At 44.2% G+C, this 118,795-nt stretch overlaps 2 long non-coding RNA genes across 2 annotated transcripts; one reads left to right on the top strand and one right to left on the bottom strand.

The window, feature by feature from the left end:
• Positions 1 to 30,463: 30,463 nt before the first annotated feature.
• Positions 30,464 to 73,241, bottom strand: LOC109284895 (uncharacterized). The gene is made up of 3 exons (XR_009456307.1): positions 73,029 to 73,241; positions 31,290 to 31,403; positions 30,464 to 30,798 (listed from the first exon to the last, which is right to left on the bottom strand). It is a non-coding gene; the product is annotated as an uncharacterized LOC109284895 (long non-coding RNA).
• Positions 72,339 to 101,746, top strand: LOC109284894 (uncharacterized). The gene is made up of 3 exons (XR_002092506.2): positions 72,339 to 72,524; positions 101,181 to 101,329; positions 101,478 to 101,746. It is a non-coding gene; the product is annotated as an uncharacterized LOC109284894 (long non-coding RNA).
• The last annotated feature ends 17,049 nt before the right edge of the window (positions 101,747 to 118,795 follow it).

Raw genomic sequence — 118,795 nt, 5'->3', positions numbered from 1 at the left:
AATCAAAAATACAAATGGTTGAAGAGAGTTAATAAATCATTTGTTCTTTAGTTAACATCCTCTACTTTAAACAGCACAGTCTAACAAGAATTTTATCTGACTTGCTTTGATAGATTTATTGCGTGGATAAATATATTATCAAATATCTTGAAGGTCACTGACACAGAGCCTTAGAAAGTGTCATTGGCCTGTTCAAAGGAGGCATCTGAGAGAGAGACTTTTCAGAGATCACTTTATTTTAATGTAACCTCCCAAAACAAGTAGAGATGACATGAGATTTGGAACATCCTCCATAAATCAGGGAAGGTTGTTTACATGTCAGATTAGACTTCAAGGTGCCTTATTTGAGGACAGTGAAAACAAGACCTAGATCCTTTCTGATGAGGGAGTGTTTGCTTTATAACAGGGTTGTCCAGCTGGCAGCCAGTGGACTGCATGCAGCCTGTGAGAGATTAAATTGCAGCCCCCACAGGCTCTTACCTGGCCAACACTCCCCTTATCAGTCCAACTGCAAAAGCAGCTGGAGATGCTGGGCTCCCCTTCTATTCACCAGCTGCCACTTCCTGCCCTAATTCCAGGGGTAAGGCAGTGCAACACAGCACCAGGATTCCAGGGGTCCAGGCTATGCAGCGGGGAGGGGATCATGTGCCTGCAGGGCAGCCTTGACAGGCTGTCCATGACAGAGTGTTGCAGAGGGAGAGAGGGAGGGGGAAAAGGAGGAATCATGCCTGCATGCCCACATGATGCAGTGGCTGGGGGGGTGTGTGTCTGGTGTAGCAATGTGGAGGAGGTGCTACGTGGCATTCAGAGCAGTGGGGGGTAGCTTCCACGTGTGGTGTGTCCTTTTTACCATGAAGCCCCTGGGGGTTTGAAGCTGAACAGCCCTGCTTCCTAATATCACACTGGTGAGTGTAATACAGACAAGGAAGCATCAGATGCTCATTTGGTGAAAATCAGGACCGTTCCCCTGATTTAACAAGCTCTATTAGTTTACATCCACTGAAAATTCGACACAGATTGGCTGTATTCCAAAAGATTTTAAAGTCAAACCATATTTGTTTTGGAAGAGATGTACCATGTGGAGATGTATCATACAGTGAAAACTACTTAAGAACTGTCTTAAGAACTTATCAGGAAACTATTGTGGATGTAGCAGAAGGAGAATACAGCACTACATCAGATCTGCTACTCATGCTGTCAAAGTGTAAGACAGTTGCCAAAGTGTGACTAGTAAAGACTGAATATTTGTTGAGCTAGACAGGCTATTAGACAAAAGTCTATTGAGACACGCTCCTCTCTGGACCTAAATTTTAAAGTTAAGTTCTAAGCCTTTCTATACCAAGCGTTGCTAAATACAGTGGCAACACGACATTTCAAAAAATATTTTTAAACAAACAGCTAAATAGTATCTTTAGTCTTGATTGCATTCAATATTAATATTTCACTTAGTTGTAGAAGCTGGGAATGATTTTCATGCTTTTTCATATTGTTTGTTTCATTTTAATATTTAATTTAGAAAAGCTGTACATTTTTTCCAAGGTTTTTCAAGCTGTTGCCTAATTTACATTTTGCTGTATGATTCAAAGTGGTGGAAAAGGCACCAAATCTGAGTCAACATATTTTATATATACTTTGCACTGGTATAGATGAGCACAGAAAGGGGGGGGGTGATTGTGCACAGCGGCCCTAAATTCTGTAGGAATTACAGATTACCATTACAGGTAATATTTTAAAATTCAAGAAATAATTTACAGGTTTTAAAACATTTAAATATTTAAATAGGAAAAAATACTGTTTTTCTTACAAACATTTAAAAAATAAGAACTTTGCTGTCATGAGTAGTCTTGATGTGGTCAAGTGCACAGTAGGTTTCTTCATTTATTTAGTGTTTTTTTCACCAAGTAACAGGTGAGAAAAGACATTTACCAATAGGAAACAGCCATTACAAAATTGACAAATTCTTTATGATGATATATGTCCTGTTCTGATTTCATGTTTATGATTTCATAGCATGTGGCATTGTATTGATGATGAGGTTAAACATGCTTACCAGCAATTAGATCTGTCAGGAAGAGTTATAGTTACATATCCTCACATACTCATCAGATATCAATAAAGCAGTCTCTACAAGAAGAATGAACTTGGCATTTTCAACACATCTGCCACTGATGATATTTTACAAAACATTTCAAAATCCCACACTTAAATTCCCAAGAAAAGCAGCCCTGTCAATTTGCCAAGAATGGAAAGAGAGAGAGAGAGAGAGAGAGAGAGAGGGTGGCTATGTAAAGAAGCAAACAATCTTGTGGATTCATAAATCTTCATGAATTCATGAAGAATTAATGGGCAGCTTAGAAACTAGCAATGTTTAGGATGAGCATTGTTTCATTTCTAAATCTGAGAATGTCCAGTGTTCTCTGACCATGAAAAATACCCACATAGGTTACTCCCAAGAGGTCATTACATCTGCAGTGTTTATAGGTATCTAACCATGTCAGCAGCCATGTTTATATTTGTCAGGTTGATAACACACTGAAACATATTATAATATAACTGTGGTTAGTCAAGGCCTGATTCTCCACAACTGAAGTCTACAGAAGTTTTGCTGCTAAACTAAGTGGGAGCAGATTTGAAGATTAATTGTTCAAAACCAACATCTCACTGCATGTTTCGTGTTAGTGGACCTGTTATACTTGAAAAATCTCTTTAATGTTAAACTGCAGCAGTTGTGATGTGCAAAGGAGGCTTCAGCAGTAGCCTCTTGGGATTTAGAAGAAAAGGTTGGCAGTAGTTCTCTAAGAAGGCCCCCCTGCTTTGGAACCTACTCCCCCCCGTCTGAAATAACTGGGCCGGCTGATCATAAGGGCACATTTCATGGGGTGCACCTACATGTGTGCGTTACAGCACAGTAGACTATTGCACAGAAAAGCATCAACATCTAATCATGCATGACAATTAGGCCAGCGTAGACTAGTATACTGTGCTGTGGCATACTGCCCTGTCAGAGACAAGTACTATCTGAAGGCACAGTAACTTACTGCACTTAAATGCACAGATGATGATGGGGCTGGCTGGGGCATGAGGGTGCCTCAGTGCAGGGCTAGCCAGCAGGCAGCCACTGCAATGAAGCATCCTTGTGCCCCAGCCAGCCTCTCCACAGCATGTGGAGTCTCATTGGAGTAGCCCTGGGCTGGCTGCTCCAACACAGCTCCATGTGCTGTGGAGTAGCTGGCTGAGGCATGAGCAGCCCCCATGCTGAAGCACCCTTGTGCTTCAGCCAGCCCCTCCACAGCACACAGACCCCTCAGTCCTGGGACTCCACATGCAGTGGAGCAGCTGGCTGGGGTGTGATGGTGCTTCAGTGCAGGGGCTGCTTGTTGGCTAGCCCCACAAGCCCCAGCACTCATGTGCCCCAGCCAGCCCCTTCACAGCACATGGAGCCCCAGGGTCACCTGCCAGCCTGGGCCACTTCCATTGGGCTCCATATGCTGTGCATGACTACACTCTAGAGGTAATTCCTCCAGAGATTTTTTGCTCCTGGGAGTACATTCAAACAACATTCCCAAAAGCAAAAAATTCTGGAGCAATAAGACCCAGAGTTTATTCATGTGCGTTCATTGCATGTGTAGACGCACCCACAGAGTATCTATTTACTTTGGCTTTTTCAGGCCAGTACTGAATGTGAGAAGAATGCATTAGTGTAACCCTTTTGCATGCTGTTTTGCTCTTCCTATAAATCCATGGTGCTTATACTTGCTTCAATACATGTTATATTTGGCCCATGCCACATAGACCCAAATAGTGGGAGTAATTCTGTAACGTAGTATCCTTCTGAAAAGCAATTATTTTATTGTATTAGGAGTTGACAGTTCTCTAAATTTACTTTTGGCTACACTGGTCAGAGGCATCTTCAAAGGCATTAAAGCCTTCATTAAAAAGGTGCTGATCAGTCCTACTTACAGTTTCATTAACTCTACTCCAAATATTATTTGGCTATCAATATTTAAACATTAATTTTACCAGACTGGCATGATTATGCATGGGATTCACTTAAATAATTCACCAGCTGATGGCCACACTCTACATAGTATGGCTAGAATACAATCTTTATTATTGCAGTGACAAGACCCCAAGACACAAGGAAATAGTAGCAAGGAGAGACATCTTATCCCACGTACATGCAAGCAAATGCATCATCAGAATAATTTGGAATTAAAATATGAACTGATCTAATCATAAAAATGCGTCCTGGGAAGACTGGGTCCTTTTCTGTAACTTGAATATAAAAGATTTTTTATGAGAATTTTTGTAAATGTATTACTTCCCCATAAAAATATTTGGAGTGTTTTGTTAATCCTAGTAAAGAAGTAAGTGGAATGCAACAGGGAAAAGAATTCACGTGATAAAGTTGTTCCACTCAGGGAAAAGTGCTATAGAATTTGAGAGAGAGAACTGTGTATTTTCTATAAAATCTATATATACTTTTACAGGGTGATCAGAGTTAGTTCTGTTGGGTTTATTAAAGTCAATATGAGCTTTATCTAGTAGTTAGAGTATAATACTACATTTTAAACAAATCATTAATAAAGATGAAACTACATGGCTCAATTTGTCATTATGTAAATTTATATGGTTATTTGATCCATGTTCAGTTTTAAAATGTTGCAGATTGATGTATACAAGATATGCTGATCATTAAAAATTCCAGAATGAAAAATAAAAGAAGAGGGAAATGATTTCCACTTGCATTAAGATCTTGCATCTGGCTACTTGTTCAAAGTAGAGAGATGGAGCTAAATTTAAATACTTTTCTTAGTTGGAAGACTCCATCCTCCTGGATTTTCCAAAAGACTAAATTAAATAGTAACCTAAACTATTAATATATTCCAAAACATAGGCAATGTAACATTTTGAACCTAATTCTGCACCAATACAATCATTGAGAATTTAAAGAGCAGGAGTTGACTAACGTACACATTTCTCTAGCGTTCTTTAAATATAAAGTGATTTTGTTTTAGCAGTACAGGCATAACAGTTCCTGTGGATTCTCTTTTCCAGAATAAGGGTGACCACATCGGGAGTTATACATGTATAAATCTAATGATATAATTGTACCGGTGTAATTATGCCCATTCATTTCCATGTGTAAAGAATCCTTTTCTCAGAAACAAAGACTGTGGTAATCTTGCTGCATGTATGATCTAATGTTTCCACTGGAGATGTATTTTTACTAAAACCCCAAGCACATCTGAACAACCTTAAACTTTGCCAAGCTTTAAATAGAAATATGAGTCCGGATCTTAATTCTCTAAGTGGCTTTTTTGTTTACAATGAAAGGTACCAATATGTTAGATCTGAACATTACTGAAATTCAAGGTTATTTAGATTGCATGGCTTAAGCTACATCTCCCTTTTTAAAATCCTGTTATCTTAGTCTTTAGAAGGACCATGTGGCTCGACTTTCCTTAGTAACTGTGAATGTCTGTTTTTTTGCTTTAATCTTTTTGTCATAGGTTTGCTTCCTTCCTTCCTTGGATGGAGTGTTTGCCTCAAGCTTTTTGAGAAATCTGTGTTTTACCTTAGAATCACCTAACGGCTGACTTTCATTTAGACCTTCTATATAAAAATCTGACACCACACAAAACAGCCCAGGTTTCCTTTTTGTAAAAAAACCAACTGGAAGCCCAGGCCACATGCACAAACACCGCAGCGCACCTGGGTTAATTTGTAGTTTCAGGTTGGCACAATAAGAGGTCAGCATTGATAACAGGAGATTGTGCGGAACTCAGAGCTTTTCACTGAATTTCATATGAAATCTGGGGTTTCTCTGAACTTGAGGGCCAGGTACAGACACTATACTTTTACAAGTATAAGTGATCAGAAGCCGGTCTATACCCATAACAGAAGTTTGGCGCACAAAACTGATCTATACGTATAGCAGAACAGAAGCTCAGCGCACATAGGCATAAAAATGGCAGAACCCAGTCTAAGATTTATCCTCCCCTGCACCAAAGGGCAAATGTGTGTTCTGTTCTGCCCCTAGGACCTGGGCCCACTGGTACACATCCAGCCCAGGGTCAGGGAGCTCAGGCACGCAGCAGTGCCTCAGCTCTCACTGTGCCTGCACACGCACCTGCTGCGGGCATGGCTCCTTGCACAGGTGCGGAGCAAACAGCCCAGTTCCCTCCCTCCCTGCCCGGCTGGCTGGGAACCCCGATTCTCCTGGCTGTGCACCACCCTGCTTCTAGGCACAGCCAATAGAATCACAAGGACAAATTACTGACATGCACTTCCATTAATGAACTGAAAAAGAGGACTTTTTGCAGTCCATTCTTCATTCAGAAATGGACAGGCAGCAAAGGACAGTCCAGTATAAAACAAGACCGATAGTCACCCTAGTGCAAAGAGAAGAAAATGTCTGTATTAACCCTTTTGAAGCATGATTGCTTAGTGTTACATCAACTCTTTATACTGCCCCTAAATCAAAAATCCTAGAATCTAGAATCAATCTCATTAATACCTAGTGATTAAACTTAGGGTGCTATGTAAATGTTGCATTTGATAAAAAGTGTTGGTGTCTGTCCCAGAGGAAGATCTCTGTGAAACAGAGCTACACTTTGGTGGCTGTGTTAACACACACAGGTAAACAGGACTGATGACCTTCCAGTATATTACTAGAGGCAAGCCCTTTGTACTCATGTGCTCTGGAACACTTCAACCCTTTCTGACAAAAGGAGGATGGTACAAATTAATAGCAACATGTTTAAGGTTTTTTATAAGTGCCTTTGCTGCATCAAGAGTTGCTTTTCTAATAGGGATGGGCCCTGCATGACTACAAGGAGCATCAGAGCATTGTAAGAAAAGTCATGAGGAGCTTATGTCCCTTTATACTGTGCATTGTAGGAGAGTGCTGTGCAAGCAAGAAAGAGATGCTTGGTCCATTATGAAATGCTTGCCTGGGTGCAATACAGAACATTTCCTTATCATGATACAGCTGCTTTTGTGTTACTGCATTCTTGTGGGTAGATGAATCTGAATTCTTTGGTATACTGTCAGAGAAACACATTTCAGGTATGTGATCAGAATAGCAGCACGTTCTGAAATGGCAAGAAGAATCAACAAAATATCCAGTGACTTTAAGATATTGTGCTTTGCATTCACTGGTAACATATTTAAGCACTATTCACATTGTACAGACACCATTCTACACCATTCTTTTGACATTGTAATAATAAAATTGTAGGTTTTTAAATATATTTTTCTCTCTCTCTAGATCTCCATTAAAAACACAGCCATTGCACTTTGCTCCCAACAGTCTTCTTGATAGAGGTTAAACTTTTCACAGGATGTTGTTACTATCAATGTTGTGGTGATGACCAGGAGAAAGGTGCTGCTTGACTACAGTTCATAGCATAAAAGGGACAAGTTTAATCAAGATGCTTTAAAACATTAACATAAGTGAATCCTGTCAGTCCAGGATAACCCGCCCCCCCCCCCCCCCACATAGTTACTGTTTGTTATTGATCAGCAAAAATAAGTCAGTGAGGAATTTACTATTTGGATTAAAGTTATCTGGCAAAACCTTTGTCAGCTTGATATATTTGATAAACATTTATCAACGCAACATATTTAAAATATATTCATACACACACTCTCTCTCTCTCTCTCTGACTAAACTCCCTGGCCGCATGCATATACACACAGACGTTTGGTTCCCCAGGGACTAGTGGTGGTGCACCTTGTGCTGCTGCTAGTTTTCCCTGGGGAATGCCTTTGCCACGTGCAATTTGGCGCACAGCAGGTTATCCCAGGTGGGGTAGGGGAGGCTGGGGCCAGCACTGGGCCTTACCTGGGGTCCTGTGGGCCCCCCAGGGCTGGTGCAGAGCCTGCCCAGCAGCTGGAACGTGGCTGTGGCTGGCCAAGTGCCAGTTTTGAGTGGCTCACGCTGCCCCCACGTGTACCACTCCACTTTTTATTTTCTGTGGGGTTTTTTGACCCCTGGATATCCAAGGGTAAAAAAACAAACAAACCCTTTGCTGGTCCCTTGCATTTCAGAGAACAACTGAACAGACGTGTCTGCGGGACCACATACCGCATGGCCACGCTCATCTAGACGCAGCCCCTAACTCCTTTTTCATAACCCACTCAGCTTAGTGTAAAAATCTTCAATAAGTGTTTCTGTGCAGTTTTCCTTTGTTTGTGCCAAAATTCTATCAGGAATTTAGACTGCATGTTATCAGAGCATGGCAGCCAGTGCCAACAAAAAAAAAAGATTAACACAAACAAGGAGCTAAAGCCCAGATTGATAAAGGTGTTTAGCTGCATAAAGATGCAGATATGTGTTTAGTGAGATTCACACTCCCATAAGAATCAGGCTCTTAACCTGCCTCGGCACTTTTGCAAATTTCCCTAAGCAGGTAAATACTTTTATAAATCTGATCCTAAATGTCCTGAGTAGCAGAATGTAGCATTTGAAGATACTCATAATTTTAAAGTATACATCCCTTAGATGTATACATCCCTTAGATCTTAAATAAAAGCAAATTTTGGTGGTTTAATTTCAGGATCCGATCCTAAAACTGAATCAAATGAAGACTGTCTCTTCAATAAGGACTGTGGCTGAGCTAGCAGAGTTTATGCATGCTAGGACTGAAATACATTAGCTAAAATATGTAGGTGAAGCCTGCATAGCACCGACCCATAGTACATTGGGCTACAGCCAGTACTGTTAATCCCTCATTTTCATAAACACCACATGAAAAACAATAATTTAAAAAAGATATCACCTAGCATAGCTGAAATAAGATCATGGGCATGAAATACACCACAGGAGCAATGGCTACTATTCTAAAAACAAAATCAGCATATCTTTTCTCACATCTATTTAGCAGAAGGATATCTCTATACTGTGGAAATGACATTATTTTTTAGTTATCAGTCTGACTGTAACTAGCATGTCACAGCTGTGCCAACTAGTAGTGACAGTGTTAAGGATCTGTCCATGTTTCTACAATTAATTTTGTTTTCAAGCAGGTTTGATTTAGCTATAAATGAAGTCTGTCATAGGCTGAACCAGGGCATAAAGGGCTCAAAGGCTCAATTCTCTCTCATTTATATCCATGTAAAACTAAGCATCATTAACTCCTTTTCTGAGAAAATTACATACATTTAAAAACAGAAGAGATTTCTCCTAATGAATGTACACTGCAAATGAGGTTCTGAACTCAGACTTTTTTACTCACATAATCGATTAAACATCTTAATTTTTTTAAAAGATTCAGCAAATGAATATCTTAAACTATTACAGTTTTAAGATTGATGTTTGCCAGTCCTGGTTTTCAGTAGCCCTGTGTGAAGTGGCTAGTATTCGCTTTGGATTGGGATTCAGCTGATTCGGGGGACAGTGACCTGATTCGGTGATTTGAATCACTGTCCTGAATCAATTCGGCCGAATCTGATTCGGAGATTTGGCTGCTGCTGAATCTCTGAATCTCCAAATCAGCCAGGCCCATCCCCCCCAGCCTGGCAATGGCTGCCCCACCTCCCACCACTTGTTTAATAAAAAGCTCCGACTCAACAGGTGCTGCTGGGCGAGGGATGATCCCCGCTGTTCCCCGCTGCCCCATGCTGTGTGGAGGGCTCTGCATGAGCCCCCAACCCCCATGAGCTGCCCTGCCCGCCATGGCTCCAGCCCTTTAAGGAAAAAAAACCCCGAAAACCCCCGTACTCACTGCTCCTGCCAGTGGGGGGGTAGGGCAATCCCTGCTGCCCCATGCCACATGGGGGGCTCTGCATGAGCCCCCCAAAGCCCCAAGTTTGCTGCAGAAGCGGAGAGTCCCAGGGCTTTTCTCCATTTTTTTTTCTTAAAGGGCCAGAGCTGGCCCAGGCGAGGCAGCTGTGGGGGGCTGGGGGAGTGAGGGGAGGATTGCGGGGCTTGTGCAGGGCCCCTCATGCAGTGTGGGGCAATGAGGGGCAGTGGAGATCGCCCCCCTGCCTGGCAGTACCCAGGGAGCACCGAGGCTTTTCTTTAAAGTGCCAGGAGTTGGGGTGGGTGGGGCAGCATTGGGGGGGGCTGGGGGAGCAGCCAGGGGCTGGGAGCTGGCAGGGGCCCCCCCATGGTCCTCTTCCCCACCCTCTACTTACCAGCTCCAACTCCCTACTGCAGCCATCAGGGACTGCCCAAATCATCAAAGCTCTCCGAATCTTTTCCAAAAATCCAGAGAACTTTGAATCGATTCGGACCTTTTAATTGGTCCCCTGATTCAATTCGGATGCAGAGATTCTGCCACCAAATTGGGCCGAATCTCCTCTGAATCAAATCACCACCTGAAGCTTCGCACAGCCCTAGTTTTCAGCCCGCTTGAACATAGACCAGATGTTTGGTTCCGAAAAAGTGGACAGCAAAGTGTATATGATAAAGTGAAAGTTGTAAAGTAATACTGCAATATTTTTCCTGTTTGTGGAAATTTAATTCAGAGTGATGTAGTTTTGTTTGTTTTTGCTAAGCCCCAAATCACATGGTTGTGTAAAACCAAGCACGTCTGCGAAGGAATTAGTAAGGCAAGTAGCCAAGGGGTCAAATTTATCTTTAGTGTCTTCATTAACTTCAGTGGCTGCTTTTCATTAAAAAGTCCTCCCTTAACATCAGATTTTGTCTTCATTTTGGAGAGTTGTATCACTTGGTTTAGTTAAAACTGTATGCAGTTTGTCTGCACAGGGCAAGATAGGGCTTCAGATCATTTTGCATCCTTTTTTCACATGTGCAGTCATCCTTATGTCAATGGGGCTGCTTTGGTAAAAAGTAGTGGTAACTTGTAACAAAGAGCAAAAACAATCTCTCTCAACCTCACTTTTGTAAAATAAGCCACTAAAGGTGATAAGATGAAAAGAAAGAAAGAAAAAAAACAACAACAGGCAAATGTGATGTGATCTCTACAGGGCATGATACTCACCTTAAACTAGGTTTACAGTAGGAAAACTTCAGTGACTTAAACCAAGATATTCCTGATTTATTCTCTGACAGAACAGTCTGGGCTAGATCCTATTTCACTTTACACACCCAAATAGCACTTGTCCAGGCACGTAAGTATCATTTTTGGCACTCGTGCACAGTTTGCAATCCTATTCTGGGTGCAGTGTGGTCACATTTGAAAATAGGGATTTTGCTGACCAAAGGTACATTACTGAAACTATAGATGGGTGTGTGTTGCAATTATACACTTGGAATCTTATACCCTCTGATACCACTAACTTTTGAGTGCTGATCATAACAGTAAACATGCTTAGATGTATATTGCATTTTTGGTCTGTTGGTATGCAGATATCCATAAATATTACATTGTGTATTAATTTTACCTTCCTTCTAATAATAACTAGCTTTCCTTAAAGAGTGAGGTGTGCATTTCACCCCCAAACCTAACCTCCCTTTAAATTCATATCAGACAGCTGGTTCTTATTACAGCTTTCTGGAAGGAGGTTCTCTCCTATCAATCCTGCCATAACCCAATATTTTTTAAATGGAACTTAGTCTCATGCTATACAGATTCTTGTATGGAGGCCATCCAGATCACAGCAGGGGTTTAAATGATCTTGGTTTCTAAAGAAAGACAAAACAACTATTTTCCTGCTTTACGCGTTTCTGTGGTAGAATCCTGTGACTTGTTTTATGACTGTTTTTTCACCTGGTGTTTGAAACACTGTGATTACATTTTGTGCTTTTCACTATGTATTTTAAATTTGTGAACTTGCATTTGTCGATTCCCATAACCACTGGGCACTTTACCACATGCAGAATTGTCTTTTTTCTATAAAGAGAAAGGTTTTTTGTTTTTTCAGTTAACACTCCAGAATGTAAAAGTTAGATTTTATTAGCAAATTGTGGAAGCAGGATTCCAAATATTTTAATTTTCAGTATATAAGTATATTGCTCTTCCTTCTTTTGTCTGTGCCCCTGATCTTGCAAGTGGAACTGCAAAGGCAGACTTCCTGAGCTTACAGTTGGGTAGGACTTTGTATATATGCAACATGTTACGAGACTGGTGTTTTATTTTTGGTTGGGGGGGGGGGGAGAAGTAAAACTCAAATGATAGAAATATATTTTATCTTATGTTTAACAACATTTGTTTGAGCAAAATATTTAGAATGTTGTCATTATCTTTGCTTTGATAATTGCTTTCTTAAAAGTGAAAACATTTTAGAAAGACAGACAAAACAGATATTACTTAAAATGATGTAAATAACTTTAGATAAGTTACTCTCTACAAACATGTGTATCTTGTATGTGAGCATTAGATGTGCACCTTGGGTAAAAACTGTGAGAAACATTGTTCAGACATTTGTCCAACACCATCTGACTTTCATACATAATTTCAAGACAGGTTATTTAATCCTATTAAATATAATAGGGGCCCATTCTTGAAAGCACCTCTATTTCTATAGGAATTGAGTGTACCTAGCTAATTAGTAAGGGGCCAATAATTAATCATAGGGAACTAAAGGAATGAGAGAAAAATGTGGTAGCAAATACATCCATACTTATATAAATGATAAAGTAAAGAAAGAATGTACAGTATGTTTGCTACACTTCCCTGATGTTTAGTGCTGGGTGCTATTTCTAGCACAGTATTCAAAGGTGCACCAAAGTAGCTAAAAAGTGCTAAGTGAGCTTATTAACTTGCATGACAAATCTAGGAAACCGCCCCTTTTATAGAATATTTGGCATAACTATCAACATTGGTAACATATTTTATAAATGATAACTTGTTAATTTAAAATTAAAATGGCAAATCCTTTCTATCTCTGATTATAAACCAGATCACTGGCATATTGTACGTGTTCATTCCATGTGCTTTCCCAGGGTGAGGGGAAATATCCTTGTTTGCCTGTTGCTTCAGCTGATATGGCACTATTCAATACACCATCATCTTGCAACCAGAAAAGCAGTATGAAAACAGACCTTTCCTTCATATCTTTTTATGTTTTACAGCAGATATCTGGAATACTTTCTCCCCCAGAAGAAAGATAACTAGGAGAGACTTCAGGATAAGCAGGGGCATGCCTACACTTACTCATTTCCCCAGTTTAATTTCTCTAACATGTTGCCCACTGTGACAAGCTTTTCTGAAGAAAGCAGAAAGAACACCCTCTCCCAACAGATAAGAGATTGGACAGATTTCAGCTAATGGTGTCAGCTCTTTATGGATTGCAGGCTAAAGGGAAAATAAAGTTAGTCACAGCCTACTCTGTCTCAATCAGAAAAACACTGTAGTTTAAGACCATTTCAACATTAAGAAACACTAAAACAGTTTTCCTTCTCTTTTGCAATTTGACAGTTTGCAAGACTGAATTGCACTGGCAAAATTGCATAAGGAGTATTATCCAGGGCTTGGTTGCGCTTGGGTTTGCCCCTTCTGGGTTTGCCTAACCAATGCTTGTTTGAATGCTAACTTTCACACAGAAAGAAACAACAACTACTGTGGACTGGCTCCTTATGAATGTATAGAGTGCTCATCACTGTTGCAGCTGAGCAGCTTGAATATTAATATCTTTAATTGTAAAAGTCAGTAAATTTAAAAAGCAGTATAAAGGCTGTGCTAGAGAAAAGATTCTTGGGTGGCTTTTCCTTTAACTTAGAATAGCTAGCATATACTGCTGCTGCTCCCATTACTTCCCTCAGAGCACAGCCCTGAAACAGAAATAGCAATAAAATGATTTATAGTAAACCTTTCATTTTTTGATATTTCTACTGTGATTGCAAAAGAAGCCAAGTAGGGCTGGTACAGTTTTTGTTAAGTGGATATCTGTCCCACAAATGACTTAAATGAAGACCAAAGTAATTTTGAATTTCCTATCAGATAAACATAACTTATTGCATTGTTTTAAATCAGCAACTTATAAGTGAATATTTGTGGGCGCTTGTACACGTGACGGGGGTTTAGTCTTCAAGGTTTTATTCCAGGACCCTTAAATTAAAATAGTGGGTTTTTAATTGAAACCCATCATTTCAGTTTTTCTGTCATGTTACAACAAGGGGCCCAATCCTTTTTGTTTGTTTGTTTGTTTTGCTGGAGCTGGAGCCTGCCCACGGCTAGGGCCGAGCTGCCGGCAGGCCAAGCGGTCCCTGACCTGCAGGGGGCCCTGGTCCTCCCCCCCGCTTGGAGGTGGCACCCCCAGGGGCAGCCCAGGTAGGCTGCTAGTGGGCTGGGTGCTGCCCCAACTTGAAGGCAGCACCTGGCCTGATCCAACGGCTCCTTGAGCCCACCCAGGAAACAGCACCTGGCAGGCAGGCTCAGGGAACAGTTGGGTTGGGTCAGGTGCTGCCTCTGATCTGAGGCATTACCCAACCCACTAGCAGCCCGCCCGGGCAGCCCAGGGGGGCACCACCACCCCCCATGGAGGGAAGGACCAGGGCCCCCTGCAGCTCAGGGGCCGGGCCGTTTGGCCTTCTGGAATCTCACTCCCACCCATGGGATAGGCGAGCAGGCTCTACCTTAAAAAAATTAAAAAAGGATCAGGCCCCTCACCACTTTTGCCATCAGCAGGCACCTGCAGTCAGCAGGATGCCTGGGGCATGCAGGAATGGGTTGCCTTGCCCCTGGGACAGTGAAACAAGGTGACAGGAGGGTGGCTGGGTTTGCTGGCAGCCAGAGAAGGTGGCAGGGACAGTGCAAAGGGCACTGGAAGCCTGGGCAAGCTGGCTGGCTGGGTGCTATCCCAGCTTGGAGGCACCAGATCTAATGCTACCTCAAGCCTGCCTGGGCTTCCAGCACCCCATATACCATCCCTGCTGCCTTCTCCAGCCACCAGCACACCCAGCAGGCTCCCTGCACATGTATAGGAGCCCATGTTTCTGTCCCCTATGTCCCCATGTCTCTGTCAACTTTCTTGCTTAACACACAAGTCCCAATTTGAGATGGCTAATTTCTGGAGAAGGGGCACGTGGTATGTAAATACTGTAATGTTTGAATTCTGCCTCAGATTTGGTACTTATTCACTGAAATTGCAAACTAGCTGGGGCCCTTTATACATTTTTTTATTTGGCAGGAGGTAAATAGTGCAATAATAATTCATTTAATCATAAAAAGTATTCAAGCTGATTGTGGGACAATAGGCATTTCACATTAATGTTAGGCATACTTGAAAATAATGAGTCATTAATTATACTTAACTGTAAGTGAACCAATAACGCGGATCAAGACTCCTTAGGCAAACAAGAATAGTAATCCAAAAAGCTTAATTTATTACTTTATTTTATATTATGCTTTTAAAAAGCTCGTGCCCGATTTAACACACAATTAATGAACAAAATATAGACTGGAAAGCATAGACATTAAAGCAAAATTTGGAATAAGAGTTGGAGTAGTTGGCCAATGCTTGTGAAATTATCTATTTATCTATCTAAAACCCTCCTGTTTTTCATTTTATATATGAAATATTCATTGAATTATTAGTCAGGAAATAGGACTAATTCAAACCAGAAAACTTTCACTTCAGGGCTGCAACTGACTTTTTAACAGTATTTTCTAATAGGTTTAATCTCCAGATATTTTTTTTTTGGCTCTTCTATTATAATATCTCTCTAATACACTGTAGATAGAGATGGGACTGTAAGAACTAATAGTCTTTTCTGTGTTTCTCTCTTTTCTGTTTATTATGCATGCGACTCCTCAGTATTTGATAGTCAAACTTACTAAACAATGTTTAGCGAGCCTATTAACAAGAGGAGATGTTCCAAGGCCCAAATGGGAGTTTACACTGCCTTACTCATCACACTGCCTTACAATAATACTTCAGCAATAGCAGTTTGTCCTTTTTTGTCTTTGAACATCTACCCATGAGGAACAAAACATTGTACAAAACAGAAAGGACTACTACTATATTTGCTAACACACACCATGCACCTTTCCCACCAAAATCAGCACCCCAAAATTGGGGTGTTTATGGAAACCAGGAAAGATTTCGCTTCACTGGAAATGCAGCAAACCTGGAGACATAGCGCATGCCATACAGCTGCCAAGATGGCAGAGTCCTGTGCTAACTCTTATAGACATAGCTGTTGGCTGTGCACTGTACATTTTGCCTGCCAGCAAGTGAGCTGCTGGTAGCATCTTGATGAGCCTTGTGATGTGGAAATAAGACTTTATTTACAGGAATGTATAAAAAGAAGTACTGTAAGAACAGGCTTGCTGCTGCCCTTGCAAGGGTCTAGGGCCTAACCTTGTGTGACTCTAGTACAGGGGTGGGCAAAATATGGCTTGTAGGCTGGATCCAGCCACCAAGGCATTTTATTTGGCCAACAGCAGGACCTTGGCCCCACCCGGCCTAGGCTTGGGTGGCAGTCTGGGACAAGGCACATGTGGCTGGTCCCACCACCCCTGGATGCACAGTGAGGCCAGCATGGCAAAGTGGCCAGACTCCATTTCCTGGGAGCCCCAGCAACAGTAGTTCCTTGTAGCTGCTGCTGCCAGTGTCACCACTGCCACTGGACCTGGCCCAGCTACCTGAATACTCTAGCCTGTCCACCCTGCGCCCACTGCCAGGGGTGTCAGATGGAGCGGGAGGGCGGGGTTTCCACAGAGACCAGTCTGAGACCCCTGGAGCCATGGCATGCTGGGCTGGGCAGATGGGATAGGCCATGGGCAGGGGCCCCAGCCCTGGCCGCCTGCCCTGTGCCAGGACAGCACTCCCTGCCTACCAGTGGCGGCGGGGCAATAGGGGGCACTCGGGCGCTGCCCCTCCAGTTTCAGAACAACAGGATCAACGTCAAGATCATGATTATGCTCGTGCGCTACACTTACCAACAAAAAGGTGAGTATACGCAGTAAACATCTTGGGGCGATTTCCTTACCGCCCAAGTAGCACGTGCACAGTAGAAACACTTCAGTAGTGAGAACGGATGGCAATAACCACTCGTTTCACTGGGCAGCGGGCACCTGTACTGACGCCCAAGCCCAGGTAAAGGGCTGTTGGGAGGAAGGCAGAAAAAAAGGGGCCGCCAGGTGCAGAGACATGCACTGGCCCCAGGCAGCCTGCAGAGCAGCTCCTACAGGTAAGTGGGGGAAAGTGGGATTGAGGGCCTTGTAGGGAGGGAGCTGGGCAGGCCTGGGGGGCTGCTGCCCAGCCAGGTTGGGCTTGGGGCCGGGGCCGCAATGCGTGGCTGCAGGGCTGCGGCGGGGAGCAGGACAGGGCTGCAGGTGGCTCGCCCGGGGGAGGGCTGGCTCCTCGCCACTGCACGCACTCCCCTGTGCCCCCCGCAGTTGTCACCGGGCAGGCGCAGGCCGCGGGCTGGAGCGCCCATCCCGCGTCCCCGCCCCGGGGCTTCCGGAGCCCAGCGGGTGCCACCTGGTGCAGCTGGGGACAGCGGGGCCGCGTGGGGAGTCCCTGCCACTGTGAGCTGCCCCCCCCCTCGCTGCCCTGGCAGTGCGCCCCCCGCGCCGCGTCCGCACTGCAGCGCCGTGCACTGCGGCAGCGTCACTGGGGCCGCGGGCGGCGAGGAGGGGGTCTTTTGCGCGGCTCCTCCGCTCCCTGCAGCATCCAGACGGGGGGGAGCAGGGCGGCTGGGAACAGCGGCAGGCGCGGGGCCTGCTGGTTCCTGCTGCCTTGCTTCTCCCCCCGCAGCCCGGCGTGGCAGGGAGCGGAGCAGCTGTGTGGAAAACCTCCTCACGGCTTCTCGCCCGCTGCGTGCGGGGCTGCAGTGAGGGCAGCGGCGCGGGGCTGGGCCCCTCAAAGGCCCAGGGGCGCATCGCGAGGGCGGCTGCGGGCAGCTCGCAGCGGTGAGGAGTCCGCGCGTGGCTCCAGCTGCATGGGGTCGCCCCGGTGCGATGATCCGCCCGCCCCGGCTGTCTCACAGGCCCCCAGCCACACCTGCTGCCCACCCACAGCCCCATGCCATGTGCCTGGCTGTGTGTGCCCTGCCCACATGGGATGCTTAGGGAGTTTTGGTGAACTGTTGCCGGCATGGGGGTGGGGTGTTGACTGACCCGACCTACAACAGCTCACCAAAACTATCTAAGTGGCCTTCCAGCCCAAATAATTGTCCACCCCTACTCTAGCAAGTTGTCCTGGGACCACAGAGTATCCAGAAACTATGAACGAGACAGTCTGGATGAGGCAGCTGACAGCAGGAATTTCCTGATGCAACGTTTCCTGGACACACTGTGTTCCCAGAAGGACTTATTCTATATCACAGAGTTGGCCATAATTCTGGAAAAATCTTTTTTTCTACGTTCTGGTTTCCACAAACAAGGTGTATGTTTTATTTGGGTGTGCTGCATGTGAGATAATACAGTAGTTACAAACATAAAAAGTTGAGGAAACCAGAACATAGTTGCTGTCCAGTAGAGATCTATGTTTCTTTTTAGTCTTCACTTCTTATTTTTCTTAATTAATATTTGTTTTGTTCCTACTACAGCTCAGTGGGTTTCCAAAAAGATATGACAAAAGTGTGAAAGTGAATTTGAGATGGTGAAACTAAACAGAGCAGCATGACGAGGGGGAATGTTTTACTTCAAATCAACTCACTTAAAGTGACTTTAAATGGAAGATCTCTTCAAACTATTCTCCAATTTATGCCATGATAGTAGTGGGCCTTATAACTGGTGTACAGATACAAAGGTCTTTTAAATTGTATAAGAAGGGACATGCCAACCATTTTACCTATCTATGCAATTCTTGTATCCATCCCAACTATACATTTCTGAACACATGCCAGGAATATTGCTTTTTAAACCAACACAGCTACAAGCTGAGGCAGACAAGACTCTTGGTTTAGAAGCAATCTCTTTTATGTAGGTGGTCTAATAAAAGATACAGTATAACCTCATGAATTCGGCATGCTCCGGACCAAAAACCTGCTGGAAGTGTGAAAATTCTGGATTTTTGAAATCCGAGCTGTGGCCGGTCCCGGAGCAGGAGAGGGGGGCAGTAACAGCGGTCAGTCCCAGAGCAGCGGCTGCTTGCAGAGCAGTGGCGCAGGGTGGTGGATGGTGGTGGCAGTCTATTTCTTCTCCTTTCTTCAGAGGAAATACATATAGGGAGACTGGGGTTGTACTGAAGGCTTTCCTATGCCCTCTAATACAGTCATTCATCCTAATTAAAGGATAGGGGAGGAAGAACATGCAACAGAAATGCTATTCCAAATTAGTGTTTTTCTTATCAGTGTGGACTGAAGGGAAGGATATTACAGATCTGCCTGTTGCAGCATGCCTGTCTTATGCCTCTATTGACCTATGCTTCTTTTTTACCTCTTTTTGCTTGTAAATTCATAAAACGTGAAATAAAGACAACCTAGAGTTCAAACAAGAAAAATAAAAGGACTGATAAGACACTTCCACTGTTCAACCTATCGCTAAGATCTAACCTCAGTTGAACAGTTGAGGAAACTAGGATAATCATCCCGTAGGATTCAGAGGTGAAGAAAAAGCGGGGGCTGGGGTAAGACTGCAAAGTAATCCCATGTCTTTGGCTTGCTTATGCAATTTCAGCTTGATTTTTATAGCGACTCCATAGGATAATCTCCCTCTAGATGTTTAAGTGGGAGTTCTATATAAGAGTAACTGAAGAATTATTTTCTTCACTTTGGCTATCAAAGATTCTGTTATCTGGTAACTGACAGATTATACAGCACAAAACATGCTTATCTTGCATGTGAAATATGAAACTGGCAGAAGACTGATACTTTCAGCTTATTATATCATCCTCTAAAATCCAAAGACTCCAGGATAAGGAACCAAAAATCTGTCATTCTAAAGCAATATTTTTTCTTGTACAGCTAGTCATTGTTCTTTCTCAATGTGTCACAGAAACTGGTTGTTACTGTAAGGAAACAACTGCCATCCTCTTAACTTGTACTCTATTGTTCCTCAAAAACAGTATTGACTGAGGCTGGTTAAGATTCCTATTCATCCTCCCATGAACAGCTTCCAGATTTTGTAACGGGGGGTGAGGAAGCAGCAACCGTGCTGCACAAGTGGCTGCACCCCTACTCCCAGCCTCCACCACTCTCCCACCACTACACTGGATCAGGCAGACTGTGCTCTGGAAGAAGTAGCTGAGGTCTTTTTAAAGACCCTCAGTCAGCTGGGAATCTTCCTTCCTCCCTCCCTTTGCCTCTGTGTACAGTATCATGTCCCCTTCCCTACTCCCTCTGCTGCTGCTGCCACCATCCCCTCTGATCTGGGAGCAGGGGGAGGGAGGCTTCAGAGCTGCTCCTCCCTTGTTCCAGTTGGGCTGTATGTGGAGCCAGGCTCAGCTACAGACAGCAGCAGCAGGCAGGTTCCCTTCCTCTGCGCCTACCCCCAGGCAGGTAGAGAATATCCAGGGGGACCAGGCATGGAGGGAGAACCTGCCCACCACTGCTGCAGTCCCTGGCTGAGCTTGGTTCCCTGCAGAGCCTGCCGGGAGGGGGTGGGAGTGGCTCTAGAGCTCCCCCACATCCTATGGGCCCTGAGGACAGTGGCAACAGGGGAGCGGAGAGGGAGGGAAAGGAAGGGGAGGTGCCACTGAGCATGGAGAGGTAGGGAGGTGAGGAATTCCTATCCAATTCAGGAACTTAAAAGAAAAAAAGTCCCTAGCTGCTGCTCCCTCAGCTTTGTCAACTGAAAGAGGGGTGCACCAGTACCACTGTTTAGCCTCTGTACCCGGCACTGCCTCCACCCTATTCTTCATGTACAGAGAAAGGTTTCTCTGCTGTCAAGTGCTAAAAAAGCATCAGCTAATAATTCTTCCCTATGACTTGGTAAAGTAAATATTATTTTTCCAATTTTACAGAGGGAAACTGAGGCACTGAAGCCAAGTGACTTGGCTAGGTGATATGTTTGCTATTAGATCTCATCATTCCTAACTCTTTGTTTACTTTGTCAGACTATATGTTGTATTATTTAATGATACAAAATCCTTTATTCATCTGAGAGAAATTAATGTTCTGGGAAGTGTGATTTCCTGACTATTCAGAGAACGACTAAAACAATCTTCTTTGGATAACAGGGTTACTGAAGATGAAAGGGTTACATTTTATGTTCCAATTCTCATTTAATTGTTGTTCAGAATCTCAATGATTCATCTCTGTGGAATACTTCGTATACTGTAGTTTACATTACATTTCCATCCTGACATTGACAGTTTGCCAAAACAGCAATTGTGCCATGCCTTGCCTCACCATTATCAGTTCTTAAATCAAATGTGTACTGTCTGCCACCAAGCCCTAAATATCTCTGTTGTGTGTCTCCATTAGTATTTTTTTAAAGATAAGAAAATGCCAGTTTTTATCACTGCTGATCCAGGCTACTTAGGACCACAAGATTCTGTTGGCATACTCCATGGTTATGAATCATGAACTTTTCCCTAATATGTACTGGCATTCTTCAGATGATCCAGTTGGCTGACTAAGGCTTCCAGAGCCTCACACATTAATAATAACCTTGTTTACATAGTATTAAATGCATTAGTTGATTGCATATTGTTTTATTTTGGATATATGTAGTTTTATTATGGATATATGTAGTTTGTTCTTATTTTCCTCCTTACCATTTAATTCTTCACTGTGAGGTTTTCCCTTTCTGAGCAGTGGGCCTATTGTTAAAATTGACAGAGACAACACCCAGTAAAACAAAACAAAAAGAAAATTCAAACCAAAACAAAAAGTAAAACAAACAAACTAACACCCCCGCCTGAACAATTTGAGATTAAAAACATAAATCAACATGAAATGAGTACCCAAGTTGCTGTCTGAAATACAGGGACAGAATAAATTAACAAACTTTTACAGAATATGAACTAAAATTAAGCTACAGAATAATCACCTCAGTTTACAAAAACCTTTGTCTTAATCATGTCAGAAGGTCTGAGATAACTGTTTTGAGATAGCTGTTAAGCACTCAACACTATACCTGAATAGCAGTATGTCCCAGGGGGATGAAAAGAGAGGGGTGAAAACCCCAGAAAAACAGCCCCATGAGTGGAGTGAACTTACCTTTTTCAGAGGAGAAGAGCCAGATCGAGCCGCAGGGGAATAAACCTCCCGCACAGTTCATCAACCTCTTTTCTATATGGCTGGAACTGGCATGGGAGGATGACATTATCAGGAGATACTACCCGACTGTGTGAAAAGCTGGAGGTTGGGGAAGGCTGGGGGAATGCAGCAGAAAGGAGGCTGTGAGTCCCCTACTCGGGCCAGCCAGGAACCCTCCTGGACTCAAAGAGAAAGCCTGGGAAAGGACCTGGCAAGGGTTTCTACCCCCAGTCAGGGGAGTACCCAGCACTGGGCCCAGGGAGTGAGCTGGGACCCAGGATCGCTTCAAGAGATGACCAGCACCTTTCAATGCAGGACACGTGAGTAAGGAGGAGGCTCCAAGCCCTCCGTGAAGTTAAGTTGTTCAGCATCCTTTTCTTTGTTTCTTTTGAGGCCCTGTAGACTGGGGGAAAGGCCAGAAGATAAGTGTTGGGGGCTGAGCGCCCAGGGGCCAATCAGGGACTCCCAACATTTCAGGGCAACCCACCATCAACATCAACCCTGTACCCCAGGAGCCCCACCGGGATGGGGGAATTGAGCAGATGCCAGGTCCACAGCAAATGAGCTGCAGACCATAACCAATGGGAAAGAGGCAGCTGACCAATTCATTGTGGTGCTGGACCTCCAAGGTCAAGAGTATGAAACCGGGGATCCTGGGGGCTGAGGAACCCAAGAAAGGGTCAGACTGACCAGTGTCCGACCATCCCAAGAGGCTTGTGCATGGCATGGGTGTAGGGAAGGTGGAGCCCCTAGAACATCCGCCAGCAACACTTCCCAGTGTATCCTCCCTTCACTACAGGGAACCCCACTACTGAACTCAACATCAAAGGCATGGCAGGTGAATGTCAGAATATTCCCTGGTGAGGAGACTAGCAAACACCCGGGCAGCTGGAGCAGACTCCATGACAAGCTCAGGGCTCCTGCTCTAGGGCCACCAGGGAGAGGCTCCGTGAAGCCCGGTGAGTGCACAGTAGAATAAGGTAGATATTATAAACATCCTATGGTTAAATAAGTAGTCCATAATGTGGAACTAAGTAAAATGAAAACCCCTAAAAGAACTCCAGGCTTTATACCATCGTTTAAAGACAAACACAGAAAGCTTGCTCTACATGAGGGAGGGAAAACTGAAGCCAATGTTAGTTCTTTACAGTTTAGCTACAACTCAGACCCTTAAATGCTTTTGGCAGAGCTATTTCAGTAGAGGCAAACAACTCTAAAATGTGATTAAGTAGGCTTCATCAAAACAACATTTAAAATTTGAGGTGTGGGATGATATGACACTAGAATAAAACACACTGGAGAGGGGCTGATAGTGATAATTAATTGAAGTCAGAGATTGAAACAAAAAGGGGTTTAACCAAACTATACTGAAAATCACACAGACAATTTTCTTCAGAATATGAACCATTCAAAATAGCTGTTATTAAGCCAAAAATAGAAGTAAAGAGCCCCTGGAGTAAATCAGAAGGAACTGGGTAAGAGGCAGATGTAGTTAGTGTAACCTTTAAAAGTAAGGCAAAAAATATCATTTCATAAACCACAGGGAAGGGACATTCATAAAGACTAGACAAGAGTTAGTTTTCAACAAATACTGAAAAAATATTTACTACATGCATTATATGTCTCTGAAAAACCTAAAAATCTTTTAAAATAGTGATCAGAGATTTGACTTAAATGCAAAGAAAGTTAAATATACAGTATCTGCATCCAGCCTTCTTTCAGAGCCTCCAGAATTTGCATTCCAATTTGCAAGTCACTTAAATGTGCCCTTAATTTTAAACACATAAGTAATCCCATCAAGATTCGGCAAAGACTGGGATCACATACAAAACACTAAGCACTGAAATCCAAGGCATTTAGAAATGTACTTAAGAGCTTTGCTGTACTACCACCTATAGAAAGTCCTCCCTTCTACAGCCTGAAGTGGACTCTGTTAGTGGTATCTGAGTCTACTAACATTTCTCTGTTTTTGCTGTTGAAAACAAGGGAGAATAACAGCTATCCACCTGCACAACCCCTTACCCTAACTTTCCTTTTCACCTATTGCTTTGGCCTATTCATTGCTACTGTTCTTCAGTTACTAGAATACCCCAAACAATGCTGCATGTATCTATTCACATATTTTTTTACCTTCATTCACATATAATTTCAGAGTTAAGCATTAAGTGCTGACTCTTGCATGGCCAGTCTGTTTTGTGGTGAATGTCACCCATACTGCCAGTTAAACATTATAAAGTTTACAACTTTATTTTCTCATAGACAGTATTGGTGGGTTTTCCAAAAAAAACATTGAAGTGACTTAGAAGCACAGGGCCCACTGATTTTTAACCACATTACCTGTCTACTTAATGAAAGTAATTAATTTTCCCAACATTTTACAACATGCATTCACATACTATGTTCAACATTCAGTCAAAAGGATATCACTAGTGACTAGATTATTTGTGCAAGAGCATCTCCTGCTCTGAGTGCCTGACATCAAAATAAGTAATGCCAATTTGCAACAGTAGTTGAATAGGTTTTCCAATTCATAAATTTAGCTGAGTTGATTTTTTAAGAATACCATGTACAATGATTCTGAATGTGTTTTTGGGAACTGTACCTAAAATATGCAGTGCTCAGTTTGAATTCAATATGACACAATGTTTTGAATATAGATATATATAGGTGCATGGTGAATGTACGTGAGAAATTCTTGTATAAATAAGAAATTCAGTACTCACATATTTAGGGTTGCAGCTGGTGGTTTGACCTATGAACACTGCACATGTTTTCTGGAATAAATGTCTTCATCTACTCTGAGTACTTGGAGCCAAAGCTTTATGCTAATTACTAGGCTGAGTAGCAGGGCCAATATAAGAATGAGTGTGCATTGAGAAGGATAGCATCCTTTGCCCCAAATCTCTATTTTTACTTCTTCCAAGTTGCAATGGTCTGTAGAACCCATGTGGAGGCAGGTCTTCTGTCCTGACTCCTATAGTCTGTGTCAAGCAGAAGGATTCAGCCACTGCAGAGTACTCTTCCAAATCCTGTTCTTTCCTGCATAAAAGCAGTGCACTGGAAGGAAACCTTCCACAGCTCTGGAAACAAGGGCGATATTTAAAATTAACACTAGAGTAAATTTCCTATGTTTTGCAGTTTTTAAAGAGTACTATGGATTGTGGCAGCTCTTCTCCCTGGGGTATGCAGTTTTCATAGCAGGAACATATGCTGCAGGAGACTATTGAACTGAGGTTTGTATGCAGTGATGTCTTTTGAACATAAGTATTCACTATGGTATCGCGGCTGGTCCAAGGCTAACTGGCACCTTAGGCAAACTGTGTACCTCGGCGCCCCCACCACTTCCAATATAGAGGAAAATAAGAAATCTAAGGAGTAGGGGTTCATCTTTTAGGATGATGTCGCCAGCAGTACACTCTTGTCATAAGTCCACTCAAGAGTTGAAAAGGTAGGCTTTGCAATTCTAGTGATCTTTCCTCTGAGATCTTTTCAGAGATATTTCTCCCTTTACTAAACCAAAGGTCTTAGACCAAGGTGGAGACATAGCTGGCCAGGGCTGTTATTTAGAATGATGTTCCTGTTATTTTGTTCTGCATATAATTTTGGCGCCCTAGTTCGCATAATGGTTGGACCGGCCCTGCATGGTATAAAAAAAGAGAATAAAAGATCAGAAACACTGTTTTTAGACTGAAACTCCACTAGTTTAAATAAGCTGTGAAGAAGAGCTGGAATGGATAGTTGGCCATCCACAAATAATGGACTCCCCCACTCCACACACACACACACACACACACACACACACACTCTCTCTCTCTCTCTCTCTCTCTCTCCCCTTATTAGAAAGGGGGGTAAGAAATATTTCACCCAAAGAGACAGTACTGGAATAATTTATTTTTTATTAGAGAAAGGCTCAAGATAGAAAAATCTGAGTCAAATCCATATACTAGTGCCTTGCAAAAACTGGCATGTATGCAGCTTCAGGGATTTGGTACAGATCATTAGAAAGGTAGAGGCTGTGAAACTTAAATTCAAACTTTGCACACTCCCTGTGTCAAGTGCTAAGAGCAGGAGTTTTAAGACCCAATCCTACAAATCCTTACTGTTGAAAGCAATGCTTACACTATGGTATTTCTTGTGGTAGGAAGCTCTAAACTAAGTAATAAATGTTGACAGTGCATGTTGGGCTTTGGTTTGGGAATCAATTGGACCCTATAATTTTTCTATAAATGGTAATGTTCTGATTGTATATATTCAAAGTTAAGCATCCCTAGTAGTGTTCAGTATCACAGTTTAGTGATTATTTATAAAGTGTATTTGCTGAGTTTTATAGGCCTCACACAATAAAGAGGGTTAGGTAAAAACACAATGAATGATAGGTCCCAGCAGCAATCAAATCTGCTCAGCCAGCCAATCAGGTCCCAAGACCAGATACTGATGAAGAGTAAGAGGGGAGCTCTGTTAGTTAAGGGGGAGCTCCAAGCCTGTGACTGAGTGACAGAAAGGGGTCCAAAAGGGGTATATGGACAAGAAGAGTGTTCAGAAGGAGGTCTGGCATTCCCTCTCCATAGTGTAAAAGTCATATGTGTCAAGAAAACTTAAAGAGAAAAAAACAAAACTTAAAATAACTCAATTTGTGTTGCATGGTTGTTTCATTTTGTCTTACACATTATAAAGTAACTACTTCCATAAAGTAGTTGTCCTGTCCTGTTTGCTTCCTCCTTAAATTACCATAGCTAAGATTCTCATTAATTACCAGGGACCTACCAAAATTGTGATTGTGCTCAGGCAGGCTTTACAAGAAAGCATGGGCTCCATGCTTTTGGCAGGCACTCTTAAAAAACAAAAACAAAAAAAACTTACTGAAAATAAACTCCTAGCTCCCTCTGTGGAGCTAGCAGTCCTTGTGGCCACTGCAGCCCAGCTGCACAACCCACTGGGGAGCAAACCGGGGAGGGGGCTTGCTGGCACAGCAAGAGGGGGGTCCTGCCACCTATTGTCAATCACCCATTGGTAGTAAAGGGCAGGACCATATGTTGGACAGCCCTCATAGTCAGTCAGCAGTGAAGGGTAGGCCTGTATAATGGACAGTCAGTGAACAGGGAGGGGCAAGACACTGGGGCCCCTCAACCAGTCAGAAGTGTTGGGGGGGGGCAGGGGGGAGGAGGGCTGCTATGCTCAGCCCACAAATATGGCTGCCAGCTTGGGGATCTCCCTGCAAAATAGGCCAACCACCACCTCAAGTTTGATAAACCCCTACTAATAACCTATCGAAATACAGACTAGATTAAAGTACTGTAAAATGGATAAATGATTGGTTGGATCATCATACTTAGAGAGTAGTCATCCATAGTTCAATGTCTATTTGGGAGGCAGCAGCAAATGGGGCTCCTCAAAGGTCCAGTATTTTTAAACATCTTCATTAATGATTTGGATGATGGGATTGAGTGCACGCTTAGTGTAGACAACACCAAGGTGGGTGGGGTTGCAGACACTGTAGAAGGCAGGTCTAGGATCCAGAATGACCTGGATAAACTGGATAAATGGTCCTAAATGAATTGGATGCACTCATTCTTATTGGATTTCAAAGTCCTGCACTTGGGGTGAATAATTCCACAGTCTATATTTGTGCTTGTAATGCTTAACTGGGGCAGGGGTGTCACAGTGGACAATAAGCTCAATATGAGCCAACAGTGTGCTCTTGTTGCAAAAAAAGCCAACAGCATACTAGTTGTTATTAGCAGGAGTGTCTGTTGCAAATAAAGGGAAGTGATCTACTCTATCACCGCTGGTATGGCCTCATCTGGAATACAGTATATGGTTTTGGACCCCACATTAAAAAAGTCGTGGACAGATTAGAAAAAAGTCCAGTGAAGAGCAACAGTGATTAGGACTGGGTAACATGGCTTATGAGGAAAGTCTGAAAAAACTAGGACTATTTAGTCTGAAGAAGAGAAGACCAAGGGGGGATTTTATAACAGCTGTTAAATATATGAAAGGTTATTATAAAGGGGATATAGACAGACTATTCTCTGTTGTCATATGGGACAGCATTAGAAACAATGGCCTTAAACTGCAGCAGAGGAAATTTAGATTGGAGATGAAGAAAAATATTCTCACTGTGAGAGTGGTCAAGCATTGGAGCGATCTACTTAGTAAGGTTGTGGAATCTCCATCCCTGGAAATTTTCAAGAACAGGTTAGACAGACACTTGTCTGGGCTGATTTAGTCGGGGTGGTCCTACCTTGAGTGGGGAACTGGAGAAGATGACCTCTTATGAGGTCTCTTCCAGCCATGTTCCTCTGAGTCCTATAGTTTCTAAGTTTTCTAGGCCTTTTCTGCAATGTGTTACACATGGCAACTCCTATGCTTGAGTAGAACCACTGAAGCCAACTGGGGTCCTGCTCTAGGCACCACATTACACATTTGAATGTTTTTCCTTTTATTCTACATTTGGTTATGTTTCCTTTTAATTTCTGTTATGATGATTTAAACAGACCTAATATTAAAGAGCCCTTTTTGATTCCTTCCTGTGCTTACAAACCTAAACTAGTCCATTTTTCTAGCATGCTATGTTTAGCAGATAATGCTTATGTTTTTCCAGAATCCCCTTCACATTTAAATACTAAAGAGAATAGCTATGATAAATTCCTTCTATATAGCAAAGAATGCTGAACAATTTTCTTCAAGTACCACTAGAAAAAAAGCTGTTTGGTAAAAGAGGAAGTGGATGTTGGAAAATAATAATAATAAAAAGCCATGAAATCCAAGCTTCTAATCCAGCAGTACAGTGCCAAAAACAGATTCAGAGAATCTGAATTATAGCCAGCTTTGCTACCTGTTGCCAAGAAAACATTGCCCTGTAATTAAACTGAATCTGTTTCTGAAACAGTTTTTTCTGAACTTTTTCACCTTTTTTATTGGGGCTGGAGGCAGGCATCATTCAGCAATGGAAAGATGGTGCTGAGCTGAAAAAAGTGGGTCCACATGCAAACTTGGTTTGATCAGGAGACAAAATTATGTTGTACACATTCTTTAAAAAATAAATTACCATTTGGAAAGAGAAAGCATATTTTCTGAAGACGTGGTGGGAACCAGAGAACTATAATTTGCATCCTTGAAAATGTTAGTTTGCATAGTAAAAATTCTTGATTGTTACATTTTAATATCTCACGGTATGATACCAGAAACCAAGCCCTCATACTTCTCCTTGTTAATTTTATGTTTAATATTAAAGTTAAAAAATCCTGGCTTTAAATGTAAACATTTTGTAGCATTGTCTGCTGGCCAAATCTTTCCAGGGCTACTACAGCATTGGTAACTAGTCAACAATGGCTGAAACCTCCAGTATAGACAAGGTTGAATATATGTTGGGTAAAGGCCATTCTGGGTATGTCTACCCGAGATGTTTACTGAGAAGTAGACTAATTAGCTCCTCAGTGAATATCACATGTCTACACGTGCATCCCTATTGGGCTGGAGTAAACTAATTAACTTTGCAGCAGCATAGTACTTGTAAATGCAAATATTATCCTGCCCAGCTCAACTTGCTGCAGTCCAGGGAGCATGCTCAGTGTGCCTGGGAGCAATAAACTCCAGAGCAATAACCAAAAAATGTGATATCTGGAGGGGGCCTAGATCAAAATGTTAGGGTTCTATTTCTGGTTCTGTCACTGAGTCACAGAAGACATGTCTACATGTGCAATTTATGTGAAGCAATAAGACAGAACCAGAAATAGAATCCTAGGGCACGTCCACACATGCAGGCACATGCACTTGAAGCAGCTCAAATAGGAGCAGCACAAACTTGAGCTGAGGATTTTTGCCTCAGCTCATGTGCCCAGACATGCACTTTGGTGTGGGGCAAGTTGTGCCACTTGGGGCAAAATAATCCGGCTGAACTCCTCCCAGATCTGCAGCCAGGGGGAGTTAAAGCCTGGGGCCAGCACCTGTGCTGGCCCAGCAGTATGAAAACCTGCCCTGTGCTGGCTCCAGCAGCATAAAAAGCTGCCCTGGCAAGCAGCTCAGGACTACTTGCTTTCAGGAGCTTCTGGGGTATCCCTTGTGCCAGCTGGATTGCTGAAGCAGCCCTAACTGAGAGTTCCCTGCACCCTCTACCTACTGCAGGCCACCACATTGAGAACATCTTCCAGGCAATAGCTGCCCAAATGGCAGGGCAGTGGCAACATGGCAGTAGTGCTACACAAAGGGCAACTGTGCAGCCACAGCCCACTGGCAGCTGGCCCAGAGGTGCAGATGCCCCTGCTGTGGCCATGCAGTTCCTATCTGGGTCTGGCAGGTGTGCAGCCTTGGGGACACATGCTGTTGCAGGTGGCAGCAGGACATAGCCAGGCATATATTTTAAACATTGAGTCCTCCTGGCAGTTAGCTTCTTGAAATCACCTCAAATCTGGGTATTCCTCGTGGTATTCACATACAGAATTAAGTCCATTTGCAAAGCATAATTACTCATTTTCTTTTAATCTAGAAGGGAAACCATAGTTCTTCCTACAGCTTTTTTTTAAAAGGAAAGTAAAACACAAGTTGTCAGTGCTCTAAGGGCTGTATTTCTGATGGGACAGAAAATCCAAGTCCTAGATTCTTTTGATTTTTCAAAAAGTAGTTTTAGAGCTGGAAAAGTAGGTTTGGTGTTCTGGATGAATGCCATCTTGGGGAATAGGCAGGCAAAGTTCTTTGAGTAGATGTGATATCTTTTATTAGACCAACTGAGTAGTGTTCTTTGCAAACTTTCAGGCTCAGTCACCCTTCTTCAGGCATAGGAAGTCTCTGCTGTTCTGTAAATCCAAGGAATGAGAGAAACTAAAAGTGGGGAATAATCTTGGGGAATTATATTCTGCCATCTTCCAGCAACAGATACTGCTTTCTTTGCAGTTACTTGTATTGCAAAGTATGATAATGCTCTATGCTGTGAGAAGAATGCTACATTTCACCCTCAAAATATGCTAGTCCACTGGCCCCAGTGTAATCACTGCACAGTACAACCACAGTTTTCTGAAGCAAGGTGCATAGGTGACACATGGTGGGGCATGGAATTTGGCCCCCTCCAGTCAGGAAGTGGGGAGCTCTGCCTGATGCCCCCCCTGAGAAGTGCTGGTGGCACTTCTAGTTTGCTGCTGGCGCTTCTGGGGTTGGCAATCGGCCACTGGATCTCCCCCCGCCCCCCCCCCCCCCCCCCCGGTCAATGATCAGCTGCTAGTGCCCCCCACCGGAGCGAGGAGGCACCAGTTGCCCATGGCGGGGTATACCGATATTTGATTATACTCACAGGTATTGTATTGCCTGAAGATATGAAGAAGCAGTTTTACTGAGGCTTTGTACAATATGGGATATCAGCCCCTGAGCCCTCAGTGCCAGAACCACTCAAACTTGGTACGCTGCTCTGTATTGTAAGACAAAATAGTTAAAAAAAGAAAAGGAGAGGAGAGAAGCTGAAAATACATCAGGTGATACTGAATTTACTTGAATACAAGACATGCTTTTTCTCCCCAGTTGGCATAGGAAAAAAAGCCCCTCGTCTTATAAATGCATACAAGAAAATTTTATTAAATATACTGTCTAGTATTAAACTGTTGCCAAAAGCAACATGCACTCACCAATGGAAGTCAGCTATGAAGCTTATTAAATGCAGCCAACATTAAGCATGACTGTAAAATGCTTTTTGGGGGGAGGGAAGGGGGAGAGCAAGGACCCTGATTCCAGGAGTCCCAGGACCCCAGGTCAGGAGCTAAAAGAACATGGCAGCAAAAAGAAGTTACCTAGTGAGGTTCCAGGTGAAGTCTGGATACCTGTACTCAGGAAAGATCCTGGATGAGATGGAAAGAGAGGACTGTGCACTGAAGAACATGTGAGACCTGATCAAGGTAGTCATGAAAAAAATTGCAGGACCTAATTTGCACACTGGGCAGGTCAGAATGGGAGTTGCATTTCAGGAATCCAGAGAGCTGAGCAGATTTCTGGCAACTGCTCTAACCGGCCGGGGGGATCCCAAAATGGGGGCTTTTGAATTTGCTGGAGGAGACGCATGGAAGGAAAGAATGGTAATGATCCAAGTGTTCACTGGTGAGCTAGGAGAGGAGGATGTGCAATTTTGGCTCCAAAGGCACTGTGGGGAGAATGGAGAAAGTGAGATTATGGCCTGGAGCCCAGAAGGTAAAAGTAATGCTGAAAAGCAACCCTGGGAACTCAGGTGTGCTGCAACCCCTTCCCCCAGTGATTTCCCTGGGCCCCCGCCACAGGCTGGTGGCCATGGAGGCAGCAGTGATGCCCCCTGGTGGCCCTGCAGCTCCTGCCTGGCTCAGACTCTTAATGTTGCTCTCCCACCACACCTTGTTCTTAATATTAAAGGTTGATTATGGGAGGCTGCCAACAAACGTTAGAGTGAGCCCAATCCTAATAATTTTCCACTGGGTCTCATGAGCCCCCACTAGCCTCAATCCAGCCCTAAGGCCTGATAGGTCCCTCTTGGCCTGAATAGGCCCCTGTAGGGCACCTGTAGCCTTAAGGGCAAGTTGTGTGGCTCCTTTTTCTCCCCTACACCATGCCCCAAGCCTTGTGGATGTTCTCTTTTTTTAATGTTAACTATTTTTATACACTCGGCCTCCTTGGGCCATCGGACCCCCAGGTCCCTTACATCATCTCCCTTGGAACACTAAAGCCCCTGGTCCCACACACAGCCCCTCCTCCGGGCTCTTGGACCCCTGGGTCCTGCATGCAGCCCCTCCTCTGGGCTCTCAGACCATCTAGTCTGGCTTAGCCTACTCTGGGCTCGTGGACCTTCTGGCCTGGCTCAGGCCTTCCCTGGGCATGTGGACCCTCAGCCTTTTCCTAGGCTCCTGGACCTGTACTGGACCCCAGTCTCAGTCTGAGGGCTCCTGGGTCACTAGTTCTGTAAATAGGCCTTGAGCCTGCCACAGTGGGAGTCAAGGATAAGCTACCTGTGCAACTTAAATAAACAAAAAGCATTTCAGCCCTCTGATGCATACCTCAAACCCCTTAGAGGTTTAACATAAGCAAAGACCACTTGACTGTAAACCCAGTGATGTTTAGCTAACTCCAGGTCCCTGCAGGAACCCTGCAGCCAGGAGCTCCTCACTTCATGGTTGCTGGGGAGAGACTAGTTGACTGGTGCAGGCTCTGAGCTTATATAACTCCAGCCTGATCCCTCTTCTGGTCAAATGAGTCCCTCATTAGCTCCCCTCTGCCACATGCAAGCAGCCTCTCGGGCTTCTTGCTCTCTTAAAGGAGCAGGCACATCCCAGTGCCCTGTTACAGCCCCCACAGGGACTTTGTGTACTGTCAGGGGCAGCCCAAGCTCTGCCACAAGTGTAGGGAGCAGGGGCACCTGGTAGCAAAACAAAAATATGTGCCATATGCAAAGATAAAGGACATGTAGCCAAGGAGTGTGAGAAAGAGAGGTGCTGCAATTTGTGTGGGGGGGAGGGGCACGTCTTTAAAGACTGCTGCAAAACCCATGTGAACAGGGTACAAAACACAAAGAAAGAGGAGACCACAGCAGCCCCAGTGGTCCCACCCCTCCCCACCCCATTCAGCCCCCCCAGCAGTAACTCAGAGTCAGGGGGTGGAAGGAGCAGGCAAAAGGAAACAAAGTGGGGACCCAGAAGAGGAAGACCTGCCCCACTCCCAAGTCTACAAAGAAAACCTGAAATAGATACAGCTAATGATTAAGGGCCTGGCAAGTCCAGTGAAAGAGCAAGGGAAGGAAAAAGGGGGGGGGGCAAGCACTCCAAAAGGAGATGCAGAGAGGCTTCCAGAAATGGCAAAGGACCCTAACTACAAGATGAAGGTGGTAACCTTCAGGGACTGAGGAAATGGAACAGGGTGACTGGAAATAAGTAGGTCCAAGAAAGAGGTCCCTGGTAGCACCCTGCATCCTCCCCAAGAAAAAAGAACCCAAAAGAGAGACCCCGGATGGCTGGAGAAAAGCCTGAACCTAAACTTGGGCAAAGAATCAGGCCAACGAGTGAAAAAGGGAAGGTGGCAGCCACTCCTTCCCCTGCACAACCTTTGTAATGGGGATACAAATAGCCTCAGTGAATGTGAGAAGTCTAGTAAAGAAGGAAACATGGGATACCATTCAGCAATGTTTGGACCAGCTACAAGCAGACATCATTTGCCTCCAGGAGTAAGGGTTGCCCAGTTCCAAAAACAACTGTTTGTTTGAGAAATGCCGGCCTCCTGGTCTGACCACATGGAGTGGAGCAGATAACAATAGGGTGGCCGGTGTCACAATTTTCCTGAAGGAGATAGAATGCATCTCCTGCAGCACACAAAAATTGTTGCAGGCAAATTAATACAAGCTATCTTCCAAACAGAGGAAGGGGAGCTTGACCTGCTCGATGTTTATGCCCTGGCCAGCAGGGAAGAAAGGTGAGCCTTTCTAGAAAATATGACTGTGACAATGTCTAGTACACAGCCAGTGGTGATTGCAGGGGTGTCAACTGCATCCATGAAGGAGACAGGGTAAGCAGAACCCAAAAGGTGGACCTGGACAGGTTGTCTAGGCTGTTGAAGCAGTTCATAAACAACCATGCTGTGGTGGATGTGGGCAATGGAGCCCAGAGCCCCAGGGGAAACTTCACCCGGGTAGACCCCACCAGAAAAACCAAGTCATGGATAGACTTTGTTTTCCTCCCAAGAGGTGGAAAGCAGTCAAAGCCAAATCCACACTCATCTGCTTCTCAGACCACTGCCACTTAACAGTTCAGGCAGAGATAGAGGGGCAGTCTAAGAGGGGTAGAGGGGCATGGAAGCTAAATATGAGCCTCCTGGAAGATGAAAAGACCCAGTGGGTCAAGCAGTGCTACACAGGATGGAGGACCCTCAGAGCTGGGTACTGGAACACAGAGTGGTGGGCCGGCATCAAGGAGAGGACAAAAGTAGGTCAGCAGCTGGTGAGTTCAGTTCTAGAGGAGGCACCACAAACACCTAAACCACAAATTACAGGAGCCTGCACAAGCACATGACTGCAGGTTAGGAGATGAGGGAGGCCATATGGGACCTGGTATTGGGAACAAGCCAGGAGGAAGATCATCCAAGCCTGAGCCTCCTGGGGGGAAGGGAAGGAGTGGTCTTCTTGCTTTAGCTGGTTAAAGAAGACTAAGAAGGAAGCCATAACCAGCTTGGTAGATGGAGTGGGTGTGGAGCATCAGTTGAATAAGGGGATGCCACAACTTGATGTTACTTGAGGTTACACTGGACCTCAGTTGTTCAGTGTCTTCCAAACTCTGGGCGCCATGGCTAGTGTTTCTTCTGTGGGGCTCCTTACCTCCCCTTCATCCCACCCCTCTCCACTTGGGTGTCTGGCTTGGGTCTCGGCAGGATCTGGATGTGCTGTGGTGCACTGTCCACTCCTCCTGGGCAGCCTGTCTCCACCTTGTTTATACAGCTGGTGGTACAGATGTCTCCAATCAGAAAAGGAACAACTTAAGAACTTAACAAATGTTAAGGAACAATATACATCCTCTAAAATCTAGATGGGGTCAGGGGAAGGCCAAACTGAGGCACTGTGGATCAGGATATAAGGGGGTCAGGGGAAAGGGACTAGGTAGTGGGGGTCTACTATGGACTGCCACACCAGGAGGATGAGCTAGACCTGGAATTCTCCAGACAGCTCTCAGAGGCTGTACGGTCAAGAAATACGGTTGTCATGGGTGACCTAAACTACCCTGACATCTGCTGGGAGGAGCAGTCAGTCAAATCTAACTGCTCACATAGGTTCTTAACCTGCATACAGGACCTCAACCTAATGCAGGAGGTATGCGATCCCACTAGGGGAAATGCCTTGCTGGACTTGGTGTTAGCTACAGGGGATGAACTGGTATGGAATCTGCAGGAACTAGGGGATAGTGACCATCAATTGATTGAATTCACTGTACGGCAAAGGGTGGGTAAACTAACCAGCAGGGCTGATGTGCTAGACTTCAGAAAGGCTAACTTCAGTGTGCTCAGGAGTTTAGTTAGTGAGGCGTTAAAGCTCAAGAGCATTGGCGAAATGGGGGTCCAGGAAGGGTGGTCATCCTCAAGGGAGCAATCCTACGGGCACAGAAGGAGACAATCCCATTGCACATAAAAGGGGGCAAAGGGGCCAAGAAGCCCTCTTGGCTGAACATCCAGGGAAAGCCTAAGGACAAACAAAGAGGTATACCAGCTGTGGAAACAGGGGGTAGCTACCAAGGAGGAATATACCTCCCTGGCTTGCATTTGCAGGGAAGGCTAAAGCAGAATTAGAACTTAGACTGGCAACAAAAATTAAGGACAACAAAAAGTCCTTCAGGTATATAGGAAACAAAAGGAAGGTGCAGGGACCCCTACAGGACTCCTACAGGACAACCTAGGGCAATTGGTGACAGAGAGAGGGAACAAAGCTGAGCTCTTCAATGAGTTCTTTGCATCTGTATTCCCAGACACAGACCAAGACAAATATCCCAATTGGATCATAGATAGACACAGGAGGGACACCAGCCTACCAACTGTTAGCATAGACTTCATGAGGGGCACTTGGAGGGGCTGGATGTATTCAAATCAGCAGGCCTGGATGAACTTCATCCAAGGTGCTGAAGGAATTGGCCAGTGTCATAGCAGGGCCACTGGCACAGCTATTCAAGCACTCATGGTGCTCCGGTTAGGTCCCAGAGGACTGGAAAAGGGCCAATCTAGTCTCTATTTTCAAAAAGGAGAGGAGGGAGGAACTGGGAAACTATAGGCCAGTTAGTTTCACCTCTGTTCTTGGGAAAACTCTGGAAAAAATCATTAAGGATCACATTTGTGGGAGCCCAACAGGGGAAATAATGCTGAAAGGAAATCAGCACGGATTCATTGCAGGTAGATCCTGCCTGACTAACCCTGTTTCTTTTTATGACCAGGTCACAAAATGCTTAGATGCAGGAGTCTCATAGACTCATAGACATTAGGGCTGGAAGGGACCTCGGAAGATCATTGAGTCCAGCCCCCCGCCCAAAGGGCAGGACGTCAGCTGGGGTCATAGGATCCCAGCAAGATAAGCATCCAGTTTCATCTTGAAGGTGTTCAATGAAGGCGCTTGAACCACCTCCGGTGGCAGGCTGTTCCAGACCTTGGGGGCTCGGACAGTAAAGAAATTCTTCCTTATGTCCAGCCTGAAACGATCTTGTAGTAGTTTGTGACCATTTGACCTCATCATCCCTTGGGGCGCTCTGGTGAACAAAAGTTCCCCCAGATACTGGTGGTCACCCCTGATAAACTTACTAGGGCACCCCCTGGAGTAACTAGGAACAATAGCCACAAATTTATGGAGAGCAGATTTAGGTTGGACATTAGAAAGAACTTCTTCACAGTGAGGGTTGCCAGAATCTGGAATGGGCTTCCAAGGGAGCTGGTGCTCTCCCCTACCTTGGGTCTTCAAGAGGAGACTGGACAAGCACATAGCTGTGATCATCTGACCCCAGCACTCTCTCCTGCCCAGGATAGCGGGTCGGACTCTATGACCTACCAAGGTCCCTTCCAACCTTAACATCTATGACTATATCGTGGGTGTACATGCTGCCCAATGGGATGCCATGGACTGTGGACAAGACCCTAGAGGGTTTCTAGAACAAATATGAATTGTATAATATGGCCCCAGCAACTATGACCAACCACTGGAAGGTGCAGGAGGTGGTGAGGGCAAGAGACAGATTGTCAACCATGGACATACTACCTGGTGATGGCTGCCAGGCCATGTGGGAGTGGATCTTCTGCAAAAGGAGCACAGAGACTTGAACTGGTAAGTAACACACTGTGTACTCTGTGCAGGCCTAGAGACATAGACAGGGGCAGAGAGGCCAAGCAAACTGCCCCAGGGAAACCTGCCCAAGCAAGACGGCAACAGCCGACCACTTCCTTTGGTACTGCCCATATGCCAAGGAGATTTGGAAGATGGTAATCCTACTCCTCATGATGGTGACAGGGGTCAAGACCATGACCAGAGAGGCAGTGTTGTATGAGTACCTGACTAAGCAACAAGGGACACCAACAACCCACTTCAATCAGTTCATCTTCTGTGTCAGGAACACCGTGCGGAAGACCAGGAACCTGCGCATGTACAGCCACACAACCCCTTCAGTCAAGGACCATGTCAGGATGGGACTGAGTGAGATATAGATTCATAGATGCTAGGGTTGGAAGGGACCTCAATAGATCATTGAGTCTGACCCCCTGCATAGGCAGGAAAGAGTGCTGGATTCAGATGACCTCAGCTAGATGCTTATCTAACCTCCTCTTGAAGACCCCCAGGGTAGGGGAGAGCACCACCTCCCTTGGGAGCCCATTCCAGACCTTGGCCACTCTAACTGTGAAGAAGTTCTTCCTAATGTCTAGTCTAAATCTGCTGTCTGATAGCTTGTGGCCATTATTTCTTGTAACCCCCGGGGGCGCCTTGGTGAATAATACCTCACCAATTCCCTTCTGTGCCCCCGTGATGAACTTATAGGCAGCCACAAGGTCGCCTCTCAACCTTCTCTTGCGGAGGCTGAAAAGGTCCAGTTTCTCTAGTCTCTCCTCGTAGGGCTTGGTCTGCAGGCCCTTGACCATACGAGTTGCCCTTCTCTGGACCCTCTCCAGGTTATCCACATCCCTCTTGAAGTGTGGCGCCCAAAACTGCACGCAGTATTCCAACTGCGGTCTGACCAGCGCCCGATAGAGGGGAAGTATCACCTCCTTGGACCTATTCGTCATGCATCTGCTGATGCACAATAAAGTGCCATTAGCTTTTCTGATGGCTTTGTCACACTGCCGAATCATGTTCATCTTGGAGTCCACTAGGACTCCAAGATCCCTTTCCCGTTTCCATTCCACCAAGCAGGTCATTTCCTAGGCAGTAGGTATGCTGGACATTTTTCCTCCCTAGGTGCAGCACTTTGCATTTCTCCTTGTTGAATTGCATTCTGTTGTTTTCTGCCCATATGTCCAACCTGTCCAGGTCTGCTTGTAGTTGTTTCCTGCCCTCCAGCGTGTCCACTTCTCCCCACAGTTAGTTATAGTTAGTTATAGTTATAGTATAGTTGTACTGAAAAAAAAAAATCACTAGAAGACAATAGAGAGGAGATGGTGGAAATCTAATGGAAGAGAGGAGACTGGCACAGACTGTTCAAGAGCAAGACCTTCAAAGAAAATAACAACAACAGTGACAGCGATGAGGAAGAAGACAACGACAGTGTCAAAGAGGGGATGAGCAACAAGGATAACAGGGCAAAAGAGGATGACGATGAAGCTGATGTGGACTAAGGACTGGTGAAGGGAACAGAAAGGGTGGGAGGTGGGATGGGGAAGGGGATTAGAGGTAGCTGGACATGATTGTTATGGTTAAAGGGTGCATGGGTGAAGTTATTGTAACAGGAAGTGGATGCTGTAATGCTATATATGTGTTAGGGACTGTTAAGTGAACTGGACCAGTCACATAACAGGATTGTTAAAGTAGAGGTGTATGTCTGTCTGTCTGTCTGTCTGTCTGTCTGTCTATCTATCTATCTATCTATCTATCTATCTATCTATCTAAGGGCTGTGCGAAACCTCAGTCCCTGATTTGACTCAGCAGAAATTCAGCCCAATTCAGTGGCTGAATCTCCAAATCCGAATCGAATCAGGACACCCTTTAATCTGTCCTAATCAAATTGGAACCCTCTGACTCGATTTGGAAAGATTTGGGGATTTGAACATAAACACAGGTTTAAATGTTTTTTCTATATACCTCTAGGTAGCAGGCAGCTCATGAATGCTGAGATGCTGGGGTGGATGGAGCATCCCACAGGAGTGTGCGGGGCTCCCCAGCACACTCAGCAGCAGATCCAGAAGTGAACGAGAAGCACTTCCAGTCCACTTCGAGGTCTGCTGGGGAGTGCGCTGGAGGGCCCCCCCGTGCCACCCCGGCTCAGCAACTGGTGCCTCCTGGGTGTAGGGGGCACCCGGGATCCCCCCACAGCCAATCACGGGCCCCCCCACGCCTGAAGAACTTCCGGTCCACTTCCAGGTTCACTGCCAAGCATGTGGGGGGTCCTGCCTGCACTCCTGTGGGATGTTGCATCTGCCCCAGTATTGCAGTGTCCAGAACCCACACTAGTACCTTGAGGTATGTAGAAAAAAACTTTTAAAGCTGCATCTTTGTCCGAATCACTGATTCTCCAAATCTGCATCGAATCTTCAGATCTGGATTCAGCTGAATCAAATCAGGGACAGTGATCCAAATCAACGAAGTGAATCACTGTCCCCGATTCGGGCCGAATTCAAATTCAATAGGGCCTGCTTCGCACACCCCTAGCGTGTGTGTGTATATATATATATCCCTCCCTCCACCAAAAAAAAAATTCTTATCAGTTCAGATATAGAACCTTGAAAGACCCCTTTGCTCACATGGTGGGGTGGGGAACCCCAAAACCAGGAGTCACTGGATCCCAGTTCATAAGTCCAGAAGACAACATAGAGACAAGGGGAAGAGGCTTCCCAGTGAAATTCTGGGTGAAGACAGGAAATTTGCACTCAGGAAAGTTACCAATGGAGGAAGAAGATTTCTTAGTACAAATCATACAGGACCTGCTGAAGGTAAACCTTACAAATTTACAGTGGCTAATCTACATGCTGGGCAGGGCACAGGGGGAACTAGGGTGGCCACTGACCCACCCCCAAAATACATGACATCCCCTTGGTGAGGGGAGCAGGAGAAATTACCAGCTCCCTCAGCCAATCAGGGGTGAGGGTGGGGGCTGCTGCCTCCTCAGCCAATCAGAAGCAAGGGGTGGGGCCACCACAAAAAGGCCACTTCCTTCCCTCCCTCCCTGGCTGGCTTGGAACCCTGCTCCTCCTGGCTATGCACTGCCCTACCTCTAAGCACAGCCAATAAAATCGCAAGGATAAATGATTGACATGTATTTCCATCAATGAACTAAAAAACGGGACTTTTTGCAGTCCATTTCTCATTTAGAAACAGACAGGAGACAAAGGGTTTAAAGCAGGACCAGTGGCTACCCTAGTGGAAACTGGGCTTCAAGGATTCAAATAGCATATCTGATTTCTGGCAGCAGCTCAAGATGGCCATGAGAAATCCCCAGCTGCATGCTTTTCAATTTGCTGGGGGAGACACAAGGAGAAAGAGACTGATTACAATCCAGATGTACTCTTATCAAATAAAAGAAGAAGACATACGTTTTTGGCTTAGGAGACATGGTGAGAAAATAGGAAAAGTAGAGGAAGTTCATGACAAGTTGGGCATGTGGACTGGAGCCTGAAAAGCCAGGACAATACTGCAAAGTATGCCTGGGAATCCAGGTGAGGTACAGCACCTCCCCACCAGTAATCTCCCTGTCCCTACAGAGGCTTTATCTTCTACCAGAGGCAGCCTAAGCTCTGCAGAAAATGCAGTTAACAGGGGCATTTGGTGGCACAGTGCCCAAATAACATCTGTGCCATGTGCAATGGCAAAGATCATGAAGCCAAGGACTGTAAGCAGGACTGGTGCTGCAATCTGTGCAGGGAAGAGGGGCATGTCTTCATAGGTTGTCCCATCTCCTTCATAAATAAGATGAAAAACAAAGAAGAGGCAACAACAGAAACCCCAGCAGCCTCAGCCCCTGCCAGCCTTGCCCCCCAGCAGCAACAGAGGAAAAGGGGAAAGAAGAGGATGGGAAAGGGGAGAAAACGAAGGGCCCCCCTGGTAAAGAGAACCTGGCTTCCTCCCAGGACAGTGTGTGTGCCCTAAAGCAGATGGTTGAGGAGCTTGAGGAATTGGCAAGAATGGATAGGGAAGATAAAGGGAAAGAGAGTAGCTGGACCTCTGAAAGGGGGACCTGGAGGGAACCCCAGAAGCTGGAGAAAACTCCAGTTCAGAAATGGAGACCCAGAAGGAACAGAGGAAACCCCTAGGAGCCCAGAGATGGAGCAGGGCAACTGGGAAACCCCAGAGCACAAGAGAGGCCTGAAGTCCCCCCAACACCCATACCATCAGGATAAGGGAGCTGATGATCCCCCCCCAAAGAACCTCCATAGGCTGGCAAAAAAACTTGATCCTGAACAAAGGTCCTAAGAAGATAAGGAAATGAGAAAATGAAGACTGCAACTGCCCCCTTCTCACAACTTTTATCATGGGGATCCTAATAGCCTCAGTAAATGTGAGAAGTCTGCTAAAGATTAATAGGACTCCATACAGCAGTGCCTGGACCAGTTTGCAAAGAAAACAAGAGTTTGCACAGAGGTTCTCGGGGCTTTAGTTCAAATGCATAAAGAAGAAACATAAATGGTATGTCTATACTGCAATAACAGCAGATAATGAAGACATCACCAAGCTAGCTCTAAACTACCTAGTTCGAGCATTGCCAGTAGCATGCTCACAATAGCACGGACGATAACATGGCCAAACCACTCAAGGATTCACCCAGTAACCTTTCCTCTGGCACATCACCTGGATGTTGTGTATTCTACTGTTTCTTCAACATTTTGCTTTATTGTTAACTGAATGTAAATGTAAAGAATATACATGAAATCTCTGCATAATAATTTGTACATATATGTGAGAGGTAGTGAGATGCTAATATCATCAATGAACTTGGATCTTTGTGATTTTACTGCAAATGGGACGTCATCTGCAAATAGGTTAAATGACAAATTTTGCAAACAGAATGTGACAATTAAACTGAACATATATGTACATTAGCAAGCAAAATAATAAATTCATAGATTCATAGAAGTAGGGTTGGAAGGGACCGTGTAGATCATCAAGTCCGACCCTCTGCCCTGGGCAGGAGAGAAAACCGGGCTCAAATGACCCCAGCCAGGTAGACATCAAGCCTCCTCTTAAAGACCCCCAGGGTAGGAGCCATCACCACTTCCCTTGGAAGTTGGTTCCAGATCCTAGCCGCCCTGACTGTGAGTATTGCCTTTGGATGTCTAGCCTGAACCTACTCTCTAACAATTTGTGGCTGTTATTTCTTGTTACCCCAGGGGGAGCTAGGGAGAACAAGGTCTCTCCCAAACCCTGCTGGTCCCCCCTGGTGAGTTTATAGATGGCCACCAGGTTCCCCCTCAGCCTTCTCTTGCAAAGGCTGAACAGGTTAAGGTCCCGTAGCCTCTCTTCGTAGGGTCTGCCTTGCTGTCCCCGGATCATGCAGGTGGCCCTTCTCTGGACCTTCTCAATGCTGTCCACATCCCTCCTGAAGTGTGGCACCCAGAACTGAAGATAGTACTCCAGCTGCGGCCTGACCAGTGTCACACAGACACACAGAGAGGGCCTACTTGGCCCTGCTTGAGATGCATCTGTGGATGCACGACAAGGTACGGTTAGTCCTACTGACTGTGACCTCGCATTGTCGGCCTACGTTCATCTTGGAGTCAATAATAACTCCAAGATCTCTTTCTGCCACAGTGCTCTCGAGAAGGGAGTTTCCCAGCTTATAAAAGTGTGCTGCTGGTTCCCACTGCCCAAGTGCAGCACCCTGCACTTGTCAGTAATGAAACCCATCCTATTTTCATTAGCCCACCCTGTAACCTGTCCAGGTCCTGCTGTAATCTGTCCTTCCCTACTAGCGTGCCCACCTCACCCCAAATCTTGGTATCATCAGCAAATGTAAACAGGCTGCTTTTTACTCCGTCTTCCAAGTCACTAATAAAGAAATTGAACAGCACGAGTCTAAGGACCAAGTCCTGGGGGACTCCACTGCCCACTTCCCTTCAGGTCGAAAAAGACCCATCCACCACTACCCTCTGAGTATGACCCTTCAGCCAATTTGCAATCCATCTGACTGTGTAGGCATCAATGCCACAGTCACCTAGTTTTTTTTATGAGAATGGGGTGGGAGACAGTGTCAAAGGCCTTGCTGAAGTCCAGAAAGACCACATCCACCCTGACACCTGCAATCAGGTTGGTCTGACATGACCTGCCCCTAATGAAACCGTGCTGGTTGCCCTTGAGCATCCTCCCTGCTACTGGCCCATCACAGATGTGCTCCTTGATCTTCTCAAAGAGTTTCCCCAGGACTGAAGTAAGACTAATGGGCCCATAGTTGCCCGGGTCCTCCCTCTTCCCTTTTTTGAAGATGGGGACCATGTTGGCTTTCTTCCAGTCATCTGGCACCTGTCCAGAGCACCATGAGTGCTTGAAAAGCCATGCCAGGGGCCCTGCAATAACCCCTGCCAATTCCCTCAACACCCTAAGGTGGCGAGCATCTGGACCTGCTGATTTGAACACGTCCAGCCTCTCCAGAAGCACTCTAACCCAGTGCTCCCCGACCTTAGCCCTGGCGGTGTTTCTCCCGAGTCCATCTGGAATCCTGGTCAGGGAGTCCCAGTCCCTGCACAAGAAAATGGAGGCGAATTTGTTAAAGAGGTCTGCTTTCTCCTCTGGTGCAACCACCAGATTGACAAGCATATCCTGCAGGGGCCCCACATTACCCGGTGCCTTCTTCATTCTCCCTATATATTTAAAAAAAGGGCTTTTTATTATCTTTGATTCTTGACGCTAGCCCTAGCTCCGTATCTGCCTTAGCTTTTCTACAGCCCCCCTACAGACCCAAAAATGTATTTGTAGAAGAAAAAAATAAGTGCTGTATTAAAAAAAGACCTAGCGACTTCCTTTGATGCTTAACAAGGTGATTCGTATTAGAGAATCTCTTCCAAGATTGGTTTGAACTCTGCTGCCTAAGCCATCTTGCCATAGCTCCAGGCCACTTTGGTGTACTTTATTTTCAAAGATATAGGGTGGAGATTTGGAAGAATTATGCACTACTGTGACTAAGAGCATTCTTTGTAGGATGAGAAAGGTGTTTTATTTTATGTACTTTTGCATGTAGACTTAAAGTCTTGAGTCATTTTTCAGTTTAATCATTAATTTCTTTTCCACCTCTATGATATTATCCATAGGTTTTTTTAAAGCATTTTATTCAGTGTGAAACAGCTTAGAAAATAATATTACAAATAGTCCCGTAGACTAAACTTATCTTCCAAGTGGTGAGAGAGAAGAGATAATTCTATAAAAAAGGTAGCAAACTAATTGGAGAATTTCTATGTGGAAGCCAAGTATGAAGCCAAAAAAACCTAATTGCACAAAAATGCAAATAAGTCCCATTACTTTCAGCCTGATTCATCATGAAAGCAATAGTTTTTACTTATTGCACAGAAGTTAAAAATAATTTGCAGTTTAGTTTGGACTATTTTTTTCTACCCAGTTTGAGTATGAAACTGATTTGCAGACCTGGGCATAGGACCATGACACAGGAGAGCTGAAGGTGTGGCAGTTAGGACTCATAGGAATATGTATCACTGTATTTCTAGTCAGGTGCATTTCACAACTGTGTCTTTCCCGACCCCTGACAGATAAAACAATTTCCTAATCTAAACTTCCAAATGAAAGTGGATGACTTTCTACCAGGAAAAGTGTGCTGAAGTTTTCACGCAGTCCACAGGCAAAAGTAAGTTAGCAACATTATGCTTTGGTCTCTCCGCTCTTGAAACTTCCCAGCTTGTTACTTCCTTTATTCCCTGGTGTAGTGATAAGAATCTTGCTGTGTGCTAAGCTGGACAAGAATCCCTGGAGGATCTCCTGCTGGCCATTTTGATTTAGCTGTTGGAATATAGCCAGTGCCTCAAGTAACTGTTCTCCCGCTACAACCCTGGTAGCATTGGCAGGGTTACCTAGCTGAGGGTGACAAGGTTTTAACTCCTTGTTTTCCAAATGCAGATCTTACTAAAAAAAGCAACATAACAAATTAACTTCACTGAGGAGTTAGTGTGAAAACAAAATTAAGCATAGCCATAGACAATGATCTATCTTATCACCTTTGGGGATGGTGTATTCAGACTGATAAACTATTGCCATGGAGGTATGTACCCAGTGCCCACCCTGGACAGTCTCTGGATAAGTAAAGACTCAACCTGCAGTGATGTCAGGTATTCATAAATACTAAATATGTTAAAGAAAATAAAAAACACCTTGGAAATACAACTGTAATTGCATAAGGAGTAGCAAACAGACCAGCTTATAGGGGAGTTTGCTAGGGAAGGTCTGCTTGGAAAGAGGGGCAGGAAGAGAGAGGTGGCAGATTAAGAGATCCAGAGAAATGGCTAAAGGACATCACAATGCCAGAGCCACTGCCACCGCCAGCTCTTTCTCTACTTCCTCTGCTCTGCTTGTGAGGTGTCCGTCCAGGCAGGACCACTGACCGTTGAAGCTTCCACCCAAGTCTTGGTTTGGTTGGCACTGTGGAGATTTCAATTTGCAAGTTTCTTCCAGTGTCAGCCAGGTGGGGGAGTGCCTGCAATGTGAGCAGTGCCTCCTAATGGTATCCCTTAGGCAGCAGGCAAGAGAGCTACAGAAGGAGGGGGCAAGGCTCCAAAGCATCCTCTGCCATGAGGACTTAGAGGAGGCTAGATGAACACCTTGCTGAGGTTGTTTGACCCCAGTACTCTTTCCTGCCATGGCAGTGGGTCAGACTTGATTATCTGCTCAGGTCCCTTCTGACCCTACCAACTATGAAACTATGAAACTATGACTTCATCAATTTGATGCTGGAGGAGACCTCTAGGACTGAAGGAAGGACTGCCAGAGGCAGCACTAAAGAAGAAAGAGGATGTGGACTCCAAGGAAGGTGAAAGCTAGAAGCTTGTGACATCTGGCAGCAAACAGAAGTCTTCACCTCCACCTGCAGCAGTTCTCCTGAAGAACAGATATGGAGCCCTAGCAACAGAGGAAGAGGAGGAATTCCATTGGTGGAAGAGGCCAAGCCAGGCCTCCCCAAGTTTGGGAGGATCAAAACTACTGCCAAAAACCATAGGATGTTGTTCCAAGATGAAGGATTGCTAGGAAGTGACGGGATCCACCTGATGAAGAGTGGGAAGAAGGTTTTCACAGACAGGCTGGCTAACCTAGTGAGGAAGGCTTTAAACCAGATTTATCAGGGGCTGGAGACTAAAGCCCTAGGGTAAGTGGGTGGATTCCTCAAGAAATCGATTTCTAAGCACTTGGAGGAGGTGGTGATGATTAGGAACAATCAGCATGGATTCATCAAGGGCAAGTCATGCCTGACCAACTTGATTACCTTCGATGATGAGATGACTGGCTCTGTGGATGTGGGAAGAGCAGTGAACATGATATATCTTGATTTTAGCAAGGCTTTTGATATTGTCTCCCACAACATTCTCGCAGGCAAGCTAAGGAAGTACAGGTTGGATAAATGGACTGTAAGCTGGATGGAAAACTAGTTGGATCATTGGCCTCAGATGGTAGTAATCAATGGCTCAATGTCTAGTTGGCACTCAGTATCAAGTAGCACACCCCAGGGGTTGGTCCTGGGGCTGGTTTTGTTCAATATTTTCATCAACCACCTGGAAATTGGATGGAGTGCACTCTCAGCAAGTTTGCAGATGCCACCAAGCTTTGGGGTGTAGTAGATATGCTGGAGGGTAGGGCTAGGATTCAGGGAGACCTTGACAAATTGGAAGATTACACCAAAATAAATCTCATGAGACTCAATAAGAAGTGCAAAGTCCTGCACATAGGACAGAACAATCCCATGCACTGGTATAGCCTGGGGACAAACCGGCTATGCAAGAGTGAGGAGTACCTTATTATATTGGACAAGAAACTGAATATGAGCCAACAGTGTTCCCTTGTTGCCAAAAAGGCTAACAGCATGCTGGGTTGTATTAGTAGAAGTGTTGCCAGCAGACTGAGGGAAGTAATTATTCCCCTCTATTTGGCACTGGTGAGACCAAATCTGTGTCCAGTTTTGGGCCCCCCACTACAGAAAGGATGTGGACAAATTGGAAAGAAGGGGGCAATGAAAATGGTTAGGGGGCTGGGGCACATAACTTATGAGGAAAGGCTGAGGGAACTGGTCTTATTCAGGCTAGAGAAGAGAAGACTGAGGTGGGATTTAATAGCAGCCTTCAACTACCTGAATGGTGATTTCAAAGAGGATGGAGCTTGTGACAGAAGGCCACCTCTGTCTCTCCCCAAAAACTCTGCGCTGTGATAATTTGGTTAATATGGGCCCTGCAGAGGGCAGACATCCCATCTCTTTAGGTAACCTGAGGTAGATACATTCCTGAGGGAGGGGGAAACCTGCTCCCTCTGCCTACGTGACTGGCATGGGTGAGGGGATTACACTTCCTATTGTTGTAAGCAATGCCAACCTGACTGGGAGGGGGTTAGAGACCCTGCCAGTCTGCCCGGCAACCAGTGATGCATTTCGAATTGGTTGGCTGGCAGCGAACACGTGCTGGCATCCATTGGACCAGGTAAATGAGGTCATAAGGTCTATATAAAATAAGGGCTGCCCAGGAGGAGGGGCAACAGCCATGATGAAAACTCAGAGAGAGAAGAGCTGGACCATCTGAAACTTGCTTTCTGTCTTGAAATTCATGATCAGTGAACTGCCTGCCTCCAGAGGGAATCTCCACCTGCCTCTGGATGATACTTGTGAGTAAGCTACCTGAGATCTAACTAGATATATAGCTCGCAGTAACTCAGATGCGTGATCAAAGGCTACCCAGCCACCCTGTCTGCTCCATGGGATTTCTCTGATACTACTCAACTCTGTACCCTATTCCAAACCTATTCCATGTAACCAATAAAGTTCTTCTTTGTGCCTAGTATGGGAGACTTATGGGGAGCAGGTCTAGATTATGCCTTGGGGTCCCCTTGGTTCAGCTGACTAAGGGAGACCACTATTTGTGCTTCAGACTGAGGAAAGCACCCCAAGTTCTTGAAGTAAGTTGAGTATCCTCAAGGGCTACTAGGCCTGTGTTTCCCCATAGGCACAGAGCCAGGATCACTGCAGATCCTGGGTGGTGGCAGCACTACCTCCAGGCTAGCAGGCGTGCTCCAGGAAGGGGGTTGGCTAGACGTGAGGTGCCCCCAGGGAGTCACTTGGAGCCTGGAAGGGGGTCAGATGCAGTGAGGTGGGTCGCTCAGCAAAGGAGCACCCCCCTACTGGCCCACCACAGAGCTAAACCAGTGCTCACCAACTGGTTGATCCCAATCGACTGGTTGATCAGGGAGCCCCTGACAGTCAATCGCAGTCTGAGGGTCCTAGCCCCCCAGACTGAGATCAACTGTTAGAGCCTCCGTGATTGGGAGCAGCAGGACACACATGGGGAGTGACCGGGATGCAGTCCAGGAGCAGCAGGATGTCCAAGCAGCAGGACACATGTGGCTGGGCTGAGCCATGCCCCCTGTCACCGGGGCCAGGATAGGTGAGTGGGACAATCACCCTCCGTGCCCCCTGCCACCGGGTGAATGGGGCCCTGGTGGGGCCAGGCCTAGGGAGGGTTGGAGCCCGGGCAGGTCATCTAGTCATGCAGAGGGGCTCCTGGCCCTGCACATACCCCAGTGGAGGCCTGGGGGGGCACATGCCCCCCTGATCTGTGCACAGCGCGAGGCGGCTGCCACTGCGTGCTGGGCCCCACTGCAGCTTGGGGCTGGGCGCACAAAGCCCAGGGTGCAAAACCCAGTGCGCAGTGGCAGCCGCCTCACCCCACGCACAGGTCAGGGGGAGCACATGCTCCCCAGGCCTCTGTCGGGGTATGTGCAGTGACTGGAGCCCTTCCCCCCACCCGCCCAGACGAGCCACCCAGGCTCTGACCCTCCCCTGGCCCAGCCCAGCCTGGCCCCTTGCCCCACTCCCCCACTGCAGAGGCCTTGATCTGCACCCCGCTCCAACTGACCTGCTGGGTGAGGGAGTCGGGGGAGGGGGAGTGTGGTAGATCCTAGATTACCCTTTATATCAAAAAGTGATCTTCAACTTAAAAAGGTTGGAGACCACTGAGCTAGATTGTTCTCAGTGATGGCAGATGACAGAACAAGGTGCAGTGGTCTCAAGTTTCAGCAAGGAAAGTTTAAGTTAGATATTAGGGCAAACTTTCTCACTAGGTGGGTAGTAAAGCACTGGAACAGGTTATCCAGAGAAGTTGTAGAATCTGCATCCTTGGAGGCTTTTTAAACCTGACTAGGCAAAGCCTTGTCTGGGATGATATAGACGGGGCTAGTCCTGGTTTGAGCAGGAGATTGGACTAGATGACCTGCTGAGGTCTCTTCCAACCCTAATTTTCTATGATTCTGTGATTACTGACTAACAACTGTAAATGTGCCTGTCCATTTATTGCTAATGGACAATGCATCCTCTAATTCTTCTAAACAAATGGATGAGCTGAACTTCAGGCAGGGTTTCCCAAATCTGCAGAGAAGCATATCCAAAACAGTTCATGTGGACTTCAGCTCAGTACTGACACCCTTATTCTATTACTGTACTACATAAACAGGAGTTAATTTTGGCACTGTTCAGAGACCTAGTGGCCCATAATGAATGTCAGAGTAACTTCAGTGAGGATAGTCAAAGCATAGCATATTTTGTCCACATGCCCAATTCCTCCTTGTTACCTTACTCTCAGGAAAACTCTATCCTGGAAGCTGTCAGAGGGTGGAGATTGGATATAAAACTGTTCCTGTTCCTATAAGTCAAGATGGGAATCTTCTTATGCCACTGGTATTCTCTGACAGGCAGTTCTGCTACTCTCTGTACCCATTATACTGCTGAATTATCATAAAGGAGAATCAGAGAATCCTAAGTCTTTTTTTCTCCTTAGATCTACTACACATCATGATGGATAAACTGAGAATGCAAGAAGGCATTGCATACGTGTCATGTGCTACCTCAATTAACCATTAGCACTGTATGATTTAATGGAAATATTGTGACCAGGAAGTTATTTTTATTAAACCCTTCCTAAAAGTTCTTTCTTGGTTCTCACTATTGAAGGAAGGATCACAAATTGCAGATGTCAGAAGAAAGAAAAAGTTCCTTATTTGTTTTCTTACTGACCTCTGCCTCTTTTCCTCTCCCACCCTAAGTATAGTTATAGCAGCTGTCATCATGTGGCAGGTTTACTGCTGATGGATCTCATCGGTATATACACAGCTGTGCATACCTGGCACACAAGTGTAAGTATTCCAATATGATTTGGATAATTTTTGTATTAGCCTATAGCAATCAAAAGGAATCTGAGTTACTGACTAGAGAGAGAAGATTATTGTAACTAATCCACTTCCAAAATAGATTCTGTTTGAGCCAGGCCACTCTTCTCACTTTCCTGGCCTGAACCTGTCACTATGAGATCTTTTGCCATTTACTGTTGCTTGGCAGGTGACTGCTGTCCCTGGAACTGAACTGCCCAGGTGGTACATTAACAGTTATTGCCTCTGTTCTTGACATTAACTGTTGAATCCTTGTTACTTCTGCTCCAGCCTTCAATCTTTTGGCAGTTTGTGTAGCAGAGAAGAAACAGTAGCTATTGATGCCGATTCATTTTTACACGATCACCTGCTGTTTCACAATCCAGCTTTCCAGCATGTCCCTCCATGACAATAGCTATAGCAGCCATAATAAATATTCTTTACCATTATGATACAAATTTTACAATTGATTGTAAGCTCAAGTAGTCAAAAAGCACTTACTTACGTGAGTGTTAACAGGACTACTCACATGATGAAAATATCAAGTAAATGTTGTAAAATGGAGATGCGTAGGTAGAAATGTACTTACCAGACTTACCACAAACATTTAGATTGTTCTATGTTTATACTCAGCACATATTGTAAAAACATGATAAATTTGTAATGTGAACTTTATAAGCTAAGTACTTTATTTTAAGATGTACTGAGCAATTGTGTTGCCTCACAGATGTCAGTAATAACAGTGAACTCAGCAAATAAGAAGTACCCAACAGGCCTATACTCTTATTTGGCTCTTACAATATGAAAAGAGTCAGAAAACATTTAGAAGACGTGATGACACTGGGATTTCAGTAGTTCGCAACTTCAATACTGTAATATTTTTGGCAGGTGGTATCAGCTATAAGGCTAAATTAATTGGGGCAAAAGTCAAAGGAGCTACATCAAGAAATTCATTGGGGCAAAAGTCAAAGGAGCTACATCAAGGAGATATATCAATAAACCCATATTTGTTAGATATACTACTGGGTTTTGATACTCTAACATAAAGGTATTTTGCAATTTTTTGACTCTCCTGTGGCAATTGTTTTATCTTGCTTACTTAACCTTACTGATATTGTACATAGGTCGAGCGGCACTGCCCAGCCCAAACATGTGAACAGAAGCTTGCGGTTTTAAAAGTTTGTTTTAGGATTTGTTTTATTTTAGCTCTATTGGGAGAAATAAAAGGTCTCACAAAATAGAAAATCCAGTTTTTGGCTCTGAGTTTTAATTACACATTCCATCTAAAGCATGTTATCAATGCCAACCAATAATATACTTGTTTTTTCCTCTGCTTATTCTATATGCAACACTTTTTCATTTTGGTAATCAGGCCCTAAATTGATGATAAATTAATTAATCTAAAGCATATAGCATTCCAAAGCTAACCCTTCACTACAAACTTGGATTGCCCTTGTGTGTGATTTTTCCTTGCTCCTACTTGAAAAAACTGTCTTGTCATGAGTCTTCATTGTTCCTTATGCCCTGTCTACAATTTAATGATCCTTCCGGGATTCAAAATGCAAGCTATACTCATGTCTCTAGAAACTCCTGTTAATCTTACAAATGCATTCAGCTGTTTATCAAGATAAATATGCAGCAATTATGAAAAAAACAAAGTAGGTTACAGACAGTGCTTCAGCAAGAGGGAACAGAAGTATATCATACAGAGGGATTAGCTATTACATCTAAAATGCTTATTGGGCTCTAATTGTAAACACTATTTCTTGGATGGAGATTTACTGAGCAAACTAAGTGGTTTGTTCAAAAATGCTTTAAGATATGTTTCCAGACAGAAAACATGTCTGGTCACTGAACAGCTATTGGTCCTTTAGCTCTGCATTTGGGAATAGAAGTGCATTGAGTGCACTAAGAAGCAAGTGCATTGTGCATAAAGTGCATAAAGTGTATTGAGAAGCAAGAATATAGTTAATATATCAATGGTTGTACAGATACATGATTTCCTGCTTTCTTATCTAAAAAATGAATTAAACGAACCAAGTTACGAACAAATACACAAGAACCATAGTATAAGAGCAGCCAAGAGAGTTGCAGTGGATGAAAACCTTTGTCCCACTCCAGCATGTTGATTCTCCTGTCTAGTCACTACTCTATAGTGAGAAACACCTTTGCCAAAAACAAATTGAAAGGGCTATTAGAGGAAAGTGGAATCTTCCTGGGGATAATTAGGAACTTTGGGAAAAGAAAATGCTTATTTTTCAAATTAAGTAAATTTTTTTATTATAAAATATACTGCATGCAATAAGCAGAAACAGTTATTGGACAATTTTCTTTGATTGCTACCACATGTCTACTTTTCATTTTATAGTCCTTCTTCACATAGGCTTGTGGAATAGGCTTTGACAATCATATAGCGTTTTATTGGAACGCTTGTTCACTTCCCTATATCATTTTATGGGATCAGGCAAAAGAAAAGGGAACATCCTTGCATGTTTCATGCAGAAAGGGGGAAAAGATGAGGTGTAAGGACTGGAAGAAGGAAGGAAAGCTAACACTTTCCTTGAGTCACAGCAGCATGACCACAATATAGGAATTACCTGGGAACTCATCCGTGAGGAAAGTGTAGCTGTGTGTATTAGGTAATTCTCTCCAAGACACTGCAAAGAAGGCATGTAGCTGAGCATTCTTCTCTAACCTACAACAGGAACCTGATTCTGCTGGTGGGAAAGAGGAATGTTAGTTTTAAAAACTCTTGATCTTTGCCTGCATAAAGGCATTCTTAGTGACTTTACCTATAAAATTCAATAGATAAATCCCTTTAGGAACTGTTCAGGCAAAACTGACCTAAGAAGCCCATTAGCTCATTTGCTATGTCCGTGGTGGTGGTTCCTCGAAGTCGAGGATGACGTCAGTGAGGCTTGATGGGTCCTCAGGTGACTGAGGAGCCCAATTCTGGGTGCACACATTCTTCAGCAATATTGGCATGTTGTAGCATGGGGGAGTCAGATTCACCGTCCTGGGTTGGTCTCCTTCTCCTTCCTCCACTGCCATTATTCCGGCTCAGTATTGAGTCATTGGGCCTTGAAGTGGCATTCACCTTGGTGGACCAAGTGACGCCATGCTAAATGGTCAGCAGCTTGCTCCTCCCAGCCATTGGTGTCAATGCTGCCATACTTGAGGGCAACCTTGAGCATGTCTTTGTACCATTTCCTTTGGCTGCCCTTGCAGTGTTGGCCAATGGAGAGCTGGGAGAAGAAAGCATGTTGAGGGAGGCACTTCTCGGACATCTGGACACAGTGGCCCATTCATTGGAGTTGATTTTTCAAAAGCAAGGCTTCGATGCTGGTGGATATGGCTTCATGGAGGACATTTGTGCTGGTCTGGCAGTCCTTCCATTTGATCCCCAGGATTCGATGCAAACACCGCTGGTGAAAGCTCTTGAGGGTCTTAATGTGGTGTTGGTAGATGGTCCAGGTTTCACTGCAGTCAAGGAGGGTGGTCAGCATGACAGCCTTATAAACCAGGACCTTTGTCGATTTCCAAAGATCTCTATTTTTGAAGACACGTCACAGCTTGAAGAAGGCAGCATTGGTGCAGTTGACCTGGTGCTGAACTTCTTCATCGATGGTAGCCCATTGAGAGAGGTGGCTGCCGAGATATGGAAAGTGCTCCATGTACTCCAGAGCCTCCTTATCCACATAGATAGTGCGAGGGATGTTCAGCTGGCCTGGCAAGGGTTGGTGGAGAACCTTCATCTTGGCGGTGTTCAAGGACAGGCCAAGTCTCTTATATGAAGCATTGAGGAGATCTAGGGTCACTTGCACATCCTGTGCAGAGTAAGCCATCACACAGCAATCATCCACAAACTGAAGGTCGTGGATGTCCTTGGTGGTGAGTTTCATTTTTGCCTGGAAGCCCCCAAGATTGAAAAGCTTCCCATCCAGTCAATACTGGATACTGACGCCAGATGGTAGATCATCTCAGATGAGGTGGATGATGATGGTCATGTAGATGGTGAACAGGGTGGGGGCAATCATGCAATCTTGTTTGACCCTGGTCCGGATGTGGAAGGCATCAGTTTCCGATCTTCCACTCAGGATGGTGGTGGTCGTATCATCATGCAGGAGTCTCAGCATGGTGACAAACTTCAGCAGGCAGCCAAGGCATTGGAGGATGGTCCACAGAGCTTCATGATTTAAGGAATCAAATGCCTTGGTCAGGTCAATGAAGGTGAGAAACAGTTCTTGATTTTGCTCCCAACATTTTTCTTGGATCTGCCTGGCAATGAAAACCATGTCTGCAGTGCCTCGGGTGGTTGGAAGCTGCACTGAGTTTCTGGAAGGATCTCCTCAGTGACAGGACAAAGGTGGGCCAGGAGGATGTGCGCCAGGATCTTACCCTCAATGGACAGGAGGGAAATCCCCCTGTAGTTCCCACAGTCAGATTTGTTCCCCTTCTTGTAGATGGTCATGATGGCTACATTTTTGAGATCCCCAGGGATGTCCTCTTTGTCCCAAAGGTGGAGGATAAATTGGTGGAGTTGTGATGTGAGCTGGAAGCCACTAGCATGGTAGACCTCTGTGGGTGTACCATCTGTCCTGTAGGCTTTGTTGGTTTTCATCTGTTGAATGGCCCACTTAAGCTCTCTGATAGTTGGTGGATCACCGAGAGAATCCACCACAGGGCATTGCAGGATGGCTTGGAGGGTCTCCTCCAGTATGGTGGACTCCCGGTTAAGGAGGAGTTGAAAATGCTCCTTCCAATGCAGATGGATGGCATCATCATTCTTGAGGAGATAGGAGCCATCCTGTGATCAGAGGGGGTTTTGTCCAATGAAGCCAAGTCCATAGGTTGTCTTGGTACCCTGGAAGAAGATACGCATGTTATGCTGGTTGGCATACCCCTGGATCACGCACACCTTCTCCACCCACCAGTTGTTCTTTATGTCATGGATGCATCGCTGGACCTCAGCCTTCAGCTGGTGGTACACTGCCGTCTTTCGGCGAGTTCACGGATGGCTTTGCCAGGCAATAAAGGCTCTATGCTTCCACTTGAGGAGATTATGAATCTGAGCATCACTGGTGTTGAACCCGTCCTGGTTCCATCATGATGTGAACCCAATAGTCTGGGTGCAGGCATCTTGGACAGTGGATTTAAGTTGCTCCCAGTGTGCCTGGATGGAGATGTCATCAGCAGTAAGGACTTGCTTCAGTGCACTGTACAACTGGGCTTGGAACTCCTCCTGCTGTCCAGGGTCCTTCAGAGCTATGATGTTCAGCCTCTCCAGGCAGCCTTCTGGGTCTTCTGGTTTCTTGGTTCCAGCCAGATGTTCATCACTGAGTGCAAAAGTCAGTGGTCTGTCCAACAGTCTTCAGATCTCTTCATGGCCCTTGTGACAAGCATGTCCCTCAGGTCTCTACCTCGGATGATGATGTAGTCCAAGAGGTGCCAGTGCTCTGACCTCAGATGCCTCCACAAGGCCTTGAGCCGGTCTTTCTGGCAGAAGGTGGTGCTCATCACAATCAAGCTGTGTTGGGGGCATTTGGTCAGAAGCAAGATACCATTGGCATTGACCTTCCCCATGCCATTCTTGCCGATAGTTCTGCTCCAGATTTCATGGTCACGTCCAACCCAAGTGTTGAAGTCTCCCAGGAGAATGGAGGAAAGGGCATTTGTTGAGATCAGAGTAGAACCTTTCCTTGACTTCCTCATCAGAATCCAGATTCAGAGCATATGTGCTGATGTTGGTTTTGGCTGAGGTGCAGGCAAAGGGTCATCAGCCTTTAATTGACACCCCAAGGGAGTTCAGGGAGCACATCAGTGATTTTGTTCCTGACGGCAAAACCGACTCCGTGGATACAGGGGTCATGGTCTGCTTTCCCTTTCCAGAAGAAAGTGTAACCTCCCTCAGCTGTCACTTCCCAGTGAGATGGGTTTTGCTGAGAGGAGCAATGTTGATGTTGTACTTCGGTAGCTCCCGAGCTACGATGGCAGTTTGTCTTTCCCAGCGATCACTCTTTGGGTTGTCAATGAGCGTTCTTACATTCCAGGTTCCAAAGTTTAGCTTTTTCTTATTTTGACCACAAGAATGGTGATCCTGCTGGGTGCAGTTTCCCAGCCAGGAGAGATGGCACAGCCTATTTTTGGGGCACTTTTTCTAGCCCTGTCCCCATTGGGGTGAGCAGAGGGTATCCTAAAAAAGGGCTGCTCAATCGTGGATGCAGCTGCCAAAGAACACCCCTGTCCCAACACAGGTGCCCAATGACTATCGTGCATGCACCACCTGTGTGCAGATTCTTGGCTGGGGGGGTCCAGGTATCAGCCCTGCCCCCATCACCAATCCTCCATTGCCACAGGGCTTTTGGACCTGATGGAAGCCTGCACGTGGCATGCTTAACGTGGGGACTCTGGTGTGCAGTCAGGTCCACATGGTCTTGGCAGTTGGTGGGTGGGTTCAGTGGCATGGTGAACCAAAATGACTTTGGCCACTTCTCCATTGCAGCCTTCTTCTGCCTTCATAGCCATTGGAGCAGAAGCCTTCCTCTGCCTGCTCCGCCATTAAGACTTTTTGGATCTTTCTTTGTCTGGAACCTTTCCCTCAACCTTACCACCATGGGTGGCCCTACCAGGATGCGAGCTCCAGATGGCATCACTCTCGGGGTCACCGGAACACACAAGCCTCTCCACCACAACAAGGTGACAATCCTCGGAGAAGTTTGTTATGTACAGTCTATCTGTATACCACCAGAAGTGGTAATGTTCACATGTAGCATGGTGTGGAGTATCTAAGAGATTTTACAGCATTAGAAAGTTGCAGTAAGGACTCCCAATGTGTTGCCCTATAAATCCAATTTGCATTATAAATGTTCTTTTATATCATTTCCTCTAAATTTCTACCAGAAATGGAATACTGATTCCCTGATAGGTAGGAGCTGTGGAGAAGGAGGCACTGGGAAGTATTTCACCCCATCTCCAAAATTGAAAAAGCTTAAAAAATATAGAGGTTAAGCCTTCAAGCACATCTCAACATATGAAAAATGAAGATATTGAGTTACATTCCTTCAATGTAACTTCTTAATTCTCCATTCATAAAGATGGGGGAAAATCATAAATTAAGGAAATCAGAAGTTACTACCTTACACATATTGATAACAAAGCTATCCTACTCCAGCTCTGCTTGGAATGGGCCATAAAATCTCTCCAACTGGTCTGTCTACGCAGCACAATGTAGTGCCACATTGGGCACTGACAGATGTGTAACTCCCTGCTCTAACTCATGACACTTCACAGAAAGTGCAATGAGTTAGAGCAACCCCTCCTGACCCAACAGACATTCACTGTTGGGTGTAGGGAGGAGGGGCCGGGGGGGAGGGAGAAATTAAGCTCTACTTTGGAACCAATCCAGTGGAGAAGCTGCCTGCCTGCTGCCTCTCTCCCCTAGCCATCCCCCACCTCCCAGCTCCAGTGGTATCTGTAGAAAAGGGAAGGGGGAAGGGAGAAAGGGAGAGGGAGAGGAAGTTGTGGGCTGGGGTTTGCCCAGCCTGAGCTGGAGGGGGAGGGAGCTAGGGGGCCATGAGGCAGGGGGGTTCCAATCCCTCCCATCCCCTTCCAGCTCAGGCTGGGCAAACCACAGCCCACCAATCCCTCCCCCTCCTATCTCCCCACTTCCTTCCTGAAGACAGCATTGGGGGCAGGGGTCAGCTGCATCAGCCCAGCCCTTATCACAGGTAGGGACTGACAGAAGCTACCTAAGGTGCTCCACTTTAGAGCACTTGCATCTGATCCCTCATTAGATGATCCCTTATTTGTCCTGTGATCAGACACTTTTAAAGTGCTCTGCAGCCATGCACATGTGTCACTGCATGGCTGTACAGCATTTTCAGAGAGACAGTCACATACCAAATGTAACTTCTGTCAGCATCCACAGAAAATTATGAGCTAGTTTAGGAAATGGAAACAGTATAGTCCTATTATCATGGCACTCTGCCCACTTAATCGAGTCTGTGGCAAGTCTGCTGGAGCGTGCTAATTAGCGCCCTCCAGCAGCTTCTACTTCATGTGTATTCAGCATCCCTATATTTCAAAATGGCAGTGGGGGCACTTTAACGCTCAGTTAATGCATGCCCATCACAATTTTGAAGTGCAGAACACTGAATACATGTCTGTGGGTGTTTTAATTAGAATTGCTCTCAGAGCCACTCTAATTAAAGTCCCCCCCCCCCCCCCCCCACATTCCCTGAAGCATGTGTATAGATGCCCTAAATTACCAGGCTTCTCAGCAGCATAAGAAAAACACCCCACTCTGGTTTCTCAGGACTCTATATGAGATCTTTTTTTATCACTACTCTACAAGTGTCCCAAACACTATCCAACCTCTCCTATAATTAATGAAGTTATTTAAAACAAAGAACTAGGAAATCTAGTGATTCTAATTTCTAGTAGCAATATGCCTCTTGTGCCCTTCACATGAAAATGATATCCCTTTCTGACAGTACAGGGCAGCTTTCTAAAGGTACTCCCAGCTACTTCATGACACTGAGTGTAAGTATGCAAAACTATGGGCTCCCAAGTGGGCCAGCTACTCTCATGCTGGACCATTACAGTTACATTTAAACCAGCATCTTCCACCTTTCATGTAACATTGCTGGCTCCCCAGTGGTGATATCCTGCTGCTTTTGTGGTCTAGTTTTAGACATTAATCTTCTACTGTCTTATTTTTTTCTCTATAAGAACAATCCTTTTTTTCTCCTCCTTGATAAAAGCCGAATGCTATGACTAACAAAGTGGATGAGTTTAATCATATGTCCCGAAATACCAATTCCAAGGGGTTTTATATGTTAATTTGGTAATATACTCATTTCTATGCATATTGCACATGTTCAAGGACAAATTAGATTTCTAATAAATAGCATGGATTGAACTACATGAAGTGAAAATTGCTAACAGCTGGAAGGAAGGTGCTGCAATGGCAGCTGGCCATCATGAAACAATAGAAAGATAACGAAGAGGCGGGTAATGGATATCTGTCCACAGAGATGCCTTTGAAGTGCAGAAAGCTATAAAATAATAACTAGAGAGGGGAGAAGGAAAAGAAAGAAAAAAGACATTTAAAAAAAAATCTGAATCTTAATGCTGAAAACAGAGCATGGAAAAGTGTCAATAATAAGTTAGACAAAGCAAAGTTAGCAGAGAAAAATATTTAAAAAAAACAGTGTATTTTATTTTTAAGGCATCTATTTATTCCAGGCACCTCAAAGAAACCGCAAAATAGAACTTTACTACAAAAATATTTTTCCTACATTTGAAACCAAAAGACATCTTCATACTGCTTTTAAAACAGATCAAATCCATGTCATTTTTTATTCAGGACTAGGGGGAGAATGTCACAGATCCAGCACCAGAGAGGCTAAGACAAACTCTTGAATACCTAGACCAGTTCTGTTAGTGCTTCAGATCCAGTTTCCATTCAAATTACATGGGAAGATTTAGACAATAGAACTCCTTGCCTAGGAAAGGCAGAGCTCTAGGGCACAGGTCTTTCTTCAGTTTGCTGGTACCAAGCAAGTGCCTGAGAAACATCTTATGGAATACACAAGATCTCAGGGGTTAATTTCCCACTGCTCTGTGTGGGCAAGATGTTAGAAAGTGCCTGTATTTATCCTACACTAGGAGCACAGGGATTCATTTTTAAACTGTTATTACACATAAATGAAAGGCATACGGGTCAGCTACAGTAGCTTCAGGACTCCTTTGGACTATGGGAGTCACTTTCATCTCCGTCCTTTTAAGCAGCAACTCAGCATTTCTCATTGAGCACTTCTGAACACTAAATAAGTTTTTAATTGCCTTTGCTTTGCCAGAATAATGTGCATTTATGATTTGTGAGCTTCTAAGGATGAAGGTTCTCTTTTATTTATCTTTCCCCTTCTAATTCTTGTGTGAGTAGGAGAAATTCTTTGGGAATGAATAGAAGCTACTTGGCCTATGAAACTTGTCCTTTTTTGGTTTTGTTTCTTACATGATATCATCTAATTATTTTTCTGAATGATTCCAATGCATTTGCCTCAACAAGTCTACCTATTAGGTTATTATTATGTATCATTATACTTCCGATCTTTTTTAAAGCAAAATTCCACATTTCTGTTATGAAATACTTTTTATTTCATTTTAATGTATTCTTGTTATGTGGAAAATCCAACACAGTTAATATACAAGTTTATATAAGCTGTATAAGAATATAAGTTGCATCACCTACCTTTTAAAATATATTTAAGTATATATAGAATATAAATCTATTATATATTCTATATAAACACTATGTATTTTCCAAATAATTATTTGTAAATTCAAATTGTAAGTCAAGCTAAGCATCAAATAATGAATAGACACCATTAAAAATTTTACCCAAGTCTGCAAGTAGTGAATACATGACTTGTCACCATTCTTGTGATCATGTTTTGCTTTTCCAAGTGCTAATGCATTCATTATAAAATGGTCTTAGTAGATCTAGTCATAACATATAAATTACAGTACAGTAGTTCTGAAAAATCTACCCATAAACTGAAATGCCTAAATGTTGTTTTAGATAGTTATAAAGCCTTGAAACTAGATACTTATAAAGGTTTGGAAACAAACTTGCTGCATCATTGCAGATCTCACACCAACTAACTGGACACTGTAGTTCTATAAATATACAGGCCAAAAAAGCCAACCACAAGGTGAAATCATCTGTTCAAACAGATATAACAATAAAGAAACAGCTTCTTTTAAGCAGCCAAGGTTCCTTGGGTGAATCTGATATCTTTTATTAGACCAACCCAAATGGTTGGAGAATAGTTATTAAGCAAGCTTTCGGGTTCAAAAACCCTTCATCAGGCTAAGGAAGCTGCAGCAGTCGGTGTGTACTCGGATGGAATGGACTTTTCATTCCATCCAGGAAGAGCACACACCAACTGCTGAAATTTCCTTAGCCTGACGAAGGGTTTTTGAACCCGAAAGCTTGCTTAATAACTATTCTCCAACCATTTGGGTTGGTCTAATAAAAGATATCAGATTCACCCAAGGAACCTTGTCTGCCTATGTCCTTAGACCAACACAGCTACAACCTATACCCCTGCAGCTTATTTTAAGTCATTCTTTAAAATAAATGGTTTCCCTATGCTGACCAGCTTTTCTGCTATATAGCGCACTGGTAAAACTAGTACTATATGAATATGAAACCAACACTAATCAAGTTAAAGTTTATTTAAAAAAAAAAACACTTTGTAAACACTATAATAAGTAATGTAATATTTGTATATGAAACAATGTACCAAATTTACCCAAATCTCGGATGACTCTGAATTTAAGATGACCCTCTCAGTAAGATTCTATACACGGGAAATTAATAAATTTGTTATAATCTTCCATGTATAGAATCTAATTATTGCAGGGGGGTTGTCTTTAATTCATCTCCCCACCAGTGCAGGGGATCAGCAGGTGTAGGGGGGAGCAGGTAGCTTAGGGAGGTCCAGCAGCTTGTTCCCTGCTTGTTCCTGTCCCCACTCCACAGCCTCTGCCCCCATTCCCCTCTGCTCCTCATCCTGCTCCTTCCCCCAAGGCCTCTGCTCCTCCGCCTTCCCTCCTTAGCCTTGCTCTGCACTGGCAGGCTCTGTCCCCATTCTAGCCTGAGGCATTTAGCACAGTCCCAGCCCAGCCCAGCCCAGCCCAGCCCAGTCCAGTCCCCTAAGCAGCTGTGCAGACTGTGCACCACTACTATGGGGCCGAGGCTGGGGCTATGCTCAGTGCCCCAGACTGCAGCATGGATGGAGCCTGCCAGCACAGAGCAAGAACAAAGGAGTGGGGGGACAGGGGCAGGTGGAGGAACAGAGGCTGTCTGGGAAGGGAGATGGGAAGGAGAGGGGGAAATGGTGGGGGGGGTGGGGGGAGGAAAGCAGGTGGCAGCTGTGCCTGTGGCCTTGAACCTCGGCAGGGGCTGGAACCTGAGCCACAGCAGCAATGCCCTCATTCTTGATTTCCTTCCATGTTCAGTGGTGGGAGGGGAACGTCTTAGAACTGAGTAAACACAGTAGCAAATAGGCCTCATATCTTCATAAATGTTTGTAGCTGTCCTGAGTTGGTAACTAATACCTTTATGTCCTTCATCTAGTCCATCCAACCCCAAAATTACAGAATTCTGCGTCCATTTCATTACAGATGTTCTTGATACCAATAATAGCATTCCTCAGATGCTTTGTAAATTCTCTTAGATGCTTATTAATGCTAAAATATTTAAAATTAAGCCATGTTAATTAAATAAATTACCAACAGCTAGCAAGTCTTCTATAAAGTCAGTATTTTCTAACTGAAAGCTTTTCTGTTTCCAGTCCATAAACAAAGCTGTCCACAACACCCCACAGAATTAGCACTTCTCTTCTCCATAGTTCCTTGTCTACATCCACCTACTTTGCTGTTGTTTTATAGCAATCTAGCACTTTGTGCACCAGTGAAGTAAGTAAAAAGAACTGAGTGATTAAGCAAAGGAAAACAAAAGCTGTTCAGCCCTTTCAGGCTCTACAATAGCTGTGCAGCGAAAAGCAAGAAGAAAACCACACTAGAAAGGTCAACAGTAAAACTGTTAAGGATTCAGATGAGACAAAGCAAAGGACACAGAAACCTTCAATAGATCAAATATGTGAATGATGGGTATGTGGTAAGTGCCTGAAGCTTTGCGAATTTTTAGATAAGGTATGTCAAAACCACAAACTCTCTCAACCCTTTTTCCATTAATCCTCCAAAGAAATTCAGATATTTTGTTAATAATCTAACCTTTACATCCTTCACTAATTATTTCAAGGGGAACATTTTCCACTTCCCATATACACTTAAAATTGTAGTGATTCTTAACAGCACTTTGCCATTTTATAATATACAACAAGCTAGTGGACCTTTAATTTTCAGTTCAATCTTTTAGCCTGAGGATTAAGGAACTAACTGATGATATAGTAATTAATGATTCATAATGATATTTTTCATTGCAATTATGAAATAAGGCACAGAAACCACATTCCTAGATTTATTACATCCATTCATTTTCTGCTGTTCCCTTTATTCAGGCATTTATTATATATTGACCCAAGAACACTTAACTCTTAATCAAGTGGCATTACACAAAGGTCTTTCCCTCTGGGACAGCATATAAACCTCTGCATATCATTCATTAATATTTTTCAATTCATTACTCCTCTACTATTCAAAGGGAAAAATTCCTAGAGAGTAAGTGTCCCCACAAATTAAGAGAAATATGAAAACCTACAGCCAGAAGTCCTATTAAAAATAACTAAAAACATCAGCAGATTGAGGGGAGAAGAGAGAAATGTTTCCTGATCCCTCTGTAATGTGCTAGATACATTTATTTTAATTATTGTTCCTATCTGCCTCAAATCTTTGAGGTGCTGGGCTTCCTCAGCATATCTTCAGTAGGAGTTAAAAGTGCTTCTCATAAAATAACAGGTACTCTACAAAATGATGATGTCATAAATGTATAAGGACGGGCAAAAGTTTCAAACAAGTAAAAGTCCTGGAACAGTAGAACAGAGGTAAAATGGGTGGTAGCTGTCCCTATTTCATTGCTTAGCTGAAGCTTCAGGCCAGTGCAGATGCAGTTGATAATCACAGTCAAGAGCCTGGAAAAATGAAGACAATAGGAACAGCAGAGGAAGAAATTAGGGAAGAGGTATAAATGGGAGGTATGCCAAGTCTTGAAGGTGTAGGAAAAAACTTGAATATAATGTACAACAAGAGTAGTACTCAATGAGACTCTCAGAAGATATCAATAATGTGTTGGTTACATTGATGGAGTTGTTCTATCAATGCCCTCCCTGCACATCACTATGACAGAACCCGTAATGTTCACTGAAATATTTGCTATTCATTATTTCATATTGAAGCTAATGAGAGATAATGTAGTCTAGGATAAAATCAAAAGGAGCATGCCAAACACCATTCAAAATGAAATATAAAAGCAACAGATCAACTGCCAAAAGAAATAAAGAACAAAGCTTGAATACTGTCTTTCATGAACCTTCTTCCAGTAAATGCTACTGATCCTTAGTCATTTCTAAGACAATAACAGACAACAGTCAAAACAACAATCACAGTCTAAAGAGTAAGAATCACTTCAAGCATCAACAGGTAAATGGTATCAGAACAAGGAGCAATGGTCTCAAGTCACAGCAAGGGAAGTTTAAATTAGACTTTAGGAAAACGCTCTCATTAGGAGGTAGTAAAGCATTGGAATATCTATATCCAGAGAGGTTGTGGAATCTCCATTCTTGGAGGTTTTTCAGACCCAGATAGACAAAGCCTTGATATAGTTGGGGCTGGTGCTGCTTTGAGCAGAAGGTTGGACAAGATGACTTCCTGATGTTCCTTCCAACCTTAATTTTCTGATTCCAGCTACTGCATTCCAAGAAAATGTTAAATTGTTTGTGGTAAAGTCAGGGATATTATCTTATAGTACACTGTAAGCCAGGGGTTGGCAAAATACAGCTCATGGGCTGCATCCAGCCCACAGATGGGTGCCTACCAATTCACTGTATCTGGCCCAGCCCCAGGCTGTCCCTGCTGTGCTCGCATGGGGCTGAGCCCTGCTCACTCCTGCAGGGGCAATGCATGCTACACTCCCACCCTCACCCATGGGATGACTTGACTCCCATCCCACAGGGAGGGAAGCAGCAGCAGGTGGGGAAAGGGCAGCAGTGGGCAGAGGGGTGGGTTGTGGATGTGGGCAGCATTGGTAGTGATGGTGGTTTGTGGGTGGGAGAAGCAGTGGTGACGGACAGGGGGGAAATGGCAGTGAGTGGCCAGGAGTGAAGAGGCAGCTGGAAGGAAGCATAGGGCCGGCAGGGACCCAAGGTGGGGTAGCAAGAGCACAGAGCTCAGGCAAGTGGCAATGTGGGGCCTGCCTGGCTCGATCATGCAGGGCTCCCCAGAGCTCACATGCAGTTCCCGAGTTCTCTGCCTACATGATGGGGCCAGCAGCCTGGCATCACTCACTGCCGTGTGCGGATCATGGGGAATGGCGCAGAGCTCCACACTATGGAGCCAGGCTTGTTCTGCCCCTCTCCCTGCTGTCCTGGCCAAGCCCCATAACCTGCACCTCCAGCTCTGCCTGCCATGGGCCATGAGCACCCCGAGGGCCTGCCACCTGCTGCTGGCAGCTTGGGCTGTGTGAAATGGTGGGGATATGTATGGAAGAGGTGCGTTTGTAGGGGGGGCCACGTGCACACCCACTCCCCCCACACCCCATGCACCCTCCCCCTCCACATACCCCACCACCCCTCACAAGCCCCATACCCACACATATACACAACCCACATCCCCACAAACATTCCCCCATGAACCCCCACCACACACCCACAATTCTCAACCCACCCACACCCCCCACAAATCAACAAAACACACCCACACCCCACATACACACACCCACACACAGAGCTCCCTACAACCCATAGCTACCCACACCCCGCACAAACCCCACACATCCATACACTCACACCCTCCCCATACCCCACATACACATACACCCACATCCCCCCACAAACCCTATATCCATACATACGCCCCACACCCCTCCACAACCCTCAACAATATACAAGAGTAAGACTTCATTTTGAGTTATTATGCAATCACCTCCATATATACTATGCAAATCAGGACAAAATATTTTTTTAATAAAATTAAAATATGTTATAGTAGATATTTTATTTTTAGTATATAATTTGTTTTTGTTTTTTCAATTCAAAGATGGCAACCCCCCTCCAAAAAGGAGTATTTCTGGTGGCTAAGGTCAGGGGTTAGGGGTGGGACTTCCAGTCCCAAGATGGTGATCAGGAGACCGGTCACCAGTCAAAGGGCAGAGCTACCCTTGTGGTCTTTTCTCTCCCCTGTCTTCCTGTTACATCAGGGTTGGGCAGTTATTTGGACTGGAAGGCCACTTAAACAGTTCTGTTGAGCTGTTGCAGGTCCAGGGGTAGAGTTCTGACCTGGCCCAGTACAGCTAAAAGGGGGGATGCTGACCCAGTGTGGTGGGGGAGGGTGGTTCTTGTGGTGGGCCAGTAGGGGATGCTCCTGAATTGAGCCACCCACCTCACTGCGCCCGACCACCTTCCAGGCTCCAAGTGCCTCCCTGGGGGCACCTCAAATCTGGCCGACCCCATTCCTGGAGCACATCCACTAGCCTGGGGGTTCCACTGCCACCACCCAGGGCTGGGCTTGATTCTGGCTCTGCGCACCCTGGGAAACACAGGCCTAGTAGCCCTCGAGGGTACTTGATTCACTTCAAGAACTTGGGATGCTTCCCTCAGCACAGGTAGAGGTCTCCCTTAGTCAGCCGAACCAAGGGGACCCCAAGACATAATCTAGACCCACTCCCAATAAGTCTCCCATGCTAGGTACAAAGAAGAACTTTATTGGTTACAAGGGGTAGGGTTGGAATAGGGAACAGGGTCAAGCAATATCAGAGAAATCCCATAAAGCAAACTCCCATGGCTTGGTAGCCTTTGATCATGCATCTGAGTTACTGCAAGCTATATATCTAGTTAGATCTCAGGTATCTTACTCACAAGGATCATCCAGAGGTAGGTGGAAATTCCCTCTGGAGGCAGGCAGTTCCTTGATCATGAGTTTTGAGAGAGAGAGTAAGTTTCAGGTGGTCCAGTTCTTCACTCTCTGAGTCTTCCTCATGGCTGCTGCCCTCTCCTCCTGGGCACTCCTTAACTTATAAAGCCCTTGTGACCTCATTTACTTGGTCCAATGGAGGCCAACACCTGTTGACTGTCAGCCAAACAATTTGAAATGCATCACTAGTTGCTGGGCAGACTTGCAGTTCCTAGCTCCCCAGGGAGCAAGCCCTTCACCCAGGTATGTGATGCCAGTTTCCCCCCTCCCTCAGGAATGTATCTAGCTCAGGTTACCTAAAGAGATAGGGTCAGGTGTGTACCCTCTGCAGGGCCCATCCTAACCAAATTGTCACAGAGCAGAGTTTTTGGGGAGAAACAGAGATGGCCTTCTGCCACAGTTCTGACCCAGCCCCAGCCCAGGCCTATCTGCCCCACACCCACCACAGGGGGCACCAGACAGAGTGGGTGGGTGAATGGAGTGACCGCCCCAGGACCCCCATAAGCAGGGCATGCTCATCCAGGCAGATGGGACGAAGCTGTGGGTGGCCAGAAAGAGGCATCTAGGAGTAGGACAGGCAGCCAGAGCTGAGGTTGGGATCACAGGGTGGTGACAACATGGGACTGGGCCTGGCATAGTGTCGCGTTTTGCTCCCTGCATGGGCACTGGTTCCATGGGGAGGGAAGCATGGGGAGTGGATTGCAGCTCTGTCCCATCCCCAGGCCCTAGCCCCACACTGTTACCACCCACAAACCCCACCCCAGCCTCACCCACCTGTCCTGCTCGAGATAGGTTCAATTGTGTCCCTCCATTCCCCACCCCAGTGCTGGTGCTGGAACTAGGCCAACATCCCCTCCCCCACTGCCCTAGGCTAGGTCACACATCTCTCCCCCCCGCAAACTACACCGGGTCAGCAATCCCCTCCACCCCGGCCATGTGGCAGGCTGGATCAACACCCCACCTTCCTGGCCTCCAACAGCTCACCCAAACTGCGCAAGTGGCCCTCCAACCCAAATAATTGCCCACCCCTAGTCTAAAGTAAAAGGTATGGATTGGAGCTCACTTCAACAGAATTGTACAGAAGAAGAGGAAACTTCCATTTTAAGGTTCCAATTTTCTGGCTGCAAAATTCATGACAGTGACTCAAATTGGATACATTTGTACCCCAAGATGAATAACTTTCTCACAGCTCTGAATTTCAACAGGATAGAAAGGAGTTGAACTCATGCTGACAAGGAAGACAGAAACTATCAAATCAAACTATGAAGTGCTGGGGTCACATGACCCCAGCACTTTTTCCTGCCATGGGCAGGGGGTCGGATTCAATGATCCATTGAGGTTCCTTCCGACCCTAGCATCTATGAAAATGAACAGGCCCTTGATCCATTCCAAGAAGCAAATTAATAGGAGCAGGTTCAGCATAAGCACATCTACCTTTCTGCTTTCCTCCCTTGGAAGATATGCTAATATGGGACTTTGTCCTGTTCTTTAAAGTGAAAATCAAAGCTGTACTGGGTTTGGTGGGGACAGGATCAGGGCCCTGGCTTTGAATGCATTAATATGAAACTCCGTTATTTAAAACTTTTTATCAGAGTACAGCAAGTATAACAATTATTGGAAATGCTATGGCATACAGGCAGGTATGTATTTAATATGGGCAAAAGGCTCAAACACAAGTCTAAGCTTTTTTGGGAACTAGGCTCACAGAAAGCTTCCAGGAAATAGAGAAAGAAGACACAAGGAAAACACAAGTGTAACCAAACACTTTATATACACAATAGTGTTAGATTTTGTAGAAAAATCAACATTGTGTTTGCCAAACCTCATTACATTGATTTTACTGGAAGGAGGTATGTTTACCTAGTGTTATTTATAAGTAGCAATTAAAACATACTACTGCTATTCTTTTTCCTAAAACCACATTTCCTTAAGTAGATCCATGGTTTCAACAAGTGTAATGACTGATACTGCTATTGCCTCACTTGATCATTTCAAACTGGTGGGGTATCAAAGGATTTGTTGCAGTAACAGGTGGTGAAGTAGTTATGTTTTGTAGTTTATACAGAGGAACTAAGGCTCTTTGAAAGACTTCAGGGAAGAAAATCAACTAAATTAGCCTGTTTGTTTGAATAGTACACAAATCTACTTAAGTATTATATATCAGAGACATCTTTAAATGAATTTGCTTCATCAGTGCTTATATTTCTTTTAGGTAATATGCCATTAATACTGTAAGAAATAAATGTAGAGGGAAGAAATTTTGCCAAAAAAGTGAATCTTAAGAAAATTATGAAGGGCATTAATGGAAAGCATGTTTCAAAAGCATGCACTCTAAAAACCTGATTTTAGATACTACAGCAGAGAGACAGAAACAGCAATATATCATTATGTCCCAACTAAACAGTTAAAATTTTAAACTGAAAATATTTGCAACAAACTGGGTGTATCTACATAAGATGCCACACCACTGTAGTGGCGAGCTATGGTGACTTAGCTCATTGCTATAGCGATATAGTGTTAGCAGGCTGTTAAGAGACGTGGTACTATCAACTAACTTGGAGGTCTTTAAGAGGAGGCTAGATAGGCACCTGGCTAGGGTCATCTGACCTCGGGCTTCTTTCCTGCCTGGGGCAGGGGTCAGACACAATGATCTTTCGAGGTCCCTTCCAACTCTACAATCTATGAATCTTGGATGTTTCAGAGATATATTTTATAGCTGTGCTGGTCTAAGAAAGAGAGATAAACAAAGATCTTGGGTCAGAGGTGATATCTTTTATTAGACCAACTAAATAGTAGCAAAACATTTTCTTTCTTTACAAGTTTTTGTGTCCAACCACCCTTCTTCAGGCTGAGAAGAATTCAAAGATTGTAAAAATTCTCCTAGAAAAGAAACTTCATTTTGCACAGGGGAGGTGGAGGGTCTAAATAAAAGATATCACCTCTGACCCAAGAGCTTTATTTATCTCTCTTTCTTAGACCAACACAGATATAACATATATCCCTGGAATGGACCACATTATTTCTATGCTGCAGAAAATATCTGCACAGGCAATCTTCACTCCATATTGCCTAACTTTTGTGTGCTTTATTGTGCTACCTTAATGTTCTTATATAATATTTTTGGTGTCTACAATGAATATATGCTTATAAAAGGTTCCTCAAACTCAGATGGTGATTGTTATTTATGATACCTTTTCTGTTGGTTCATAATGTGGTGTTGCGGTAGCCTACTGACACATTGAAATCTCTCAGTATACACACGTGCTTCCAGCAAATAGCAGGTGCATGCTACCTGGACATTTTTTGATTGTTTGACAAGTATCACGCAGCAATCTCTGTTTCATGGATTATGAGCACCAATATTCACTGACAGACCCCTTTTGAACAGAATTTCTTTTAATGACATTTTAAAGGAAATTTTAGAATAATTAACATTCCCCTAAAGAGGACTATTTATAGTACAGTTAAGAGACACTTTTTAGACAAGACTCATCAGTAGCATTGAACTGCCTCTCTCTGTTAGCAAGAGGCAGGAAAAAGATGCCATTTTTACATAGCAAAGAATGTCTCATTCAACAACCACATGGCAACCCCAGTATGCTTTAGGAAACTGTTATTAACTGTCCTCTTTTGTAGGACAGGGAGATGAACAGACACGGCCCTTTCCTGTCAAGCGTAAAATTCCAGTGCTAAAATACAGTAAGTCCTACTAGTGACATATTAAACCACAAGCTAATAAGTTGATCATAGTAGAAGATGGACTTAAACTAGCAAAAGCTAAGCAATTTAGAGGGAAACATGAATCCTTTGGCAATCACACTATCCCTTAAATTTGTGCCTAGATATCATATGCCAAGTTTAAGCACCCCTGAAATCACCAATGCTTCCATAGAGACAATTGTTAAAACATACATCTTTTACTTGGTTTGGAGCTGGCACAGGCTGTCTTTTTGTGTCAGCCCACTATAGGAATCTTACTATTTTTATTTCTATTGAAATATTGCCTATAGGTTCCAAATAAGATTCTGGCCCCATGTGTTAGGCACTGCAAACACAGCAAAAAGGTAGTCCCTGCCCCAATAGCTTTAGTACTGCTTCTATCCATCTGGCCATTATTATACATCAATAGTAGTTAAACAACCTATAATTAGCTTATCAAAGAAATTTGACAGGAGTTGCTTAGGAGATAAGCAGAAATCACAGAATCCAGGTATCATAAATAGAATTTACTAAACTTACAATATTCATGGGACTATCATCACAAAAAGTGCTTCTATTTTCAAGAATAATGTTTTTGAGTTACAAGTTTCCTGAGGAAAGAAGAAAGGAAAGAGTAGCTGAGGAAGGACCATGGACTTCAGAAAAGCAGACTGACTCAGGGAACTCAAGGGCAGGATCCTCTGGGAAGCCAGACTGAGGGGGAGAGGAGTCCAGGAGAGCTGGCTGTACTTTAAAAAAGCCTTACTGAGAGTGCAGGAAGACGGGCAAGTATGGCAGAAGACCAGCTTGGCTTAGAAGAGAACTCTTCAGTGAGCTAAATCACAAAAAGGAAGCTCATAAGAAGTGGAAACTTGGACAAAAAACTAGGGAAGAGTATAAAAATATTGCTCAGGCATGCAGGGATGAAGTCAGGAAGGCCAAAGTGCAATTTGAGTTGCAGCTAGCAAAGCATGTGAAGGTAACAAGAAGGGTTTCTCCAAATACGTCAGCAACAAGAAGAAGATCAGGGAGAGTGTGGGTCCCTTACTGAATGGGGGAGGCAAACTAGTGACACAGGATGCAGAAAAGGCAGAAGTACTCAATGCCTTCTTCACCCAAGTCTTCACAGCAAGGTCAGGTCCCAGACTACTACACCTTGCAGCACAGTTTGGGGAGAAGGTGAGCAGACAACTGTTGCAAAAGAACAGGTTAGGGACTATTTAGAAAAGCTGGGCATATAAAAGTCCATGGGGCCAGACGGGATGTATCTGAGGGTGCTGAGGGAGTTGACCGATGTGACTGCAGAGCCTCTGGCCATCATCTTTGAAAACTCATGGTGACTGGGAGAGGTCCTGAACAACTGGAAAAGGGCAAATATAGTGCCCATATTTAAGAAAGGGAAAAGGAGGATCCAGGAAAGTACAGATGAATCAGCCTCACTTCAATCACTGGAAAAATTATGGAACAGATCCTCAAGGAATCCATTTCTAAGCACTTGGAAAAGAAGGTCTTTTACCTCTCTCTAGTCAAGTAAGCAGAAGCATAACTCATAATTGTTGTGTTCTGGGCAGAGACGGGAAGAGAGGGTAGGAACAGGAGGATGGGGATGTTGTACTAAGCAACTGAGAGTATGCGGGGGGGGGGGGGGGGGGGCAAACAAGAGCAAGCGTCAGAGGGACTTACTTGACCATGGCTGCTGCTGTGCTGTGCTGTGCTGTGCTGCCAGGGCCAGGTCCCTGCATGCTGCCTTGCTTGGGTTGGGCTGGTTCCATGCATCCTCTCTGGCTGCAACTGCTGGCATGCTGGTTCCCCAGGGGCTGCCGTTCTCATACCCCCTCTAAATTTGTGCCAAGGGCTAGCGCCTGTCCTTGCCTCAGCCTAGTTATGCTACAGTAAATGAGGAATCAAATACTACCAAACATAATCCTCTACTCATAGATCTGGTAGAATTTTAAACTGAGTTTTTACATTGACTTAGAATATGTGTGAATAACAAGGTGATAGGGCATACAGAATCTAGCTCTTAATTTTTGTCTTGGCTCACATAAATTCAAAATATACACATCTCTTCTGCGTGCATGTGTATGTACACATTCACATGTGTGTCACAGAATTATGTTGGGCAAGGTTCAGCAGGATAAAAATTCTCATGACTGAATTTCATACTTCACTCTGTGTTCACAAGGTTTATTCAAGACTGTTTGATAATTCTGCTGCGAGAAACTAAATAATTAACCACAAGTCAATAATTAGACACCAAAAGTCATTTAAACATGATCTGGAATGATTAAGTTTTAGGGAAGTCAGCACTAAACTAATATACATTTTGAATTATTTCTCTGACTCCTTCCACTTCTCTGAACCTGTGAAACATTATTATTAGTAGTAGTATTATAATTTCTTAATCCCAAGAGATGGAGATCATGGGGATGAGGGCAGTAGTTTCTAGAGTTCTGGACCACACAGAAAGTATAGGGCTAACACCTCCACTGTAATGTGGCTGCTTTGCAGCACACAGTTGGCAGATTTGGGGTCTAAAGCCATTGTAAACAGACATGGGCAGGCACTAGCGATGCATAAAGGGTGCATGCAGGTGCACGCACACCCCTGGAGGTTGGCCGTGCACCCCCTGGAAGCCCCAGCTGTGAAACCAGAAGTGTCGGCTGGTGATTGGGCACTGGGGCTGGGGGAGAAACTCATACCTATAGGATTGTATCATCAAAAATACAGGTACCATGGAAATAACATATACTGCATATGAAGAATAAGGAAAAGTAACTTTAAAAATATACAGTGACAGCTGGACCAGAAGCTCTAAGTCTTTCTTTGTATCTCTAATTGTTATGGTTCTATTAATACACTCCAGAAAGGACTGTGCATTTTACATAACTAGAATGGGGAGGGTCACATATCTGGTTAGGAGAGATGCAAGGAACACCTAGTACTGTAGGAAGTGGTTCTGGTAGTTCAGCAGGTTTCTCCTTTCCTCAAATTCCTATTGAACATTTGTGATTCAGGAAGTAGTAAAGGGTGGCCTGGGAAATTCTCTACCCCTCCACTGATCACTGACAAACATCCGCATAAGGGAAATGCAGGATTAGGGAAGCACAATGGGCACATTCGTTTGGCCTTCTTAATCTGCACTCTACTCCTGTTAGTCATAACTAAGGTTCTGGACCATAAAGCCTAACACTTGAATCTCTGCTGCAATTCAAGAAACAGTGTACTGCTGGTGATACTGTCTTTTGCATAAAACCCAGAATCACTTGTCATCACTCAAGACCTATGTGCACTCAATGGAAATGTTCCAGTAGCCGCTGGATGACTAAAGAACTGAGGCACTAAAATCTGCTGGCCCTACTGTAGGAACATGGGTACTAAACCCTACATACAGAGCAAATTCCCACCCCAATAATTACAGTTTAGCAACCAGCACTTTTCCTGAAATTTCAACTGATCACATTGTTTGTAGCTTCTTGTCTTAAACTATCATATAATGTTGCTTTGTCCCATGTAAAAGCTGTCACCTTACCATGAACATAGTTAAATTCCCGTGAAAGTGGCCCCTGGCCATAGTTTGCATGTCAATTTGAAAAAGCAGAGTATTTTGCAGAAATGAAAAATGCAACACACAAATTATTTAGTAACTGTAAGATTTGATATTTCAAAGAAAAAAACTCAAAAACAAAATCCAACATATTTATATTGTTATATAAAATAAACCAAATAATAAAATGTAAGCATGTTCTGACTGCTAAGAAGAGAGACAGGTATGTTCACAGGACAAATAAGATGGATATCTATATTTTTCACAAAATACAGTGCAATATTCTTTATCTCCAAATGTGTTACATATTAGATCTAAAGGACTGCAATATAATCAGGGATAGATACTGATGGAATCAAGAAAGGAAAACTAAATAGAAATATAAAGCTAATGAGGTCCTTCATACTCAGGAATTTACTTCCCATCTTTCTTTTTTTATAAATAGTTAAAATCTGACAATCTTGCAGACATGCTGCAAAAGCCTGTTGTTTTGAGTATGCTTTTATGAAATGCTGAGAAAACTGGAATATCAATTTTGGGAGACTATAGCAACAATTTTGAGGAATAAGTGAGGAGGCAGAAATCAGGATAACAAGCATAATCTTCCACAGTAGTACATACATGTGCTGCAGCAGTGTGGTTCTGGACTGTTTCAAGATAAATGCCATAATCTAGCTCTTACTATAGAAGATGATAAATAGGGTTTCTGTTGTCAGTTCTGACTTGAATTGATATTACACACAAAACATTGCATTAAAAACATTATCAAGATTGCAAAATCAAGCACTTAAATTAGAAAATGCAAGAATTAACTTTGCCTGTGCATCCTGAATTCACCCTTCTTGTGCGCATGCATTATGACACAGTCTTTAATTACAAGCTCATATACTATTTTTTTCACATGACCCTTACCTTATATTCAGTACACAGAATGAATGGTGTTCACTAAATGAACAGCTAGTCCATATTTTATCTTAATTATTCAAACCCCATTTCTTATTTTCTGTGAATTTTTCGGGGTCTGTTATGAGGACAGAATTACTAGTATCCTCTCCCCATCTCCAACCCCATCATGCTCATCATAATACTAGTATCTTATGCTTCACAAGTATAAATTAAGCTTCAAAAAACCTTTTTGATATAGGGGTATTATTTACTTAAGGGGTGGTTGAGACAGAGAGAAATTAAGGTTAGAAAATCAATAATTTTGCATGTGCAGTCTAAGACACTTAGGACTTGATTTTTCAGAGCATTATATAACACTTTTTGTCACTTGCAGTTGTGAATATTCAGCATTTCTGCTAATCTGATCCAGGTTGTAAAGCTGGGCACCCAAAAAATGAAGAACACACAATTAATGACCACTGCAAGAAAACTTTTACTGTTATATATTTAGTAACAGCGAAAAACACTGTAGCAAGTGTTTTTGTCCCACATGCTATTTGACTCTCATAAGGTCCTTCTGCATGCTGCAAACGATTAGAGAGAATAGGAAATACAGGCTCTCTTCTTTCAGTTCCAGTGTCCAGCTCCAACCCAAGCCCAAAGGAGTGGGGAAGTCATGACAGGGTTCTTCTGAGTTCCTATAGTTCTGGGGAGGAGCATGTTTAATGAGTTTATAGAGAAGGTGCACATGTAGTCTCTTACCAAAATGACCTCTGAAAAGTCAGAGCATGCTCAGATGGTCTGTGGAGATGGTGTATATGTAGTTTCTACTGGGCTTGTTCAAACAGCAGTATTTTAGAGGCTTAAAACTTATCCAAATGTAGCTGTTTCCTGCCAGAGGCAGATGCCCAGCATAAAAAATTCCAGCTGGATGAAATTTGATAAAGATGCATGGAAACAAAAACAGGATCTCATGATACAAAGTGTTGGGCAACCTTAAAATAGGTGAAGCTACCAGACCTGCCTCTACTATACTAGCATAATTACCATTAGAATCCTTCTCCATTGATAGTATGTTAAAGTTAATACCTTTTTTAAAAGTCCCCATTAGCCAAAACCTCTTTCACCTTCATGCCCCTAAATGGCACTTATATAGCCATATGACAGCAATTATTGGCAGTTAAGCACAATTTGGATCCTATTTGCATGTGTGACAGACTAGGATTGGTCTGTGTGCATACCTGGGGAAGTGAAGAAGTGAGGGTGGGGGAGGGGAAAACCTCCCATTTTACAGCGGGATAATCTAGTGGTTTGGGAACTTGCCCAAGGCGCAGGAGGCCCAGGTTCTAAGTATCCCCCACCCAGCAGGGGTTTTAATCTGCTGCCCAGTAAAGGTTCTGGTCACAGACTATACATTGCCCCAAGTGCTCTCCCACCTTCTCCTGAGGCTTGCCCACTACACCTTGCACTGCATATTCAGTGGATAAAATGGATAAAGAGCAGCAGGATAGCTCCTGTCCTAGTGGGGCCGGGGCTCAAACTAAAACCTAAAGCCCCTTCCTTTCTGTGGTGAACCACCCTCTTCTCACTGAACCACCCTTTCTCTGGCTTGTTCTCCTCCTCCTGATCCCTCATATTTTCCTCCTGGCTATGGGCCAGCTTCAAAAGAAGAGCTAGAGAAAGCTCTATCAATACCGAATAGAAAACATAACTATACCAGATATCAGACACACCCTATCTGGGTTCCAACCACTTGGTCCTTCAAATGGGATAGGGTCTTCTTCCCCTAGGCCCACTTCCCCCAGGATCCCTTGCCCGGGGGTGCCTCCCCTGCAGGACCCAGGTACCTGGTAACTCACGATCCTTCCTCTGGGGGCTGTTAATCTGACCTCTGGGTCCCCACACTGTCTCAGGCCTCCTGGAGCCGTCGGCCTCGAATTGATGGGCACGCAGGGAGCTGGGTGTGATGGGCACCCAGGGAGCTCCTATGGGAGCTGAGCCCTTGCTGGCTCCAGTTCCCCAGCCTCATGCCAGGGGTCTTTCCCCTTCTCAGGCCCTGCTCTGGGCACCAGGGCTCTTTTAGTTTAATGCTGAGCCACACTGTGGGGCTCTGGTTATCCAGCCTACAGCCGGGGCTAATTTGAGCAGACTCAAGCTGCTCCCAGGGCTGGCTCTCTGTGTGTCGATCCATGCACCGTCAAGGCTCAGGCGGGGTCCAGATGATGGTCTTCTCTGGTGCTCCTTGCCATCCCTTGCTGCATCTGCCCAGAGTGCTGAGCACACTGGGCTTTTATTTACACCAGAGGCCCCAGCCCTGAAGTCTGCCGGACCTGGGCGCAAGATGGGAGAGTGCGGCTGTTGCTGGTACACACACCCCAGGAGAGCTGCGAGCTGTGAGGGGACTGTGCCAGGCTCTTCCCAGGGGGTGCATGCCCCTGGATCTGCATGCAGGAGGACAGCAGGCTGCCACTGCAGACTGGGGTTGGCAGCAGCACCAGGCTCTTCCCAGTGCTCAGCGGTAACACTGGGAGGGCAGGTTGGGGGAAGCTATGGCAAATTTTGGGGTGGCAGCAGCCCCCATCCCATTACCGTGGCCTGCCCCGAGTGCCAGGAAGAGCCTGGTGCCACCACTGCCCCCAGCCTGCAGCGGCAGCTTGCTGCCCTCGCATGTGCAGATAGAGGGGCATGCACCCCCTGGGAAGAACTTGGCACAGCCCCCCCAGCCCGCAGCCCTCCCAGGGTGCGCGTAGGAGCAAGAGCTGTGCCCTGCCTCCCCTCCCCCCCCGGCGGTCTTGTGCCTCACACCTATTCATAGTTTCTTCTGCTTTGCTCTCTGCTGCAGCTCTGGGAACAGCTGATGGGCTGCGCTGTGCCCCTCCCCCTGCCCCTTCCCTAGTCCCAGTCCCCTCCTTCTCTCCCTTACTGCCCTGAGAACCTATGCTTATTTGTTACATTATAAACTGGTTTCCCTTTATGCAAATTTAATTTATGCACACTGTTACTGGTAGGTGTTTTAGGGCCTTGCTCCCCAGCAATGTCAGGTTGAAATTCAGATTCAGCACCATCACTGTGTTTTAGTTGCTGCTCCTACTGTCCTGCCACATCTTAGGTGTTTTATTTTTCTTGGGAGACAGTTCCCAATAGGTGGCCCATGGTATCTCACACCTGGGCTTCTTCATGGGGCTCCAACTTCCTCTTTACCCTACCCTTACCACATCTACGGGCAAGGTGGACTCTGCACTCCACAGGTCCTACCCTCAGATGATCCCATCTCATCTGCGCCGCCTGCCTCCAAAGGTTGGTGACCTTCTGGCCATCAGTCTTCCAAAGGCCATTCTTCACCTATGGACTGTGGCCTTGACAACTAAACATGCCCCAGTCTTAGGTTAACCGTAACTTAGGAATACAAATGAACATAAGAGGTCAGTGTTTGCTGATGGGTCCCTGGGATCTTGCCTCCTGGGCCCTTCATCCAGCTTGGGACTTCTCAGTTCCCTTCTGCCTAATAAGTGTCTGGGAGGGGCAGCAGCCCCTTGCCAGGCCTCTGCCAGCTCTCTTGGGGGGCCCTCCTTTAGGTACCTGCCCCTTCCCACCTCAGCCCCATTTGACCTAAAACTGGGCTTTCTGGGTCCCACCAGCCAGTGTTGCCAGGCTCTCCCTCCCTGTCCTCCACATTTCTCCCAGCTTGTATCACTGGGGAGGTTCCTGGTTGAGCTGGAGTCTCTTCTGCACTGTGCTCCATGGCACCAACCCCCTACCTGCTGCACCGCCAGGGAGTGTTGGCAGTCCCTTGGTGCCACTCTCTGCCGCATCTCCTGGTTCTCCCCTTGCAGCTCCAGCTGCCCGTGCTGGCATCCCGGTGAGCTGCTTGTCTCCAGCAGTGCTCCCCGGCATCCCTCTACACCCAGGGCTTGGTTTCCCCAGATCTCCTGCCAGCGTCTCTCCATTGGTGTTCAGCTCTCCCCTTCCATTCCCAGGGCTTGTATTCCCCAGGTTTTCTCCCAGTGTCTCCCTGCCAGGGCTTGGCTTTTCCCCTCCACTCCCAGGGCTTGGATTGCCTGGGTCTACTGCTGGCATCTCCCCACCAATGCTCGACTTTCTCCCTCCTAGCTCCCCACCCAAGTCTTCAGCTGGCTTTTGAGCAGCCCACTCCCCTCTTCTGGCCATGCCCCCCTCCCCTGCTGATTTGCAGGCTCAGGCAGCTCCAAAACTGCCCCGCCTGCTCTCCCCATCCTGGCATCTCTCCCCAACTATTGCTTCTTGCTGCACCTGCTTTGAGTATCAGAGCGCATTGGGGGGGGGGGGGGGGGACTTTCTCCTCCCCTCTCACATGCACTTTTCCTGGAATGCATGTATTGCATAAATCAAAGGAAACCTGTAATTTGTTGAAAAAAATTGTTCAAGTAGATGGATCATTTTTGTATCTCAGCAAGTAAAGCTTTTACTAAGCCTTGAAATGTTACAATACCTACAAAATGCATCCTTCCACCCCATACTAGAGAGTTCACTAAAAGGAACAGTATTTTCTATCTGCTGCTTTTTCACAAGCCCTGCCTTCCCTCCCCCAAAAAAACAAAAAACAGACCCCCCCCCACTCCAAAGTAATTGTATTCCTGAACCTCAGACTTTTCTGTCTGTCTTATATTGCTGTAGATATAGGTTAAGTAGGATTTGCTTCTTACCCTGTAGTTCTTTTTTTACATATTGAAAATCTCTTTTCCTGTTTTTCTTATTCAGACTTTGTATTTATTTTACACTGTAATTGTAATTGTATTTATTATACTAACTCCCTAGAGGCTCTTTTAGTTCCTCTTGCTTTTTACATGTAAACTGTAAATAAAAAGTTCTCTCTTTCCTGTTTGGTTAAGAATTGAGCAATGCAGTCATTATTATAAATGATTATACAGACAAGAGCTCTGAAAAGTAAAATTTGGCTTTTGACCCATTTTGCAGGCCAACATTTATGTCTGCATGTTTTCTGTTTTCATGTTTTCTTTGTAGACATCCACACCTAAAACAGCAAATTGAGAGCTTCAGTATAAATGGCAAAGGTATTTAAATACACGAGTTCTGGCTGACTGCAGAGTTTTGATAGTGAAAGAAAAAAAAGCTTTATGGAAATGATTGGTATGATATATTTCAGAGATTGGGCATGCTGTATTCCAGGCCCTATTACAGGTGAATTTTGGATCAGTTTGGTACAGAGCTAACTTTGTGATTTATTGTGTGCTTACATGCTGAAATTTTAAAACAAATGTGAAGAAATGGCTTTCAGAACATTTTCTCTTTACCGTCCAATATGCCTTTAGGAAGAGTCTAATAGAAATAACAAAATGTTACAATAACGTGCTATAATATGTTGTACAATACAGTACAAAATGCTACAATAACAAAACGTTATAATGCAGATAGATATATAAGGTAATCTTTTTATACATATCTTATAGTAATAAAGTATGTATTTTTGTAATTTACTCTTGTTAGCTGTGGCAGAGCCCCTTTGGGGGTGCTCGACACTTGAGGGCCTTCACAGGCTCTGATGGGAGCCTCCTTTGGAGGAGCAGCAGGGGAAACCTCCCTCTGGAACTATTTTAAGGGGGAAGGTGTGGCAGGGCACTGTTGGTGCCTGCCACTTTAAGAGCGGAGCCAAGCAGCCAGCAGGTGCTTGATTGCAGTGGCCATGTTAGACCTCTGGCCGTCTATATAAATAGAGCAGTTCACTGCTGGCAGGCTAGGTAGTAACATTGCTTGGCTGCAAGGCTCCATAACATCCTGGAGGTAAGGGCAGAAGCTGTAGGGGATGGTTTAGAGTCTCCTGGGCATGACCTAAAACTGCACCCTGCTAGGAGTGGGTGGCCTGGCGGGGCTCTCAGAGGTACAGGAGCCCCCAGGAAATGCCAAGCCAGTTACTACCCTGGTGAAAGGTGGATAGGGGCACCTTAACCCCAGCCCTCACCTTTGGGTGGGTCATGCACCATTGGAGGTAGCTGGAACCAGGCATGGCTGTGGCCACCTAAGCCTTGTGGGGTGCAAGACCCTGAGGAGCAGGAGTGGGGGCCAGGCATGGCTTCAGCCACCTGAGCCCTGTAGAGTGTAGGACCCTGAAGAAAGGTAGTTGGGGCCAGGCACAGCTATGGCTGCCTGAGCCCACCAGGGAGGGAAGCCCCATGGCCCCGGTGAGGGGCCCAGTGAGGGGGCGGAGGTGTGGAGCCCCAGTGAGGGAGTGGCCCCAGTGTGAAGAGGCCAAGGTATGTCTTCAGACACCTGAGGCTGCAGTTTGGGCCAGAGGCTGAGTAAGGGGGCTCAGTCCGAGAGATAGGGGTGAGTCCCGACCCTGGTAAGTCCTCCACTGCTGGGAGGCCAAGTGTGGGTCGAAAGTAAGACCTATAGCTGTGCACAACGACCTGCTGCTCCAGGGGTAGTGAGAGTCTCTGTGAGACTCCAAAGCACCACTTGTGCTGTGAGTTAAGAATGCCCTTGTGAGGGGTGGCCTTAGAAAGGGAGGCAGAGAGGAGGGACCCCAATGTGGGGGAAAAACCAGAGGGCTGGGAGCCTGGTATGTTTGAGTATATAGAGTTGCCCTGGAAGGAGCCAGGCCAAGTTTAAACCTGGTCGGGTAATTGACCAGTTGCTACCCCAGCGTGGGTCGTGGGAGAGGCCCAAAAGATGGTATGCCTGCCACCCAAGGTACAAATTGGATAAAGCCTATGGCCTAAGTGCCCACTCCAAGAGGGAGGAAGGCAATATAAGTTGTCGATGCATGAAAGGTGCCCTGTGAGAGAAGGAGGAGGAGGAGTGTGTGAGGCCCTAGTGAGAGGAGGGCAGTATGAATGTGAGTATGTCTGAGGCCTGACAATGAGGCCTAATCTTGGTCTGGCTGTAGGCTGGGAGCATTGTCATCTGGATGCCATCTGCGAGGCTGCTAGGGGAGGAATAGAGCTGCAGATAGTGTCCCCTGGCATCAGGGCAAGAATAGGCAGCCTCCCGCCTTAATAAACAACTTGATTAATTAACAACAAGGCATGGCAGAAGAGTCAGGTGGATGGTGTGCCCAGAGGCAGGTGGGGAATCTAGCACTGTGGCCAGTCAGGGAGCCCCCACTTTGCCACATTAACATTTTATTGCATGTAATCATTTTCCAATTTTTGAAACAATTGATTATGTGATATCCCACAACATCTTTGAACTATGCAAAACATTAGGGCTGTGCAAGGCTTCGGACAGAGCTTTGGATCCGGAGAAGCTTCGGACACTTCGGGGTCCAAAGCAGCACATCCGGGTTGAAGCGCTGGTCTCGTTAGGCTTCCTGAAGCGGTTTGGAGCTTCTGAAGAGCTTCGGAGCCACTTCAGAGATCCAGCCATAGGATATAATGGGGAAACAATAAAATATCTATAACTTTGTTTTTTGTCCAATTTGGATGAAATTTTCAGGGGTGGTAGACTCTACAGAGAGAATGAAGCCTGCCAAGTTCAAGAAGATTGGTGCAGGGGCTTGGGGGGAACAGCACCCCAAATTCTTGAAGACAAAACTCATGTCACATCTAGGCGTTACAATACATGGGTGTCAAAACTGCAGGGGTGGTAGCTCTTATGGAGGCCACAAAGCCTGCAACGTTTCAAGAAGATCAGTGCAGGGGTTGGGGCAGAACTGCACCTCAAGCTGCGGACGAGCAAAACTCATGCCATGGGAGCTGTGGGACTGACTGTCTCTGTCTTGGGGTGGGGAGGGGAGACACTGCTGCAGGCCTGGCTGCTAAGGTACTGTGCTATCAGTTACCAATCAATCAATCATGATTCACTCGGGGACCAGCTCAATACACAGGACCTAACTACTACATAAAGACTTAATGAGCATCAATTGGCACCTACAAAACCAGGCTAAGGAGAGGAAAGAATCAAGAAAGACCATCAACTGCCCCAAGACAGACACAGTCTTGGCACAAGTTTTGCCTGTCAGCAGCTAGGGGTGCAGGACCCCCCCCCCCCCCCCTGCACCGATCTCCTCAACAGCTGGCAGGCGTCGTGGCCTCAGCAGGGGCCACCATCCCTGCAGCTGTCAGCCTGCTGCACCTTAACACACACACACAGTGTCACCCATGGCACAAGTTTTGCTTGTCTGCAGCTTGAGGTGCAGTTTCCCCCCCCCCCCCCCCAAACCCCTGCACCGATCTTCTTGAAACTTGACAGGTTTCATGCTCTCAGCAGAGGCTACCATCCCTGAAAGTTTCATCCAAATTGGACAAAAAACCGAAGTAATAGATATTTCATTGATTCTCCATTATACCCTATGGCCAGATCTCTGAGGCAACTCCGAAGCTTCGGAGCCACTTCCGCCAGATCGAGGCAGAAACCCGGTCCGGAGCTCTGGATCAGATCACGGCCATCCGAAGCGGATGGATCCGAAGCTGGATCAGATTACTGCCAGCTCGCACAGGCCTACAAAACATCCTGAGCTTAGATATGTTTTTCCTTTGACTGTTGTGTAAATAAGTCCATTAAATGCTCCAAGGCCTTGTAATCAGCTTGTGGAATTTAGATGATCTTTCCGCTCCTCCTCTTTAAGGGTACACTAAAAACCAAAAAAAGGTGCAGAATAGGAGGTGACAATAACAGAGGATGTGCTTTCAAAAGCCCTGGTCTAAAACACTGTGAGACTAGCATCCTTTTGAATAAGAAATATTATCAGATAAGAATCGGTCATAATTTTGAATCATTGAAAAAGTAGCAACTGTTGTATAAAAGTATATAGCAGTATACATTGAAAAAGTAGCAACTGTTGTATAAACTGTTGTATAGAAGTAGTAACTGTGTGTATAAATTGAATTTTCTGCTTTCAGGCACTTTCACATTTAGCACTTAAATTATAAATTTAGAGTTTTTGTAACTAGCAAAATTTCCTGAGAACAGTTAAACTTAGCTTATGGGAGAAAATTTCACACATTTATCTGATTTCAATATGTTATGATTGAATGAACAGCATTTAAAAATGACTTCAAGGACTACGTTGTGACTGTTTCCAGTTTTAAGAGTCTGAAGATTGTAGATTCTGATTCTTTTTCTCATAAGCTTGTCTTGTTACAAGGATAATATTGGACTGCTTTAGCACACTAACAAATATGGAATTTGGTTTTGTCATAGCAGTATGTCTGGTGTTCCTGATTCACACACAATGCAAAATCATTGTGCTTAGATGATTTTACTGGCCATATGTTTTGTAAGAGTTATTAAAAACCAGACATTGACCATGTGTCTAACCCTTCTCTTTATGATTTCCTTTTATTTTCATTTGTAAAATCATACAAAAAGTAGGGTTGGACAGGACCTCAGGAAGTCAGCTGGTTTATACTCATAAAAGTTATCTTTATTGTCAGCTTTGTTAAGTCACTGACTAACAACAGATAGAACAATTGAAATATTCTTTTAACTTCTAAACTTAACTAACCTTTTCCACCCAAATGTTGCTATTTTTTATGGGCTCATATTTCTTTATGACACTTTTGTTGAACAATTCAAAATTTTCAGAATATTGTAATAGAAAGATTAGCCACCAGGCTCGAGTTTCAAAGTTTTTGCAGGTATCCAGTGAATCAGGTATGTAGTAGATGTCATAGGTCTATGTTCAGTTTTCAAGGATGTTTGCTTAGCTTCACATCCTGGTCAATAGAACTTTTCCTGCTAAACTGTACTGAACTGCTTGTTGCTTTGCAATCTTCATCTTCTCCTAAACAGTTTTGGAAGTCGCACATTAGCAGTGTTCAATTTTAAACTATGGCCAAATACCTTGGACTGTCTTGCATTAAGAAGCTGGCAAAACACGATGCCATATTCTTCCAAGCTTTGATTAATTTCCATACTGGTGAGTCATGACCATCAAAAGTTGTATGAAAAAGTGTCATATTTCTTCTACTGGAAACCATAGGACATGCATAAGATTCCCAGAAATACAGACTGACTATGCTTCATGAAGATTTACATAATCCAATTTTTCTGAGACCCCCAGAAATAAAGCTGGTACTACAGCAGCCCAAGGTGTTTGCTCAGTCCCACCAGCTAGAATGAAGACATAGACAAACATGAATTTGGAGGTGAGGGTGAGCCACTTCTTGGGAGCATGTAGCACCAAAGTTGGAGTAAGTACACGGGCAGCATGGGTGTTTGCCGAAGGTGGCAACTGAAGGCAACAAAAAGACAATTGCCCTGTGCTTCACGTTGGGTTGGAGCAGATGAAGGTGACCAGGAGTAAGCAATTACTTGGCAGTTGGTGGCACTGTGGGACTTTAACCTGCATGCCTGTCCCAGGCCCTGGCCATGCCCTGCCAGAGGGAAATATAAAGGGGGCTGCCTCCATCTGTCTCCACATGGCAGGCTGCGGCCAGGAGCAGGAACCTCATGTATAATGGGGTGCGGCTGCCCAAGCCACATTTGTGGCAGTTAGGTTCAGGCAGGGGGCTGCAGCTCAGCTCTGGGGCTGTGTGTGGGGGGGGAACAACGATGACACCTGGCTTGCTCTGACAGAGCCTGTAAGACATCTGGGGGGTTGCCCTGGACCTGTCTAGCAGTGCAGGGAGAAGAGCTGAGGTGCTGTGGCTGTGGGGCTGCCTGGCTCCATGTCTGACTTCCCCAAGACAGCGGGGTCGCAGAACTTTCCCCTCCTCAAAGGTGCTCATCCACCCTGGGGTTGTGCACTGCTGCACTCAAAGCATCTACCATCCCCTCCCTTCCTAGTCCTGGCTGGCACCAGCATCACTGGGGGGATGCTGGTCTGGGGTACTTTACTCTAGGAGTGGCAAAAACCCTTGTGCTGGCCCTGTCCTGTGCAGCAGCTGTTACACTCTAGCTGGGATGTGTGTAGGGATCTGTAGGGTAGAAAACCTGTTCCTGCTTTAACCCTGGTTCATCTTAGGATCATTTGTATCCTAGATGATTAAAGCAGGAGTAGTTTTGCTACCCTACAAGCTTGTGTACACAAAGCAGTTAGAGCATGAAAACTGCTATGCGCTTTGACGCAACAGCTTCTCCTCCCCTTTTGAAACCGCTCCAGGTGTTCAACTAGTTTCAGGCAGAGGTTTAACTAATTCCTCTCTCATTATCAAGCTGTAGGGTGGGCCTCTATTTTGTTACCCTTCATCCCAGAGCAGTCTTTCTTATGAATTTTGTACTAGTCTCAGAAACTCAACATACAGCAAACCTGAAATATGCCGAAAACTCTGCCACTTGGTAGAAAATTTGACTTTGTATAAGAATATATGTCAAAAGTAATAAAAACTGTTAAAGCCTAGAATAAATTCATATTTTCAGAAAGTGATTATGGTGAGCAAAATAGGAACAATGGGGGAGAGAGAGAATTTAAAATGACAAGAGAGGACATGGGTGTCAGTCCTCTCACTTGCAATCTGGCTTTATTTTATTTCCGTTAAGATATAGTCAACAGCATGCTACCTGTCCAAGAGAGAGTCTGAATCACCCCATTGCTGCACAGGTAGAGCCAAACCAAAATCCAAGATCTGAACACACACTACCTGGATGCAGGCAATTTAGATCCAAGTTTTACAGAGCAAACTTCCTAGAGATACATATTAACTTTAAATTCCATATAATTCAGAGTATCCGTATCGCTGAGTATCTATAAATAATACATCTTAAACTAGTACTTTTGGTTGCTAGTACAAACTAAAGCTAGACAATTTGTGACTATGTAAGAGGTACTCTGTGTCTTATATCACAGTTTAAATGCCTTCCATTTCCCGCTGCACCACTTTAATAGAATAAGATGAGGTACATAAAAGCCAGAAGCATATAAACAAAACAAAAGGGTTAGTTCTGCACAGAGCTTAGAGTAGTTCTACTGGTTTTATGGCAAGCACTTCAAATGTTTTAGTTTCCATTAAGGTAGTCAAGTAAAATTTCCATGGAATGAAATTTTTTTAAAAAAAAAAGGAGTGCGGGAGGGCTGGCTATTCCTGAAAGGCACTCTCATAAGAATGATTATAATCCATTCCAATGCAAAATAAAAACAGGATAAAGTGCAACAGATCAACATGGCTACTCAAGGAGCTGTATGATGACCTGAAAATCATACAAGAATGCATATAAGAAACAGAAGGCAGTAGTCAAAGATGCATAGAAAGTTAGAGTAGAAGTACATAGAGTCAACAACTGGGAGGCGAACGTACAACTATTAGCTACAGAAAGAGAGGGACTTCAAAAGCAACAAGAAGGGATTCCACAAGCTCATTAGAGAAAGTTAAAGGAAACAAAAGGCATGGACACGTATAACAACTGAACCAGCCCCAAATGTGACTGATTGGTATTCCATTCACAATTGCCATGGGTTACAGATATCTACAGCTATGGTGCCCTAGCATTCCATAGAGAACAGTAACCTCTTAGGTGTTGGAAGAGCTGTGGCTCTGAAACCAAGGGATGGGAGTCAGAACCCACCCCAACGTGACTCACAGTGAGAGAGTGTGTGTGTGTGTGGGGGGGGGGGGAGAATGCTTACACCTATACTTCTCTGTTCCCAGGAGCTTGGGGGGACATGATGAGGGGCCACAGTTGGTTGTTAAAAATATATTTTTTATTGAACAAGTAGTGCAAGGGAGCTCATTGATAAAAGCAGCAACAAAATGAGCGTGGGGAGGGAGGGTGCAGTGGAGTTCTGGCTGCAGACCAGAGCAGCCAGTTACAGCAGTGGAGGTCAGGAAGGGGAAACAATGCAGTGTGGGATGCCTGCCAGACTGGCCAGACCCATTCACAATGAAATGGTTCAAAAAGAATATTTGATTTTCCAGGTACAGTATACTTTTGAACCACTTTAGGCAGCTTTAAATTGGTTTATTATGTTTTTATGTCTATCTGCCTCAGGTTTAAACTGCAATAAAACTGATCTAAGTGTTACACGTGTCCATGTCTACAAAGAAGGCCAAGTTGCTAAATGCCTACTTTGCTCCTGTCTCCACAAAAAAGGTGAATTATCAACAGACAGTAAAGTCAACATAAATAAAGAAAAGGATGCAGATCAAGATTTAGAAAAAAATAGGATGCCAAAGAAAGTTGACTGTTTTGAATTAATTAAAATCAGCAGACCTGATGAACTATACCCTAGGACACTGGTGCTCACAGTTTTGGCCTCAAGGACCAGGTGAATAGTGCAGGGCTGAGGTATGGGCCAAGTTCAGGCCCTACACTGCACCCACATACTATAATAGGAACCAGGGGGCCTGCACCACCTCCGCTCAGCCACAGCCCAATCCTGGTTGGATAGGAGTGGCACAAGGCCCTAGAGCACGATCTTGACCAGGCAGAGGCAGTGCAGGGTCTCCCCTGCCCAGAGCCCAATCCCAGCTGGGACTGGGCTCTGCAGGTCCAATGCTACCCTTGTGCACTGGGATTTTGCCCAGTGTTGCCCTGCAAGCTTGATACAGCACTCAATGCCATGGCCTGTAGGGCTCCTCACAGGATCCAAGGGTAGCTCTGTGGGCTGCATGACACAGCACTGGGGACCAGTTATGGCCTGTGGGGCAGGGGTTAAGCATGCCCTAGGAAACTAGAAGCTTTTTTACACATGCAAGTGCTATAGTGCTGGGTGCTTTGAAAAGTGCCTGGTGCTGCAATGCATGCAGTTGTGTAAGTGGCAAAATGCACGCCAGCACAAAGAAAATGGTGGCAGTGTGCTTTTGACCTAAAACGCCTCAGAGGTGCTTTCGTTCAAAAGCACACAGCCACCATTTTCTGTGTGTTGACATGCACTTCGCCACTTGTGCACTGAGCTGTGCGCCATTGTAAATCTGCTCATGTGTGGAGCAGACTCAATTAATCAAGTCTGCTCAGAAGCAGCACATCTCAAAGACAATAAGGTGATTACCAGCAGCCAACTTGAATTTTTTAGAACAAATCATGCAACAAATCAAAGCAACCTAATTTCATTCTTTAACAGGATTACTGAATTGGTGGATAAAAGCAGGCAATACATCTTGACTTCACTAAGGAGAAACCTGGACTAGAAGGAGCTCCACACAGTGGATACACAATTGGTTGAAAGACCACCAACAATCAACAGTAAACTCAGCAGAGGACGGACAGAGTCCACATGGGTATTTTAATATTGAATTATGTTTAATGTTGTACATTTTAATATTTTTATTAAAGACTTGGATGAAGGAGTGGCAGGTGTACTCACCATATTTGCAGATGACAAAACATGGTGAAATAGCAAACAGAGGCAAGATGAGTTTCACCAGGTTTCCCAATCTATGAAAAGCCAAGAACACATATCCATGGCATTGGTTTTGCTATCAAGATCAAGATTGTTACTCGGATACCCGAATGTCAGGTGGGCAACGAGTCTCTCCTGACCTGCTGTCTTCAACTGACCAACAGACAACATGAAACATGTCCCAACCCTTGATACAGATTATGGAACAAAAGAAGAATTATATTCTAAACTTGACTTGAAAAGGGTGGAGAAGGTTAATTCAAATGGAATTATTCTCCTGAACAAGAGTTTGGAAAATTATCTCATCATTACAGGCTCCTTATTCTGCCAAAACAACAAGTGGAAGATAGCATGGCTGTACCTCTACTCAAAACACTGTCACCTGATTGACTGTCACAGTGGGCCCACGACCATCGCAGCATCTGTATAACCACAGCTATGGTCACTGTAGCTAACTGCTGGACAGATCATCATTTGATACACTCCATCACATCCATTCATATTGCCCCAAAATTAAGTAAACAAAAGCAGCAACCAAGGAAGAGGTTGAATACTTTAAAGACCCTGCAAAAGACCCAGCAGTGCATAAGTGAGAAACTTTCTGACCTCCCTGATCATCTTGTCACCACCAATCACTGGGAAAGCCTCAAGAAAGACAACAATGAAACATAAACATTCTCTAGACTTCTCTACAAAGAAACATCAAAATTGGTTCTGTGAAAATGATAGGGAAATTCAAGCTCTCCTTGACAGAAAAAGGAGAATATTCAAACACTAGTAGAATGACATCAACTTCAAACAGTAGCAAAAATATGTATCATCACAGTAAAGCAAGCTAAGACCCAGAGGAAATTGAGACCAAAGGAACAAATGGTGGGAGGGCAAACCAAGAGATTCAAATTTTTGCCAAAAGCCGTGACATGCATGGTTTCTTCAACGCAACCAAAGCTATTTATGACCTAAGTGCACAAGGAGCTGTTCCTCTGAGGTCCAAGGATGAAACAACACTCTTTAAAGACAGCTTCACCATCAGTGCACTTTCCTGCACTGGATTCTAATGCTGAAGACAATACCATCAAAGCCATTCTACAACACCCCATTAAGAATTACCTTGCACTGTGACTTATCAAGAGGCCTTGAAAGCCATTGAGCAGATAAAGAACAAAAAGCATGTGGTCCTGATGGACAAGATTACTTTTATAAACAAGGTGGAAAAAAGCTCTCTCGTCAATTATATCTCATTAGTAGGAAAATCTGGAAACATGAGCAGATTCCCAGTGACTTGAGAGATGCCAGAATCATTACAATATTCAGGAAAGATGATAGATTGGATTGCAGCAATTATGGTATTGCACTCCTGTTCATAGTTGGGAAGATACTTGCCCACACGCTCCTCAATAGACTTTCCTTTCTAAGGAGATTCTACCCAAGTCCTAATGCAGTTTTGGACCACTCAAAGGTACAACAGATATTAACTTTTTTGCTGGACAACTGTAGAAGTGCCACAAGCAACACTAAGCTCTTTACATGTACTTCATTGACCTAAGGCCCTTAATTCAATAAACAGAAGCCTTACGAAAGATTCTGATGTGATTTGGATGCCCACCAAAATTTGTTACCATTATCAGACTCCTTTACAACAACATGACAGCAAATGTCTGAAGCCATGGCTCTAAAACTGACCCCTTCAGTATTAGAACTGGAGTTAACTAAGGATGTATGATTGTACCCACATTCTTTTTCATCTATATTGAGCTATTCTGCATTTCATAGCTGCATTTCATAGATTTCCATCTGAAATCAGTGTCCAGTACTGCATGGATGAGAATATTTAATATTAACCAGATACATTCCAAATCCAAGAAGATGAACATCTATCTCCATTATCTTAAATGCTGACAATTTTGTTGCATGTGCCCACTCAGTTGAAAAGACCCAGGTCACTCTTGACTGCTTCTGTGAAGCATATGCAATGCTTAGGCTCACTGTCAACTTCACAAAAGCCAAGATCCTATACCAACCCACACCAAATCAAGCAGCTGCTCCTCCACACATTACAATTAGAGAGCAATCCTTGGAGAACGTTGAGCATTTCCCTTACTTGGGTAGCCACATGTCCCAAAAAGTAAACAGATGATGATCCAACACTGGATAAAATCTGCCAGTGCTACCCCTGGGCATCTCCAAACCCATGATCATGACATCAGGACCCAAACCAAGCTTTTGGTCTACTAAGTTATTGTCATCCCTACCCTACTTTATGGGTATGAAACTTGGATAATATAGAAACCCCTGAAAACTTTGGAGTGTTACCATCAGTGCTGTCTTTGAAAAATCCTCCATACCAATGGCCAGGCTGGGCCCCATACTCCTGTTGCCCTGCCCTGGAATCCCCCAGCCCTGAACCTGGGACACCAGCACAGGCACTGTGCTCCTGCCCAGCTGTCACTGTGCTCACACCTGCCCATCTGCTTGCTGCTACCTGCCCTCAGCCTGCTGCCACCATTTCCCTTCCTTCCTGCCCGCCACCACTGCTTCTCCGCACCCACCCACTGGCTGCTCCAGGACCATGTGGTTCCTGGCTGCATCCCCAGACCACAGGACTCAGCAGGAGCTGGCCCAGCCCTGAGGACTGCAGCAATCTCCCATGGTCCTCCCCTGCACATTCCAACCACATTCTTAGCTGAGTTTCCTTCTTGGGCAGAGGGAGGCAGGGAACAGCCCTAGGCCAGGCCAGAACAGAGACAGAGGCTTGGTAGAGGCTTCTGGTTGGGGGCTGGGGTCAGATGGGTCTTGCTGCTGCAGCTGCTGGGTCCTGCTTCCCCTAGGCCCTGCCACTGGCTCCCCCTGGGTCCTACTGCTGCTGGTGCCTTGTCATCATTGACAGGTAGCCAGAGGCAGATGATAATTAATTTTCTAAATATTTTAGGGGCCCTGTGGGCCACATGGATCTGGCCCACCAGGCCATTCTGGCACACAGGCCATATTTTGCCCACTCCTGTGTTAAAAGGATTATAGAAATCATCATAGAAATTAAGGGCTGGAAGGGACCTCTAAAGATCATTAAGTCCAACCCTTCTGCTCTGGGCAAGCATATTGCTGAGATCAAATGATCCCAGCAAGGTGTCTGTCCAGTCTTCTCTTGAAGACTTCCAAGTTTGGGGACAGCACCACCTCCTTGGGAAGTCTATTCCAGATTCTAGTCACCCTTACTATAAAGAAGTTCTTCCTTACATCCAACCTGAAACCATCCTCTAACAGTTTATGGCCATTGCTCCTTGTCCTCCCCTGGGGTGCCCTAGTGAACAGTCTTTCCCCCAGCTCCTAATATTCACCCCTTACATACTTATAGATGACCACCAAGTCCCCCCTCAGTCTTCTCTTCCCCAGGCTGAACAGTCCCAGATCCCTTAGTCTTTCCTCATAAGATTTGTCCTCCAGGCCCTTAATCAGTCTTGTGGCCCTTCTCTGGACCCTTTCAAGATTCTCCAAATCTTTTTTGAAGTGCAGCACCCAGAACTGGACACAGTACCCCAGCTGGGGTCTCACCAATGCTGAGCAGAGAGGAAGTATTACTTCCGTAGCCCTGCTCATGATGCATTGGCTAATGCATCCGAGTATGATATAAGCTCTGTTGACTACAGCGTCACACTGGTGGCTCATGTTCATCTTGAGATCTCTTTCAGCCATCGTGCTGGACAGGACATGTCCTCATAACCTATATTCATGTTGGTGGTTACTTCTCCCCCGATGAAGCACTCCACATTTACCTTTGTTGAACTGCATCCGGTTCTGCTCCGTCCACCTTTTCAACTTGCCCAGCTTGGATCTGCATCCTATCTCCTAGCCTGATTGCTTTTCCCCACGACTTAGTATTGTTTGCAAACTTGGCCAGCATGCTTTCCACATCATTGTCTAAATCATTGATAAAAATGTTGAACAGCAGAGGGCCAAGAACTAAACCCTCCAGGACACCACTGGCCACCTCCTGCCAAAACAATACAGATCTGTCCACTAACCGTCTCTGGGTTAGACCCCTTAGCCAGTTCCCAACCCACCTGACCATGGACTCTGCCAGCCCACAATCCCCCAGCTTTTTCATAAGAGTATCATGGGAGACCATACTGAAGGCCTTTTTAAAATCCCAAGTATATGGCATCAACCACACCTCCCATATCTAAGCTGTTCATTACTTGATCATAAAAGGAGACAAGATTGGTCAGACATGACCTGCCCACAGTACTTGACAACTAGCTCCCAAAGCAGGTCCTATGCTCCCAACTCACCGATGGTCATTGCTTTAGAGATAGGTGGAAAAAGAGATTCAAAAACATTGTAACAGAGAGCCAGAGGCTCCTGTTACTTGAAGGGTGAAAAAGCAGCAACAAAGGCCCTAGGAAGGGGGAAGCTGCCTATTATAAGTGGCCAGGGAACAAGTACCTGGGGATTTACCTATTACAAGTCATTATTACAGCAGAGGCCAGCAGCAGTAAGTTTCCCTCTGGGCTGAGCTGGCAAGCTCTATCAGGAGTCACTGGTGGCAGCTCAGGGAGTTGCATGACCAAAACGGGGCATAGCTTCTAGCCATATAAACCCAGGGCTTAAGCCAGAGCACTTAATCTGGTTCTGGAAGCTGCTGAGGAAAGAGCTCCAGCGCAGGAGACCTGCAGAGAAGCTCCTGGTTGACACCTGGACTACCCTAGGAGTAATGCAAGTAGAATGTTGCTGACTTGGAAGGGAATAGGACTCACAGTAGTGGGGAGCTGAGTGATACAGTCAAGGATCTGGGGTTTGTGTTTAGATTTTGTTGGGAAGTTGGGGTATAACCAGATGGCTTATTTTGGGATAGAGTTTTACACCAGTGGTTTGGAGGGCCAATTAGTGCCTGAGGGGCATGTGACTTCCATGAGCATTTCCAAGGGTCAGGCTTAAGGTGCAGAAAGGGGCTAGAGAGCCCAGAGTTGCCTGGGAGGGGCAGTGAGAGTGCTAGAGAGCCCCAGAAAGGGGCAGAGCTTGAGGCCAGAAGACCTAGAGCCCAAGAAGTGCAGAGATAGCTCAGAGAGGGACTGAGCTTGGGGCCAGGGGCCCCGGAAGCCCAAAGAAGGGCTGGGCATGGGGCTGGGGGGCCTGGAGCCCCAGGCCAGACAGAGGTAAAGTCCCCACAGGTCAGGATGTGGGCACATGTGGGCCAGAAGGGCCTATTTAACTGAAAAGATTGGTGCAGTTAGTCAAGTCAGAGAGAGAGGATATCTGCTGGCAAGGAATGACCAAGGCTTGCTCTAATACCCATGGGCAGCCTCCCTTTTCAATCTGTTAATAAGAACAAGTGTGGCAGGAGAGAGGTAAAAGGAGGGTATCTTAGAAAACAAGCTGGGCAGGAACTATATGGTCACTGGGGGCATCACTGCCACCCTAGGGTCTGGTCCTGTTACAACATCCTGAAAGCCAATCTAAAGAAATGCAATATTAATAGCAATACCTGGGAGACTCAAGCACTGGATCATTTCCAATAATGCCATGATACATGACAAGGCATTAATCATTTTAAGCAAACTTGCCTCACTATGGAGGTGGATAGATGAGAGAGACAAAGGAAAAGACCTGTGACCTGACATTATCAGAATCTAGTCATTCGTCTGGGAACTATTTGTCATATCTGAGGTCAAACATGCAGATCTTGGATTGGTCTCCACCATGGGCAACACGTAGGGAGGGAGCATGGAGGGGCACGTGCTGCCCCTGAGAGTGCTTGTGCCCCCCTGAATTTGTCTCCACTGGCAGCACGTTGGTGGCGGAAGTGCTGGCAGCAGAAGTGCCAGCACTTGTGCTGCTGCTGGGGGGCCCCTCCCTCAGGTTGCCAGCTGGCCGCTGGGGGACCTCCCCCTCCGGGTGTGCCCTGCTGGTGCTCCCCCAGACTCGGGAGGCACCAGTCGCCCATGGTCTCCGCAGTTATCTACAGACTCAATACTGACTTCCCTTTTTATTGGAAGACTGTAATCCTCATATTGAGGTACTGCTGATGATTCTCTCTCTCTCATTCAGTCTCTCACACACACACACACACACACACCCCTAGGACCTGAGGAAACTCCTGCTGCCTAATGTGTCCTTAGAGAGCAAGGGGGATTAATGGGGCTATTGGGGTCCAAAACAGCTAAGCAGGAAGATCCCTGGAGAATTAAGTAAGCAGTTCTAGAGTCTCCACTTGGTGCAGGATCTGCTGCTGCCTGCAGAGCGATTTAAGCTCCAGTAAGAGACTCATGTAAAGAGCTGAAAATATTTTTAATATGAAGTAAAATATTATCAGTTTTACAAAACCCAGCAATTATGACACATAGGGTGCATCTGACGTGATGCTACATCGCCATAGCAACGCACTACGGCAATGTAGTGTCTGTGGACAAAAACTGAGATGCCACACCTATGTTGCCGTAGCATTGCACTCCCTCATTATAGCACATTGCTATGGTGACGTAATGCCTAAAAATAACCGTGCATAGCGCGCATGGCGCAGTATGGGCTGCTACTGCATCATCTTTTAGTACTTCCAAGAGTACTAAAAGAGTAAATGACAGATCAGTAACAACGGTGCCATAGTGGCATATGTAGACAAACCCATTGACTGCTATCTATTGAAACTCCCCTTATTGTCCTCATTGCTGGTGCAGGGGGAGCCTGATCCTGGGCTCTCTCTGCACCAGCAAGAACCCTGTAAGTACCCCTCACACCCCTGGTTGTGTGATCCCCTAGCACCTGGGGTTTCACCCCCCCCCCCCCCCCAAGGCTGGTGGATTGCAACAGCTGCGATCTCCCAGGCTTAGGGGCTTCATGCACCCCCGGAGCCGGGAAATTGTAGTTGTGCCCTGCACCTGCCAGTACCCAGTTGGGTCTTGGCACTAGGAAGCATGCTGTAGGGACCCAGTCTCTGTAGCTGCAAGACTCTGGGTCCCAGCAGATGGGAAGTACTGCTGGGACCCAGAGGCGGCATCTGCTGGGGCTAGAAGTTCTCTCAGTTGTGGGCCTGGTGCACTCCTGTGGCTGGGAGCCCTGCCAGCTGATGGGACTCCCAGCTGCAGGGTAGACCCTGCTACATGTAGAAATTAAAGCTCAGTAGCAACCAGCTATAAAGTTAATACACATTTCGAGGCCTATATTTATAGCTGGTTGGAGCTTTTTATGGCGTGATAGCTACTTTGCATTTGTTGCTGGTCTCAAGGCAATTGAACTATTAACCAATTGATTGCACAATACCTGCAATGAATAAAGAAGCTTACAAAACTTAGCAATTATGATACCTTATTGAATGCTGTATATTGAAACCTCCCCTACTTGTGTGTCTGTGTGTATACATATACATGTATGAGCAAATGAGAGAGAGAGTGTGCATGTACCTAGTTCATAGACCACTCCTGTAACAGGTCTCAATTCTTTGGAAATTCGTGTTCAGTTCAGTTACTATTCCTGCACATTGCCAACATTTTTTAAAGAAAAGAGAGGAGAAAGAGGATTTTTGATAGTTTATCTTTCTTAAAAAAACTAAAAGGAATTTTATATAGCAAAAAATGCACATTGCTAGCCAAAATGGTTTCCTTCTGCCAAATATTTAGAGACATCCTTCACAACTTCTCAAAAATGTAATCTTTTGTAAGGGTGAATGTTAGACAACCCAAGTCCAGAGGTTGCAACTTCCTTCTCCTATAATAAAAGAATGAGTTCTGGGAAACATAAACCTCACTTTGATATTGGATAAACCAAGATACATGGGAGAATCTAAGAATTAAAAAATAGGGATGTATGAGATGCCATGGGCACCATAGAGGTGGTTGCAGCTCAGATTTCCTTCTTCCTGTGAACACATTGTGCCACAACAGCAGCTGCCAAGGACTTCTTTGAATCTCTAAAGCAGGCAAGACTCTTGATACCCACTCCCTTCCCCTTCTTCTCTGCCCCTCTCCAGCAGTGTTTGCCCAAGATTTGCCTCTGGGGGTAGGCAGGGGGACCCACCCATTGCTGCCATTGTCCCCAGCTGATCCAGAGGTACAGGGGAGCCCCAGAGCTGCTTCCATCCAGCTCCAGCCAGGGCTTCTGTAAGTGGCAGCACAGGGTGCTGAGCTCAGCTGGGGATAGAAGTGACAGGTCCTAACTTCCAGGTGCTCCTGCTCCCAGCCCAGGTGCCCCACCTGTCCCTTGCTGGATAGGAACAGGTGCTAGAAGGGGAAAATCATCCACCACTGTCCCTGGCTGAGCCTGGCACCCTGCATAGCTGCTCTCTGCAGGTGGAGCCCCTAGGCCAGAAGGAAAATGTGATGTAGGGGAAAGGAACAGGGACCCACCCACTGCTGCTGTCCCTGAGCCTGTCACCCAATAGTCACTCCCTGGCTGCCATCAGGTGGAGTGGACATGAGTGGCCCTGGAGCTTCCCCTGGGAACAGCAGTAGTGACAGGCAGGTCCATCCCTTCCTCACCTGCTCCCTGAGGGGTCCTTTGGGTATTCCATGCCAGCCTAGGGCTCCAGCTGTGCCCCAGAGGACCCAGAAGTCTGGGGCTGTGGGGAACTGAAGCTCTAGCACATGACAAACTGTGGAAGGACCATGCTATTTCACCCCTTCTGCCCCTGCATAAGCTGGGGCCAGTTGCTAGTCTGAGCAAAACAGCAATTATTACTTAGAGATGCTAATAATAGCAACGTCCCATTCTCACACTGCTAAGGAATCACCTATCAAATAATTAAATATAGTCACTACTGAAGAGCTAATAAGTACCATAAACACTTGTAGTAAATGATACTACCTATGATTGTTTATTTCCAGCAAAAATAACCTCTTCTTCAAGATCTTTATTTGGATAGAAGGATTGAATCCTAAGCGTCTCAACCTGATTAGGGAAGCAGAATGAGAACAGAGTAGCTCTGGGTTAAGCAGTGATCCTCCAGCTAATTTGGTAAATTGTTCATATGAGAGCCAGTGAACATGGCCAATTCACTCTTTCTATGTGTGGTGAACCCTTATGCGATCCCCACACCTAGGTAGCAATCAAGTCCAACATAAAACACCCGTATTCCAGAGAGATACAATATGTTTGTGTAATTTTTCTGGGCTGATCCACTGCAGAATATATGGCAACTGCAAATGGCAACTGCTATACTTTGGGTGAAGAAGGCATGATAATTCAATTCACATTTATATTTGCAGTTTAACATAATTGCACTTGCTATCTTCCTTCATTCTTATACTATCCCTCAGTTTTAATTTTAGAATGGAGTTAAGAACAGAAATAAATATATCAGCAAAATATCAAAATTATAACAGAAACAACTTCATACTAAACAAAGCCCTTCTGAAACCAGTAAGCCATGGATATTTTACTCAGCTATTAGCAGAATATTATCAGTTTTCCAAGGCTACTACAAGAAATATACAAGAGTTAACTAAAACAGTGAACCAAAATTAAGCAATGAAAAATTATTAGAAGCAATTAATGCTTTAATATTTAAGCCCAAATATACACTGTATATTCTTGCATATAACACACCTCAGAATAATATACATCTTGTTTTTTAAAGGCAGAATGAAGAAAGAAAGATTTTTCCAGAGTTATGTCTACAAAGACCAGGGACAGAACCTAATGTTCAGCTGACTAACCCTTCTTTTCCTGCTATCAGCAGCTATCAGACAGCAAAAGTGCCTTTAGAAAGATTAATGGAACATCAAGATAATTAAAAAAGAGAGAAGATTATTAACACCTGTAAAGTGAAGAATACTTCATTGCATATAACTCAGTTGACCCTCACGGTTGCCTGAATAGTAATGCAACAACTGCTGCACAGTGGAGCAGGAATCAAAGCAGGGTGTCTCCATCCCTGTCCAAAAACTAGTTTCTATGCTTAATACATGCACTCCAAGTTGGGGAGAGGGGAGGAGAGCAATTTTGGGAAAAAAGTGTTGTATATGAGAAAATATGGTATTTATACACTATTGTTTATAAACAGCTATTTAGAATATGCAGAAATTCAATTTCACTAAAGCAACATCACTGATAAAATAATTGGTTGCATGCATATGAACGCAATATTTACTTTATTATCTACTCTTAAAGATTAAACAATACAACTACTAATTGGCATAATAATGGAATCTGAAATGTTGTAAATACCCTGGTGACATAATGGAGTCATGGAGGAATTAAAATTCTTAATATATATATACAAAAAGAAGAAATGTTTCCTTGGAGCATGGCCTATTACAGAAATATCACTTTTTAGGGTTCTTTTTAACCTATATATAAAGCTAGGGAAAACAATAACATAAACTCTCTTTAAGAACCTCCTCTCAGATAAAAAATCACTATAAAAATCATGTAGTTCTAACTCCCATAATTTCTTTGTGGAAGATAAAAATATTCAATATTAAGAGTTCAATTATAGGATACTTCTTTCGTCTTCAACCAACTGCAGACAACTGTTCTGGTTTATTTTATTAAAAGTCCCTTTTAATATAAATAAATCTAAAGGGTTGCTAAAATATGGCCTTTAATAAGCTTGCATTGAAAGTTATTCCAGGCGCTACATTTTACCTTTTAGAAGTGAAAGTGTATTTTTAGTCATTCAAGCAATACAATACATAAACTTAAAACATTAAAATATTGACCTTTACAATCAATATATGCTTAACTATTTAGTAACTAAATGAAATGCAGCATAACCTAGCTCTGTTATGGGTAATTATCTTGAAATGTGATTGTTTCCAAAGCATAGAGAAATGTGAACTGCCTGACCATCTGCTACAAGTTATAAGAATTTAAGCTATGAAAAAACTGGCTTGGGTGAAACTATAGACAGTGCTGTGAACATAAAAGTTGACTATATCCATATCTCTGGAGGCTATTAACTGAACTCTAGATTGGCAGATTTTGAAACTGAATGGAGGGACAATGGGTAACTATCATTTAGCAGTACCATTTGATTAATTATCAGCACTGAAAACAAAAGGTGAAGAAGGTTACACAGGAGAGGCTACCTCAGCTAGGCTGATGTACATTATGGTTTTAACATCTGGGGAAATACCTTTTACAGACAGGCCTGATTAAAACAACAGCGACAGCAATAATGCAGGGGGGAACACATTTAGATTTCTTCAGACTCGCTGCCCACACATCAATAATTCCTTCTGACAAACCTGTCTACTTTCAGGCAACCAGATGCCATGACCTACAGTCAAGAGTATGTTTCAAGGCAGAGTAGCACCTGTTCCCTTGCATCTTCCTGCTGGGACATGCACTTCATCAAGGCTTAATTCAGAAAGCTCTCTGGAAAGCTGCACCCAAGCTCATCCCGAACAGGTGGTAAAATTGATGCTTTCAGAACGTCACGGTTTGTCTCTTGAAATAAGCGGGCAGGCATCTTGAGTGTTCACTATACCATGTTAACTTTTATTATAAATTCAAACCTGAATATAAATCAACCCTACATTTTCAACTTAAATTTCAGATGAAACATCTCTTTCCCTGGATCAATAATTGCAGATGAAGACCTTGAACTGCTACTGCCCTTACAAAATCCTACAGGAAAACCAAATAACTAAGGAAAGAACCCAACAGGTTAAATGCACTAAAAACACTAAAATAAAACATACACTGAAAAAAAACCCTTACTTAGTAGTCTTGATATACAAAATTGTCACAAATACAAGACCAAAATCAAAACAAGGGCACTATATGTCTACCCCATGTTTAAGTCAAGTGCAATTTTTAATTTTTTGAGAGTAAAAAAATTGACTTACAATAGAAATAATACAGTAATTTCTTTGAATCCCTATTTGTTTTGCATTGTGATACAGCTTCAGAAAAAGAGTTACCCTGACTTACCTTAGAACTAAAGATCAACACATGGATTCAGTAACAGCAAACTCAGATAGTGAGGGGTTGTTTTTTCATTTACCGTGAGTCGCATCAATTAAAAAATGGGGATGTTTAGGTCATGGAGTTGTAAATATAAACAGAACCAGATTATTAACCTCACTGGAAAAAAATCAGCACCATATGAGCACTTGAACAACACCACAAACATTGGGATGAGACTGATTTTGTGTCAAGTGCTTCATAAGCAACCCAATGTCCTATCCACCTGGGTGCGAGCTCCCCAGCAACTTATGGATTAAACTAAACAGGATTCACTCTGGAGCTGGATGTCACACTGTACAACTGATTTAAAGGATAGTCCAGTATGTGAGCATGGTGATGTGCCACAGACTGTTGACCACCTCCTCACATGTGCAGTACATCCACGCACCCAGGATGAGGACCTTGCAAGCATCAACAATAAAGCACTTTTGTGGCTCTGCCACATTAATGATACATATTGTGGAGAAAGAAGTATATGAGAGAAGAAGAGAGAAACTAGAAAAAAAGTCAAAAACAACTTGTTCCTATGAGAAAAAAATCCAGTGAATGTGGCAGTTTCACTAAGCATAGAGAGTATGCGAGGTAAACTCCTTTGTAAACATTTAAATGTCTGGCTTGTCCTGTACTGTAAATCAACTGGTTACTGGCAAGAGATGTTATTTCAGAGATATCTGTAGAGAGGAGGTTACATTTATAATAATTTGCATTTTTAAAGCGAGTTTGGTTACATCAATCTGAAATATAAATTAGCAAGAGGCTTACGAACCATTCTTATTTACTTTTCCATTGCAAGAGGCCAATCCTTTCTTACTTCAATTGAATCAATCTGTCTGTTCTTACCTGTTTTATCTCTGTTTATTTATTTTTTTTATCAGGAATATTTTAATACTTCTATATTGATTGTTCCTGCTCTTAGGACAACAAATTTCTGGAAGTCTTCAACTGTTTATGAAACATACCTGTGGTCATCTTCCTTTATGTAACAGGGAAGCAGATAATCATAAGAGTGGGTAAGACAAATGGTAATTAAGAAAAATATCCCATTTCAACTTGTTCAATTATAACACTAGTTCTGTAACTGTGAAATGTCAAGGGAATGCAGGTGCATTGTCTGGTGGGTCAAACCCTAGACTAATGTCTGCCTCAAGCAAGCCCACTAATTCCATCATCATTTCTAAGACAGTAGCATTAAATGTCTATAGCCAACTAACTGTAAAATGATTATACTGCCTTTATTACTAATAGCTCTTAAAATCCCTACTACATCCTGTGGTTTATTAAAACGTTAGACATGGAGACCTAGTTCTAAGGACTGATAATGTAATGTTGGATTTCAATTCTAAATTCACCCCAATTATTGGAGAGAGATCATTAACCAAGGGAAAAAAAACATTTTTGCTGTATAAATTGGACTGCTAATGGAAGAAAAGGAATAGGGAGATGGTTGTTATATCATCTCAAGAGTAATTTAATTTTAAGTATAGCTTTCTAGTTCATGCAAAGAAAAGGCTCAGATCCACAAAAGGACTTAAGTGGAATTTAGGCACTTAATAATTTAAGAGTGTGATCTGCAAAACTGCTACCTAACCCCACAGAGATCTGAAGTCTGTTTCCACTAGTAACATATCACCTTCCAGTTCTGGACATGCCTAGAATTGCTATAATGTTGGCAGTGTCTTGCACCTAAATCTGATAGGTATCCCTAAAACTAGGGATTTTCTTTTGCAAGTCCCCAGGGTTGCAAATAGATGTTACATTTTTCCCATGAGAAAGTGTTTTGTCCTGGGACCCTAAGATGTACAAGGCTACTGGCCCGCTTCAAGTCCTGTCAAAGTACGTGGGATAAAATATGCTATCACTTTTTCCTGGGACATCACTGTATAAATCTGTGTAGTATGCCGGGGTCCCGGGGCAGCCGTGACTCTCCCTGGTGGCTCCGCAACTATGCCCGGTTCTGCCCCTAGAGCTCCTTCTCTTGTTGCTTACCATGCCTTGATGTAATAATAGTAATGATGTGGAGGCTGCCCACAGGCCTTTGCATGGCCCTGAGTCAACTGAACCCCAGTTAGGTTTCCCAGGGCACCCTACAGGTCCTTACTATTCCCCAGGTCCCTCACTGGGCCTCACTGACAATGCCTTCAGGGCACGCAAAGCCTTAGGGGCTAATAGCATGGCTCCAATCCTCCCCTACACCATGCCCCAAGGCTTGCAGGTGTTATTGTAATGATGTTCTCCTAATGGGGCTTCAGCCTCTGCTCCTTTATTCTAGCTAGGCCTTCTAACCTGAGCCCACTGTGTCATACTTGGCTTTCAAGCACTCGGAATGATTTGGCCCTTTCAGGCAACAGACCCCTAGCCCCGGTCTGCTGGGCCCCGGGCCCCTGTGTGACTGTGCTCCTCTCAGGCACTGGGCCCCTGGCTCCTGTCTACTGGAGCCCCTCCTGGGTGCCAGGCCCCTGGCCCTTGTCTGGCTTTTGAGCCTTGCACTCTGCCCCTCTCTGGGCTCAACAGTCACTTGAGCCTGCCCCTGGCAGGGCTCAAGGTGATCGCATGTCCCCTGGGCACTAATGGGACCTCCATATACTGCTCCTACAGTCCCAACCCAAACCACCAGTGTAATTCAACATAAACACTAAGCTACAACATAAACATAAAGGGGAAGCAGCCCTCTTTCCCTTTAAGAGGGAAAACCTTCCTTCACCACTCAGCTAGGAGAGCCTTGCAGTCCTGGGCTATAACCTAGTGAGCTCCTCTAGGGAGAGATTAGCTTTCCCAGCTCAGGCTTTGGGCTTATATTTTCCCAGGGCCCTGCCCCCTTCTGGTCAGTAGGTTGCCTGGGCTGCCTGCAGGTGCCTGCTGATTGGCCTCATTGGCCTGTTGCCCTAGCAACCTGCAGCTGTTGCACCCTGCTTAGCCTGTAGTGCTCCCTTGCTTCTTTTCTTAAAGGAACAGGGAGCTTCAGGCTGTATGTAACTTGTTGGGAATCATCCCCTAACATGTTGCCCAGAATGTGCGCTTTTGCTTGCCACCTGGTGGAGGAGCAGAAACTGCATCTTAGAAGTGCTGTGTGTATAAATGACTGTGCCAGGCTAAAACCAATCATGGCTGGGTCAAATGGGATGTGAATTTAAACACCAAGAGGCACATTCTAGCAGGCATGCTTAGAGTGCAAAACACAATAGTCACAGGCCAATTTGTTCTAAAACAAGGCTGCAGGAAGAAGAAATGGTGAAAATAGCTCCAAATAGCTCAATGGGTAGATATCTTGCCTAGTATGTGGGAGACCTAGATTCTATACTTCCAAGCAGATACTCCTGTGAGCCAACTCCACCTGTTTCTTGGCTTTATGAACTATCCAGGAAGAGAGGGAGGAATGTTGCAGTTTGTGAATGAAAAGAAACAAAACTCAGAAAGGTACATGAGAATATGCTGTCTCATATGAAGTTTATGCCTAATTGTCAAAAGTTATTGGGGGGAGGGGGAGGTGGAATGAGGGGCATGTACTAGACATATACCACATAGCGGGTGTGTCTACATGTCAACTTATGGCAACGTAGTGATATGCTATGTCACCGTATGGTATGCAGTGGTGACAGAGAGATCACACAGGGCTAAACATGATCACTACTTATGTTGCTGTAGCAGCACACTCCCTGCTTATAATGCACAGCTATGGCGATGTAGTGGGAAAATTTAAGCATGTGCCATGCATACAGTGCAGTAACAATGTCACCATACGGTGATGTGTAGACATGCCCAGTAGCTCCTAAACCCACAGCCAGCAGTTCCCTGGACAGATTTTCATTTTGACAATTCATAACAGTGAGCAAAACTTCACTGAGTTTTGTACATGCCCCCAAATAAATAAAACACATTTTTGTTTGCAAGGTAGTGAGGAATGAGATAAACAGTAAATTGAAAGCAAGCATGCAAACAAAAATGTCAAAATGAAAGGTTCCTAATAATTTTCAAACATATTGTTTCTTAACGAGTGGGTTTTACAACAATAAATTTTGTTTAAACTGATCAAGAAAATGGTTTAACTAAAACCCAACGTACTGATTTCTGACTGTGCATATGCAAAACAATGTAAGTTAATACATGACCATCGTAAGCTAGTAAATTTCACGCTCCAAATGTTTTGGCAAGTGTAGACACTTTCATAGTTATATCATTTCAAATAGAGAATTTTCCCAGGAGGTAAACTGACATCTGTTAAAATTATGGGGAGAAGAAACACACCTCTGACTCTCTTTTGTTTATAATCTATAAAAAGAATGGAAAGAATATCTGTCTTTTCAATCTCTTGAGAAACAGTTAAGCAATAACTGACCTAAGTGGTACAAATTTATTGCAGTCACTGAAATTGCACCTGCTTGCATAAGATTTGAGGTTGGGTTCATTGTCTTTAACCAGCTTAGTTTCAAAACATCTGTTATTAATTAGTAGTAGGGTTGGAGTGTTTTTGTAGCCATGACAGATAATTACTAACACATGTTCCCTGGGCTAAGCATTTTAGAATTAAAGGATCTACTGGTTTATCAGGTGCTAATCATGATTACCTGGGCAAAAATAATATTAAGTTTGAACCCTGAACACTTTTGACTCCAATCTGATATCTATGACTAATAAAGCACATTTTTCTAGATATAGAAGCTTTAAATTAAAGGCCAATATAAAATCATTTTTTCCTGCATATAGATTTAGACAAAAAAATTTGAGATTACTTTTGATCAGTAAAAAGGTAATGTGTCTTGGAAAAGTAACAAGTCATATGGTATTTCTCTTGTGTTCCTATTGGCTGAATGTACCCATTATTATTAGGAATGTTAGGAAAAGCCATTTTATGTAGGTTTTTCATAAACACCGCATTTAGTTGGATGTTCAGGCCTTACTTTAAAAAAAAAATTCTATCTTTATTGATTACCAAAATCAAGTCATCCTGATATGTAGGCTTGGAAAGTTGCCTAGAAATCCCATAATACACTAATACAAACACCGTTGTGAAGTACAGTCAGCATGGATGCATCAATATTGAACCAATATCTCAGTGAGTTTCTGCTAAAACAAATCTAGAGGTTTGCAATGGGAAACAATTTGGGGTAAGTGTGCTTGAAAATTATTGTTTGAAAAAACAGTTGAAAGTTTCAGCATGCATAAGACCCAAGAGATAGCCGAGAATGAACACACAAAATACTCTTTGTTTGCCTGAAATGTAACCTAGTACTCCTGCCAATCATGCCCAGGCTCTCTCAAACTATAGCCTAAAAGAAAACCAAAACCAATCAACTTAACTTTGTAAACACAGGTGCACAAGATATCCCTCTGAGACCAAGCTACGAACTTTTCAGTTTGTACTTCACCCCTGCTCATGTTCAAAGACATGATGATTGATCTTATATTTTCAATGCTGAACCAGCAGTCAGGAGCATGGTAAAAAATTGATTAAAAAAAATAAAAATTTGATTTATAATAAAAATTATACACAGTTTTAAATACATCTGTTTAAAATGTAATTCAAAACTATGACCTAAACTTACTGTAATCCATTAAAATAATGTGAACTAAAATAATATTAAGGAGCAAATATTTGCTGATAGTTTTAAAGAAAATTAAATGACTGCTGATAGAACTCACTGACAAGGTATCTGGAATCAGAGCTTATTGAAGGACTAAGCCAGCTTTTGAGTGTAATACTCTCAAGTATAGAGAAGATCTTCATTTCAGTTTAATCAACCACTGTACTCAAATCTATGACGACCCTGGACTTAAGATGATCCCCTGATAATTAGATTCTATATGTGGAATTTTTTAAAATTTGTTATAATTTTCCAGGTATAGAATCTAATTATTGGAGGCTTGTCTTAAATTTTCCCACCCATTGCAACTGCAGGGAAAGCAGTGGCTGAGAAGGGTCAAGCAGCCCCCTTGACTTTTGCTCCTCCCTTCTTCCCCCTGGAGCCTTCCTGCGCCCTGCCACCTGCACCCTGCTCAGCTGATCACTATCTCTGCCCCTTCACCCTGCCCACTCTCCACAATTTCTGCCACTTACCCTCCACTCTCCACAATCTCTGGACCTTCTCCCGCCCCCACCCCTTACTGTCAGATGTTGCTTGGGCTATGTTCCCTGCCAGGTCACGGAGCAGCATGTTGAAGCACAGCTTTGGCTGAACCATGCAGCAGCAGTGACACTGCTGACTGGCCAGGCAAGGGGGCAGAGTTTCTTTGTACTCCATGCCCAGGAGGGTATCTGTCCCATGCCAGAACCAAGCTGTGCCTGACAGGGGGGAAAAAAACGGTGGGGGGGGCAGCAGAAGCTGCAGAGGGAAAGTGGGGGGAGAGGCAGGAGGCTGCTGTGGGTTTGACTCTGGCCCTGACCCAGGCTTAGAGCCACAATCAGAACTGAAGCAGCCACTGTCTCCCCCCTCCTCTTTGTATATAAATCTAAAATGAAGGGGGGGGGTTTCCCTCCATGCTGACTGGGAAAAATAAATCCTTGTTTTAGATTTGAGTAAATACAGTAATTCCGTTCAACTACTAGTTTATCCAAAGTTAGGAAATCAACTGGAAGTTGAAAAGCAAAGGTAAAAGTGACAGGTTTTCTACCCTGGGCAACCCTGCTTATGCCTTGGAGGGTGGGCAGGGGGAAGTGGGGGAGGAGAGGGGTAAGTGCCAGGGTGCAGCAGTTGGATGGGGTGGGGAAAAGGTGGTTAGTCTTACCTGCCCTGGGAGTCAAAGTCCCTGGTTGCTGCTGCCTATTGCAGTCTGCTACTGATGGCATTTCCATGCACTTGGCTGCTACTGCCTGGCACAGCAATGATTCCCTGGGGCTACCATTCTACTGCCCCTCTAAGTTGGCACCTGAAGTTCGTACCACTCATCCCACCTCATTATGTTACTGTGAAAAAGGGAAGGTTATTTTTGCCCCACTTTTTCAATTTATAAGCATAAATAAAGTGTGAAAGGAGGAGCTCTTCTAGTCCAAAAAACTTACCTTGATGGATATGGTAGCCAGAGAAATTAATTCAATTATCTGGAATCAATTACTATTCCCTTTAACTGATCTCTCCTAATGTAAAAAAGATGTTGATAAACATTTTTCTTCACATATCCAGCTAATTTTATTTAAATATAGATTAAATGCTGCTTTTGTAAATCTAAATGAATTCTAGTTTCCATCCAAATAAAGCTATTTTATATATATATATATATATATATATATATATATATATATATATATCACACACACACACACACTCATGAAAAAAATGTTACTAAAATAAATAAAATAAAAAAGAAAGAAATGCATCATTTGTATCATCTTAAAAGTAAAAATCTGAATGCATGTGTGTTAAACAATGTAACTGGTCAGGTGGATGTATAGTGTATTTTTCTGTTTAGCAAAAAGTAGTAATTTTTTAAATTTAAGCTAAAGGCTATATTTATTTACAAATCACCACCATACTAATAAATGAGAACCAGACTGTCTTTAAATGGATTCTTGAAATCAAGGATTCCCGCTCGTTGATTTAAATTATGATTAAAATTGGTGATATAATTCATATTGAAGCTTTAAAGAAAGTCAAAGTTTTACTTAAATCAGTCTACACTAGTGAGGGGATTTCATGAATACATCCCACAATTCACTTCTTGTATTCATTATGTCATCTGGTAGTTTTTATTACTTCCAGCAAAGTTTTAACATTTTACCTTCTCCCTGATTCAAGGCACAAATTTCTAATCTGGGTTATTATAACTATATCTTATAGAAAGTTAACATATAAACATTTCTTTTTAAGAGAATAACATCTATATCTCATTAGCATTTTTCTTTTATGCAAAAAAAAGTTTCCACTTTGCATATTATTGAAGGAACAATAGCTTTGAAATTAAACAAGCTGGTGTGATGAAAATGTAATGTTATGAGCCTTGTTAAATCATACCTGAATTTTCTATCCCAACTTTCTTCTCCACTGGAGCCTTGCAACATGGTCAGGAGTGGTTTCCATCTGCTTGGGGGGAAAAAAATTGTTTCCAGTGATCAGTCAACACTTTAATCCAATTTCCCTTGCCAGCAACATCCATTGCCCCACTGTCAATGTCAGTTTGGACACATGGGGCCTGCAGTTTGCTGCTTAGATGAGAAATGTTTGATTAGAAATGCCTGTGGTAGCAAAGGCAGCTGTGTTTAGTCGTTATATCCCCATACTCCTCCTCCTTGTCAGGTTTCAATGGATGAAGATTGAAACTTGAGACTTGGCCTGACTGAGCTTTTCTTTTCACGTCTAAGTCCTTTCTTAAATCAGCCTCTAAAAAATTAAACAGCAATGCTTGTTATGTTGAGCCTGTCAGCAATGCATAGCCCAATTAGCTGCTTTGCCATAGTAGGCTTTTCTTGTGTACTTTGCCTTTTTGTGTTCCATCTTTTGGAGCTTAACAGAGCAACCCTACAGAGTGTGCCTGGAAAATGCTAACAGATACCAGGTTGGGAAGTGAGAACTCTGACAGTATCTGTAACTCCCAGTGACTCTCTGGATTTCCCCCTGTGTAGTCTTTTGTGCGTTTCATTTTTGTTCATTGTTCTCCTTACTGAAATGGTGGGCCACTGGCAGCGTCGGGGTAAACTTGCCTCTGAGATTCTATACTCTCTTCTGAGTTCTACTTCCTTTATGAAGGAAAAGATTACAAAGGGTATCCATTCAAATACATTTGGATCAAAACCTGCATTAAATGGAGTGACAAGTTACATTATTTACTCTCAGTTTCCTTTGCTCTTCATTGATAGAAATGACCAAACACCATCTGTTGGCTTCTGCAGCCTGTTCAGAATCATGTTTCAAATTTCACAATATGTCCATAGTTACTAGTCTTCCAGATTTTCCCTCACTTGTTCATATTTTCACTTACTTTGCTCCACCTCTATAGCTGCAGCACAGTTACCTTTAACCAGTAATAAGATCCTTGAATGCCGGTTTCACAGCAGCTACACTTTTCTACACTTTAAGTTATTCTGGAACGGCATATGGCAGGGCTATCTGGCTAGTGGCCAATGGACCCACTAAGCTGCTGGTCCACGTGCTTCCTTTTGCTCTGCCACTGGAGTCCCCTTGCTTCTTGAGCTTCTACTGCTTGCCCCTGCCCCTGGCTAAGGTAGCCCATGGTTGGAGGGTGTGGGGGACCTGGAGATCCAGCACAAGGTCTAGATCAGTGCAGTGTTGTGGGAGTTGCCCACCGCATTTGGGGGGGGAGGGAAGGAGAATGGGATGTTGCAGTGCATCCATGTGGCACAGGAGACACTGTGTGGTGCGTCTACATGGCACAGAGGTAGGGGGTTGCTGTGTGGCGTACCTGTGGGGGGCAGGGAGCAGAGAGGAAGTTCATGACTTGGGGGGCTTGTGTGAGATATCAGTGGCCCGTGTGATGGGGTAGGGGCACACTATGCAGTGTGCAACCTGTATAGCACTTACTCAGGTTATGTATGATGTGCACAGTGTGTAGCTGTGGGGCCTGCAGGCCCTAGCTACTCAGAAGTTAGATAGCCCTGATGTACAGAAATAAATCTTCAGAAATAAGGAATACTGAAAATGTCATATGTGGATATGCTCTATCTGGAATAAGGGTGTCTTTAATCATGACATTAAAAAGGGTATAGGTTATTTTGCAAATTACACTTGCCATCAGTGCAAAGACTGTCATATCTAGTGCAAAAACTTAGGTGATCCTTATAGTAACAGTTAAAGGCTACTGCTTTTTCATTATACAAACTATATTTATAACCTTTATAAATGTGTAATTAAAGAAACCTGGAATAGCCATTGGCTCTAACTCTTAATATTCTCACACATATAATGGTGACATTAGACTTATCTACCTAAGTAATGATTTGGGATCCTTAAATAGAAAAGCAGCGTATAAATGTAAAATATTTTTTTCCAAACTGTGCTCATCCAAGAATTCTGGAATATAATACAACTTATGCAGAGATTGGTAACATGATTCAGCTACAGTTAAGGAAGTAAGAGTCAAATACATTTATTAAAAACTTAACCTTGAGACAAGGTAAAGAGTAACATGATATACAAAACTGTTACATAAAAACGCAGTGAGGATGAACTCAATGGAGGAGACACATATTTTTAAATAAACAATTCATACATGCCCACAGATACGAAGCCAACCAACTCTCCAGTCCTTCAACATTAACATTTTCACCTTGAAATGAAAAATATGGTTCTCAGAAGGAGTATTTTTTTAAAGGGAAACAAGATCTTAGGAGTTTCTACAAAGCCTTTTAATTTGCAAGAGCTGGTTCCACACTGCATAACAGTTTACTTATGTGACAGTGATTGACAAGATTGTTTATTGTCAGATGAACACAGGGGGAAAAAAGCAAGGAAGTTGGTGGAGAAGGGCGAGGGGGAACTATCTGCTGCCATGCCACCAAATTCCATAACTGCTAACAGAGATTAAATGCATGGAAAGTAAGATAGGACGCACCTATTTGGCATTATGGATGATCCTTCCCTGCAGAAATTAGTTTTCAAAGATTTTTTTGTTCAATATCTTCTGAAGAAGCTTTCAGATAGCTTAGTTACACCTCACAGAATCCTGAAACAAGTAATTTACTTAATGTAACCCAAAAGATAGAGCTTCCTGTATTCAATGAGTCATTCAAATGTTCTCATGTGGTAAAGGACCTCTGCAGTCAGAGTAGTAATCAATGCACAATTTAATCAGGTTAATATTCATTTTACAAGCCAGTTCACCAATTATACAGACACATAGGCAAGGTGAGAGGTCCATCTTTGGTATGTTCCAATAATTATGAGTACAGACAGAACTCAGCTCTAATAATACATTCTAAGTGAAAAATCTCCATGGTTATTAGGCATGTCAATTCATATTTTCACACTTCAGTGAAGAAATTGTTACAGATTGTAAATTTTTGTTCTGATTTCCCATCTCTGTGCTAGACCTAAAAATACTGCAATTTTCTAAGGCATATGATAACTCCAGAGCTATTTATTTAGGATAAATGCTTTGGTAAAAAGAAAAGGCAAGTTATACAAAATAAGAAAATTGTGTAATCTGCATCATTATTTTTATTAATTATATTAGGATCTTATGATGATTAAATATATGATTAATTACAACACCCAAAAGCCACAACTATGATCACCAACTATAAGCACCAATATGCCAGGTAATCATAAAACAGAAGCAGAAATGGCACCTGTCCAAATAAATATACATTTTAAGGTAACATGTATGAAGAACGAGAGATCTGTCCTGATTTTGTAGGTGTAAATGTCTATTTTACACAAGTATAAAACACCCAAATATGTATGTACCCAGAGATCTGGTGGTAACTAAGTCTTACCGATAACCTGTACAAATAACCTGAGTGACTGGTATCTCTATCTGAGCACCTGATTCAGCCTAATCTAACTGTGAATAATCCCACAATGAAGTGCAGCCCATATTACCATGTCCTCACTGTTTCTATATTTGCTTGTGTATTAATTACCATATTTACTCGACTATATAACATGAACTTTTTCCCCCCATCAACATGGGGGTAAGCCCCTCATCTTATATTCTCATACAAGGAAACATTGTCAACCATTAAATACATTGTTAGCATTAGTAGCAGTAATCTGTCTATCTCACAAGACAATAGAATTATGCTGAATAACAAATTGCTGCCAAAAGCAGCACGTGCTCAGTAATGGATTGGAAACCACTTATGAAGCTGATTAAATGCAGCCAACATTGAACATGACTATAAAACACGTGGCCAATATTGGGCAAACATACTGATGAGAACCTACCACAAGGATAGGTTAGTACAACCATCTGAATAAGATATATGGCAGTGCTGACTGCATGGAGTCCCACTCCATGCCAACTCTTTTTCAAGTCATAGTGAAGCACTACATTGAATATATTTTGACTTCCTCTTCACCCCCACAGCCAAGCAAACATCACCAAGTGGGGCCCAAACAGCACACCCAGAAATCCTTTGTTGCCCCCCACCTCAGCCTGTTGCATATGATTAGTGTAGCCCCACCCTCCATGAGGTGGAGCTGGACCAGGTTATCCTATGCTTCATCTGCATATAATTTTTTGGAGGATACCAAGACTCATGACAAGAACACCTGGTTCAAGTCATGAGTAAGGAGGGTGCTAATTAGCACAAGGATTCTTTATGTGGGTGGGGGTATCTGGAGTACATGTACATACTGAGCAGTGCTGAGACATGGGGTTACCATGGCTTGAAATCAGCTGACTCTGCTGGGACCCAGCCCAATGAACTATATGGTAAATCACAAGCTTTTTGGCTTTGGACTAACATTATGCATATTTTGTATTATACATAAGTTGATACAGAAGTGCTGTTTAAAAGTGTGTTTATGGAGTACCAGTGCTAAAACTTGATGCATTTTATGTTTTTTTGAAACTGCTGCAATTCTGGATGAACTAAGACTATGAGTATCCACCATAAACGCCAACTTTTATTTTCTGGCTGGGGGTGGGGGGGTGTAAAAGGATGGAGATATACCCCCCCCCACCCTCAGTGTGTGGGGAACAAGGTGGGTGTGTGGGTGGGGTGGGAGGAGGGGGGGGCACAGGCAATGCAGTGATGGGGAGGGGGGCAGGGGGCACAGGCAATGCAGCAGGGAAGTGGCAGGAAAGAAGTGACAATAAGGCGGGGTGGGAGGGAAGAGTGGCTGCGGGGGAAAGAAGTTGCAGGGAGGGTAGAGGACAAGGGGGACACCTCCCCCCCATTTATTTCCCCTGTTTTAGCAGTGGAAGGTGGACACATTCAAGTGAAATCTCTAGTAATTAGATTCTATACCTGGAATATTGTAACAAATTTTCTGTATGTTGAATCTAATTTTTGGCGGGTCATCTTATATTCAGGATTATCTTACATCTGAGTAAATATGGTATCTCATGATAATACCCAGAAGACACAACTATGAATAAGGTGCCAATGTGCTAGGCACTGTTCAAAAAGAGGTAGAAATTGTCCTGCTGTCCTCAAAAGCATATGTACACTTGTTCACATGCCCATAAGCATATCCCATGGCTCTTTTGAATTGAAATGTTCTAGTATTCTTCCCCAATAAATCATGTCATTTGCAACACAATCTGTCCTTTGGGGGAACACTACTCTCTGGTGGCAATAAAATGCCTTAAATACAGACCTACAATATCATCCTTTTAAACAGTTTTGAGCATCTAAATGAAACACCGTCAGCCATTGTTAAAAACGAGTTAAAAAATTATAATGGATGTTCTCAGTACTCATTGCCAAGCCCTACACTGTAGACTTTGGTAAGCAGCTCTGAAAAGCAAATCAAATAAAAAAAAAAAAGAACTAAAAGTATTTGGTATGAATTATGAACCAGTTCAGAGACTATGGTTGTTGTGAAAAATCCTAATTTATATTAATTAAAAAGGCAATAAAAGGCATACACATGTACACAATATTTCTGTATATATTACAGTTACTGTGTTAATGTAAAAGTTTAATATATATTATATAGTATAAATTTATGTATAGACATTTTCCCATTCATTTCTCTTTCCATGCCATACCGTTTTTTCATTATTATTATTATCAACAGAGCCACATAATCATATTAAAAACATCTAATGTATAAGGTGCAATATAACAAAACCACATATTGGGGCACAAGCTGAGATTATCTACATAAATGTTCCACTGACTTCCTCAAAAGTCATGATGCATTATGTTCTGATCAGGAGGAGGAGAAGACTGCCTCATGCTTTGTTTTCATTTTGTTTTAATATACATATCTCTACATTGCAGTGTAACTGTGGAGCCTTTCTTTCACGGTACGCTCATGTTAGATCATTTTAGCATGGTGACCAAGTGGCATAAAAATCCTTATTCTTGTCTTTTAGCAAAGCAGTTAGCTTTTCCTGGGTGAATATGTACAATATTTTCCCTGTCGTTTGGCAGGGCTGCCCATTTCTGTACTCTGGCTATCACACTGACAGTTGCTGAGGGGAGGTGGATGCATAGAGTACAGTAAATACATTAATTTATCATTGGAAACTTTTGAAATATCCCAAGAAAAAAATTTTGAGTAAAAGGGGGAACCACAAACCAGTTATTGTGCATTGTTTTTTCTTATAGATATCCATGAACGCCGTATAAAGGGGCAGTTTTGCTACATGTGTGAAAGTATAATTTTGCATACAACCCTTCCAACACAGCTCAGAGTATGATTTGGATATTGTGATAAGTCCGAAATGGAGTAAGATATGTTTGGTGCAGTACTTTAACCTGTTCGAGCCAGGCCCCAATCCCGCCCTCGTCGCCATGCGCAACGGTGATTCCGATCCCATTCTGTCTGCCACGGGCAAGCCAGGGGCAAACCGGGGTCGTATCGGACCCGTCTCCGGTGCACGCGGGCTGTGGCCGTCAGCCCGGACACGCGGGGTGGGAGAAACCGCGGGATGGTTTTGTGCACGCGAGTTAGAATTAGTCACAGAGGCGTAACGGTTGATTGAAAAGATTGTTTACTTACACCCAAAGTATCAGTGTAGGCTGGATAGGTTTCCAGGCACAGCTCCCGCTTGAACCCTCGTTGGAGGACTCTGACAAAACGATTGCTCCCACGGAGTTTGCTAGGCTCCGCGGGTCCGGTTAAGTTGAATTCGAAAAGTTTCCCCTGGAGCTATTCAGGCTCCGCAGGTCCGATACGTTTTCCCCAGAGTTTGCTAGGCTCTGCGGGGTCCGAAATTATAGGAAAGGGATATGTCTAGGATTGCGCTCAGCGACGGGGAGAGGCGAGAAGCGAAAGCTCCGTAGGCTCGGTTCTATTGCCTCTCTTGCCTGCTTAGGGGAGGCGCGCCGGGTCCGCGAGGGTCCACAGCGCTTGGAGATCTTCACACAGAATCTCTCTCTCTTCCTCCCTCCTCCAGCTTGGGCGGAAACTACCCAAGCCTTACGTACGGCTAGCAAGCCAATCGCTAGCCACCACGTGTGCCTAAATTAGGAATCGGCCAATAACATGGCGTGGACCCTAATACAAATGGCAGGAACTTCTTTGCGGCGAGCATCACTACGATGCAAAAGGAATGCACACTGCAAAGCAGCTGTAATTTGGCGGGAAATCCCCCGTTGCACCAGAGCTCTCTCTAGCAGCAGAGAGCTCTACTGCGCAAAGAAAGCGACAAAAATGGCGGGAAATAATTTAGCGGTGCCGAAGCACACGCACAAACAAAAAATCACAACTTTGGGTTGTGACATAACCGAAGTTTCTTACTGCCAAAGAGCAGCAGGCAGAATATGGGTATTAATCCATTATTCTGATATGTGTTTCTGAGAGTTCTGTATCTAAATCTATCTCCTAGTTTTTAATGCATGTAGCTTTGGAGGTTTTCTTATTGCAGGGTTTGAGATGTACATTTTAGTTAAAATACGCTCAGCTGAGAAAAAAAGAAAATCAGAGTACCCTTTTAATCACAATTGGAAAATAAGTAAACTAGTTTTTCTGGTTAGGTTGCATTGAAAAACGTTAATTAATGAAATCTGTTGCACATATTATCCAATATTATATTTATTACATCAAGATAAATCATTTTTATTGTAAAATTGCACCATATACCTTATTTTATTTTACTTTAATTCTCTTATTGACTGTTAAATTATTATTCATAAGCATTTGATTTTTTAATGATAGGTATAGGGTGATAGACTTTTAGTGCAATCTCCTGAGTTTTGGCCAGATAAGTGGGGCATTCCTAGGCCATGTCCAGACAGGCGCGGATGTGCAGTTTGTGATGCTGCAGACCCCTGCCCCGCTCCTGGCAGCTTAGGGGGGTGGGGGAGAGGGTTAACCCCAGGAGATCCTGGGGTCAAAAAATCCCACACCAAAAAAAGCAGGGCAGCACATGTAAATATGTACAGCTTTTGGAGCTGCCCAAAACTGGAGGCTCCCAGATGCAGGAGTGCTGTAGCTGCAGCTCCCCCAGGCCCCCAGGTAAGGCTCCTGGGGCCAGCCTCCCCTGCCCCTCCTGGAATAACCTGCCACATACCATCGCACACATGGCACAGGCATTCCCCAGGGACAAGTAGCAGTGGCACAAGGCACAAGGTGTGCCACTGCTACTTGTCCCCAAGGAAACAAACGTCTGCACTCATCTGGCCGCAGCCTCACCGTATTTTTAAGTCTCTTTCTATACCTTCTTTCATTTTCTCTCTCATCACCTTTTCTGGCTTTAATAAACAGAGCATAAACCCAGTAAGTTTAAAGCTTGATTCAAACTTCCAATTTTAGAACGCCCAAGAGTCTTTACAATTAATTTAAATTATGTTATAATATAAACTCCAGAAGCTTCCAGTCCTACATAGCACAACTATCCTAAGTCTGCCACTTGTAATGTACTTTGCAAACCTTGAACCAAAGCTACATGGCTTGCAGACAACAATCAGTATAGGCAGAACAGACAAACTTGAATTGGTCTTTACTGGGCTTGTCTACACGTGCCCCTGACTGCATATTTGCTACTGCGGAGTCCCGGAGGTGCACTGTTATTTTTAGATGTTACATTGCTGTAGCAACAAGCTCATTGCTATGGCAATGTAGCATCAATGTCACAGTTTGTGCCTGCTGATGCTGTCTCCCATAGCTCGTCAATATAGCGACATAGTGTCTTATGTAGACGTGCCCACTGTGTACATTAGATTCTCAATGATAATTCTCAAAAGAAGCTGAGGACAAAGTTTTTAATTCAAGCATTTTGAATTTCATGTAAAATTTCTGACTTGAAAACAAAGGTAAGTATATCATACTCCAATAACTAAATGACAAACTTTGCTGACACTTTAAAAAAAAAATCAACTTGAACATAAAACGATTCATT

Source organism: Alligator mississippiensis, chromosome 13, assembly GCF_030867095.1.
Source record: "Alligator mississippiensis isolate rAllMis1 chromosome 13, rAllMis1, whole genome shotgun sequence".
NCBI classification, from domain to species: Eukaryota; Metazoa; Chordata; order Crocodylia; family Alligatoridae; genus Alligator; species Alligator mississippiensis.
Note: the sequence above shows the minus strand (reverse complement) of the source record. Positions and strands in the feature narration are given on the sequence as shown.